Here is a 144,179-nt window from a genome sequence, read left to right as displayed (position 1 = left end):
GAATCTCGGTGTCATTAGCGAAATTACTTTAACTTGGGCTTCTTTTTAGCTACAATCTATCCTAATGAATGCTCGATAAAACACGACAGAATCTGCAACAAAATAATCACTTTACCGCAGGAGAATCTTAATTGTATAGACATCTGCCCGCCCAACAATTTCTTCGCTGCATGCCGCCACGAGAGCATCGAACTTCCGCCGTAACGTCGCAATGAATAAATTTCACAGCGCTGTAATGCGGTGCGGAACGCCTAACAGCCGCGACCGGCCAAAAAAGAAGCGGTTTAATTTCGTGCCGATCCTTTGCATAAATTATCGAAAAGACAGGCGGCGTGGTCGTCGGGTGGCCGCGGAGGACCGCGTGTCACGGCGAGACGTCGCGTCGCGTCGCGCTCTCGCAACACCCCTAAGTACTATCACGTCAGCGGTGTTGCTCCGATTCCGCGACACGCGTCCAAGTGTCTCGTTTTTATTCATGGGCTGGCAGATTCATATGGGCGTGAAAGGAACGAGGGAAGGGAAGGCGCGCGCGGGCCCAAGCACACGTATAAATAAATCGTCGGTAGGATTACACGTGTCAGAGTCGCGAAATATCATGATCAGTGGCCGTGACGGGCCGCGTCTTCTCTCGAGATCCCGGGCACGTACCGAGGGACGACGAGTCGCGTCCCGTCGCGTCCCGACGGCGACGGATGCACCCGCGATTCGGTCGCCGCGGCTTACGAGAACGCATGCGATTCGCTGCCGCGTCTCCATCGACGACCGCGTCGTCCCCGTGATTCACGGCACCCTCCTGCCATCGCTGCGCTCAGGTCTATTGTTCCCGGTCGCGATCGTCGCGGCGCGATGCACAGTCTCGCGTCGATCGCTGCAATTAACACTATCTTTACAAAAGGTATAGAAGGACACCTTTTAACAATTTCTATTTAACACGTCGAATGCCACGAGGGAATGACCGGCACTTAACTTGGCGGTGACGCCATGGGGGCAACCGGTGACCGGCCCGCCCAAATTGATAGAAATATATGAACCGTTTATTTTGAGAGTGGTGCAAGTCCACTTTCTTTCGTTTCGAGAAAATTGAATGTTAGCAGATCTGACAATTAAAAAATATAGGTTAATTATGTGAAATCTGGGAATGTTTGTACTAGTTTATCAATATGTAATTTGATTATATAAATTTCATTTAGGCGAATTTAACTAAAATAATATACAATTTCCAGGCTGCAAATGGACTTACACCACTTTCGTAATTAGTCAATTGTAAATATCATTTAATTTCAATTTTGAAATAACAAATATCACTTAAAATATATCTCATATTAGTCCAATTTTGTTTATAAATAATGACAAGAAATAAAATAGGACTAGCATTTTTTATTTTGAACGTTAATTATATTTATGTATTGTTAAACTTAACACAAGATATTGGTATTATTAATTATTTATGCTCTTCGTGTGGCAGTGTTTTGAAATATTCATGATGCACAGGAGGTGTATAAGATAATAGCTGCTGCATATCCTTATATGTATTTTTCGTATGTAATAGGCTTGGCATCGTGATGGAAATTGGACTTACACCACTTTCATAATCAATGGTTACGCAATTTCTTTTACCTGCCAATTTTAAATTGAACAAAGCATTGGCATTTTTTAAGATATTAAATACTAACTAGTTATAAACAGAAAGTTTACACCAAATTAAGCATAAATTACGTCATATCTCATTTTTTTTAAAAAAGGACTTACACCACTTTCAAAATAAACGGTCCATATATTGTTACGGCGACTTGTCCAAGTCAAGTCGCTGTAATGTGAAACTGCCCTGTTGTGAACAACTCCTTAAAGAATAATAGAAGAGAGGTGTTGCCACGGAGGTGTGTTATCAACGGACAATCGGACAGTCGAGATCGGACCGTCGAGCGATCAACGTTTCTAATTCAAAGATCTCTAACATAATTGAATTGAGTTGCATTATAGTTTATGTACTCTATTGTAAATAAAATGCCGCGACGCGAGAGAAATGCAGTAATTCGCAACAATATAATTTAAAACAAATGTCAATATCTAAAATGTTGTATTATTACCATCGTCAATTCAAACTGTGATCCCCGTCGCAATGAACATGTCAAACATGGTTATACACTGTAACTTATCTATTGCAGATAATATGTCAACATTATATGTATCACATAAAAGAAAATTCATCATGGCGCCACGGGCAATTTCTTGTAAAATCGGTGTAGCATTCAACGTGTTAGTACTGTTCCTAGCGAAGTTGTCGGAAGACATCTTTTAACAATTTCTATTTATGTAACACTACTTTCTATTTGGCCCGAGTTTTTAGCGGTTGGTGCAGGGTCATTTTGCACAAGTATCTATGCACAATTATCTAAAAATAATGTCGACAAAGATAGCTTGTTGTTTCACGACCGAAAAATCAAATTTCGAGAGAAATCTCTTTCGTCGATTAGAAGATTGACTCATTATATATATAACTGCCACGATCTCCATTTAGGGATTTTGGAATTTCACGTACAACCACTTGGCGTGAAGAATATATCGGGTGTGTCTGACAGTTTAATGTCATTTATGTATTTTTTTATCATTTATTTTTTTTTTTTGTGTTTCGTTTCTTTTCAACAAGTGAACAAATTTGGGAATCATCTGTAAGTTGAACGCCACGAAATTATCATATTTGAAGCATAATATTTTCGATTTGGTTTTTATATTATAATTAAATATCATACACATAAATATGTAATTTAGAGGTTATAGCAACTAAGCGTTACTTACTGAGTCTTTTGTTCTTCATACAATGAAAAGAAAATTTTTTCTTTTTTTTTTTTTATTCACGCAACCTGTCACAATCCCCATTTGGGACTTTTTAAAAAATATTTCAACAACAAAACATGATCTGAATATAATTACATTGTTACACAACTTTTTGTGCATATACATAACTTTTCTCGTCAAAAACTAAAAAGAAAATTTACCAGTTAATGGATTAATAAACAGTAAAAGGTTCCAGGTGAAATTGAAAGAACAACGAATCTGTTTGTTTCGCCTCTTAAAAATTGATAAAGGAGTTATTTGCGGAGGGAGTGTTTTCCTTTCATCCAATTACAGCTGCCTCGTGCGTATACTACCGCCGCGTTCTATTCCATTTGTAATTCCTCTCTCGATTTCACTTATTCTCAACTACGTTTATCCAAATTACACGTTGCGTCAACGTCTCCGTTGATAATCACAGTGGTCTCCATCGACTTTCAGTTGAACAGAACAGTAACGATAGCGAGCGTCGAAGGAACCTGGAAAACACGATACCGAAACGGAGAGCAATTAAGCTGATGTCGTGCTTGATTAACGGTTTGAATAATTGTCACCGGGTCCTCAGCCGCAAATGAGGATAATGGCGGGCGATGACGAGTCAATGATGTCTCGTTTATTTCTGAAACGATAGAGACCCGCCCCGTTTCCATTACCGCGGGCATTTTTCAAATATGAATGACAGTGTGCGCTGAATTCGAAACAATGTTGAAACGCGAGATAATGATACGTTGCATCGCGGGGGTCGTGCGTTATTTTGTTGCTTGACGTTGCCGGGCCGCTGTCGTTTTCATGCAGCCCGATTTCTGCGATGTAATGATAATAACCGGACCGCGGATTTTATGCATTGGCAACGTCCTCGAACGAGCCGCGTCCCAGTGTGTACAATAAAAGCCGGCGTGAAATACAGGCAACAAACTGGTTATCTCGCTGTTAACGTGGTCAACACGTCTACGGGCGAAATAATATTTTCAGTTCATTTTCAACTAGCTGCACTTTCGACTACACCGGGCTGACCGCTGTCGAACACCTTCCTCCCCCCCGATGCGAATGGCCGAATGATAATTCACGACTGACAATGCCTTGAAATGTTCGGAAAATTTTCGCTCTTTTAACGTCGATGCAATTTTTATCGATTCCCGTGTCCCCTATTTTTACTGTATATTAAATTCCGCCATCTCAGCATCAATATTAATGCTTATTCCGACAAAAAGTCTTCGGAAACAAATGAGATTTTAATTTCTGTGCAATCGTACCTTATGCTACGATGCTATAAGGCTTCTAAATGATTGTTCAATTTGCTCCTGAAAGGACGACTTACTCAGAAGCGAACCAGACGTTTCTGATTACCGTCGTGATCGTGCGTTACGTAATGTGATAAAAAGGCATCGACTAAACAGAGGGAAAATGAAAGTGAAAATTCTGAAAATAATGATCGAAAAATTAGTAATGTACACGCATGCGAATGTGTTTAAGCATCTCGCGAAACTGTCGATAAAATCAAATATGCGCGCATCCTCGAGGAGATCAAGAAGCTTCGAAGTCCTCTTTGATCTAATAATCCTAAAAGGATTGATCACTTTACACCGTTTCGGATGCTCCTGGTTCAAGATTAAAATTGCTACCGATATCGAATAATTCGCCAAAATAAATTCCCATTGTAAATTACAATTTGTTGCCGAACATACGATAGTCGTCGTTATATACATACATATAGTATTAAAAAGAAACGTCTTCTGTCTAATCAGAAGATACTCGGCAGAAGATGCAAGCCGTGTCACGAGTATTTCGTAAGAGAGCGTGTGATAACTTTTTCAATTTACTTTGAAACCAATCAGATTGTCGGAAGCTAACAACTTTCCGCCGATTCTCTCCCGGACGCCGTAAAAATAATCCGTCCCCGTCATTCTTCTCTCCTTTTTTCAATAACCTCGCCCGCGGGAAAACGGAAAGAAGCGTAAAAAGTAACTCAAATACCGACGAGTCCAACTGGCCCTATAACTATAAGTTTCGGAATTCACCTGCGGATTTAAGTGCCTTAAATTCGCTGGGGTTTACTACCTCCGGAGAGATCCTCTTTCTCTTTCTTTCTTTCTTTGCTCTCCCCTTGCTGTATTCTTGTCCTCTCTTGCTCTATGTTTGCTCTCCTGTTGCTGTATTCTTGTTCCTTTGTTGCTGTATTTTTGCTCTTTTCTTAATCTATTCTTTTTCTCTTTTGTTGCTGTATTCTCATTCTTTTGCTGCTGTATTCTTGTTCTTTCGTTGCTGTATATTTTTGCTCTTTCGTTGTTGTATTTTTATTCTTGTGTTGCTGTATTCTTGTTCTTTCGTTGCTGTACTTTTGCTCTTTCGTTGTTGTATTTTTACTCTTGTGTTGCTGTATTCTTGTTCTTTTGTTGCTTTTTTCTTGTTCTATACTTCTGCTCTTCTGTTGCTGTACATTCCACCATTGTTATGAACAATGGTGATGACCCCTACAATTCTGTAATTAATTATCGCAATCCCATCGTTAACACGTACCGTGCCACGTGTACCATCGATGGTACACGCTTGCATGTTTACTTAGTGAACTGAACAAATTGTTTACAAGAAATTTAGAACCGAAGAATCAATTTCCACCGCAAGAATGGGCGTTGATAAGTTTTTGTTACGTTGTTATGTGTACGAGAATTAATAATTGCACGTAATACATCAAGTTTTAGTAAAATATCAAAGTGTGAAGATTCGAGTAAAAAAAGCTCGGCACGGAACGTGTTAAAAACTTTAAACTTGATTAATGAATTATAAAATCAAACTCGTACATTAAAGTCAATTGGTCATCAACGATATTGAAAATGCGAGCATCCTGAATTTAATAATATTATATCTGATTCCTATATAATTAAAAACATTAAGAACTCCAATCAATTTCCATTGCTCGATGTTGATAATCGAGCGATCATTCCATCGTAATCTATTGTTGCTCTTCCTTTGCTTCGTTATTGCTCCCTTCCTGCTCCCGTCTTGTTCTCTTCTTGTTCTCTTCCTGCTTTCTCCTTGCTTCCAACCGGCAGCAAGAAAAGTATTGCGAAGCAGTTGGCGACCAGTGTTTTTTCTCCCATGAATAAAGGGTGGGTCGCAAGTCGTCGCAAGAAGCATAGCGGTCTACGAAGATTATGGGGGCAGGGATATGTAGGCGGGACGAAGCCGGCGGAGGATCGAGAAGCTGTCCCTGGGATCCGGAGTGTCAACGCAGCAGGTGCTCCCGCGAGATTTGCTTGTCGGGGTCTTATGAGTCCGTGCCTACTATATGCTCAGGAGAAATATCGATATTATGACTATTGACATTCTATGGCCGCCGCTTGGAAATCGAGCGCAATAAAGAATACACGCGCAGGAGCACATCGGTCGCCTACCGCCCCGATAAATCGAAAATCCATCCCCGTAACCTCGATCCTCCTTCGGGCGCTCGATTTTTCTCCCTTTAATATATCTTCGATCTTCTCCCTGAATATCTCGCAATAATTTTCAGCGAAAATACATGAATATCAATTGTATCGACACGGCTAGTTGCTTTACAATACTCTTCAATCCTCATCCGTTTCTGTGAAAGTTGTTCCACGAACGATTCTCTTGGATAATATTCATCTACTTTTGCTTTACATTCATGTTTCAGTCATAATTCTATATTTTCAATAAATTCGATCAACTACGATGCAGTGTGTTGTAAAATCGATATTTCTTCTATTTTCGGTCTTTTATCCTTTCCTCTCTTTGTTCGTACTTATGCGATTGTTATACGAAATCTTTCTATTTCTTATATATACTACTTCGTCTGTAACAAAGGGTTTTCTACCTGTGTACACAAATAAATTGTAATTATTATCATTATTAACAATAAAAACGTGTACAGAATTTAAAACGAAAGCGGATAAGTTTTTGTAGCTCCGGAACGTGTTAATAACGACTTTGTAATAAATTGTTCAATAACGAAAAAAATTTTATTGGTACTGATCAAACAGAACGTTTTATTGAATACTACGATATCTCGTATTTGCTCGTGCTTCATAAAATTTTTTAATGAAGCAATCAAGGGCGGAGGTAGCGCACAAATTAAATACATTTGCATTTCGGAGCTGCCATACCTTGTAGCTTTTTTTGACGTCGTTCCGTTCTCTGTTCTCCCTTAATAACAGCATCACTTGCTGATAAATGAGCTACACACACGACTTTGATGGTCCTAACTTGTATTTTTACATGCCCTTACGACGACGAATTAATTAGTCTACAGATTAGTGCAGCTGCCGCTTAATGTGAAGTATATTTAGGGCTGTTCTCCTTGAATATTATATGTACGTGTTACATGCACATGCTTTCATCGTGTTTACTTTAATCCTCCAAACTTGTCATAAGACGCCGCGTAATCTACACTTGAGGCATGTAAACAAAACCTATCGTAAGCAGCTACAAATGTCGGCATGGGAAACGTCATTTTCCGAGAGTCTGCATAAAGGAGAAATGGTTTTATCCATTTTCAGTACAAAATACTTTGATTTAACATGCATTTTAACGTTCCTGACTGCAGACTTTTACGTAAAAACAAAGGTTTATTCCTAACTCGTTAACCTTTCCACGTACTAAATCTTTTCATACATTGTATATTATATTATATGGTATATAATATATAATATATGAAAAGGTTAACGAGTTAGGAATAAACCTTTGTTTTTACGTAAAAGTACTACTAAACTTCGTATTTTCATTTAAAATCAAAATTTTTTTCGTCGGTCACAACTAGCAAGAACACGTAGAAAATTGTTCCTTCAATAATTGAAAAATATTCATTCAATCTTTCCACTCTTTTAAGAAGGGGAAATCAAAATTTTTTTCGTCGGTCACAACTAGTAAGAACACATAGAAAATTGTTCTTTCAATAATTGAAAAATATTCATTCAATCTTTCCACTCTTTTAAGAAGTGGAAATCAAAATTTTTTTCGTCGGTCACAACTAGCAAGAACACGTAGAAAATTGTTCCTTCAATAATTGAAAAATATTCATTCAATTTTTCCACTCTTTTAAGAAGTGGAAATCAAAATTTTTTTCGTCGGTCACAACTAGCAAGAACACGTAGAAAATTGTTCCTTCAATAATTGAAAAATATTCATTCAATCTTTCCACTCTTTTAAGAAGTGGAAATCAAAATTTTTTGGTCGGTCACAACTAGCAAGAACTCATAGAAAATTGTTCCTTCAATAATTGAAAAATGTTCATTCAATCTTTCCACTCTTTTAAGAAGTGGAAATCAAAATTTTTTTCGTCGGTCACAACTAGTAAGAACACATAGAAAATTGTTCTTTCAATAATTGAAAAATATTCATTCAATCTTTCCACTCTTTTAAGAAGTGGAAATCAAAATTTTTTTCGTCGGTCACAACTAGCAAGAACACGTAGAAAATTGTTCCTTCAATAATTGAAAAATATTCATTCAATCTTTCCACTCTTTTAAAGAGTGACCGACGAAAAAAATGTTGTTTTTAAATGAAAATACGAAGTTTAGTAGTAATGTACTATGAAATAATGTAGCAGTAATGTACTGTAAAATCTCTTTCTTCCTACTCCTTCTTCTGTAACAAAAGGTTTTCTTACCCGTATACATGAATAAATAAGTTAACGAATGGAACGATCGACGGTCTAATAATTACCCAATAAAACCCAATAGAACGCAGCCGACTTATTATGTATGTGGCTTATCGACCTATAGCCGTGGAACGAGCCGAAATCTCTCGAATCCGGCAGCATCCGCGGTCCGCTTAATGCAAAATAAATTGCAGAAATGTATAAATCATGAGAGTGAAATAAATAAGTAGCCGCGGGGACGAGTGAAACGTGAAGTCGATTACTACCGGAGAGTTAAGTCGTCCACGCAGGTTAGCCGGTTAATTAATCTTTCGGAAGGAGCCGCCCAGGATACCATCCCCACCAGGCGATCCATCATCGACGAACGGACGTTGTTTCTTCCAACGCCGCATACCCGCGTCCACGATTCTTATTCCCAGGACTATGGGGGGACCGTTTCTACGGGCAGGTGAATAAATAAATTCACCACGGAATTACACGGCAACCGGCCACGTCCTGTCATTTATTCGAGTCCGGGAAGAAGAGAGAGAAAGAGAGAAAGAGTGGGGGGGGAGAGCGGTGCGCGAGGACTGTTCGTCCGGTTAATCCGCGTGTAGCCGGGGTGGCCAATTATTCAAATATAATTGAATACATACATAAAGAATCACGGGAAGCCGGATGATCCGAGGCCGGCCGGTCACGATGATATATATTCGTGAAGTCGCGAGAGCCGGCTTTCTTGTTCCTAGCTGCGAGAAACCCACTGGGGTCCGTTCCCTTCTCTTCTCATTCGCGGAATCGAGATCGGTGCGGGAAAAGTCGACCACCGGGTACGTCTTGTGTTCCGACGCGCAGAGTGCTGCCTATCCCGAAACTTTGTCCAAAACACTATTATCGAGGTATACAGGGGGTGTTTCATAATTCATGGTACAAATTGGTTCAGGTAGATTGCATGGCTGGAAATAAGACGAAAATCAAGAATGGCAAAATTGCGTGGGAGACTTCGTTTTCGAGAAAATTGAATTCAAACGTCTGCCGAGTATACGTGTACTTAATTAACGCATTAAAGGCGGGGGATCTTGACGAAAGTATGCTAGGTAACGCGGCGACCGCCCCGCCTCGTTTTTCGTCCTAGAGCGGGCGATATTTTGTGTAATCATAAAAAAATTTAGACTTAAAAAAGTTTATTTAAACTGTTAAAACTAAAAGAAATATTAAAAACGAACTAAACACTGATTGCAAAAAATGTTTTAAAGTATATATTTATGAGAAGCCGAGATAAATCGTAGTACTACGACTCCCGCCTTTAATGTGTTAATAACCGATCATTGTAGACAGAATAATAATAATAATAATAATAATATATATATATATTATATATATATATATATATATATATATATATATATATAATAATAATAATAATAATAATATAAAATAATCAGTGTATTTTTCGTTGTATTTAGTTTATTATTTTTTGTCAAGATGTTGTTCAAAATGCACGTGTTCGACTGATATTTCAATTTGATTTCCTCGTAAACAACCCGCCCCCCCTCCTTCACCTGCAATTTCGTCATTCTGGCTTAATAAAAGCAAGCTTAACAAATAGTTACACACTGCTGTTGCATTTCAGTTTATAAACAAAAATTGGCAATTTGGGAAGTTTTTATAGTTGCTGACAATCAGCACCTATAAAAACGAAACGCAAACCTCGAATAATCGTATCTCCTCTTTCCAATCTGTTCACATTTTTGTTTACAAGCTGAACGACGATTGGGGAGAATTTACTGTACATGTCTCGGTCGATAAGTTAGGGTAAAATAGGTAATAGATAATAAGCATTAGTAATTAGCTTCACGGCGACATCTACTGTCTGCGTGATGACCAACGATACTAGCCGATAAGATTTACAAAGTATTCAAAGTATTCAAAGTGACTCCGTCGTAGTTGTAGCAATCATATTGTAATCCATAATAAAAGTATTATGTAAAAGTGCAATCCATTGTGCAACAGTATAAATGAATTACTTTTCACTCGTTGATTATTTGGTTTTTGACAAAATATTTTGTGACCTTTTTAGAAAATACATAAATAAAATATTTGCAATACATCTTGGTTGAATCGTTGTTAAATATACATACAGTGACTCGCATTAATATTCGGACAAAAACTAAAATATTATATATTATATATATATATATATATATATATATATATATATATATATAAAATATTATATAATTGCAAAAACTAAATAACTTTTTTAAATGAAAAGACTCGCATTTTGTTCAAACGTTAAATACATAGACTGTCTTACTACACAATGGCTAAAAAATTGTTGTCAAAGATTGCAATTGGTTGGGTTGATAGAAAAATTAAAATATGACGTTCCTTTAACATTTTTTTTTATCCGAGCTTATAATGCAAATTTAAACAATGCGTTTCGAAGGTATCTGTAATGTACGTGTGCGCTGAAAATTTCATCGCACCATTGTGCGACGTGTCGTCTCGTTTCTCTATCAGCTTTTCTATTTTACGATGCATTTAAGTCGTTCCAGGTTCACACGAAAATATCCTTGTCTTCGGGAGCTGATAGCTGCATGTTCGTGGTACCAGAACTGAATTCATTGTTTCAACCATTGGCACACTTCGATGCACTTTTCTCAATGAGGAGAATGATCGAAGACTGCGAATTGCTGGCAGGGAAAAATTCAGGATTTTACCGAGGGTATCTGGATAGTATAGAGGAATTTTTAAGTAGAATAATTATTTTCTCCTGTTTCGGTCCTTGGAGATAAAAGAAAACTGTCACGAAGCATTTTTTTTTGGTTAAGAGAAAAATATGAACATGCACAAACAGCACATTTATCTATTTGGTAATATTTAATAATTTCTAAATCTTCGCGTATTTAGTCGCACCATATGTTCGTTAATAAGAGTACTCGAAAACATTAGTCGAGAAAAGGAAACGAATTTTCTAATCGAATATCTACAGTTACTGGGTAAAACGATCAAACACGTTTAAAAGGGTATAACTATTTAAAAATTGCACATAAATAAAAGAATAAGTAAAAAAGTTCGTGTAAAATTTGATTGAAAAGTAAGTAAAAGTAAGTAAAAGTTGATTGAAATGACAAAGAAAATGAGAAAGTGGAAAGCTGCGACTTTGTTGCTCACAGTTGATGCAAACCGATTTCGTTGCAGGCTCAGAAAAAAGAAGTTAAGAAACGTCGCTTTAAAAAATTGTTTTGTTACTTTAAGCAATTACGATTTCTGCCAATATTGTTTTAGACGTTGCCTAGCAAACCAGTCACACTGACACAACGTCACAAAACAATTTAAGTCATTTGGCCCGATTCTTGAAACATTATTGCGCTATAACATTTCGACTGCCGCGTCATATGTGTGTGCCGGAATCATTTCCTTAGAATAAAAAATTCATTGCTACGTTAATCTATGTTAATCTATTTTATCTATTTTATCTATTTTATCTATTTTATCTATGTTGTCTTCCTAATTTTATTCGGATCCGTAAAACGCAACGAATGTGGCAACACTAATTCATGTCGTGTAACTTATAATTTATCGATCTCGAATTGATTAATTTGCTTATAATATTAAAAATAATTTATATAATAATAATAATTTGATTATATTATTAAAATTTTATAAAGAAGCTCTCAAGGTTTTTGGCGTGGCTGTCAAAGTGTCAAAGACTGTCTAAACATCAACGTTACTAACTGTAACGAGTATTCGTGTCCACCCTGACGAATCAATTGATTTAACAAAATCCCAAAAAATCGTCAAATGAGACAATGTCATCGACCAACAATTCTAAAATAATTTGCCAGCTGTCGGCCGAGAAGCGAGCACTTCGACGGGAAAGCTTGCGCACTGGCCGCATTTAGGAGCATTTCGAAGGCACAGTGGCCTCGAATGGTCAGCCAGGAATCACGGGAAGAATCGGTTTAAGCGTCGATCGATTAAGGATTCCGTTAAGCCGTGGTCCGAGCAGATCGCGGAAAGATTTCCCGACCTGTAACTCGGACAATCGCGGGAAAGTCGAAAGGGACGGGGCGGAGGGGGAGGAGATGGCGAGGGGGCTCTTTTGTCGGGGGCTGAGCGCGGGAAAAAGGGAGCTCGATCGTTCCGGAATAAGTCGAGAAATTCTTTTCTTCCGGCTTCTAGGAATACGACGGTTTCGGCAGTAAGTCGGTGAACGCGGACTGCCGTGCCGGGATATCCTGCAGCCTCGTCGGACGGAGTTTATGAGAATGCATGTCATTGTCCCTATTGTGTCGGCTCGTGGACCGGCAGCAGCCGCGGGGAGGCAGCGGAGGCAGAGAGGCGGCGAGTTGCACCAGTTGGCGACCCGTCCCCTGGAAGTGCCCGTAAGAAGGCACGAACATTCTCCACGCATGATCTGCCATTGTTGTAAACACGCTTAGTGTGTAGGTACGTAACGCCGGTATCCTACTGATTACCCACATTCGAGGAACGAGCCCTGCGCCATGCTCGATAGAAAGTCCGCTTCGGGGTAGCAACGCGATCGCCCCGCATCCATCAAATCGTTTTACGATGCCGTCTAACCGCCGCAAGAAAAATGCCCCGTTAAAACAGTCGTTTCGGGAGACTAACGACGGGAATTACGCGCGACGCTGTTTTGTGTACGGAACCGGTCCAGAAAACGTTATAAATGGCGATGCCAGATAGCGGTAATAGGATAAGTTACACAATTTTCCTCCGTTGCGATTGTTCTCTGGTTCGAGCCCGTGCCCGGCACGCGATCGTTCCCACGTTTAATTAAAGGATGCGTCCACTTGTATCTTCAGTTTCGGTATGATTTATTGTGCACGCCGTTTGAACCTCGCAATCCCGTCGCGATAGCTCGATCAACCACACGGACACACGACGACAGACTTCTATCACTTTACTGTACAGGCTGGCCGACTCGACTGTTTTAGGCAGAGTTGGACAAAAGGTAATCTGGTCTATAATGATCAACGATTGTAACTCGTATAACTCGGTATCGTAACCAATTTATTATAATTTATAACACCTAACAAGCTATAATCGTTAATCGTTATTCATAATACTTTTCGCTCGATTACTTTTTGCCTAATTATTGTAAATTAGTTAGAATAACTAACGAGTTGTAATCGTTAATCATTAATCATATTACTTTTTGCTAGATTACTTTTTACCTAATTATTATAAATTAGCTATAATAACTAGCGAGTTGTAATCGCGTTAATCATGAATCAGATTACTTTTTGTCCAACTCTGACCGTAACGCAGGCCATAACTCCGTTATTAATGTATTTACGAAAAAATGCCAAAGGAGAAAGATAAATGGCTCGAGGAACAACTACGTCTGTAGGGCGTATTGCATCGTTTCTTTAAATGGATGTGCATATTTTTTGTCACACAGATCGATTCATATGCCGTGACCTTAAACAACCTTTATTTATATGTCATTGTATTCCTCTTAAAAGGCTTCATCAGAATGTGAATAAAAAATTAGGTAATCTCCTATTTTAAAAAAACAAGTTTGACCTTCACATCTCCTCTACGCCTCCATCTGTGCAAACATTATTCACATCATATAATGTGCCCCTCGAAATCGAACAACTTTTGTCTGACACGTTTTTTCCTATTGTCAAAAACAAGCGAGTTATTCAGGTGTCTCGTTTCAAATGGCCCACCCTGTATGTACTTTCTTTCCGTGAAAGACATTGAAGACTACATTTTTCTTTAATATTAACCACTAGAACAGGTGCAGTTTCATTCATTAACAGACGATTGTAACCAATTTATAATTTGTAAATGCTCCTATTATTCAGCGATCCAACTACTCAGTCATTCAACAATTCGGTCATTTATCTATCCAGTCACCTAACTGTTTATCCATCTATTCATCCACCGAACCGCACAATTCTAAACACATTTCTAGTCATTCGAATGCCTTCGAGAAGAAAGGAAAGGAAACTTGAACAAGCTCGCTGTCAAAACAAAAATACAACAAAGTGATCCGTGCGATGAACCATTGTGCTCCATCCGTAAGAGCCAATTGGCCACGAGTCTTCCCACCGTGACTCGTCGTTCCTAATGGATTAATGATTCCCTCGGTGAATCGGCTACCCATCGCGAAGCCGCTCCACCTCCGCCAGGATCGAGACAGATTAATTCTAAGATCCGTGAAGAAAACGCGGCGTTGACGTTCGCTAACCAACCGGATAAGAGTGATCCGATCGATTGACTGATTGACCCGGATAACTCTTCTATACGATCCGCGGTGCGCCTAATGCGCTTAGACTGATCCCAACGACCATGTAGACAAGAGGTATCGCCTCTTGGATCTACGGAACTGTGCTACGATCGGAATCCGAGTGACACGCACTAGTTCGCCGCGATTGCCGTGCACGGAAGACGTTTGATCGACGATTTACGTTTCGCGTCGACTGTCGCGGCGCGACGCGACGGCTCGGATCCCAGGGCCAGACCGTCATCCGACGTTCCATAGCAGTCAATTGAGGTGTTCTTACTGCTAATTAAACCTTCCACGGTTTAATACCCGCGAGCAACACCGGGCACAGAGCCGTTCGGCAAAGCGGAGCGAATCGAGCATGGTTCCTCCCGAACTTCGGTGGCAATCATACTTGGAGAAATCATCCTCCGTTCGATCTATTAATACCGAAAACAGTCTCTTGCGACGCCGATTATGTCTCTTCTTCTGTGTTGTAATCATAACAACACGCTACTATTGTAAAAACAGAGATATAGTACCTTGATAGCAGAGATAGAATCGGCATGTTTAAGTCTCCGGATTTTTAGAAAATCGATTTTACGACCGAAAGTTCTGAGAAAATTCAAAGTGTTTTGCTCCATTCGATCAAATATTCATGAATTTTTTCAGAATTTTCTGTTGTACACGGCAGGAGGAATCGAGCGTAATCTCTAGGGTTCTCCTTGTGTACTCTATCAAAAGGAGTAAACAAAAGTCAATCTTAGTAGAAGGCACATTTGTCCATATTATCTGGCCATGCATACTCTTTCCCTGATCCGTTCACTGTGATTATTTCATGCTAGGTCAAGATTACCAAATTTTCGATTCAAGATTTCACAAATCTGATTTTAGAACTGTTTAAATTTAAGCAAATATTACAATCAAAATAAGCGAAGCATATTAATTTATCGTAATTCTAGAACTGCATATCAATTTTGAAACTTTTATTCGCTCGATTGCCGGAAGAGAATTGACCTCATCGATTCTTTTATCATCGAAGCTTTCGCGCGTGCGTAGAAAATTAAACATACAGTGGATGGAAAAAGTCTTCGCTCACCTTTTAAAAGACTGCATCCAATCATTTTCTATAAAAGCATCTTAACGATTCCAATAATTGCGAGACAATATTATATTTAATTTGAGACAAGTTTTACTCGCTTGGTAGATAACATTTTTTTCAAACTGGACTAAATAACTTGAATGTTTCTGGAGATGTTACAGTTTTCTGGGCAACGATTAAAATACTTTTTCTTAATTTTTCTGTTACTCGGAATCTATGACGAAAATTTAAGAAGTGCATTTTATAGATCTCGGCGATTTACTATGTATACTGAAAATTTCACTGACTATCGGTTTTTGCTTGAAACTCGTGAAAAACCGTTTTTTTTCCACGAACTTCGTCCTTTGGTCGAGTTTGAAAGAAGTTATGCCGTTTTAAAAGTTGCCCGACGACTTTTTACATTCACTGTAGTTCCGAATTTAATGAAGTTTATACAGTTTCAAGCTATTCTGCGTTAATTTAAGATAGCCGTGATATACACGGGCATTAAGAAGTTAAAGGCTACTGGATTCCTATTTTCATTGGCTTCCAAAGCTGCTTGAGGATCGAGATCCAGGATGAATATTTCACTGTTTAGTGGTCTGCCGTGGTACGCGAGAAGGAAGATTGCTCGGCTTAATTAACGGTTACAACTCGCCTCGAAAGAAATTTAAGTACCGCGAGGGCGAGGGAAGACCGCTTGAAACTTGAAACTTATTTCATAATACGAGCAGTCCCGACCAACGAGGAATCTGTGCATCCGGATATGGGTCAAGTGTCTCGCGTTTTTATTTGTTAGGTGCGCCCGTCCAACAGCTTTTATTTAGTAAACCACGGTTGTACAACATCCGCCGAACTCTGCAGCGGAGAATACCGTTCTCCAAACTCCGATTTTGATTCGACAAAATTTATGGAAAATATTATGTTCGCCCGAGCACCTGCGGTAGAACGATCCTTAGCTGTTGGACGAAAATATTGTTTTTAACCCTAGAAAGATAACCATATGACAACGTACGTAAAAGATAACCATACGCTTCAGAGGCGCATGCTTTTCTAAGGCGTCAATTTTATACTAACAATGGATATTTATTTAAGTTAATCTAGTCATTTTAAAGGCTTGGCATTATTGTAAAAATAAAATGCATTTATATTATATTTTTTTATATTTTAAGTAATTTTAAACTTAAATCACTAGACCTCTATGAAAAATTAACAAAAATCAACAGTCTTCGCAGGCGCCTCTGCGACATAGGTTATCTTTTTCGGGTTAAATTTGCTCGATCTCGATCCTCCGAAAATAATTAGTAGAAAATTTGGAAGCAGTCATTTCGTTTCGTTTACAAACGTGATTGCATTTCGTTATTTCAGAAATACTGTTAAACGTTTTTGACTGAAGGGCAATGTCTTAGATGGACAATGACGAGCTTACTATTTTACTTCCGAGAACATGTACAAAGTCTTTTTTGATTTATCATTAAATACTTTTAAATAGTTTTTTATTTATTTATCATAAATCGGACAAGCTAGAATAATTGTTATAAGAATAATTTTACTAACTTTACGTTTTAATTGGAATAATTGATTCGAATAATTTTACCGTGTCTCTATCGGAATAATTTATTCGAATAAATTTACTGTGCCTCCATTCGAAAAATTGATTCGAATAAACAATTATTCGAGTGAATAGAATAAAATAATTTACGACGAATAATAAAATACTTGTCACTCGAATAAAATATTCGATTAAAAATTATTCATTCAGACAGTTATCTCGGATAGATATTTATTAAAAACAATTCGAATAATGCCGAACTCCGCTATCGAGTAGAATAATTTCTTTCGATTCCATTATATCGACTGTGGAGCTCCGGTACAATCAGGCAACGGGGATCAGCCACGCGATAGACGTTCGTCAGTGAGATTTTTCTTCGCCGCGTTGTTGATCTTCAGGATCGAGAGCGGCCAACGCGAGAGCTAATTAACCGTTACGCCTGCTTAACCTCACGAGATATAGACACCCCGGAGGGTGCTTACACCTCCCGTACTCCGGCCGCGCCGCATAGCGCCGCCGCGAACTTATTTCCAGGCGAAAAGAAATTCTATTCCGAAGTTCCGACACCGTGGTCGCTCCGGTAAATATTTGATCGCCGCCGGTTGCCCCCCGGCTTATTGTGAATTAAGCGCCATTATCGCCACCGATGTCAAATAATCGCGCGGAAAATTTGATTTTGGCGAACGTGGTGCATCGCTTTGAAAGGTATACCGCGTTGATCGTCCAGCAAATAATGTACGTTTAACGGCCACGAAGATATTGTCGATGTTGATAGCTGCTTTTAAATGATCCCTTGATTCTGTTTCCTATTTAGATTGAACTACACGTTATTTTCATAATTTCCAGTGCGCTCATGAATTTTGAGATATACACCCTCTTGTATTTCCGGGAGGATCTAGGAACATTTACCTTTCCTATTTTTAAAGCATTTTAGGACAACGTGTATTCGTTTCGTTGCAGGCCGACCTGTCGCACGTGAACGAACCTGTGAAATTTCCGTGAATTACCTGTAGATGAACACGTGAGCTGTATATTTTTTTTTAAATGTTCATTCACGAATCACAAATACAATTTTAGCATTTGCCGGTAATTGAAGCTTTTTATCGAAGTGCAATGTAAGATTTTGTGAAAAATATGTCAAGCTGTTAGACCCTGCACTAACGCGATATCAACACTAAACTTATCGTGACGGTCATTTCTATCGGTTTGAAATTTCACATTTTGAAATTGTTTATGTTATAAAGACTCCTTTACGGCAAACGATCGAATTTTCCTAATTCAAGCATACATGATAACAAAATCGATAAAACCAATTTTTTCATTTAAAGATTGTCTACGTTATAAAGACTCCTTTATGGCCAATGATCGCATGAGTTCCCTAATTCAAGCATACGTTACGATAAAATTGATGAAACGTTTAAATAAATTCAGTCTTGTCATTCTTATAGGACTTCATTCGTCAATTACTTTCAGTGCTCGGTAGGTTCAGTGTTGAAATATATCCTACGTGATAAGTCCTATTAACACGTTCCGTGCCGAGCTTTTTTTACTCGAATCTTCACACTTTGATATTTTACTAAAACTTGATGTATTACGTGCAATTATTAATTCTCGTACACATAACAACGTAACAAAAACTTATCAACGCCCATTCTTGCGGTGGAAATTGATTCTTCGGTTCTAAATTTCTCGTAAACAATTTGTTCAGTTCACTAAGTAAATATGCAAGCGTGTACCATCGATGGTACACGTGGCACGGAACGTGTTAATTAATAATATATTCTATAATAATATACCCTATAATAAGTCCTACAGAGTTTAACAGAAATATTGTTGATACTTGTTACACTTGAAAACCTAAGATACATAACCTAGAGTTACAATAAAATGAAAATTGATTCACAGACAATTCCACGTGCCCCGCGGGAGACCGCAGGTCACCATGGCAAGGTTAAATGCGACTCCTAGACAGCCTGGGACTGGGACTATCGCAAACAGCCGAGAGCATCCCTCGGTCCCAGCCTCTTATCATTCATCTTACCGTATCACGATAGCAACCGAGGATTTAATCCGAACGTAACGCGTCCCGCTGAGATTCTATTCTCAGCAAAAAGAACCGGCGAATCCCTGAAATCCTCGGGAATACGTGTCCCCGCTCCAGTGTTCCGGTTGCGAATAAATCCGGTTAAGAGCCCCGATTCGGTCTAGGTATAACGCGTTTAGGCGAGTGCCGCGCCGCAAAGTGTACGAAAACGCGAGAAGGCCGGGCAAGTATCCGAAACACTACGAAAGCATTAAGTATATTTTTATAGTTGGTTTATATCGGGCTTTACAGTGGTGTAAAAAAGTGTATGTAAAGTGAATGTAAAAACTCAAACACCAAAACAAAAAAATAAATCTATCTAATTTATATTAGGGTTTTTGTGGTCGCTGATTACGAATTTGATATAAGATCAGAAAATTACTGGTACAAGTCTAATTAATCACTGGACTGCGGATCTGTGTGCAAAATAAAAAATATCTGCATCAATTGCATGACACATGCGAGCCAAGTATAATTTTCTTTCTTTAATAACGTTATTAAGTCGAAGTTAGTACACCACATTCTTAGCATCTTTCGATATTCTCACTGTTTTCAGTTTCACCCACCCATTTTCGCCACAAATGCATAAAATCCGCAGTCTAGTAATCACTTTTTCATGCCAATTTTTCTATCTCCTTGTATTTTGATGTCTTATTTGGGGACATTGCAGCTCATTCGAACCATATTGGGTGTGTCGAAAAATTCGGATCTGGCCAGACTTCTCGCGTTTTCGTACGTTGTCCGCCGGAACCGAGCGGAGCCGAGCGGAGCCGGGCGAAGCGGAGCCAAACCGCGGAGTAGTATCGTTAAACAATCTTCGCGAATATCGTCGGTGCAAATATCAGCAGGCAGGTTTCTGGTCGGGATTGAGATTCCGTTTCAGCAACGCGAGTTTCCTTCGGCTCCGGATGGAAGGAAATACGGGGACAACTGTTATTGGAGATCTCACCTCTTTCCTTCTCTCTCTCTCTCTCTCTCTCTCTCTCTCTCTATTTCCCAGCATAAGTCTCTCCTTCTCTCTTTCTCTCAGCTATCTCCAGCTTCACGCTTCCCGTCGGCCCACCGTTTTCTCTCCGACTCGACATTCCTCCGGCCTCATCCCCCAACGACGTTCTTCGATCACGCTTACAGATTCCTCGTTCCTACCTCTGTCTTTGTCTTTCCAGGATCCGACAGACTCTCTTTTCTTTTTCTTTTCTCTCTCTCTCTCTCTCTCTCTCTTTCTTGTTCAGTCCCTGTACCCTTCTTTCACCGCAATTCAACGGAATCGGTGGCTCAGTCACTGTTCCACTCGAGGGATTAAGTATATATCAGATGGTACGAGATTCCGCGGGACTTTGAATGTGCCAATCGCGGTTGACAGATTATTGACGAAGAATCGGCCCTTTTCCTCGGCCGCCGCGCGATTTACGCGAATACAGAGGTTCGCCGATGGACGCGGATGCTAAGGTTGACTCGATTCGATGACGAAACGCAGTTCTTCGCAGAAATTGCTTGTGCCAGTCGTTTCTTTTACAGTGGGGCCTCGATTGTTCGGGCTAAGCAGAGTGACATAAATGTTCGGATGATAAACGAGTTGCTTAGTGTTAGCGTGTCGATTTTAACCCAGAATATTTTAATCAAATTTGAAACGACTATTCAAATCTGTTACATTAGAAATACTGGAAGAACTGTTTAACAGAAAGGCTAATAAGTCTGTGAGAAATATATCGAAAAATAAGTTTTGTATAATTGCTGAACAAAGCTCGGAATTGTTATGAATATCGGCAATTTTATAGTTGTGAAAATAGCGTGCCGTCCGACGGTTAAAGCGCCAGATGTCATCTTTATTATCTTATACGATAAACCGTGTTTTGTACACGATTCGCGTTTGATGGAGCTGGAGGTATTTAAATAACAGATGTAGTAATAATACGTGCAATACTAACGTGCATAAGAATCTTCAATTTAATGATATGTATAATGCTATAACGTGCATCAGAATCTTCAATCTAATAATATTGGGTTGGCAACTAAGTAATTGCCGATTTCAGTTATAGATGTCTCTCACTCCCATTTTTATGATATCCGTAAATGTTATATTATAAAGTTATTATTATTATGTTATTTTTTATTATCCGTGAATGTTAGCAACTGGACAAATTGAATGCAGCGGTCAAGGAAAAGTGACCAGAATTGGTCAATCGTAAAGGTGTCATTTTCCAGCAGGACAATGCTGGACCGCGCACGTCTTTGTCGACTCGGCAAAAATTCATGGATATTGGTTGGGAATTGATGTTACACCCACCATATAGCCCTGATCTCGCGCCATCGGATTACCACTTATTTCGATCCCTGGACAACTCCCTTCGTGGTAAAACTTTTAATGATGACGACGCTGCAAAATCTCACTTAACTCAGTTTTTGGCCGAAAAGGATCAGACTTTCTATGAGCGTGGAATTTTCAAGTTGTCAGAGGGATGGCAAAAGGTCATCGAACAAAATTACAGATTAAACTTCGTTCCAAGTAAAAAAAATTGTTTATTTCATTGAACAAGTCGGCAATTACTTAGTTGCCAACCCAATATATATGATATTAACATTAATTAAGATTTTCGTTTCATTTTCAACCGTTGAATATTTATACAAGGGAAAATGAATGATCAAAGATACTTACAATTAATTCGAGTACAAATTAATAAACATACTTATCACATAACAACAAATGGATTCATTTTCCAGCATTATAATGCTGCAATTCGCCGTGCGAAAGTTATGCAAACATATTTAGAACAAGAAAATATATCTCTTTTACCATTTCCTGCACGCTCTCTTAATTTAAATATATTATGGAGAATTGTTGGGTAGAGCTTGCACGAGCTGTTTACAAAAATTGAACACGATACTACAACATAGAGCAATTAAAAAACACCATTATCGCGGAATGGGATTTTTCTCGAAATGCAATTCAACGTTTACATAAATCATTACCAAAGCGAATGATTGAGGTAATTGAGAACAAAGGCGAATATACAAATTATTAATATCAACATATATAAACTTGCAGGTTTCCTCTTTTACACTAATTGGAAGCATAAATTTTATGAGCGTGCTATCATTTCGTCCCCCAAATCTAGCTTTTTGTGTTATGATGATCCGATTTCATATGAAATTCCTTTCTTCTGCGTCGTAGCATTTATATATTATTCTTCGAAAATAAAAAACTCTAAGCTATCTCTAACAAATTAAAGATAGCATACACGTGCTATCATTTTGTCCGGGACTGTAAGTTATCTCCGTTCTAAATGATATGTACGATACTAACGTGCATAAGCTTTCTCCGTCCGATAATATGTTAATGTAAATGTATATGTAAATGTAAATTCTCCAGCCAAATAATAAAAATAGAAAAATGCCGAGCTCGCGAGAAATATCCGACACGAGACGGAAAACTCGAAACAAAAAATTTCTCTGTCAACGACTGAAGCAAAGCAACGATTAGCGGGAAAAAACAGCGATCCTTGGTGGAAGATCGCGGCAAGATAATTTAAACTACCGCGTCGGATCGGCTATTCCAACGATCGACGATAGCCTGGTGGAAATTAAAACGGACTCGGATTACGTAAACACAGCTCGCGGCGTTTTCCGCGGCAAGGAGAATGAGGAATAACAGAAATATGAAAGCCACTGATGCACGACAAAATACACTCGAACGTACTTTTTTGCTTGTCTTTTACATACCATTATCCCGCGGCCTTTCATGAACATTCTCGCCGGAATAAACATTATTTTAACGCTTGCATATAAACGATCCACTTCCTGTTTTATCAGCGTTTCCGCGGAGGATGCGCGAGAGACATGCTTTTCTCGTGTCGGCATCCTCTCGCTTTGGACTCCAGAATCGAATCTCTTTTCGTTCTCACTTGTCTTCTTTCTGACGTTGCATCTCCGACTGGCGCGATATAGGAGAGAAAACGCGGTGCGAAGATTTTCTGCATCGATTTCGAAATACTGGAATCAAATAAATATTCGTTTCTTCGTTTAATGATCCTTGGACATTGGTAATAATACGTATATTGACGCTCATAAAGTCTTTTAAAAAATTAAGAACCTCTTTTTAATTAATTATTTTTATTATTTAAGAAGCTAATTAATTGTGATTATAAAAATTACTATTTTATATTTCACCTACTTACTTCTGTCATAACTGCATAACTCTAAAAAGACAAACATATATTTATTTATTTATTTATTTATTTATTTATTTATTAATGCTTCAAAACGGATGATTTATTTAGCAAATACATGACTGTTTCATGTACAGTGTCCCGCAAAAGTGTTCGTACATCTTTTAAAACGCAATAATTTTTTGAAACTGGACTAAGTGACTTGAATTTTTTTAGATGATAGCGGGACTAGTCTACTAGACGATGACCAAAATGGTTTTTCTTTGGAATGACAAAAAAAAAATAAAAAACTTTCGTTTTCAAACTTTTTTATCCGAGCCTATAACGAAACCTTAAAAAATGTCTTTAAAAGACTTTAAAAAACGAGAGTCTTTTATTTTTTTTGTCATTCCAAGTAATAACAAGATTTAAAAAAAAAACATTTTAGTCATCGTCTAGTAGACTAGTCTCGCTATTATATAAAAAGAATTCAAATCACTTAGTCCAGTTTTAAAAAAGTTATTGCGTTTTAAAAGGTATACGAACACTTTTGTGGGCCACTGTACATATGTTCGACATTACTTATTATTATCTTCTAAATTCATACTGAACATTGTATAAGATAATTATAAATTACTCTTAGCCCATCTATGTGCATAGGAATTACATAAGAAGGAATTAACGCAATTTTCTTTTATAATAATCATATATTAAGAAAAACATATTGCGACAGTTGCAAGTAACGAAAATCATGAATAAATTTATTTCTACTCCCATGATTTTTATCAGTGAAAACAAAGTGTCGATTAATTTATCGTCTAACGCAGACAGTATAGTAATAATAATACAAAAATGAGCGAGTTAAAAACAAGACAATTTAAATACAATACAACGATACCCTCAAATTCTCGTGACGATTTTGTCGGTTTATATTTTACTGATTTTTCTTGCAAACGTTTCATTATCATCGCATCGTCTTTAACCATCAATACATGATCAACGATACCAGATAATCCTACCCTAATTACCACGTCCAATTTCAATGAACAAATAAGTATAATACTTTTCCTATTATCAAGTTTCGAATTACGCTCGCCAACGGAGCCGACGAATTCTTCGTGCATCAACGTCGAGGAGTAGTTCAGAGCGTTTTATAGTCGACATTAACCCTTAAAGTTGCTCCGCGATCCCCTCCCGGCTCATCCTCGTTCCATTTTACCACCTCATTAAAACAAAAAGTTCCTGTAAAAATATAATAAAAGCGAAACGACCGGAATCATCAAATATTTCCAACTCTGCAACGAACGACACGTGGAAACTCCAAAATCACCGCAGACAGACACGGACACCGGTCCCTCTTTGTCGAACCGTAACATTTCGTCCGCAACATTTGCCCCGAGTCCCAGAAAGGTAAAAGCCAAGGACACCGAGGAATGATCCAGAGCTTCTCAGTCTATACGTCACCTATCGAGGATTAACGAAACCTCGGCTGTCAGCGGGACAGGAGCGGCCGGGATCCGTAACAAGTGACCGGCTCTTTTTATCAGAGCCCTTCCCACATCCCGATGAACTTTTCGGCTCATTAGACGAGAAGACGTCCACCCACCTCTCTCCGCCAGATGCCGTGTCCACCTTGTTCGGATCGTTTGACCGCTTTTCCATCAGCGTTTCCACGATTCCCTCGTCGGGCAGCCTCGAGGAACCCTGAGCTCGTCGAATTTCGTTCCTACGGACACTCTGAAATGACACACTGTTCCAGTATTTCATTAGAAACAACTTGAAAAACATACAGTTTTGACGTGTTAATCATTTTACCTGGATGGATGTTGGCCCTTTGCACTCGGCCGGTGACACCGACTCACCACATCAAATTGTTATTTAACCCTTTGCACTCGGAGCCTGTAAATCTAAAATAATTTTTCCGACTCGCAGTATTTCTCCATTTTATACGATAAAGTGCATTTTCATGCATACGATATCGAGTCTCGTGATTCATGCAACAGTTACGCTTATAATAATGTTTCAAATCTAAGCTTTGACGATATCAAAATGATCTTAGAACGTGACGTAACAATTTTAGCGGCGCCCCAGAGACGCCACCCGAGTGCAAAGGGTTAACGTTTCAAAATAATTTTGACATTATCGAATTTCTATATATTTAAAAAACTGTTGCAAGTGTAATTGTTGCAACAGTCGCGAAATTCAATTGCATGTGTACAGTGTCCCATAATTATGTTAACACCCGAAAGGCAATTCAGAGGCCACGTGACACGATTCGATGGCAATTTGGAGGCCACGTGTCACGATTCAAAGGCAATTCGGAGGCCAGATGACGCGATTAGAAGGCAATACCTAGTACCTACCGCATACCTTGTACCTCCGCGATTTTCCTCACACCGAAACAGACCATTTTGTATTGTCTTTTGGAAATTTTTCTACCGTTGGATCATCAGCAACGCCCACGGAAAAATGATCTACGTTTGCACAAAGTTTGGAGCTATTTCTACTAACATTGTACCGAGATCGGGCACTAAACAAGAGGCTGCAGGCATGATGCTGCGAACCAAAACTTATTACGAAATCATGCAGCCAAGAGCCGAAGGGATGCAGGGTACATCGTGCTAGAGAATTGCTGAGAATCGAGAGCTCGCCATGGGGACCATAGCATCGCTAGGATGCACAGGGGGATTATTCTGTTATTTCACCGGGGGATCGAACGAGCCGGAAGGGTTGGATCGGGGGGTTGTGCCAGAGGGTTGAAGTTGAACAAGAAGAAGAAGAATAATAATGAGACGAAGAAGAAGAAGAAGAAGAAGAAGAAGAAGTGGGCGTGCATATTTTCGGCGTGGCAGAAATTTTATTCGGCGGCGTCCGCGTCGGTGGCTCGTACTTACGCAGCGAGACGAGGCCGCATAAAGATATACATGAGTACAACTTATGTTACCATGGGGCGGGACACGTCTGAATCCTAAACGAGCGGCGCGGCGAGGCTCCTTACCTAAGCCCTGGAACACCTCGTGCCGGGCCAGCAATCATCGGACAATTATGTTTACACGCGGTCGTTAGACCGGTTTCGGGGCCCGAGATTAACGTGCCGGTGAATCGCGTGTTAGAAGAGGGCACCGTGGAGTTTATGGCGTAGACCGTTCGGGGGACAATAGCCGAGCTCCTCCGCGGGGCATTCCCCGAAAAAGAACGTGGGGGTCTATGGTTTCGCGTTCGCGGGCATGATCGCGGTTGATTATTGGTGCCGGGATCCGCGTTCCAGACGCGATGCTCCTTCGGGTGAAAAAAGAAACGGGCGCCGAGCCGCGCCGTGCCGCGCCACGCCACGCCGGTTTGTGTGTTTAACGAGTGAAATGGCGCTGACGCGAGCCGAATGATTTATCGAGCCCCGGTAATTACACGGGTCGACGTGTTCGAAATTATTGGTTGCCACGGCTTTTAATCACTTTGCCATCGGAACGGAATTAGTGAATACTGAGGAATCGGGGATTTAGGGGAATTTGGGGGAGGTGTGGTAATGGATAGGGAGTTTCGGGAGAGGCACGTGCATTGGTTCGGTCTGGTTTTCGGGGCGTTCGCCGCGGCTGCGTTGGTTAAGGTTTTACGTTGGATTTTTATGTAACGTTGTACATTATGACCGGACCCCGGATTTTCATGCGAAATAAAAATTGTCAGCACTAATCGCAATACACAGAGCAGCTGCATAAACGTTTATTTCGTTTCATAAGAATTTTAATCGGTCGAAAATAATGCAACAGCATTTTCAAATTCTTCAAATGTTTTCACTGTTTTGCATTCGATCTAATCATTTTTCTCATGAAATGCATAAAATCCGCAGTCTAATTATGACAAATAGCGCTGATTATAGTACAATTGAATAGTGCGGAGCTGGTTTGAGTGAGCTTGTAAATTTGTTTGAATAGTTATTTTTATAAATATCTGTGTTTTAAGATTTCCTATAAGATTGGCAAGGTTTCAGACGAAAAAAATTTGTTTGAACTTTCTATTGCAATCAACTTAATCTATAAACGGTTGTTAATTGTATACTCTATTTTAACGATATGAGACAGTGTTTGGTGGTTTTAGAATAAGTGGGAAATTTATGGTGAGAATTTGTAGGTGGATGCGTGAAATGCGACAGGATGGTAACATTTGCAAAACGTGTCGGAATGACAGCAAATATTTGAGAAATCGGAATTTCTACCGTAGAATCGAATATTTTCGAATAGGATTAACAGTTTTTTCGTAGAAACTGAGGCAGTCAAATATTTTGTTTAAATAGCACCGTACTCTGAATGTGTTGGTAGTATTATTCAGGTTTCTTTTTACTTCTCTCGTCGGAGCCGGAGAAACTTTTGACATCGATCAGGAAACTTTTAAAAGAGCTAATTGTTTTTAAAACGGCGAGGAAATATTCTGTAAGCTGCACGGCGCGGTGCTGAAATTTTCTGAACTTCGTAACTCCAATTAAACATCGTTAACTACCGTCTGCACTGAAGAAAATATCGCGAAAGTAAATTGTGAAACTTCGGACATTTATAGCGAACGAAAATTTTTATGAAACTTCGATGGATTTAACGCTGCTTCGTTTTATCGAATTTAATCTGTCTCCACGGATTTCTGTACAAAAGTCGAAATTCGGATAGACATTCACAGATTATACGTGTTTGTCGAACATAGGAAAACCGTTCAATTTTCACTAGAATGATTCGCAATCTTCATATTTTCTAAAATACACAGATATAAAAACAATGATGACATAAAGACAATTGTTATAAACGGAATGTATACAAATTTGATATCGAGGTTTCGCTTTAAAAAATATATTGCGGAGTCAATATACAGTCATTCACTAAAATACTCGGACACCTTGTAAAACGCAGTTGATTTTTAATAATTGGAATATTTAAATTAGTTTAAATAAAATACAATATGTGGTAAAATAAACAATTCAAAAAAGAAGTTCAGCAATCTTTTAACGAAACTTTACTGTTTAATTACATTCCTTTTACGTCCCTCACGATATCATCAATCAGTGAAAAGACAAAATACAGTCTTTAAAAAATACAACAAAGGTAGAATAGTTTTTTATTTTCTTTATATCGTAACAATCTGTTATTATCTTTTATAATTTATTACATTTTATTATTACATTATCGAGCAAACCTTTGTTTCTTGTATATTTTCATTTACTTGCATTGTGATAGCAAAAGGATCAATTTTTAGAACGATTTAGAAAACAATAAGTAATATTCTCGTTCAATAGATTCTGTACAAAATCAAAGGGTTAATAAATAAAGTTATTATTATTATTATTGTTATTATTATAATTTCAACAGACAGGTCGAAAACAAAAATCGACCTGGCAAACTGGTGTTTATATACCATTTAATTTTAATCGTAAATATATTATTGTTATTGTTATCGTATAGTATTGTTTGACCGAGTTGAATCAATATAGTCCGCTGAGGGAGCTCATATAAAGGAAAAACGTCAAATACATCTTCCTCTCGTAATAAGGTGTAAATATAAAATACAGGGTTCCCCGGGAAGAATCATCCGATTTCAAAAATTTATATTTTAAAAAATTACACACAGAAAATTATAATTCAAACACGAATATAACGGGAAAATGTGTGAGTGTTTGTTTACAAGTGTTCAATATGTAGTATTAATAGTATATTATAATAGTATATATTATAATAGTTATTATATTATAATAGTATATATTATAATAGTTATTATATTATAATAGTTATTATATTATAATAGTATATATTAATTTATTATTATAATAGTATTCTTGCCAAACACGGTGTAACGTATCTCTGGTAACTGTTTGTACAGCATCACAAATGCGTTTTTTTCAGTTCACTTACACTTGTAGGTAAAGGTGGTACAAAGACAAGATCCTTCACAAATCCCCAAAGGAAGAAGTCGCATGGGTGATCTCGGAGGTCACAACTGTGTAGAACCATATTATCGGATGAGCTGCGACCAATCCAACGGTTTGGTACATGAGAAAAAAATAATAAAAAGTAAAACTCGCACATTTTCCCGTTATATTCGTGTTTGAATTCTAATTTTCTGTGTGTAATTTTTTAAAATATAAATTTTTGAAGTCGGATGATTCTTTCCGGGGAACCCTGTATATTAAAAATCTTCATCACGGGTCGGACTCGCTGTTACAGTTTCCGTCGAAAACGTGCATTGGACCCTTATACGGTATTCTCATTCAATTGTTTACGCGTTTCGATTTTTCGCCGGGCGAAAGAACGGTCACGGTTTCCACTGCGGCGGCGAGGATGCAGTCGCATGTGCATCCGCGATATGGCTCGCATCCTCCGGCAGATAGCGAGATCACGGAAGCGAAACCAGAAGAATGGAGTTCGAAAATAGTGTCGCGGATCTGTTTTCGTGCGAAACTAGCTGGCTCGGCAGACGCGTTTCCCGCTCCCGCGGCACGCCGCACCGCTCGTCGAGCACCGACCGGTGAATATGGTCGAGTGATAAGAAACGTGCTTCGATTTAATACCGGAAAGATTCTGCGATTTCCGCAGAAATCAGCGAAGTGGCCGATTCCGATATGACGGTTCCCCTACGCCACCACGGATCCGCTACACTAACTCAGAACGTCGCGTCGCGCCGACCGGAGTACTCGCGCGAAAAACACGCTGCTCCGCGAACGATCCGGCCATCAATTTTTAATATATTCTTCGCCGTGATAACTCCTACGTGTCGGCTTTCTTTTACACGGAAACGGTCGACCACTTTTTTGGCGGACACTCGTGAACACTGCTTAATTTTCGTTGACGAAATCGCACCGATATTTTTGACACGGATCGAAAGTTTATGCTACGAAGATCAGAAAAATGCAAATTGAAAGTGCTAACGTGGCCTGGTTTGACCTTGAGAGGTCAACGAAGATGGAAGAAAAGACAAGGATGCCGACATTTGTTCGGGGTCCAGTTTATTTTTCTTCCTAATTATCGTCTATTCTCATTTATCAATTTATTATCGATTTACATTCTACAATTTCATTTCAGCGGGTTATCAATTCATCGAATTATCAATTACTTTTGGGTAGACGGTTGTTTGTTGACCTTTCAAGGTCGGACCGGATCTTGGTAGCGCTAAACTTCGCAATGTTCTTAAAATCATTGACAATAAATAACGCGGAAATAACGTTGGTAATAATGAAAATATATTTTGCCCCGGACGAATAAGAACGATAAAAACGAAAATTAATATAAATATAGTTAATGAGCTTATTTGGATGCTCAATTCGCCGCAAGTTCGCGAATACGCGGGAATTGATTCGAACCCTAGCGATGTCCCTTCCAGTGGTAAAGGTAACGATAAAGAAAGTTATTGCGCAGCGTCAATTGCGGATTGTCAATTAAAATATGCGATGACAAAATGTCAAAACAATGAATCTGTCAGTTACCGTGGCCATATATCTGGTCCGATGACCAATACGATTGACCAACACGGTAGACGAACTAAATCCTCTTTTTCATTTTTCCCTTCTGTCTGCCTGTCCGCCTTCCCTCCTCTCCCTCTCTCTCTCTCTCTTTTCTATTTCTCTCTCTTCCTCTCTCTTTTCTATTTCTCACACAGCACGCCATTGTTTCGAATACGGCAAAGTGAAAACACGAAGCCCGGCGCCTGCTAACTGCATTTCACCGGCACGTTTTCGATTTGGAGCGGTACCAGGGCCGAAATAAAATTGCCGGCGATATTCCCATTACCGTGACAATTGGCCTAAACCGTGAACCATGTAACGCAATCGACAAGAGTTAATCGGTCCGCCGATAATTCAACCGGGCTGCGTGCCCGACCAGGCTGAAAAGGAATTAATTTCACATAATTAACGGAACGACGCGAGAAATACTTCGTGTCACTGCGCCCGCGTCCGTTTATTAATCCGTTTTTGCTCGTTACACCGACGCAACAACAACCGACGGATAAATCGAGGCGTGGGATCGTCCGTCGGACAAAACAGCGAACGACAGTTCTTCGTATTTTTCCGACATCGCTTTTTTCCTCTGCCTCGGGCGCGCGATTTTTCGTTATCGCCTAACACGCAATTTGAAACGCTCTCGTAAAAATTCACACGATTTTCTATCGATCAATTATCTTCTTCCTGCTGCGATTTTGTACGACAAAGCGTCGTACTTATTCCAACGACGCGGAATTGTGCTTATTGTAACGCAACGGAATTGTACTGTTAAAAATATACAATACTTTCCTCCCGTTAACCCCTAACCGGATTATGGTGGCCGCGGTGACCCCGCGCAATGGTAAATTTACATCTTGCACTTACGAATTTGGAAATGTGCAATATTTGTAGAAACAATAACTGGTAGTAATTCGCTGTCTCGTTAAAGGTTGAACGTAGCTTGGAACGTTTCTGTAATGCTCAAGCCATTTCATCGATAAATTAGTTTCCTTTCGCTGTAATTTTGTAAGATAAGACAGCACGTTTATCGAAAGGACAAGGTTACGTCAACGAATTCTCAAATCAATTTATCGATAAATTAGTTTTTTTCCCCTGCAATTTTGTAAGACAAGGCAGCACGTTTATCGAAAGGACAAGATCATGCCAAGGTTATTTATTGTTAAAATTATTACACGATACTTTCCACCAATCTTTTTGCACCAATTTCGACCGTTTCTCGTTGCAAAAATTTGCAAACATTGTTGAAAAAGTAACAAATGCTATATAAAAAGCGCCGATGCAAGAATTTACATAGTTCCTTTACAACAACAAAATATAAAAGAAAGAAACGCGTTTTCCAGTAGAGGACAGCCTCGAGCGAGTGGTCCACGTTTTGCACGATTTTCGTTGGCCACGGTGTCCCAGAAGCTCTGACAATACCGAGGATCGAGGACTCGTCAGGATCCACTCGATCGGATCGACCAGTCGCTCACGGCCGGCGAAGGGGATCGCAGACATCTCAGTAATGTCGAGATCCCGCGGAATGGAGTCGGGTACCCGGTCCTAATTGTCGGGAATACGGCCGATAAATTACACGTGTACCGCGCCGGTCAGCCGATCCGAAAGTGATCACGGGAAACGGACATAATTCCCCATCAGGCAGCCCGGGCACAAGGTCGTCCATCTGATCCGCCGATCCGTTTGTAAGCCGAGTCCCCAAACGTCAGCCTATCACTCGGATCGAGTACTCGGCGATACTCTTAAGATTCCTTAATTAAACGATCTGACAGCTACATCACTAAGATCCCGGCTATCTAGGGTCCGATCTGCCGGACGGCGGAAAGGTTCGGGCCCCCGTCGGACCATTCGAATGCAGACCCCTACTACGTCTTCCTCTTCTTCCTCTTCTTCTTCTTCTTCTCCGTCTTTCTCGTCATTTTGTTCTTGTTCTATTCCTACTGTGAATCGACTGCACGGTGAGCAGGCGATTTCTACTGCGGGAACATACTCGTTCTTGCTACTTCAAATCCTTTACAGAGGCTCCCGAGATTGTCGGACCCTTTGATGGCCTTCTTTGCATCCGCATCGACTGGCCACTTGCCGATCCCTCGTACGGAGGCTATTAGGAGCTGTTTCCACTCGTGTCTCCGACCGTAGACTCGTTATGGACTGCTTAGTAGTTGTAAATAATCGATTTGTTAGCAAATATACGAAATCTTAAGGGGAACTCGTTGCATTGTTTGTTCGCACAAGTTGACTCAGTGAGTCGATTTAAGCTGCAACCGGCGTAGAAAGTATTTGTACATACTTTCGAAACAGAATTATTCTTTTATAATTGAGTTGTTAAGAAATTTTTGTTTTTAAAGAATTGTTTTAAAAACTTACTTTAAAAAATTGTCTTAAAGAATTAATTGTTGGGATGATTTGTCAACTATTGTATATTATTCTATAACTACGTGTTATTCTATAATATTCTATAATTATATGTTATTCTATAATATTCAATATTATTTAAAGGAGTTTTCCCTCGTGGGTTTCTTTCGATCGCTTTGGTCAGTGATTCTTGGACCGCCTGCTGATTTTAAGCAGCCTCGTCTGAGCAGCTTCGAGTTGCACTCGCACATGCAGCCGTGTATTTTCTGCACCTGTGACGGAAACGAGTAAATGAAATACTCGGCTACGATGTTCGAAGATATTCAAAGAATCCAAGAATATTATTACACTGTTTTCGACTTGTTGCAATCGTTCTTTCCTCTTCAAATGACTGGTACAATTCTCATTTTGCATTTTATTTATATGACGTAGATCCAAACTATTCAGTTAATTTTTCATACGATATACGTAGATGTCGTGTCGCAATGATATACCGCTCAATGTTCCTAAACAAGCTAACATATGCGGATCGTACATCATTTTAATATCTTTCGAATTGCGCCTACATAAAATACGCAGTCTAATTAGATGCAACATCCAATTGCAATACGAGACGACACAAACAGTTCTCCGGTTGTCCGATCGATCTATTAAAAATCCGGAATTAATAGCCAAAAGTGTCTAGCAAAACAGTAACAGCAATTTCAATCGTGTGAGTCATCCCGTCGAACGTAAATCAGCATTGTACTCTTAGGTGACTTTTTCGTTCAACATAGTCATTAAGAAGCGCGTGAGCAGGATGACTTCGATGGGTCTTTTTCTTGAACTGTCTTCGTCAGTGATACTTGGGCCACCTGCTGCTTTTAATGAAACTAGTATGAACAGCTACTAATTGCGCACGAGATTACCAGCATTCCTGCTGGTCGTGCAATTTTTTTGAATATCGCCGAGCTGTAGCTAAGAACTTTTTTCCGAACTTCGGAAATCGCAGTTGTAACTTCAGTCGTAAACTGTTAAGTCGTACTGCGCCACACACACTTTAGCATTTTCCTACCGTGGTAATAAATGAAAATCATCGATTTCGTTTTTAGTGTGATATATACGCGTCGAGAAACGCGGTAACAGGATTCCTTTGATAGATTAATTTACTGTCGTCGCCTCTGCTCCTTGCTGTTCATAAACAGCTTTTAGTTGCCCGTCTACGCTGCTCCTGCAGGAACTTGTTCAATACTCCCCTAAAAATTAATGATCAACGGCCGAGGGTTTGTTAGTGCTATTCCGTTGCAATGATAACTTTTCTCACATTTGTAACGTAATACTAAACGTAACACTGGATACATAAACGTAATACTAAATTATACAAGAATAAATGTACAATTAGTAATACTATACTAATATTATGATAATATAATAACAATATTTTATTGATATTATAATCATATGATAGTATTCATTATTACATTATTCTTAATATTAAAATAACAATGCAATAAGGATGATATTAATAATAATATCATAATTAATATCATTATTATATCATTATAATATTATTGCGGATTTCGTTTCTTATGAGCTTAGCTGGACGAGAAAGAATTCGAATTAATCGCGATGGTGGACACGGGTTATTTCTGAATGTCAATCTTTTTCGTGGAATCTAGATCTCGTGGACTTTGTTATAAGATGTGTCAATGAATTTGTTTTAGAGAGAGCATTAAGAATTATCTTGTAATTTTTAAATTATTACTATTATAACATAGTATTAAAATAATAATGCAATAAGAGAATAATATTAATAATAAGATAATAATTAATATTATTATACCATTACAATATTATTATTATTATCATATTATTATCAGAAATATCTCGTATCCTCCACCGCGATTAATTCGAATTCTTTCGCGTCCAGCTAAGCCTATAAGAAACGAAATCCGCAAAAATCCGCTTCAATATCCCGCGATAAGTATCGCATGGCGTTTCCCCGTAAATCGACCGGTCGAAGCCGGTTCGCTGGGAAAAATCTTAGGTAATGATCGTCAAAATGAAAATCCTAACGCCATTAAGGCGCATCGGGGTACTATCTAACGAAATTATCTGAACCGAGGCAGACGATATTTTTCAGAGCGTTCGGGAACCGGTCAAGAGACAGAGTGAGAGAAAGAAAGAAAGAGAGAGAGAGCCGAAAAAAATAAAGCAAGCACGAAGCGTAACGCTTTCCTGGGGCGCCTTTCTTGTGCACGGCCGAATCGTTAGCGTACAAGTCCCCTATCGGTTTATCAGTTCGCCCGCGATTGCATCGAACAGGTTTAGGCGGCGCGGCAGGCCGATTAGCATATTACCACCTGTCTCGCCCAGCGGCTCGACCTGCGCTATTTTATCGGCCGCTGTAACTCGCGATTCACGGAATGCCGGCGCGCTGTTATCTCGCCCGACGGAGGGCCAAGACGCCGTTTATTTCATTCCACGGACCTCGCGAGAACTTATTGGAGTCACGTTGCCCCGCGACATGGGAACACTTTATAACAGCCGAAGAAGTGCTTCGTCGCGGCGAGCTAATAAACGAACGCGAACAACTCGCTGTTTCGCTCGTCCGCGTTGCAACACGTGCAGCTTCAGATTACAGGAACAGGCAGGTCGCGGCGTGGCGCGGCGCCGCGTCGCGCCGGGGAAGATCGAACATTGAAACGCTCGGTTCGCGGGACTAGCGTGTCGGAAGAAAATCGGAATCGTCGCAGGGCTGCTGATACTGCTACGAAAAAATCCGAGGGCTCCCGGTGAATGATGTTGTATATACGCGATGTTTCCAAATGGAATTAACCCTTTCGCTACGGGCGGGTTCTCCACCGCGGTACTTCCGCTGAACGGAGCGCCGCGACATCATTGCACGCTACGCGACGCCGATCGTCAGCGGGAGTACCGCGGCGGAGGACCCAAGCTGCTTGAATGTTTTCGTACGAAAAAATTTCTCTCCAAAGGGTATTTATAAATAAAGGGTATTCCAGGGTATTTATAACGTCTTAGCATGCGCTCTTTAATTTACAGTATGAGAGGAAATAACATTATGCAATATAATGCATCTTATGGAAGGCCACTATAGTGGCCCGTAGTACCTCAGTGGCATCATACGAAAGGCCACTTTAGTGGCCCGTAGTACCTCGGTGGCATCTTATGGAGGGCCACTATAGTGGCCCGTAGTACCTCGGTGGCATCTTATGGAGGGCCACTATAGTGGCCCGTAGTACCTCAGTGACATCTTATGGAGGGCCACTATAGTGGCCCGTAGTACCTCGGTGGCATCTTATGAAAGGCCACTATAGTGGCCCGTAGTACCTCAGTGGCATCATACGAAAGGCCACTATAGTGGCCCGTAGTACCTCAGTGACATCTTATGGAGGGCCACTATAGTGGCCCGTAGTACCTCGGTGGCATCTTATGGAGGGCCACTATAGTGGCCCGTAGTACCTCGGTGGCATCTTATGGAGGGCCACTATAGTGGCCCGTAGTACCTCAGTGACATCTTATGGAGGGCCACTATAGTGGCCCATAGTACCTCGGTGGCATCTTATGAAAGGCCACTATAGTGGCCCGTAGTACCTCAGTGGCATCATACGAAAGGCCACTATAGTGGCCCGTAGTACCTCAGTGACATCTTATGGAGGGCCACTATAGTGGCCCGTAGTACCTCAGTGACATCTTATGGAGGGCCACTATAGTGGCCCGTAGTACCTCGGTGGCATCTTATGAAAGGCCACTATAGTGGCCCGTAGTACCTCAGTGGCATCATACGAAAGGCCACTATAGTGGCCCGTAGTACCTCGGTGGCATCTTATGGAGGGCCACTATAGTGGCCCGTAGTACCTCAGTGACATCTTATGGAGGGCCACTATAGTGGCCCGTAGTACCTCGGTGGCATCTTATGAAAGGCCACTATAGTGGCCCGTAGTACCTCAGTGGCATCATACGAAAGGCCACTATAGTGGCCCGTAGTACCTCAGTGACATCTTATGGAGGGCCACTATAGTGGCCCGTAGTACCTCGGTGGCATCTTATGGAGGGCCACTATAGTGGCCCGTAGTACCTCAGTGACATCTTATGGAGGGCCACTATAGTGGCCCATAGTACCTCGGTGGCATCTTATGAAAGGCCACTATAGTGGCCCGTAGTACCTCAGTGGCATCATACGAAAGGCCACTATAGTGGCCCGTAGTACCTCAGTGACATCTTATGGAGGGCCACTATAGTGGCCCGTAGTACCTCGGTGACATCTTATGGAGGGCCACTATAGTGGCCCGTAGTACCTCGGTGGCATCTTATGAAAGGCCACTATAGTGGCCCGTAGTACCTCGGTGGCATCATACGAAAGGCCACTATAGTGGCCCGTAGTACCTCGGTGGCATCTTATGGAGGGCCACTATAGTGGCCCGTAGTACCTCAGTGACATCTTATGGAGGGCCACTATAGTGGCCCGTAGTACCTCGGTGGCATCTTATGAAAGGCCACTATAGTGGCCCGTAGTACCTCGGTGACATCTTATGGAGGGCCACTATAGTGGCCCGTAGTACCTCGGTGGCATCTTATGGAGGGCCACTATAGTGGCCCGTAGTACCTCAGTGACATCTTATGGAGGGCCACTATAGTGGCCCATAGTACCTCGGTGGCATCTTATGAAAGGCCACTATAGTGGCCCGTAGTACCTCAGTGGCATCATACGAAAGGCCACTATAGTGGCCCGTAGTACCTCAGTGACATCTTATGGAGGGCCACTATAGTGGCCCGTAGTACCTCAGTGACATCTTATGGAGGGCCACTATAGTGGCCCGTAGTACCTCGGTGGCATCTTATGAAAGGCCACTATAGTGGCCCGTAGTACCTCAGTGGCATCATACGAAAGGCCACTATAGTGGCCCGTAGTACCTCAGTGACATCTTATGGAGGGCCACTATAGTGGCCCGTAGTAGCGAAAGGGTTAAGTTGAAACGAAGTCGCTGGTTGCTTCTATGTACACTTTAATAATATTACAGTACAGCTATGGTGTTAGCGATGCGTTATTTGCGTTCTATCTGCGTTCTTAGAGTTCTACGAGTTCTGGGAGTTCTAACAGTTCTGACTAACGTTCTAGGTGCCTTTCCGCTTGTCACCTCGGTTTTTTTGTTGATTGGTGGACGGTGGGTTTTGGTGGAGGAAATGAAGCGTTTTTGATTGGAGATGGGTGTGTCGGAAGGAACTTGAAATGAGGAGCGGGAAACTGTTCGAAAGTTCGGGTTGTAATTTTTCCGTTTTGTGAAATATGGAATTTATGAGTCTGTCGCACGTGTTGTCCGTTCGTCGGGTCGAAGGGTATTCTCGTTCGGATGCATTTTTTACTGTCGCAGGTATATTGTTTAATTGCTCAAGGGATGGCCAGGGACGTTCGACCTTCGGTGTTGCCGTCGCAACAGATGTTATTCTTCGAGACTATTCTTTTTATTGAGTGATGAAACGTGATTGGCAGATGGAGACCGGGAAATCGATGCAGTGGTGTAGTTTAGTTATTCAGGGCGACATAGCTGATCAATTTCAAGATAAAGCAATGCTAAGATAGACATTATTTAACCCTACGCCGTCACACCGAGCCAAAATGTCCCACGTTTTTCTTTTTTCGAAAAAGTGTAATTAACAATTAATTCAATATACTTGGAAGTCACATATCGAGTTCTGATAAAGGAAACGATGTTCTAGAATGTTTAAATAAAATAATTGCGAATGTATTTCAATTGTTCTATGCACTGTATTTTACATATTGTAAATACGTAATGTAAACACCACCTGTTTTTCGGAAAAGTGAAATTAACAATTAATTCAATATACTTGGAAGTCACATATCGAGTTCTGATAAAGGAAACGATGTTCTAGAATGTTTAAATTACATTTTAAAATCTTCGATTTCCAATAGCATTGTTTGTTTTTGAGTGACAGTTATTTGAAAACTGCACGACATACTTCGCGCGCATACGAGTCACCGAGATCAATAAAGCGCAAGTTTGGAAAACATCATGTTTTAATGTTTATTTTATCATGTCAACCAGTTGCAACCTAAACAAATTTTGTTTACATGTCCTCTAGCAAGCTGCTTGGACTAACATGTCGAAAATATTCATGTTATCGAAAGTCAAGTTACGTAAAAATTAAACAAATTATTCCGTTTGAAAAGCCGTCAACATACTTCCCGCGGCGAGTGTAGCTCCAGACTTCTGCAGCCGTTTAGCTCCTCCAGTGTCAGGTTTTCGTGCAGCAAATACTCTTTTTACTAACTAGTCATCTAAAGTCGTTATTTTAAGAATTCGAGTCCACGAAACCTTAAACGGAGTACAGTAAATTCTCTCTAATTGACCATCAGCTTGTACACGAAAATGGTCAGTTTGGGAAGAGTGGATACGATTATTCGAGGCTTGCGGCTCGTTTTTTATAGTTACCGATTGTCAACAATTACAATAAAAACGAGCCGCAAGACTCGAGCAATCGTACCTGCTCTTCCCAAATTTTCCAGTTTTATTTCCAAGCTGAGGGTCAATTAGAGAGAATTTATTGTACACATGCTGAAGCAGAGAAGAGCGTATCGAAATGATTTCACCTTCAACTGGTGGCGCATCTGACGTCTTATCAGTCTACAAAACAATCTATGCAAAAATTCGGCCGCCACTTGAAGGTTAACACAGCCTGAAGCTCGTGCTAGACATCTAAATTTGCTCGCGACCCGAAGTCATTGCTTCGAAGGCTGCGGCGGCTTAGGCAAGCTTGGATCCTCGGCCTCTTGCTCCGCCAAGTTTGAAAGCCTGAAACGAAGTATACCGTGGCATAAAAGAACACGCCGGAGAGATATAGGACACAACAAAGCTTGTAGAAGACATCTGAAATTGCATCTACGTTCCGTTGAAAGATGCAGCAAACCAAAGCAGGACCATGCAAAGCGCCAATCAATTTGAGCCCTGTCTTTTCGAGATTCCATCGCGGGCTGAAGCTCGCCGGATGGGCGCTCTATCTTGCAGGACGTTTGTGTCGAACGTAATCTCGCGGGAATAAGTCTTGCTCGACGTTCCTGAAAGAGGTCATTATTCTTGAACCGTCGGCCCACTTTCCGGCCAACTATCAATCATATCCGCGCCAGTAACAAATATTCTAATGGACTCTCTGGCCGGTGAGACGTTTCCCCCCGAATTAACAGCGCCACCAGATTCTCGAGTCGGGGCCTCTCTGCTCGGCGATCGCTGCGTTTGCTTTTCCAAAGCAACCTCGGTAATGTTCTCCATTGACGGGCAAGTGAATCCCCGTGGCGGAACGACGGGAACACCGATGGCATTAACAATAAGTGCGGTTAGCTACTCGCCGAATTCTCCGAGTTTCTATCAAAGTAACCGAGACGACTTCGGCCCCGGAGCGCAGATGTATCGTGCCGGGTTAGCGAAGGCACGCTGTAATCGCATCAATGATTCCACTAGATAACCCATAATTCATGCTTTGACTGTTCCAGCCTGGCAGCTATTATCCTTTGTAATGACTTGAGTGTAAGCGGTTTAGCAGTTTACGTGCCGTCGATTCGAACGGAAGAGCACTGACAAACGACTCGATCTCGGCTTCCATTTATTACCGTCGATCTCTCTTCGATCCCCCTTTTTTTCTGGAAAACCGTTCTTCAATCTTTTAGCGGAGCATTTTTCTAACCGGTTGTCATCCTCTCGGCCCCGATCATCCGATTGTTGAAAGTGCAATAATTGAAAACCGACGGAGCGAGAATCGTCGCGCGGACGGCTCGGTGATCGTCGTTGTGGATCTTTATGCAGTCGTGGCATGAGTAAATTTCGAAAATACAACAATTCTTGGATGTCGATACAAATTTGTAACGTTTTTGTCACGTTTTTATCGCGACGGATCTTTCATTTATTATATTAATAATAAATGAAATCTTTAATTTATTATATAATATAATCTTATATAATATATATATATAAGATATATATATATATAATGTAATCTTTATAATAATATAATATTTTATAATCTTATATATATATATATATATATATATATAATTTAATTATATTATATTTATTATATTAATAATAAATGAAAGATTATTTATTATTATAAATTATATTTATTTTTAAATTTGTTATGTATTATTTTATTGAAAATATATTTATTTTAATATTATTAATAATAATATTAATGAATAGTATTCTAATATTATTAATCTATTGTTTTATTTCAACGAAAAGGCATTCAATGTTTTCAACATGCTGAACGAGAAATGACAGTTTGCATGAAGATCCTTATTCCTGGATTTATTTAAAAAATATAAAAATATGCACGATTAGTTTCCTTCATCGTTGTTTAGTATTAAATGAAATCCTTTAAATATAATATACGCTTTGGACAACGTATAAATCACGTTAATAATTCATTCATAACGAAAACCTTCGAAAAGCATTTCTTCCAATTTTTCACAACATATACACATACTACTGTAGCATCGATTGAAAAATACTTACTATATTTTAACGCATAAACAATGTAATATCTATCTCGAAATCTTGCATATTGATGGGTAAACATAATAAAAATATATAAACCATCAATTTCTATATAAACCGACACGAAATGATTTGTCTGCAATTACCCGTCTCATCACCATATGTTTATGATAACGTCATCGAGGTACATCAATTAGTATCTAATTTCTTATGAGAACTTAATTTCGTAATCATCGGCGTGGTCATCGGTTGGTCTGTCTATTAGCAGCGTATAATCGTGGAACGATTTAATTAAAGAATCCTAAGCTGTTCGTTCGTTATCCACGAAAAAATAAAGACCCGATGTAGAGGAGAGATCTTGGTTGATTTCTAGTCGACGGCTAGATAAGGGAATCTATTCGTGTTTCCCGGTGACGTCGGTGCCTTTGACCGATTGTTATTGGCTACTTTACAGCGTATACACGAGGCTCGTGATTAGGCAAACCGAAAGGAGGAGCGGATGCTCCGACGATTTTCCTGATTTATGGGAGACAGCCGCTCGGAATCGAATCGCCGCGGATCCGTGGAATCCGGTCGAGTTAATATTCATCAATTTCGTCGAATCGTGGACTTCGAACGAGCCCGATGGCTCATTAGAGCGGAGAATCTATGGGGAAACAGGTACGCTTCGGTGCTACCGATCGGTTCTCCAGGTAAAACCGTCTTTCTCCCGTTATTTTTCAACACCAGAATATAACGTGGCATTGAAAGCGACTAGTTTGCATTGCCTATCGACACGAGATCTATCATGCCGGTCAAAAATGACCGATTTCACATTTTTTTTTTCAAATTGTTGAGGTTACGAGAAATCTTCCGTGTTTTACAAAAGAAAAAATATTGGCAACGAAAGAGCTGGTATAAATTTTAGGAATACGTATTTATCTCACACGACTCGACAAAAGAATAATTATGACATATCAAAGAATAAAAGTATAATAAATATCATTCGGTGTCACAATCGCTACTTTTTAATTGGCACAAACTGCATCATCTCCGTCGCTTGAAATATTTGGAAATTCGATTTCGTTATCGTTGTTATTGTAAATCTTTTCGGATGATTTTTCCTCGATATTTTCTTTTGCTAAGATTCACAAATTTCTCGATATCTAGGGAGCCCCATGCGCCATCAATTCCCTGGCAACTCTAGTTTCGCGCGTACACAAGTAACTAATTGCGTTCATGAACAAATAAACGGCGGATTGATATGTTACGGAGATAATGTACTACAAAATACACAGTCTGGAGTCTCGCACATAAAATGCCTAAGAAATACATACATTCGGCTGATTCTTTCGTAACGAACATCAGTCCATCGAGCACATCGTTTACATTACTCCAGGAACGTAGCTGTTTTCCTAATGAAGAAATAATTATGGAAATTAATCGATTCGATTATTTGAATTCGATGAAATCGCCTGCGCGCCCTCTCTTACTCTCTCTCTCTCTCTCTCTCTCTCTGTCTGTCTCTCTCTCTCTCTCTGTCTGCCTGTCTCTCTCTCTCTCTCTGTCTGCCTCTCTCTCTCTCTCTCTGTCTGCCTGTCTCTCTCTCTCTCTGTCTGCCTCTCTCTCTCTCTCTCTCTCTCTCTCTCTGTCTGTCTCTCTCTCTCTCTCTCTGTCTGCCTCTCTCTCTCTCTCTCTCTGTCTGCCTGTCTCTCTCTCTCTCTCTCTCTGTCTCTCTCTCTCTCTCTCTGTCTGTCTCTCTCTCTTTCTCTTTCCCTCGACGAAATCACGGACGTTATTTAATTTGATTAAATGGAACGTAGATCATAATGAAATGTAGCTTCGCCGGGTATACGTAGACCCATGACGCGTTCGCGATAAAATCTGTATAAGCGTGCCGATGTTAATTACAGTGAAAATACTCCCGCGGAGGGATATCGAACGCAAAAATCTATGGAACGACAGGCCCGATCGATGATAAAACTCTGCCGGTCGTAATTTCTGTCGGGTAATGCGTGCTACCTCTTAATAAGCAACATATCTACGCTCTTCCACGAATCTTACACTCTCGGCTACGTGCTAATTATTCGTTGTTGTTCCGCGACGCCGACAGACATTTTTCGAAATCTCAAATGAGTAGATGGAATTTCATTCCTCGTTGCTGGAGATTCAACGTTGGTTTCTCTTCGGAATGTTTTAGTTTACTCCACATGCTAGGAATTCTCTTTCTTTCGCTGTCGAGACTTTGTTGGAAATTAAACGAATCCTTTATTGTTACGTGTTTTCGTGCAAGCTTATTCGAAAACTTAAATGCGCGAACACACCAATGCTAATCAGAGAGATTCGAGGCTTTCACGGTCCGGCGTTCTTGCTGTTGAGACTTTTCGGTGTAAGCCGTGACCTTTCGGAGGAGTTGTCCCAATGTTTCGCAAGCATTGCAACTTGGGCTTCATCACGGGGTCAAAGACACGCCGGTGGATGCCTGGTGGTGTTCCACTTAATACAGCGGAGTTTGTTCGTTGCTTGCCAATCTGAAGGACTTCTTAATTGCTCAGCAGATCGATCACAGTTCGATCAGCTGTTGCAGAAGATCAATAGACAACAGGACAGAATATCCTCTCCAACGAAGCTAAAGTCATAGCTAGAACAAAAGCATATTGTCCCAGGAGTTGTGTTCATTCAATTGCATTGTAATTCAATTACGTAAATGAATTACATTCTATGTCAATTACATTGTAATTCAATTATGTAATTGAATTACGTTCTATTTCGAATACATCGTAATTCAGTTACATAATTGAGTTACATTCGGTGTCAATTACATTGTAACGCAATTACATAATTCAATTACTAATTATTTTAATCGTGGGCTTGTACAATGTACAGTAAATTTTCTCGCAAAAATTATAGCGTGGAAAAGTTTTCGACAAAACTTTGGCCAACTTCGATCGACGACAACTTCGCGAAAAGCTTGAAACCCCTACTTTAAGACACTCTTTCTGGCTTTTAAGTTTGTTGCACCCCCGCCGCTCTAATCCTTTAAATGTAAGGCCACGTTTCTCAGATTTAGCACTGCCGAGTTTGACGAAATGCACGGACTTAGTAAAATTTCTTCCGCGAATGTTGCTTGCAGCGCGATGAAGTTTGATCCTTTAATTAAAAAAAAAGGAAAAGAAAAGAAACTTGGCTGCGATTTTCTTTCGCAAAGTTAGGACATTTTAACCCTAGAAAGATAACCATATGACAACGTACGTAAAAGATAACCATACGCTTCAGAGGCGCATGCTTTTCTAAGGCGTCAATTTTATACTAACAATGGATATTTATTTAAGTTAATCTAGTCATTTTAAAGGTTTGGCATTATTGTAAAAATAAAATGCATTTATATTATATTTTTTTATATTTTAAGTAATTTTAAACTTAAATCACTAGACCTCTATGAAAAATTAACAAAAATCAACAGTCTTCGCAGGCGCCTCTGCGACGTAGGTTATCTTTCTCGGGTTAAAGTAACCGTTGCGACGATGTAGATCATCGTATTTCCTAAGTCCGTTACTTGTGTGGAGTCCAGCGTTCCTATGGATCACGAAACAGATGAAACCGTGCCCGGAGGCCGAGATTTATCCGGAACGATCTCCTTTAACGTCGCAATAACGAGCATCACGACGTATTTATGAAAACTAATATATCACAACAATCCGGACCGAGTCAAGGCATACGACACCGGCACGGCTGCGGACTGCCTCCATCATATTATCAATGGAACAATGCCCGACAATTATGCGCCATAATTAGTCGACATTATTGTCATTATTTAAATCACGCGGCAACGTATAATGTGTCACCGGCCGCCGGATATTACGTGTCCAGCCGTAGCGCGAAGCGGTTTGGTAACCGTTCGAGCAGTCGCAGAACCGCCGCGGAGGCGCTGCGGCTCGATTAATCACCGGTCGATCGTAAATCGGCCTTCGATCACCGTCACGCTCGCGACCTCCGTTTATCCCGATAACAATCGGCCGGCTCCTATTGCTGGAACACGAAAGAAAACGAGCTAGAAAGCGAGCAGCTGCATGCCCTCGGAGTAAAATGTACAGACCTTTTCGTTTCGATTTTATTATTTCAATTTTGAGTTCGAATCCCGCTGAGATAGCTATTGGTAGATACATAGCTGCATGCAGAGATAGATAATAATATAGCCTGCAAGTTATGGCTATTATTGAGAGGCATTTTCAGGGAGAAGATCGAAGAAGTGGAGACGAAGTGGATGAAATAGAACTCTAAGGAAGGGGCTGAGGAAGGTACACACTAAAGAAGGGCTTAGGGAACAAACTAAAAAGAGAGAAAGGGAGGGAGAGAGAGAGAGTGAGAGAGTGAGAGAGAGTGAGAGAGAGAGTGAGAGAGAGTGAGAGAGAGTGAGAGAGAGTGAGAGAGAGTGAGAGAGAGAGTGAGAGAGAGTGAGAGAGAGTGAGAGAGAGTGAAAGAGAGAGGGAGAGAGTGAGAGAGAGAGTGAGAGAGAGTGAGAGAGAGTGAGAGAGAGTGAGAGAGAGAGAGAGTGAGAGAGAGTGAGAGAGAGTGAGAGAAAGTGAGAGAGAGTAAGAGAGAGTAAGAGAGAGTGGGAGAGAGTGGGAGAGAGTGGGAGAGAGTGAGAGAGAAAATGAGAGAGTGAGAGAGAGTGAGAGAGAGTGAGAGAGAGTGAGAGAGAGTGAGAGAGAATGAGAGAGAGTGAGAGAGAAAGAGAAGAAGTAGAAGAAGAAGAAGAAGAAGTAAGATGGATCTAGGTAACGAAAGAATCTAGAATAGGGTTTTGGGAAGAGACTAGAAGGGTCTAGGAAAAAAGAATAATTCATGGAATGGACTAGGAGGATCTAGAAAGATAAATAACAACAATGTTTCACCGTAGCAAGGAATGGTAGAATAGTCTTCTTATGGATCCACCTCTCGTCCACTTCTTTGACATTCTTTCTGAAAGTTTCTCTGAGTACTTATATAGTTATAACTTGCAAAGGTGTGGACGAGAAGTGGATCCATGTGGAACAGACTTCTGAGGAAAAGACTGGGGAAACTGTAGGATAGGATCTGGAAGATGGGTCAAGTTTATTATGGGATCAGACCAAGAGAATGTAGAGACCGAAAGAACCTAGAATTGAATTTAGGGAAGAGACTAGGGGGATGATCTAGGGAAAGGAAGGATCCAGGGAACAATTTAAGGAATTTACAAGGTGGGAGCTGGGAGGGTCAAACGAAGGAGATAATTATGGGAATGCTCTAGAACAGGACTCGGAACTCTTCGGAACGCAACATTGGGCTCAGCCTCCCGACTACCGCCGCGGCGTCTTGCTCACCGCGTTGCTTCCATTGCTGTGACCTTTCATTACAGCCGAGTGAAGCAACGCGAGAAGCGAGACGCTGCGGCGTTGCGTTCCTGCTGTAGGACATGGAGAGGTCTACAGAAGGGGAGAAAGTCCTGAAAGGACAATGTAGGGAGGACTGGGGACGTGGACGATCTGTAGAAGAATATAGCGAATGATCTCGTAAACTACCCTCCCCTAGAACCACTCTCGTCAGAAAATTACCCAGGAAGAAATACACCCTTCCATTGTCGTACAGCGTTATACTTTGTAAACCCACGGTAGAAAGTCACAATACAATCCACTCGTTTCTAAAAAAACTGCAAACTAACCTGTCTGAAATATTGTACTTCATCTTCTGAGAAATGATTACAATCGAAAATATTCTAGTCGTCATAATCGAGAAGAAAATGGTATGGCAAGGGATTAACCCTTTGCACTCCGCGCCATCCCAGACGTTAGCTACCAGCTGCTCGACACCGTTTTGTCGCAGAAATGTGTACTTACGAGCCTTTATATTATACAGGGTGTCCCGAAAATGTCTCGCAATCCGGAAATGGGAGGTTCCTGAGATCGTTTGAAGCAACTTTTTCCTTTGCGAAAATGTTCTCCGAGGCTTCGTTTACGAGTTATTAACGAAAAACACTGACCAATAAGAAGCGAGCTCGGCTGGCGCGCGGGCGGCCCAGCCAACGAGTGCACGGAGCACAGTTCCGCTCATCGGCTCGGCTGTCTCGCGCCAAATGATCTCGTCTGATTGGTCACTGTTTTTCGTTAATAACTCGTAAACGAAGCCGCGGATTGCATTTTCGCTAAGGAAAAAGTTGCTTCGAATGACCTCAGGTATCCACTACTTTCGGATTGCGAGACATTTTTGGACACCCTGTATAATATACCTTTGAAACCAAGTATAAGATATTATGATATTCGATTTATATGAATTTCTAGACACCGAGAAACATACGTTTGCAAAAGAAATCAACATTTTATTTCTTCTAATTTTGTACAGTGCGATGAATTTGAAAGCATTCCAATATAATAATAGACTTTAATGTCCTCTCAGAGGGGACATTCGAGTGATACGCTAGAATTACGATGTCCCCTGAGAGGAGACAACGGTGTGCAAAGGGTTAAGATATTAGAGAAAGGAAAGTAAAAGGAACAAATATAGCTGCGGGAGGAAACGAAGTGGGGGTTAGAGGAAGAACAGAGGCGGAAGCAGAGAGACAGGAAGCGAAAGGAAGATTCTCCGGATCCAGCAGGTGTCCTCTATATTTCTAGATACCTCCAGGTATCCCAGACTCCTGAATCAACTTGTTCCATGATCCCAAAGTCGTGCTACCCATTCCCAACTACCGCCATCGTGATCACGGGTTTATTCAGTGAAAAGCTCTATCGAATCGTATCCAGCAGACCCCAAACACAGGACTAGGCCAGCGAAAATCGTGTCGAACAAAAGAAACACGACTGGAGCCGGCGGCCGCCATGAAAGGAGCCACAAAAGGAGAGAAAGGCTAGATATCGGTGGGAAGCGTTCGCCCGCGAAATCGCGGCTCGGTTATTTGCCGACGCGTTGATTGTAGATTGGCCTGGATTGGGCCGGCACGGGGGAGCTACACAGGAGATGGTACTAGTAATTATGACTGGCTCGGTGAAACTGGCCGCGCCGCGGCGTGGAGAGCCAGCCGTGAGCTCGCTCCCGGGACAAAGTGGACCGAACTCGGGATAAAAAGAGGACCGATTGGCGGGCGGTTTTCGGGGTGTCCGCGGAACGGGTGCGGCCGGGTGTCGGCTCGTCGCATCGCGTCGCGTCGCGACGACCGAGGGCGCGAGAGGGAAAACGTCAACAAGGGGCCTACATTGTGTCGTTGATACCATTGCTGGCGGCATTGACGCCGTCGCGTCGTCATTTGCGTTTCAGGCTGCGTGTGCAGCGGCGCGCGGATGGGTCTACAAAATATCGGGACTGTTTGATCTGCTCCCCCATTTACTCAAATGGCGTGAAATTCAACAAAGCTGTTGAGTGGCATTGGCCACCGCCGATCTCGAATATCGGTGGCCGAACGGCATAGGCCGGCTCTTCGCTCCGCGCCGCTCCGCTCCGCGCCGGTCAGTCGCGAAGCTGTTCCCTCTTCTCCTCGTCGTTCGGCCGGTCTCGTTTCTCGCACCTCCAACCGTTCGCCGAGCGGCCTTTTAAAGCACCACTAAATTCCATTTCGCCCTGGGCATCAGCTGATTAAATGCTTCTGCCGGAGATGTAAATTCTGGCTCGCGGGGAAAAATGAAACGCTGACGCGATCCAGCCCTCCGTTCCCCGACCCACTCCCGCCGCACCGATAGCTTCGGGATACCAGTATTTACCGCGATGCATGCGCTCGTTGCGCGGAGTTTCTTCCTCGCGGGTCGTGGCGGTCTCTTTAGAGCTCGAACATTTTTCGAGCGACCCGCTTCGGGAACGAATGCGCCTACTCTTTCTCCTCCTGCTCGCCTGGACGAGGGCGAGCACTCGACATGCGTGCAGGACCACCAGTCGGCAACAATCGGCCTCTCGTTAGCACCCGGCCCGGCAATCCTCGCTCACCCTGTCGAATGCTGTGTAATACAGCGAATTTCTGTGTAGCCCGCCGCGTGATGTTTTCATTCCCGCGGATCCGCCGGAATTGGAACAATTTGCAACTTGATGGTAAATTTAAATTTGGGGGAGGGAGGAAGCGCGAAATTGTAATCGGATCCTTAGCGCTGCGAATGAGCTGTCTGGCGCCGGCTCTGCCTCCGTTTCACTGATATTCTAACTATCAGGCGATGCCGAGGGAACGAGGGTGGTGTAGTAATGTCTATTGTTCTTCGAACGGGATGATGCACCGCGCACCGATCGATGATTTCTGTCTGCGAACAGGCCCCGTTGACAAGTGCCGAATTAATTAGAGTTCAGTCGGATCGAATATCAAAAATTTTCGGTTTCACTTTCGAAAGAAACGTTAGTTAACAGAGCGGAGGCTCGGCTTTAATACTTGGTTTACGGGCATCTAACAGCTAATATTTTATATTCTTTTATACGAGTAACAATGATGCATTTATTTAGTAGTTAAATTAACGTCAAGCCCAATTCAGTTCTGCATAGATTTACATTTACATTTATTTACATTTATTTACGTTTATTTACATTTATTTACATTTATTTACATTTATTTACATTTATTTACATTTATTTACATTTATTTACATTTATTTACATTTATTTTACATTTATTTTACATTTATTTTACATTTATTTTACATTTATTTTACATTTATTTTACATTTATTTTACATTTATTTACATTTATTTACATTTATTTATACATTTATTTTACATTTATTTTACATTTATTTTACATTTATTTACATTTATTTACATTTATTTATACATTTATTTTACATTTATTTTACATTTATTTTACATTTATTTTACATTTATTTTACATTTATTTTACATTTATTTTACATTTATTTTATATTTATTTTACATTTATTTTACATTTATTTCATCTCTCAATGGACGTTCACCTTCTTTAGTTATTCACTGCATCTGATTTTTTATTACTCTTTGATTAGAAATTCTACTGTCACGAAACAGTTCCGTGCAAATTTTATTTACGATCTTTCACGTTTCGTTTAATTAAAGTTGTCTATTTTTCTATGACTGCGATACAATTTGATGCATTTTACTGAAACGTGGGTTTGTGAACACCCTAAAAAAAAATTTTTTAAAACGATCATTTTAAACCTCCCCTTGAACCATGTTATTTTGACTGAAAAGAATTTCCAATCGAATCACAGACTAAATTGAGCTGATCGTGTCCCGTAATCCACCCTATGTAAAACATGTATAACACATGTACAACGTGCCAATGCTTGACCTCAAAGCTCGGACTACGGGGCCTAACCCTAAATGTTCAGAGATACTCGGAAACCACAGTTTTCTTTTCGGGGTTCCAAAGTCCGGCGCTGCTAAATATTCGTTCAAAAACAAAGAAAATCCTCGCGTGTCCTGAATTAAAGACATTTCCTTTACACAAAAAGTAGCAGTGTACGTTTCGTTTTACATCAATTTCCAATAGCAGACGTATCTAAGAGATCGTTAGAGACAAAGTGGACCTAATTCCCACGAGCACGAACAAAATGGCGCGGTAAGGGGTGAAAACGTGCCCGAAAGAACCGCCTGGATGTCGAGGTTCGGGCGCGTCTCAGTGACAAAGACGGATAATTTGAATTTCATACATTGTTGCGAGTTCCGCGATCGAGACCCTCCGCAATTAAGAAGTTAACGGTCCATGGTGCGGCTGGGATGGGAGAGCCTTTGACAGGCGAGGGTGCACCGTCTAAAACCGCCGAACGGAAAGTTGGTTCTGCGGAGGGATAGTCCCATGGCGTTGGACGACCGCCACCTACTAATGAGCAGGGACTAAGAAATTTCACCGTTGAAATCCGTCGAACGAGCAACTCACGATAATATCAAAGCTACCGGGGCTCTAATGGAATTTCGGGAAGGTGGATTATCGTGGTGGATCGCGCCTCCGCGGCCACCGCTGCTGATATTCGCTGGCCCGCTGCTAATTGCCGGATCGTTTACGTGTCACGCGGTCAGATCTGTTCCGTTTGATAGGCTAAATGCCCGGCACAGACTGGAGAACCTAACCCGAGGAAACGAGGCGAGGCTGGGCGACGCGACGCGAGCCGGCGATATCTCGACGCTCTCGAAGGAAACGCGGCCCGTGAATGAAAGGTTGTCAGACATCGGCGGATATACCCTGGAACGGAAACGATCCACCAGAGCGCGATGCCAGTCATCGATCCGGGCGGCGACTACTTCTTGGTATCCGGCGTGTAATTTCGACCATGGCCGACGACCGTTCGATTACACCGGGTCCCTGAGTTTGACAGCCTACTCGCGGCGCTAGATGATTGCATGTTCGCGCCCGGGCCGACCTGTTTTTGTCGCTATCCTGTTGCTGGATCCTTAATGCTCGTCATCGCGATCGACCGTCGATTTCGACCGACTTCGGCGCGTTTAACGTGTGCCCTCGGGCTTCGAACGCTTAGGGCACCGGAGACGATTACCGTGTTTTTCGTTTATTCTCAAGCATAATTAACGTTATGTTTATCGTATAAGACATTTTCTTATTCAAATTCAATTAATCGTTTATACGTTCAAATTGAACATATGTGAAGGACGGAAATTCTTAAAATTACCACAAACATTATTTCAATTTTTTGGTACTAAATCCGCGAAATTGTATCTTTAACACAGTCTGTTATGGACACCAACATATCTTTCTTTGAGATATAAATAAATAATAACTAGTAAAAAATAATAAATAAATCTTTCCCTTTTTTTATAGTAATGAACCTTTAACAGACGTGTCGTAGCAGTGGTCCAAACATGGTTGCCAGTATAAATTGGTCCATTAATAGGATAGCGGTAGTTTTCGGGCATAGGTAACTTTATATTTATCAGATAACATATTTCTGTGTTAAAAAATAAACAGAAGAAAGGGGTCCTGGGAGACGCGCGCGAATTATTCGCGAGTTATTCGCTTTCTTCAACTTTTCTCTCAATTTTATTTCTGTAAATAACTGACTACATGTTATAATAAACAGCGCTGTTTTTCGAACGTTTTAAACCGACGTCACTTTCGGGTCACGCTCGACCCTGTATCCGCCGTGCGTGCGAGCGTCGCGACGTCCGCTGTCCGCGGGTTGATGCATTAACTTCAATATGTTTGGACTGTCATACAAAATTAAGAAAACTCTACCAAGCAATATTTACTGTATCCTTAAATCATACCTTGAAGACAGGCACTTCCTTGTTAAACACAACGAGGCATTAAGTGAGATACTTCCGATTAAACCTGGCGTGCCACAAGGAAGCGTATTAGGACCCATTTTATACACTCTGTTCACAGCGGATCTCCCAAAGAACCCACGTAAAATTACCGCCACTTTTGCTGATGATACTGCAATCTTAGCATCGCACAGCAATCCAAAAACAGCATCTCAATACGTGCAAGAAAACCTCGACTCCATACAAACATGGCTGCTGAAATGGAGAACAAATGTGAACGATACCAAATCCACCCATGTAACCTTTACACTCAGGAAAGAGACATGCCCACCGGTAAAAATAAACAACAATCAAATACCACAAGCAGAATCAGTGAAATACCTTGGCATACACCTGGACCGAAGACTAAATTGGAGGAAACGCATCTGGCAAAAAAGGAAACAACTAGGCACACAATTGCGCAAAATGTACTGGCTATTAGGACCCAAATCAAAATTGTCAATTCAAAGCAAAATGATAATCTATAAATGCGTCGTAAAGCCGATATGGACATATGGTATACAGTTATGGGGCTCATCCTCCGTGTCCAACATCGAGATCCTCGAGAGATTTCAGGCAAAACTTCTCCGCATGATAACAAACTCCCCATGGTATATAACGAATAATAACATACGCAATGACCTACAGATACCTACCGTCAAAAATGAAATTAAAAACTTTATCGACAAATACACTCTCAAACTCGAACTTCACCCAAACATGTTAGCAAACGAACTACTAAACGAACAGACTGATACGCGCAGACTCAAAAGATTCAAACCGCTAGACAATAGACACAGATTTCAAGATACTTGATGTGCAATACTAGACAAGTAGGAAATAAGTTGATCTCTGTTGGGATTATGGAATGAAAATGAATATGATTCTAATTCTTTTCTTAAAAAGGACTTTATTTTATTCCTTTATTGAGAGAAGGTATATGGGCGAAAACGATCGAGCGACCAAACTCTACTGAGAGTCCGGTAAGAAAAAACGCTTCTTTTATACCCTTTTTGGGTTCGTCTTATCCACCAATCAGAGACGTTTATTTGCCGCGTTTCACATTGTATACGTGACGCTGGGACCCCCAAACAGTCAGGGCACGATGTGTATCTAATGGTACCGGTGATGATGTATCGCGGTATCTACTATATTTTTTTTTTATTATTTTGATAAGTACATCTGCAATCTGTTACAAAATAACAATAAGCAAGATTTTATAGCTATTTACTCATAATATGTAGATATTTCGCCCACTGGCTCATATCTTCATTGGTTTTCTTCTAGCTAATATAATTGCTATAAAGGTTTTATCACGTTTTGTTTTTGAGATTAACTTATTTCCTACTTGTCTAGTATTGCACCTCGAGTATCTTGAAATCTGTGTCTATTGTCTAGCGGTTTGAATCTTTTGAGTCTGCGCGTATCAGTCTGTTCATTTAGTAGTTCGTTTGCTAACATGTTTGGGTGAAGTTCGAGTTTGACAGTGTATTTGTCGGTAAAGTTTTTAATTTCATTTTTGACGGTAGGTATCTGTAGGTCATTGCGTATGTTATTATTCGTTATATACCATGGGGAGTTTGTTATCATGCGGAGAAGTTTCGCCTGAAATCTCTCGAGGATCTCGATGTTGGACACGGAGGATGAGCCCCATAATTGTATTCCATATGTCCATATCGGTTTTACGACGCATTTATAGATTATCATTTTGCTTTGAATTGACAATTTTGATTTGGGTCCTAATAGCCAGTACATTTTGCGCAATTGTGTGCCTAGTTGTTTCCTTTTTTGCCAGATGTGTTTCCTCCAATTTAGTCTTCATCTACTATATACAGTTTACATCACCGTCGTTGCCCGCTGACGGAACCGGCGAAAATGTAAACCGATATCTTAGTATCTTAGTACTAAGTAAACTATAGATTAATTTTTGTTCGAGGCTAAAATTTCAACAATCTCAAAAGCAAAACGTGATAAAACCTTTATAGCAATTATATTAGCTAGAAGAAAACCAAAGAAGATATGAACCAGTGGGCGAAATATCTACATATTATGAGTAAATAGCTATAAAATCTTGCTTATTGTTATTTTGTAACAGATTGCAGATGTACTTATCAAAATAATAATAAAAAAATATTTTTCAGGTCGTGACTTACGGCGTTTTCCCTCGTAGCCACGGATTTATCGTCGGCACGGTCTGTGCCTCTATGGTGTCTGCCTTTCCACAGGGGCATAGTATTCGTAGCTGCAGGTATAACAGTTGCGCAGGCCGGCGCCGCGGGAATAGATGGTAGGTGATGATTACAGGTTTGAAAAGGAGAAGCGCGGCGAACGCGTAACAACAAGCACCGGCATCGACACGCGCAGAGGTTATAAAATATACGGAACGAGCTGTTATTCGTGACAGAGCTATGCCTCGCCGACGACCCGAGGAACAAGAATGCGGGTCGTCGGTGTGCATGGATTTCGAAAAGGTGGACAACGCCGCCGGCTTTCCCGTGCAACGCCGCCGCGTCGTCCGAACTAGTCTATTTACCTATTATCTTGTTGTCGAATTAATTAAATGCAATTCCTCAGGCTAATTGGGGACCCGGCTGTTTGGCCGGGCGTTTTGGAACGAGGCGAATCTCTAATGAGCTGTGCGCTAATAATGATACTCGGATTTCAGATGTTTGCTCAAATCTTGCTAAGAGGATCCTAGAGGGCATGTAGAGAACGTTGATTAGATTTTGTTAGCGTGGCGGAGCTGGTGTTATTTGCTGTGTGATTAACCAGTAATTCGAAGATTTCAGGGGGTTAGTCTTTCGTGGATTTCGCGTTCGTTGATCGGCGCATGTTCTGACAGAATTGACATAATTTGTACGTTGGTACATTGTCCGCGGGTGACGGATCGATAAATAAATTCGCTCGCGTCTAACGGAGTTAGTAGTTAAAGTAGTTAGTAGTAGAGTTAGAGTAGAGTTAGTAGTTGAGTTAGTAGTAGAGTACTTAAAGTCAATGAATTTTGAAAAAAATCCGCTTTCTACAAAACGCTTAATATTCGCAAAACTGGCAGTAAGATTTTGATAACAAGTATACAGGGTGCTCTATAATTATGTTAACGCCCCGAAAGAGGTGATTCCTGAGGTTATTCGAAGTAACTTTTTCTTTAGCGAAAATGCAATCCGCGGCTCTGTTTACGAGTTATCGACGGAAAACAGTGACCAATGAGAGGCGACATCAGCTGGCGCGAGGCGGCCGAGCCAATGAGGGGAATCCCAGTTCCCGTTGGCTCGCGCCAGTCGAGTTCGCCTCTCATTGGTCAGTGCTTTTCGTGAATAACTCGTAAACAAAGCCGTGGATTGCATTTGCGCTGAGGAAAAAGTTATTTCAAATGATCTGAGAAATCATCCCATTCCGGGTGTTAACATAATTGTGGGACACCCTATATAGAGAGAATTTTTAGACCTTTAGATCTTTCAATATAACGAGAAATTAATTTTTTTGGATAACGTTAAAGAAATAAAGATTGACTCGAGTTTCGATACGCTTGAGTTTTATTTACGACTTTTCACAAGTTTTATTACGACTGATTAAAGGATTTTCCCTTCCCACGTGTCTTGTGTTCATTTGCTTATTGTCTCGTTAATTTGTCTTGCTAATTTATGATTGGTTTGCAACAGATAATATAGGAATTAGATATTAGAGATTCGAATATTCGAGGTTCTACTGTATGTAATGTACGTTGATTTATTATTCGCGAGCAATGCAAATAATTATGTTTCATTTTGCACACCATAGAGTTTCATCTTTCGAAAAGTAATTTTTTAAGTATCCATCTGATATCTGTGTCATACCGATTGGTTTAATATGGACAATTGAATTGGCAAAATAATCAATTCATCCAAAGCATTCGTCTACTTTTCTAAATCTTAAATCCACACCTTTTCGACTCTACATCTTTAAGATTGACACAATGAAAACAACAATAAGCAATATTAAACGATAATCGAGGGGAATAAGATTATAGTAGATCTTTGGTAAGAATGTGGTCTCAGATATAGGTTGTCTCAATTGACATTAAATTTAGCATTCACATGCGACAATCGTTGTCTGTTTTCATTTGTCATTAAATAATTCGTATGCAACTTAGTTCGTAGCGTAATGTCTCTGTCGCGTAAAATTTTCAAACGGCTGCAACAAGAAGTAGAAGGTGTCGGCGTAATCTCGCGGAATCCTTATATTGATCTTAATTAACCTCGCACAGTCTTTAGCCACGGGTAATTAACCTCAACTTAAACTACCCTTACACAGGCGAGGAACGAAACTTCTATTAAACAGATTCATTTCGCCTGCAAATAACTTTAACAACGCTTTTGAAAATTGCTATCATTCGCTTTGTGATCTTCAATTCGCTTATGGTGAACCATCTATTATTATTATACAAATAAATTCACACATTGCCATAAGTTCTTTCTCTCTCTCTCTCTCTTCTTTTCTCTCTTTCTCGCTTTAAAGATGTTAAAAATTGTTAAAAAATGTTAAAAAGAAATTACTTTAGATAAAGCGGTAATCGTGAAACTTCTATTTGTCGAATATGGAGCAATTATGTAGCATCGACAAAACTGAAGAAAACATATCGTTAATTTTTCAGTAAAATTTGATATTTTAATAAATATACGTCTCGTTAAATTAAAAACACATATTGTAGCGAAGCATATAGTGCATTGTTTATATTGCAATATTGTTTTATTTCGTGTAAATAACGGCAAATAAAGAACAATACAAATTTATAAAGATAGGAAAAAAAACATGAAAGTGAAATAAAAATTAAAAATTGAAAGATTATAAAACAATAAAATTAATATTTTCGTTAACACAATACAAATTTGTGTCGTATGTTAAATAGCTTCTCTACATCAAAGAATATGTATCTGTGTAATATATTCTTTAACTTCAGTAGGTGAGTGTATGTCCTATGCTATATATGTAATTTATTCTGCTTTTCATTCTATAGATAATTTATTCTATTCTTTATTTCATATATATTTTATTGTACTTTTTATTCTATACATAATTTATTCAATCTTTTATTTCATATATATTTTACTGTACTTTTCATTCTCTATATATATATATTTTACTCTATATTTTATTCTACACATAGTTTACTCTGTATATTATTCCATATATATTTTATTCAACATATTTTGTTCACTCTGTATATCAATCCATGTATATTTTATATAAATATTGTCTTTCAGAAAACGACACACTAACAATATAATCATCACACGACACCTAAAAAACTATGCTCATTTTCCTGCCAATCAATAAAAAGGCACTGCAACTATTTCAGCTGCTACCCTGACTTGAACCGATTTCTGTCATGTTCCTTCGTCTCGGTAATTCCCAATAATTAATTTCGCGTTGATCTTCCCGCGGCAATCCGTGATTACTCGCAACGGTTGCGCGAGAATGATTCGCGATGGTATCAATGCAACAGATATACTCCCCCCCCCCCCCCTCATAAACGTTCGAAGGAGGACCAGAACAGAAGAGAGACGAAATTCAAGGAGAACGGAGATCAAGAGAGCAAGCGAGTGTGTGTGTGTGAGAAAGAGAGGAAGAGAGAGAAAGGGAGAGCGAGAGAGAGAGAGAGAGAGAGAGACCAGGGAAAGCATTTCCCGCAAACTCGTAAACCGTGAGCACAGAATGGACCGTTTTTTTCGCGGCTCTTTTCGTCTTCTTTTTTATTGACCCGCTTTCCTGCATCCAACGGGGAAACCTCTATCTCGCGCCTTCTTTCGCCACTTTATTATTCCGAGATCGCTGCCCGTATTTATCGCTGACGGAAGTTCGACGAAGAGCGGCGAGGCGCGAAGCTGAAACTGATTGCGTTGCGAAACAAAACCGTGGGGAACAAAGAAGGGGCCAGTGCGCGCGGAGCGCTGGACGACCAAGCGGGGAGGGGGATCGGGCAGAAAATTATCAGCCCGGAATCTAACGCGTTATGAAAGTCAGGTTTAATTCGGACAGGAACAATGAATCACCATCGGGGTGTTAAACTAATAGGCTGGCCAAATGCACAGGACGCGCCGGTGTCAAATAAATTTTCCTTTCGCGCGCCGGCTAACTCTGTCAACCACCAGAATTTCCCAAGCTCCGACCGTGCCGCATTATTCCTATCCTTTCGACAAAAACAAGTCTAATATAATATTACGCCCGACGTTTTAGCTGCAATTATTTATTGTTCGGTATTAACGCGTTCGCGATTCCACGGGGTTCTATTGAAATTAACCGCTAATAGTTCACAGCAGATTTTCCGTGCTTGGTTCGCGTGACCGACAACGTCACAATAGCCCACTGCGTTTACTCCAAACATGTTTTGTCTAACCGTAATTAATGTTGCCTATTTCGCCGAATTTTCGTTTGGTATCGTTTTTCTGGTATATGATTTAAGCTGTAAATTACACACACGGACTTGGAAGTCTCTTCTGTTTCTTTGTATAATCATTATTTATGTCGCTTGTTTCACCATCTTTTCGTTTGGTACCCTTCTCGTGGTGATACTAAAATATTGACACTAAACCTACCCACCGCCGCGCCGGCAAGATGACCAGTTTCACATTTTTTATTTCATAATTATCGTAGTCGTAAAGCTGCTTCCATTGGAAATATTATCGAATATATATTTTTTCTTTATTCTACTTTTTAACACGTTCCGTGCCGAGCTTTTTTTACTCGAATCTTCACACTTTGATATTTTACTAAAACTTGATGTATTACGTGCAATTATTAATTCTCGTACACATAACAACGTAACAAAAACTTATCAACGCCCATTCTTGCGGTGGAAATCGATTCTTCGGTTCTAAATTTCTTGTAAACAATTTGTTCAGTTCACTAAGTAAACATGCAAGCGTGTACCATCGATGGTACACGTGGCACGGAACGTGTTAATTCTTTGAAGGCAACACTTGTTCATCGCTTTTAGATCTTGGTAGGTCTCGTGTTAAACAATGTCGTTCACCATGTTCAAACGTAATTAGCTGTTTCCCAAGTAGCATCAACTTTTCAAATATATTGATATATATGATGCAAATTTGGTTCTAGAACATTTCTTTTTATTCCGAGCAAATCTCTGAAACACAGAAATAATAATTGTTATGCAACGATGTTTTTTGCGCGATGATTTGCGTTGACGATTTTATGCATATATGATAAAAATGAACTGGATCGAACGAGGGGGCCGAAACTGCGAGGACATTGGACGAATTTAAGGGTACAATTACATTATTTCCAACTTGTTGCTACTATTGAAAGAGAAGAGACACTTTCAACTGACTTGAATTAACTTATACAAGTTTTACTTTGCACATAGATCGGCCGTCGTGCAAACATCAAACATCAGCCGAGTCAACAGAGTTCTGGGTCGAGCTTCCACCGACCGCGATTATCGCAACATTTACTTGTTATACATACAGTATTGCCACTAATTTCCCGGTGCCATTGTTTATCCGGCAATATTCATCGGAGGGTCGCGCGCGGTAAATAAAAACTAGCCGGCGCAGCCGCGGCCAGGCGCGCCTCGAATATAAATCGCGCGGATTCATATTGTATACGAAAATAGTTGCCAGCTTTCGGGGAAAGGGTAGATTTAATCACCGCATCGCGAAACATCCGAGGTAGGACACCGGTGCGCTTCGCGGTAGAACGAAGCGACCTGGCGACGATCGAAAACCAATTTTCGTAAAATTGTGAACTGGAGGAAAGTTGATGCTACTTGGGAAACAGCTAATTACGTTTGAACATGGTGAACGACATTGTTTAACACGAGACCTACCAAGATCTAAAAGCGACGAACAAGCCTTAAAAAAATTAAAAGATAGAATAAAAAAAGGAAAAATATATTCGATAATATTTCCAATGGAAGCAGCTTTACGACTACGATAATTATGAAATAAAAAATGTGAAACTGGTCATTCTACCGGCGCGGCGGTGGGCAGGTTTAGTGTGAATATTTTAGTATTTGCCTTATTAACCCTAGACAGATAACCATATGACAACGTACGTAAAAGGTAACCATACGCTTCAGAGGCGCATGCTTTTCTAAGGCGTCAATTTTATACTAACAATGGATATTTATTTAAGTTAATCTAGTCATTTTAAAGGTTTGGCATTATTGTAAAAATAAAATGCATTTATATTATACTTTTTTATATTTTAAGTAATTTTAAACTTAAATCACTAGACCTCTATGAAAAATTAACAAAAATCAACAGTCTTCGGTTTATGGGAACAAATCCCGTAAAATATCACAAAAAATAGTGTTTTATCCTTACAAACTAGTAGACTATAATATAATCAGTGTAAAAAAAACTATAATATTATAAAAAATTTCTTTAGAGACAGTCATGACAAACGTCTTTCTTGTGTTCACCACAAACTGTCTTTTTGCATTTGGCACAGGTCATCTTTGACATTCTTTTCTTTTTAGACGTGCAAAGACTGCAATAACGCCTTTTTTTGGCTGAGGGTTCTTCTTCATCATCTGTGGAAGCCTGTACAGCAGATTTTGGAAGAATATTTTCAATGTTGCTTCGCACATGCCTTGGCAAAGTGGGTGCTTCCAGTCTTTGCGTCATCCACGGTGCAGTCAGTTGTTTATTTCGCAGGCGCCTCTGTGACGTAGGTTATCTTTCTCGGGTTAAATAAAATCCGATTCAAAAATGTTTCGTACAAAAGTTTATTCTTTGTTTCGCGTAGTCTAAGAATCTGTGAATAAAAATATAGCTTTTCATTTATAGAAAGAAAGTTACCCACCCCAAATAACCTCCGAAGCGATCGACAACAACAAAATAAACAAAATAGGTGTATCTCGCCCCTGAAATCGAGTAACTTTTTTATTCCACACTTTCCCTGAAAATGTGTTGTTCTTGAGATATTTAGATTTGAATTTTCCAAGTGAACGGTAATTGCTGTTTGTGCCGGAGTCATCGACGATCGGTCGAGTGCGAGAATCAATCACTATGCTAGCGAGCGCGTATGGGTGGGGCCGTTTAATTCGTAAAAGTTCCGGCCGTTCGGCGAGCTCCCTATAATGGAACTAGCTCGAACTGATACCTTAGAAGCCTCCAGGCGCATTCGGCGGGGCAAAACTCGCAACATAGTTCCGCACGGTTGCCACCCGAATGCAAAGTCCTATCTGTAATGCGAGTGTCAACCAACTTTACGCTCGTGTTCCTCCCCGTGTCCAGTGCTGCGGATCTGCAGACCGTTAGGGGATGGTACGCTGAGAGGATGAACGCGTGCGCAAGCTGATCCCGTGATTACTGCTGCGAAAGTGCGCCGATTATGCTGCGATAAATATCACCTGCGCCGAAAATTGCGGTCGTTGACGGCTCGAGTCGCCACAGAAATGATTTATCCGGACTGTAAAATTAATATCTACTTCGATAGTGTGCTCGGCAGTGGCAAATTAGATTAGAATTTGCAAAATGTAAATTTTTCTTTCATTTGTTCGAAAGTTTAGAACCTCGTCTTTCGCAATACAGCGTTTTTAACCCGAGAAAGATAACCTACGTCGCAGAGGCGCCTGCGAAGACTGTTGATTTTTGTTAATTTTTCATAGAGGTCTAGTGATTCAAGTTTAAAATTACTTAAAATATAAAAAAATATAATATAAATGCATTTTATTTTTACAATAATGCCAAACCTTTAAAATGACTAGATTAACTTAAATAAATATCCATTGTTAGTATAAAATTGACGCCTTAGAAAAGCATGCGCCTCTGAAACGTATGGTTATCTTTTACGTACGTTGTCATATGGTTATCTTTCTAGGGTTAATGTGAATTCGAAGACTCGCCTTTACAACGACGCCGAAAATATGGTGTCTTTTTCTATGGTGTTCTTACTTTATTGTTTTGTAGAACAAAAGTGGGAAACAGTTCTAATATATTACTGTATAGTTGGTATTATATCCCTCACTCGATAAAATGATCGAAGAAAATCATAGATCAATTTCTGAAGGATCGTTCGGAAGGGAAACTTGCGAACCATATCCGCCTCCCCCATATCATGGGGGATACCAAGATATATCTATCTTCGAACTTATGGTGGATTCAGTCACGAAATAAAATCTTACAATATTTTTAGAGCCGTTTGATTTTATAACAATTTTGTGGACAAATGTGTCTTCAGTTCTTCAGTTACCCACTGTTTCGTACAGGAACGTGTTACAAGAAAATGGACGGCGAAAGTGGAGGCTGGAAGCTTTAAAATGAGTGTAGATTCTCATTGTTGTACGATATTTCTTAACAAAATTCATCACACTTTGACTGCCACTCCGATCTCGAAAATGTAGCTGTATAACAGATTTTCGTAAAAATTCATCTTCAAATGTGAACAAATAATTCCGTCGTATAAAAATTTATACATAAAACGAGAACTGCAAACATCTGTGCAAGCTCTTTATTTAGAAATAATTGTTTCAAGGAAAAGAACAGACTTCGAACAAATTAAATATTTATTTATTTACATATGCGGGTGAAGACCCATTTTTACAATAAAGGGCAAAAATTGAATATAATTGTTGAATAAATTCAACTATGAAACTTGTATACATAATTTTCTATATTTAGAATGTAAAAACCAAAGATTTAATATAGTTTCATATATATGGATTATTATTTATTTATATAATATTATATACAGGGTGTCCCACAATTATTTTAACAGCCGAAAATGAGGGGTAGCTGAAGTCATTTGAAGTAACTTTTTCCTTTGCGAAAATGCAATTTGGGGCTTTGTTTACGAGTTATTAACGAAAAACACTGGCCAATGAGAGGTGACGGTGCGAGGGAGAGGGTCCGCGAGAGAGTCCGCAGCACGAGGCTTTGACAGAAGGTCGGGACGGACTCGAGCCGCGTTCGAAGTATTGAACAAGTCACAAGACGAGAACTTTCCGGATTTTTTTTACTACATAACAGTGATATTTTTAAGAAAAACGCTGTTCTCCTTTACTTTAGAACGTCTGAAGAATATTTACTAATTTTTCGGACCCGAAATAATATGTAGTTTAACCGTGACAGCCGTTTTAATTTTCTGGTGTGCATGACACCTCGTGTGTACCATATGAAATTTTTATGCAAAGTGTACAGTGAAGATTAACGAATGATTTGCAAAGCTGATTTAATAATAAATAAGGGACGTAAAGGATTTGTTTATTAGAGAGATATGAAAAATATTATCAGTAAGAAACTCACCCATTTAGTTGAGGATGCATTTGCTGGCTGAAATTCACGATGTCGAAGGGCACTGATCTTGTACAACGTACAGCTGATCTTTCACTGCACTGTTACCAAACACTGATCACTTAATTAATCACTGATAATCCGAAACATTTGTGGATATTTAAGAAAGATCACTGAGACGCGTTTGCAGATAATCGTACATGGTGTACCGAAATTATTACAATTTATTTGTTATCTATTATTTACTTATTTATTTATTTATATTATTATATTATTGTATTATATTGTTATGTTGTTATGTTGTTATATTGTTATACAGTTATACTGTTATATTGTTATATTGTTATATTGTTATATTGTTATATTGTTATATTGTTATATTGTTATACTGTTATACTATTATACTATTATACTGTTATACTGTTATATTGTTAAATTATTATATTACTATATTATTATATTACTATATTACTATATTATTCGATATAATAACTTGAACAATTCGATAGATTTATGCGAGTCTCTTGTTAATTAAACCTCGTTGGTATTTTTCATGAACAATTTAAATGATGAAATAATTTATCGGGCAACGGATAGCATTATTGCAAAATAAATTATCGCGAATAATAAATAATTGGATATAATCGCAGTTATCGATATTATCGATCGCCGTCGATCGCGCGATCGTCGATCGTCAATGTCATTGGGTGGGGGGGGGGGGGTACCCTTCGTGCTCGCTCGGCTCAATGTCAAAGCTCAATCAGTCGGGACTTGACTTATGCTGGAATTAGATGTGTTTCAAGTAAGCTCTTGCAATAATGTAATTAAAATCAATTAAATTGTTAAGAATTAAGATATAATATAATTTTAAAGGAAAATTAGTGCGTGCAATTATAATAAATTAAATTATTAAGAATTAAGATGTAATATAATTTTAAACGAAAATAAAACTTTAATAACTCATCGACCGATTTGTGCAACCGTTGTTCTCTTGTTAATTAAACCTCGTTGATACTTTTCATGAACAATTTAAATGATGAAATAATTTATCGGGCACCGGATAGCATTATTGCAAAATAAATTATCGCGAATATTAAATAATTGGATATAATCGCAGTTATCGATATTATCGATCGCCGTCGATCGCGCGATCGTCGATCGTCAATGTCATTGGGGTGGGCGGTGTACCCTTCGTGCTCGCTCGGCTGAATGTCAAAGCTCAATCAGTCGGGACTTGACTAATGGTGGAATCAGACGTGTTTCAGGACAGCTCTTCCAATAATGTCGATCGTCAAAGTCTTTGGGGGTGGGGGGGGGGGTGTACCCTTCGTGCTCGCTCGGCTCAATGTCAAAGCTCAATCAGTCGGGACTTGACTAATGGTGGAATCAGACGTGTTTCAAGACAGCTCTTCCAATAATGTCGATCGTCAAAGTCTTTGGGGGAGGGGGGGTACCCTTCGTGCTCGCTCGGCTCAATGTCAAAGCTCAATCAGTCGGGACTTGACTAATGGTGGAATCAGACGTGTTTCAAGACAGCTCTTCCAATAATGTCGATCGTCAAAGTCTTTGGGGGTGGAGAGGAGGGGGGTACCCTTCGTGCTCGCTCGGCTGAATGTCAAAGCTCAATCAGTCGGGACTTGACTAATGGTGGAATCAGACGTGTTTCAAGACAGCTCTTCCAATAATGTCGATCGTCAAAGTCTTTGGGGGAGGGGGGGTACCCTTCGTGCTCGCTCGGCTGAATGTCAAAGCTCAATCAGTCGGGGCTTGACTAATGGTGGAATCAGACGTGTTTCAGGACAGCTCTTCCAATAATGTCGATCGTCAAAGTCTTTGCGGGAGGGGGGGTACCCTTCGTGCTCGCTCGGCTGAATGTCAAAGCTCAATCAGTCGGGACTTGACTAATGGTGGAATCAGACGTGTTTCAAGACAGCTCTTCCAATAATGTCGATCGTCAAAGTCTTTGGGGGAGGGGGGGTACCCTTCGTGCTCGCTCGGCTCAATGTCAAAGCTCAATCAGTCGGGACTTGACTAATGGTGGAATCAGACGTGTTTCAAGACAGCTCTTCCAATAATGTCGATCGTCAAAGTCTTTGGGGGAGGGGGGGTACCCTTCGTGCTCGCTCGGCTGAATGTCAAAGCTCAATCAGTCGGGACTTGACTAATGGTGGAATCAGACGTGTTTCAGGACAGCTCTTCCAATAATGTCGATCGTCAAAGTCTTTGGGGGAGGGGGGGTACCCTTCGTGCTCGCTCGGCTGAATGTCAAAGCTCAATCAGTCGGGACTTGACTAATGGTGGAATCAGACGTGTTTCAAGACAGCTCTTCCAATAATGTCGATCGTCAAAGTCTTTGGGGGAGGGGGGGGTACCCTTCGTGCTCGCTCGGCTGAATGTCAAAGCTCAATCAGTCGGGGCTTGACTAATGGTGGAATCAGACGTGTTTCAGGACAGCTCTTCCAATAATGTCGATCGTCAAAGTCTTTGCGGGAGGGGGGGTACCCTTCGTGCTCGCTCGGCTGAATGTCAAAGCTCAATCAGTCGGGACTTGACTAATGGTGCAATCAGACGTGTTTCAAGACAGCTCTTCCAATAATGTCGATCGTCAAAGTCTTTGGGGATGGGGGGGTACCCTTCGTGCTCGCTCGGCTCAATGTCAAAGCTCAATCAGTCGGGACTTGACTAATGGTGGAATCAGACGTGTTTCAAGACAGCTCTTCCAATAATGTCGATCGTCAAAGTCTTTGGGGGAGGGGGGGTACCCTTCGTGCTCGCTCGGCTGAATGTCAAAGCTCAATCAGTCGGGGCTTGACTAATGGTGGAATCAGACGTGTTTCAGGACAGCTCTTCCAATAATGTCGATCGTCAAAGTCTTTGCGGGAGGGGGGGTACCCTTCGTGCTCGCTCGGCTGAATGTCAAAGCTCAATCAGTCGGGACTTGACTAATGGTGCAATCAGACGTGTTTCAAGACAGCTCTTCCAATAATGTCGATCGTCAAATTCTTTGGGGATGGGGGGATACCCTTCGTGCTCGCTCGGCTCAATGTCAAAGCTCAATCAGTCGGGACTTGACTAATGGTGGAATCAGACGTGTTTCAAGACAGCTCTTCCAATAATGTCGATCGTCAAAGTCTTTGGGGGAGGGGGGGTACCCTTCGTGCTCGCTCGGCTGAATGTCAAAGCTCAATCAGTCGGGACTTGACTAATGGTGGAATCAGACGTGTTTCAGGACAGCTCTTCCAATAATGTCGATCGTCAAAGTCTTTGGGGGAGGGGGGGTACCCTTCGTGCTCGCTCGGCTGAATGTCAAAGCTCAATCAGTCGGGACTTGACTAATGGTGCAATCAGACGTGTTTCAAGACAGCTCTTCCAATAATGTCGATCGTCAAAGTCTTTGGGGATGGGGGGATACCCTTCGTGCTCGCTCGGCTCAATGTCAAAGCTCAATCAGTCGGGACTTGACTAATGGTGGAATCAGACGTGTTTCAAGACAGCTCTTCCAATAATGTCGATCGTCAAAGTCTTTGGGGGTGGAGAGGAGGGGGGTACCCTTCGTGCTCGCTCGGCTGAATGTCAAAGCTCAATCAGTCGGGACTTGACTAATGGTGGAATCAGACGTGTTTCAAGACAGCTCTTCCAATAATGTCGATCGTCAAAGTCTTTGGGGGAGGGGGGGTACCCTTCGTGCTCGCTCGGCTGAATGTCAAAGCTCAATCAGTCGGGGCTTGACTAATGGTGGAATCAGACGTGTTTCAGGACAGCTCTTCCAATAATGTCGATCGTCAAAGTCTTTGCGGGAGGGGGGGTACCCTTCGTGCTCGCTCGGCTGAATGTCAAAGCTCAATCAGTCGGGACTTGACTAATGGTGGAATCAGACGTGTTTCAAGACAGCTCTTCCAATAATGTCGATCGTCAAAGTCTTTGGGGGAGGGGGGGTACCCTTCGTGCTCGCTCGGCTCAATGTCAAAGCTCAATCAGTCGGGACTTGACTAATGGTGGAATCAGACGTGTTTCAAGACAGCTCTTCCAATAATGTCGATCGTCAAAGTCTTTGGGGGAGGGGGGGTACCCTTCGTGCTCGCTCGGCTGAATGTCAAAGCTCAATCAGTCGGGACTTGACTAATGGTGGAATCAGACGTGTTTCAGGACAGCTCTTCCAATAATGTCGATCGTCAAAGTCTTTGGGGGAGGGGGGGTACCCTTCGTGCTCGCTCGGCTGAATGTCAAAGCTCAATCAGTCGGGACTTGACTAATGGTGGAATCAGACGTGTTTCAAGACAGCTCTTCCAATAATGTCGATCGTCAAAGTCTTTGGGGGAGGGGGGGGTACCCTTCGTGCTCGCTCGGCTGAATGTCAAAGCTCAATCAGTCGGGGCTTGACTAATGGTGGAATCAGACGTGTTTCAGGACAGCTCTTCCAATAATGTCGATCGTCAAAGTCTTTGCGGGAGGGGGGGTACCCTTCGTGCTCGCTCGGCTGAATGTCAAAGCTCAATCAGTCGGGACTTGACTAATGGTGCAATCAGACGTGTTTCAAGACAGCTCTTCCAATAATGTCGATCGTCAAAGTCTTTGGGGATGGGGGGGTACCCTTCGTGCTCGCTCGGCTCAATGTCAAAGCTCAATCAGTCGGGACTTGACTAATGGTGGAATCAGACGTGTTTCAAGACAGCTCTTCCAATAATGTCGATCGTCAAAGTCTTTGGGGGAGGGGGGGTACCCTTCGTGCTCGCTCGGCTGAATGTCAAAGCTCAATCAGTCGGGGCTTGACTAATGGTGGAATCAGACGTGTTTCAGGACAGCTCTTCCAATAATGTCGATCGTCAAAGTCTTTGCGGGAGGGGGGGTACCCTTCGTGCTCGCTCGGCTGAATGTCAAAGCTCAATCAGTCGGGACTTGACTAATGGTGCAATCAGACGTGTTTCAAGACAGCTCTTCCAATAATGTCGATCGTCAAATTCTTTGGGGATGGGGGGATACCCTTCGTGCTCGCTCGGCTCAATGTCAAAGCTCAATCAGTCGGGACTTGACTAATGGTGGAATCAGACGTGTTTCAAGACAGCTCTTCCAATAATGTCGATCGTCAAAGTCTTTGGGGGAGGGGGGGTACCCTTCGTGCTCGCTCGGCTGAATGTCAAAGCTCAATCAGTCGGGACTTGACTAATGGTGGAATCAGACGTGTTTCAGGACAGCTCTTCCAATAATGTCGATCGTCAAAGTCTTTGGGGGAGGGGGGGTACCCTTCGTGCTCGCTCGGCTGAATGTCAAAGCTCAATCAGTCGGGACTTGACTAATGGTGCAATCAGACGTGTTTCAAGACAGCTCTTCCAATAATGTCGATCGTCAAAGTCTTTGGGGATGGGGGGATACCCTTCGTGCTCGCTCGGCTCAATGTCAAAGCTCAATCAGTCGGGACTTGACTAATGGTGGAATCAGACGTGTTTCAAGACAGCTCTTCCAATAATGTCGATCGTCAAAGTCTTTGGGGGAGGGGGGGTACCCTTCGTGCTCGCTCGGCTGAATGTCAAAGCTCAATCAGTCGGGACTTGACTAATGGTGCAATCAGACGTGTTTCAAGACAGCTCTTCCAATAATGTCGATCGTCAAAGTCTTTGGGGATGGGGGGATACCCTTCGTGCTCGCTCGGCTCAATGTCAAAGCTCAATCAGTCGGGACTTGACTAATGGTGGAATCAGACGTGTTTCAAGACAGCTCTTCCAATAATGTCGATCGTCAAAGTCTTTGGGGGAGGGGGGGGGGGTACCCTTCGTGCTCGCTCGGCTCAATGTCAAAGCTCAATCAGTCGGGACTTGACTAATGGTGGAATCAGACGTGTTTCAAGACAGCTCTTCCAATAATGTCGATCGTCAAAGTCTTTGGGGGAGGGGGGGGGGTACCCTTCGTGCTCGCTCGGCTGAATGTCAAAGCTCAATCAGTCGGGGCTTGACTAATGGTGGAATCAGACGTGTTTCAGGACAGCTCTTCCAATAATGTCGATCGTCAAAGTCTTTGCGGGAGGGGGGGTACCCTTCGTGCTCGCTCGGCTGAATGTCAAAGCTCAATCAGTCGGGACTTGACTAATGGTGCAATCAGACGTGTTTCAAGACAGCTCTTCCAATAATGTCGATCGTCAAAGTCTTTGGGGATGGGGGGGTACCCTTCGTGCTCGCTCGGCTCAATGTCAAAGCTCAATCAGTCGGGACTTGACTAATGGTGGAATCAGACGTGTTTCAAGACAGCTCTTCCAATAATGTCGATCGTCAAAGTCTTTGGGGGAGGGGGGGTACCCTTCGTGCTCGCTCGGCTGAATGTCAAAGCTCAATCAGTCGGGGCTTGACTAATGGTGGAATCAGACGTGTTTCAGGACAGCTCTTCCAATAATGTCGATCGTCAAAGTCTTTGCGGGAGGGGGGGTACCCTTCGTGCTCGCTCGGCTGAATGTCAAAGCTCAATCAGTCGGGACTTGACTAATGGTGCAATCAGACGTGTTTCAAGACAGCTCTTCCAATAATGTCGATCGTCAAATTCTTTGGGGATGGGGGGATACCCTTCGTGCTCGCTCGGCTCAATGTCAAAGCTCAATCAGTCGGGACTTGACTAATGGTGGAATCAGACGTGTTTCAAGACAGCTCTTCCAATAATGTCGATCGTCAAAGTCTTTGGGGGAGGGGGGGTACCCTTCGTGCTCGCTCGGCTGAATGTCAAAGCTCAATCAGTCGGGACTTGACTAATGGTGGAATCAGACGTGTTTCAGGACAGCTCTTCCAATAATGTCGATCGTCAAAGTCTTTGGGGGAGGGGGGGTACCCTTCGTGCTCGCTCGGCTGAATGTCAAAGCTCAATCAGTCGGGGCTTGACTAATGGTGGAATCAGACGTGTTTCAAGACAGCTCTTCCAATAATGTCGATCGTCAAAGTCTTTGGGGGAGGGGGGGTACCCTTCGTGCTCGCTCGGCTCAATGTCAAAGCTCAATCAGTCGGGGCTTGACTAATGGTGGAATCAGACGTGTTTCAGGACAGCTCTTCCAATAATGTCGATCGTCAAAGTCTTTGCGGGAGGGGGGGTACCCTTCGTGCTCGCTCGGCTGAATGTCAAAGCTCAATCAGTCGGGACTTGACTAATGGTGCAATCAGACGTGTTTCAAGACAGCTCTTCCAATAATGTCGATCGTCAAAGTCTTTGGGGATGGGGGGGTACCCTTCGTGCTCGCTCGGCTCAATGTCAAAGCTCAATCAGTCGGGACTTGACTAATGGTGGAATCAGACGTGTTTCAAGACAGCTCTTCCAATAATGTCGATCGTCAAAGTCTTTGGGGGAGGGGGGGTACCCTTCGTGCTCGCTCGGCTGAATGTCAAAGCTCAATCAGTCGGGGCTTGACTAATGGTGGAATCAGACGTGTTTCAGGACAGCTCTTCCAATAATGTCGATCGTCAAAGTCTTTGCGGGAGGGGGGGTACCCTTCGTGCTCGCTCGGCTGAATGTCAAAGCTCAATCAGTCGGGACTTGACTAATGGTGCAATCAGACGTGTTTCAAGACAGCTCTTCCAATAATGTCGATCGTCAAATTCTTTGGGGATGGGGGGATACCCTTCGTGCTCGCTCGGCTCAATGTCAAAGCTCAATCAGTCGGGACTTGACTAATGGTGGAATCAGACGTGTTTCAAGACAGCTCTTCCAATAATGTCGATCGTCAAAGTCTTTGGGGGAGGGGGGGTACCCTTCGTGCTCGCTCGGCTGAATGTCAAAGCTCAATCAGTCGGGACTTGACTAATGGTGGAATCAGACGTGTTTCAGGACAGCTCTTCCAATAATGTCGATCGTCAAAGTCTTTGGGGGAGGGGGGGTACCCTTCGTGCTCGCTCGGCTGAATGTCAAAGCTCAATCAGTCGGGGCTTGACTAATGGTGGAATCAGACGTGTTTCAAGACAGCTCTTCCAATAATGTCGATCGTCAAAGTCTTTGGGGGAGGGGGGGTACCCTTCGTGCTCGCTCGGCTCAATGTCAAAGCTCAATCAGTCGGGACTTGACTAATGGTGGAATCAGACGTGTTTCAAGACAGCTCTTCCAATAATGTCGATCGTCAAAGTCTTTGGGGGTGGAGAGGAGGGGGGTACCCTTCGTGCTCGCTCGGCTGAATGTCAAAGCTCAATCAGTCGGGACTTGACTAATGGTGGAATCAGACGTGTTTCAGGACAGCTCTTCCAATAATGTCGATCGTCAAAGTCTTTGGGGATGGGGGGGTACCCTTCGTGCTCGCTCGGCTCAATGTCAAAGCTCAATCAGTCGGGACTTGACTAATGGTGGAATCAGACGTGTTTCAAGACAGCTCTTCCAATAATGTCGATCGTCAAAGTCTTTGGGGGAGGGGGGGGTACCCTTCGTGCTCGCTCGGCTGAATGTCAAAGCTCAATCAGTCGGGGCTTGACTAATGGTGGAATCAGACGTGTTTCAGGACAGCTCTTCCAATAATGTCGATCGTCAAAGTCTTTGCGGGAGGGGGGGTACCCTTCGTGCTCGCTCGGCTGAATGTCAAAGCTCAATCAGTCGGGACTTGACTAATGGTGCAATCAGACGTGTTTCAAGACAGCTCTTCCAATAATGTCGATCGTCAAAGTCTTTGGGGATGGGGGGGTACCCTTCGTGCTCGCTCGGCTCAATGTCAAAGCTCAATCAGTCGGGACTTGACTAATGGTGGAATCAGACGTGTTTCAAGACAGCTCTTCCAATAATGTCGATCGTCAAAGTCTTTGGGGGAGGGGGGGTACCCTTCGTGCTCGCTCGGCTGAATGTCAAAGCTCAATCAGTCGGGGCTTGACTAATGGTGGAATCAGACGTGTTTCAGGACAGCTCTTCCAATAATGTCGATCGTCAAAGTCTTTGCGGGAGGGGGGGTACCCTTCGTGCTCGCTCGGCTGAATGTCAAAGCTCAATCAGTCGGGACTTGACTAATGGTGCAATCAGACGTGTTTCAAGACAGCTCTTCCAATAATGTCGATCGTCAAATTCTTTGGGGATGGGGGGATACCCTTCGTGCTCGCTCGGCTCAATGTCAAAGCTCAATCAGTCGGGACTTGACTAATGGTGGAATCAGACGTGTTTCAAGACAGCTCTTCCAATAATGTCGATCGTCAAAGTCTTTGGGGGTGGAGAGGAGGGGGGTACCCTTCGTGCTCGCTCGGCTGAATGTCAAAGCTCAATCAGTCGGGACTTGACTAATGGTGGAATCAGACGTGTTTCAAGACAGCTCTTCCAATAATGTCGATCGTCAAAGTCTTTGGGGGAGGGGGGGTACCCTTCGTGCTCGCTCGGCTGAATGTCAAAGCTCAATCAGTCGGGGCTTGACTAATGGTGGAATCAGACGTGTTTCAGGACAGCTCTTCCAATAATGTCGATCGTCAAAGTCTTTGCGGGAGGGGGGGTACCCTTCGTGCTCGCTCGGCTGAATGTCAAAGCTCAATCAGTCGGGACTTGACTAATGGTGGAATCAGACGTGTTTCAAGACAGCTCTTCCAATAATGTCGATCGTCAAAGTCTTTGGGGGAGGGGGGGTACCCTTCGTGCTCGCTCGGCTCAATGTCAAAGCTCAATCAGTCGGGACTTGACTAATGGTGGAATCAGACGTGTTTCAAGACAGCTCTTCCAATAATGTCGATCGTCAAAGTCTTTGGGGGAGGGGGGGTACCCTTCGTGCTCGCTCGGCTGAATGTCAAAGCTCAATCAGTCGGGACTTGACTAATGGTGGAATCAGACGTGTTTCAGGACAGCTCTTCCAATAATGTCGATCGTCAAAGTCTTTGGGGGAGGGGGGGTACCCTTCGTGCTCGCTCGGCTGAATGTCAAAGCTCAATCAGTCGGGACTTGACTAATGGTGGAATCAGACGTGTTTCAAGACAGCTCTTCCAATAATGTCGATCGTCAAAGTCTTTGGGGGAGGGGGGGGTACCCTTCGTGCTCGCTCGGCTGAATGTCAAAGCTCAATCAGTCGGGGCTTGACTAATGGTGGAATCAGACGTGTTTCAGGACAGCTCTTCCAATAATGTCGATCGTCAAAGTCTTTGCGGGAGGGGGGGTACCCTTCGTGCTCGCTCGGCTGAATGTCAAAGCTCAATCAGTCGGGACTTGACTAATGGTGCAATCAGACGTGTTTCAAGACAGCTCTTCCAATAATGTCGATCGTCAAAGTCTTTGGGGATGGGGGGGTACCCTTCGTGCTCGCTCGGCTCAATGTCAAAGCTCAATCAGTCGGGACTTGACTAATGGTGGAATCAGACGTGTTTCAAGACAGCTCTTCCAATAATGTCGATCGTCAAAGTCTTTGGGGGAGGGGGGGTACCCTTCGTGCTCGCTCGGCTGAATGTCAAAGCTCAATCAGTCGGGGCTTGACTAATGGTGGAATCAGACGTGTTTCAGGACAGCTCTTCCAATAATGTCGATCGTCAAAGTCTTTGCGGGAGGGGGGGTACCCTTCGTGCTCGCTCGGCTGAATGTCAAAGCTCAATCAGTCGGGACTTGACTAATGGTGCAATCAGACGTGTTTCAAGACAGCTCTTCCAATAATGTCGATCGTCAAATTCTTTGGGGATGGGGGGATACCCTTCGTGCTCGCTCGGCTCAATGTCAAAGCTCAATCAGTCGGGACTTGACTAATGGTGGAATCAGACGTGTTTCAAGACAGCTCTTCCAATAATGTCGATCGTCAAAGTCTTTGGGGGAGGGGGGGTACCCTTCGTGCTCGCTCGGCTGAATGTCAAAGCTCAATCAGTCGGGACTTGACTAATGGTGCAATCAGACGTGTTTCAAGACAGCTCTTCCAATAATGTCGATCGTCAAAGTCTTTGGGGATGGGGGGATACCCTTCGTGCTCGCTCGGCTCAATGTCAAAGCTCAATCAGTCGGGACTTGACTAATGGTGGAATCAGACGTGTTTCAAGACAGCTCTTCCAATAATGTCGATCGTCAAAGTCTTTGGGGGAGGGGGGGGGGGGTACCCTTCGTGCTCGCTCGGCTCAATGTCAAAGCTCAATCAGTCGGGACTTGACTAATGGTGGAATCAGACGTGTTTCAAGACAGCTCTTCCAATAATGTCGATCGTCAAAGTCTTTGGGGGAGGGGGGGGGTACCCTTCGTGCTCGCTCGGCTGAATGTCAAAGCTCAATCAGTCGGGGCTTGACTAATGGTGGAATCAGACGTGTTTCAGGACAGCTCTTCCAATAATGTCGATCGTCAAAGTCTTTGCGGGAGGGGGGGTACCCTTCGTGCTCGCTCGGCTGAATGTCAAAGCTCAATCAGTCGGGACTTGACTAATGGTGCAATCAGACGTGTTTCAAGACAGCTCTTCCAATAATGTCGATCGTCAAAGTCTTTGGGGATGGGGGGGTACCCTTCGTGCTCGCTCGGCTCAATGTCAAAGCTCAATCAGTCGGGACTTGACTAATGGTGGAATCAGACGTGTTTCAAGACAGCTCTTCCAATAATGTCGATCGTCAAAGTCTTTGGGGGAGGGGGGGTACCCTTCGTGCTCGCTCGGCTGAATGTCAAAGCTCAATCAGTCGGGGCTTGACTAATGGTGGAATCAGACGTGTTTCAGGACAGCTCTTCCAATAATGTCGATCGTCAAAGTCTTTGCGGGAGGGGGGGTACCCTTCGTGCTCGCTCGGCTGAATGTCAAAGCTCAATCAGTCGGGACTTGACTAATGGTGCAATCAGACGTGTTTCAAGACAGCTCTTCCAATAATGTCGATCGTCAAATTCTTTGGGGTTGGGGGGATACCCTTCGTGCTCGCTCGGCTCAATGTCAAAGCTCAATCAGTCGGGACTTGACTAATGGTGGAATCAGACGTGTTTCAAGACAGCTCTTCCAATAATGTCGATCGTCAAAGTCTTTGGGGGAGGGGGGGTACCCTTCGTGCTCGCTCGGCTGAATGTCAAAGCTCAATCAGTCGGGACTTGACTAATGGTGGAATCAGACGTGTTTCAGGACAGCTCTTCCAATAATGTCGATCGTCAAAGTCTTTGGGGGAGGGGGGGTACCCTTCGTGCTCGCTCGGCTGAATGTCAAAGCTCAATCAGTCGGGGCTTGACTAATGGTGGAATCAGACGTGTTTCAAGACAGCTCTTCCAATAATGTCGATCGTCAAAGTCTTTGGGGGAGGGGGGGTACCCTTCGTGCTCGCTCGGCTCAATGTCAAAGCTCAATCAGTCGGGACTTGACTAATGGTGGAATCAGACGTGTTTCAAGACAGCTCTTCCAATAATGTCGATCGTCAAAGTCTTTGGGGGTGGAGAGGAGGGGGGTACCCTTCGTGCTCGCTCGGCTGAATGTCAAAGCTCAATCAGTCGGGACTTGACTAATGGTGGAATCAGACGTGTTTCAGGACAGCTCTTCCAATAATGTCGATCGTCAAAGTCTTTGGGGATGGGGGGGTACCCTTCGTGCTCGCTCGGCTCAATGTCAAAGCTCAATCAGTCGGGACTTGACTAATGGTGGAATCAGACGTGTTTCAAGACAGCTCTTCCAATAATGTCGATCGTCAAAGTCTTTGGGGGAGGGGGGGGTACCCTTCGTGCTCGCTCGGCTGAATGTCAAAGCTCAATCAGTCGGGGCTTGACTAATGGTGGAATCAGACGTGTTTCAGGACAGCTCTTCCAATAATGTCGATCGTCAAAGTCTTTGCGGGAGGGGGGGTACCCTTCGTGCTCGCTCGGCTGAATGTCAAAGCTCAATCAGTCGGGACTTGACTAATGGTGCAATCAGACGTGTTTCAAGACAGCTCTTCCAATAATGTCGATCGTCAAAGTCTTTGGGGATGGGGGGGTACCCTTCGTGCTCGCTCGGCTCAATGTCAAAGCTCAATCAGTCGGGACTTGACTAATGGTGGAATCAGACGTGTTTCAAGACAGCTCTTCCAATAATGTCGATCGTCAAAGTCTTTGGGGGAGGGGGGGTACCCTTCGTGCTCGCTCGGCTGAATGTCAAAGCTCAATCAGTCGGGGCTTGACTAATGGTGGAATCAGACGTGTTTCAGGACAGCTCTTCCAATAATGTCGATCGTCAAAGTCTTTGCGGGAGGGGGGGTACCCTTCGTGCTCGCTCGGCTGAATGTCAAAGCTCAATCAGTCGGGACTTGACTAATGGTGCAATCAGACGTGTTTCAAGACAGCTCTTCCAATAATGTCGATCGTCAAATTCTTTGGGGATGGGGGGATACCCTTCGTGCTCGCTCGGCTCAATGTCAAAGCTCAATCAGTCAGGACTTGACTAATGGTGGAATCAGACGTGTTTCAAGACAGCTCTTCCAATAATGTCGATCGTCAAAGTCTTTGGGGGAGGGGGGGTACCCTTCGTGCTCGCTCGGCTGAATGTCAAAGCTCAATCAGTCGGGACTTGACTAATGGTGGAATCAGACGTGTTTCAGGACAGCTCTTCCAATAATGTCGATCGTCAAAGTCTTTGGGGGAGGGGGGGTACCCTTCGTGCTCGCTCGGCTGAATGTCAAAGCTCAATCAGTCGGGACTTGACTAATGGTGCAATCAGACGTGTTTCAAGACAGCTCTTCCAATAATGTCGATCGTCAAAGTCTTTGGGGATGGGGGGATACCCTTCGTGCTCGCTCGGCTCAATGTCAAAGCTCAATCAGTCGGGACTTGACTAATGGTGGAATCAGACGTGTTTCAAGACAGCTCTTCCAATAATGTCGATCGTCAAAGTCTTTGGGGGTGGAGAGGAGGGGGGTACCCTTCGTGCTCGCTCGGCTGAATGTCAAAGCTCAATCAGTCGGGACTTGACTAATGGTGGAATCAGACGTGTTTCAAGACAGCTCTTCCAATAATGTCGATCGTCAAAGTCTTTGGGGGAGGGGGGGTACCCTTCGTGCTCGCTCGGCTGAATGTCAAAGCTCAATCAGTCGGGGCTTGACTAATGGTGGAATCAGACGTGTTTCAAGACAGCTCTTCCAATAATGTCGATCGTCAAAGTCTTTGGGGGAGGGGGGGGTACCCTTCGTGCTCGCTCGGCTCAATGTCAAAGCTCAATCAGTCGGGACTTGACTAATGGTGGAATCAGACGTGTTTCAGGACAGCTCTTCCAATAATGTCGATCGTCAAAGTCATTGGGGCGGGGGGGGGGGGGGTGTACCCTTCGTGCTCGCTCGGCTCAATGTCATTGCTCGATTAGTCGTTATTCGTTTAGTGGAAGAATCAGTTGCATTTGAGGAAAGCTCTTGCAAAAGTGATATTATTATAAATTAAATTGTTAAGAACAAAGATATAATATAATTTTCAAGGAACGTTATTGCGTTAAATTACTTAATTAATTGTTGGAACAACTACTATAATAGAATATAACAGAAAGTGTACAGAATCGAAGTAAATTGGATATTTTCACACGTGTCAGGCAGTGCACAATAAATTTTATTTTTCTGAAAGTTTATTGTTAATCGAAATTCGTTCTGCTTCCTTCTAAAATCAATGTTAATTAATTTTCTATCTAATTCGAATCTAAATTTACTTAACATTCGGTAAAATTATTAATAGTTATTTGTCAAAATCGTATCTCTAATTTCAACGCGAATTTCCAAATGGTTTCCGATAATTTCTAAATCTTTTCCGCGAATGGAAATTAATATTTTCGATTAAAATCTTAAATGCGTGTGCTATGGAAGCTTGGACACTTCTTGATGATGCTACTCTCTCTACGCTGCTACTCTCTCTACGCTGCTACTCTCTCTACGCTGCTACTCTCTCTCTACGCTGCTACTCTCTCTACGCTGCTACTCTCTTCTACTTCTTCCTACTACAAATTCCAGGACCAACATTGCATCGAAATGTAAGTCGATCTTATTTGACCAGTAGTTCTCTCAATTTTTTCGAGTACAGTGACCACATACTTGTTGCGAATTCTATTGTATATTTAGTTAGGATGTATTCTTTTCAATGACTTGCGTTTTCCGTTCGAATTCAATTGCCGTTACCCTTGCCAATACTTCTGTCATTGTTACTTCCACTAAATTTTTGACATTACTATTGCCGTTACCCTCGCCAATACCTCTATCATCGTTACTTCCATTACTTTTTTGCTATTGCTATTGCCGTTACTTCTCGAGCAATTAAATTCACGCGTAGTCATCGAAACAGATTAATTTTGACGAATAATTCGAAACTAATAACCCCATTTTAGCTAGGATTTTCAGGTTCTTTATTTTCAGATTCTTTATTTTCAGGTTAATACTATCGTAAGACAAAACTTATGGTGTATATTATCATGTATATTATTATGTATATGTATTGTTAATTGGTCACTGTACTCGCTGCAATAGCAATAGTAGTTCTTGTCATAGCAATAGTAGTTCTTGTCATAGCAATAGTAGTATTCGGGCAGGCTTTGCCAACCCAACGATCAGCGCAGATGGGCACATCCGCGACTTGCAATAGTGTTGCGAAATAATCTCGCGTTGTTTCGCTTCATTTTTAACAGAGATGAAAATAAGCGTCGCGAATAAAACCATCGCGATTATCATTAGCATCGAAATTAATTATTGAAAGTATAGCGTCGCGAATGAAAGATTCGCGATTTCATTTGGTTCGACATGCAAGAAGCGTCAAAGATAGCGTTGCGACTAAGTACGCTCGCGTTTCAAGTTTGAAATTTTCGAAGATCATCAAAGTCCACTCGCTTTTGCATCTCTGTTCATTGAATCAGCGTCGCGACAATACAATCGCGTTGCAATAGTTTACCTTCCGACTTTTCAGGCGCCCATGCTGCAGCTGCAACGAAGGGCCTCGCCGCCCCAACAACAACTCGGATGGGCACATCCGCGACTTGCCATAGCGTTGCGAATTATTCACGCGTTGCTATAATTAATTTCGAACAGAAATCATAGCGTTGCGAATAAAATAGACGCGAGTTTTCTTTGTATTATCAAGCACAATAGCTTTGAATATAGCGTTGCGAAGTAATCGCGTTTCAACTTTGCAATTCTATCAGATTTCTCGAAGTCTACAGACTCGTTCTTTCCAGAAAGTAAAGTTAAATCTTTCGGATTTCTGTTCGATGCATTAGCGTAGCGTCGAAATAATCGTGTTGCCAGTAGCTTCGTTCGTCTTTTCAGGCGCCCATTCCGCAGTTGCAACAATGGACCGAGGTCCCAACGATCAGCTGGGTTGGGCACATCGCGATTTTTCCATCCTAGCGTTGCGAAATGAATTATCGCGTTTTTTCTTCGAATTAGTTTCGAAGTTAGCGTTGCGAGAATAATCGCGTTGCAGTAGCTTCGTTCGTCTTTCAGAGCCCATGCCGCAGTTGCAACGCTCCGCAGTGCAGGCATTCGCGATTTTCCTTAGAGTCGCGAGACGAAATTAACAACGCGTTGTATTAGCGTCGCGAAAAATTGCTAATGCGTTGTATCAGAATTGCGAAAACTGCCAACGCGTTGTGTTAGAGTCGCGAAATAAATGCCGCACTGCGAGTTGCCGTTCCAAGGATCGCAGCATTGTCTCGCAATCGTCGACGATTTCCTTTAGAGTTGCGTGAAAACAAATCAAAGCTCGCGGGTGTTTTCGCTTCCGGATCTGACGAATTAACATCGGATTTAATATTTAGACGAATTAGCACGAATTAATATCCACTTCTAATTCTCGTGGATTAGCGTCGCGAGAAAGGAGTCCGCGTTTCTTTGCCACTTTCATTTTGATTTCCTCTCTGACATCCAAAATTAAATTGTAATTCTTATATTCGCAGACAATATCCTTGCGAAGCACTGGACGATCGTCATCACAGGGAGCGAGAATATTTTATTCGTACCTTCGGACTTTTTTAGACCAGGACCGAGCACGTGGTGCAAATGCCCGCGAAACCACTGCGTGCAGTAGGAATTCATTTTTTCGATCCGAGAATTTACAAGTCGTAGCAGTTGGCGTAAAATCGCGATACACGTTACTTATGTCCAAGTCTTCGAACTCCTTCTGCCGAGATTATCATCCGCCGACGATTTATCATCCGCGAGGGAGGATCATCGGCCGAAAGATGAGACTTAATTAATAATTGCGCGCGTCTTAGTTCATAATTGCCTGCGTCTTAGTCAAGCAGTGTTTTTAATGTAAGTTTGTTAGATTTCGTTTCCAATGATTTTCACACAAATTGCATTCGTCTGTGGGTTAACATGGCACTCCTGTGCTGGTCTTAGGTTTCCTATTTCGCTATATATTCAGACTAACTTGAACTCAATGGTTTCAGGTTCATTACAGAGAGATTATCATCCACCGTGGGATTATCATCCGCCGAGGGATGCGTCTTAGTTAATAAGTGCGTGCGAGTTAGTTAATAAGTGTGTGTGACTTAGTTTAAGATTCTTAACCTCTTGCCTTACTTTAACGGATCTAGCTTTTACTAAAGATTTTTCTTAAGAATGAACATTATTTTATTCTTCCAATTTCGACTAAATTTCTCTTCTTTTCACCACAATATTTACTTGTTCAATGAAATGTAGTCTCACAATAATTAGAAATTTTCTTCACCTTCTGAGAAATAATTATAATCGGTATATTTCTAGTCATTATTAATTTAAAGAAAATGGTGCGGCAAGGGGTTAAGTTCCCTCAGGGGCCCCCGACCCACGGGAGCGCCCGTGGGGGGCACGGGGGGTAGCGTCCCCGAGGTACCCGATTCGCTAATTTCGCATATGTCGAGTATTATTGCCTTAGCCTTATTTTTTCGCGTCTCGTCTTTGACTCCGCCACAGCGGAAAGCTGTGGCGGCCTTGCTTGCGCAAACTCTTGGGTAAGTCCGGACACGTCTCGTTGTTCGACGAGTGACCATGCGGCATGGTGATTCGAACGCGGACCCTCCTGCTGGGGAGGCTCTCGCTTCGCGTATTCGCAATGTAAGACGTCCTTAGCTCTCTTTTGGGGGCGGGGCGCAGGGCGATCCGACTCATTGTAGGATGATCCAACTTTGGATCATTATTCCTCATGTGAAAACGGCGAGCATCGAGATTTGTAAGGCTCCGGTCTTGTGCAAGCATTGTACGCGTCGCGTCACCCTCGAGTCGGTGCCTTCTGCCCCGACTCGCATTTGTTTCTCACTTTGAAAGAATCACTGCCTCCTGCACTGATTCATTTCGGTCCCCGTGGATCAGAGACTTCTTCTTTGATCCACTTAGTCCGCAATAATACTTAACATATGCGAACGAGTGAGTGTGTGGGTGTGTGCTAGCTAGCTGGCGAGCGTGTGTGTTAGTTTATAAGTCGTCGTTGTTAGAAAGGGAGCCATAGCGAATTCCGGCTTCGTTCTGACTCCCTTTCGGGTCTCTAAAGCAGCAACCTCCTCGCGGTGAGACTCGGGCAATCGGTATCATCCTCGGTTTAAAAATTCTTGCGAATTGCAATGAATTTCTGAGTCGAGGATGATACCGAGCAAATAGCTGCAAATTTTATATTATAAAATAGTGTGCATTGTAAAAGTATGTGGATTTATACTTCAAGTTAGGGCTCGAAATAACGTTTCGTTCGTAAATTGTTGAAATTGGTGTTCCTCCGATCGGAGGTCCCTCAGGGGCTCGCTTGCGGTTGGGGCCCGTGAGCGAGTACGGGGGGTAGCGTCCCCGAGGTACCCGAGGCGCTTGTAGGTTGTTAGGGTTCTTAATTTAAGATTCTTAGATTTCGTTGCGTCCATTTTCTCAAAAAATGCACCCGTGTGCTGGTTAGTTTGGCACTCGCGTGCTGGTTAGCTTGGCACTCGTGTGCTGGTCTTAGGTTTCCTAATTCGACTGGTCACCTATTTTGTGTTCACCCTAACTAGAAATCATTTATTTCAGGTTCATTACAGATATTATCATTCGTCGTGGGATGCGTCTTAGTTTCCATAATTTTCGCAAAAATTGCACTCGTGTGCGGGTTAGCTTGGCACCCCTGTGCTGGTCTTAGGTTTTCTATTTTGACTTGAATTCAGACTAACTTTAATTCAATCTTTTCAGGTTTATTACAGATATTATCATCCGCCGTGGGATTATCATCCGCCGTGGGATTTTCATCCGCCGTGGGATTTTCATCCGCCGTGGGATTATCATCCGTCGTGGGATACGTCTTAATTAATAAGTGCGTGCGACTTAGTTATTAAGTGCTTGGGAGTTAGTTAATAAGTGTATGTGAGTTAGTTTAAGATTCTTAACCTCTTGCCGTACTGTAACGGGTCCAGCTTTTAATAAAGATTTCTCTTTAGAATGAATATTATTTTGCTCTTACAACTTTATCTAAATTTCTCTTCTTTTCACCACAACATTTAATTGCTCAAGAAGTGTAGTCTCACAGTAAACTCAAATTTTTTTCTCCTTCTGAGAAATAATTACAATCGAGAAATTTCTAGTCATCATAAATTTAAAGAGAATGGTATGGCAAGGGGTTAAGTTCCCTCAGGGGCCCCCGACCCACTGGAGCGCCCGTGGGGGGCACGGGCGGTAGCGTCCCCGAGGTACCCGAGTCGCTAATTTCGCATATGTCCAGTAGTATTGCCTTAGCATTACTTTTTCGCGTCTCGTTTTTGACTCCGCCACAGCAGAAAGCTGTGGTGGCCTTGCTTGCGCACTTGGTTAAGTCCGGACACGTCTCGTTGTTCGACGAGTGACCATGCGGCATGGTGATTCGAACGCGGACCCTCCTGCTGAGGAGGCTCTCGCTTCGCGTATTCGCAATGTAAGACGTCCTTAGCTCTCTTTTGGGGGCGGGGCGCAGGGCGATCCGACTCATTGTAGGATGATCCAACTTTGGATCATTATTCCTCATGTGAAAACGGCGAGCATCGAGATCTGCGAGGCTCCTGATTTGTGCAAGCATTGTACGCGTCGCGTCACCCTCGAGTCAGTGCCTTCTGTACTGACACGCCTTTGTTTCTTAGTTTCGAAGAATCAGAGCCTTCTGCTCTGATTCATTTTGATCCCCGTGGATCAGAGACTTCTTCTTTGATCCACTTGGTCCGCGATAGTACTTGACATATGCGAACGAGTGAGTGTGTGGGAATGTGTGATAGCTAGCTAGCGAGCGTGTTAGTTTATAAGTCGTCGTTGTTAGAAAGGGAGCCATAGCGAATTCCAGCTTCGTTCTGACTCCCTTTCGGGTCTCTAAAGCAGCAACCTCCTCGCGGTGAGACTCGGGCAATCGGTATCATCCTCGGTTCAAAAATTCTTACGAATTGCAATGAATTTCTGAATCGAGGATGATACCGAGCAAATAGCTGCAAATTTTATATTGTAAAATAGTGTGCATTGTAAAAGTATGTGGATTTATACTTCAAGTTAGGGCTCGAAATAATGTTTCGTTCGTAAATTGTTGAAATTGGTGTTCCTCCGATCGGAGGTCCCTCAGGGGCTCGCTTGCGGGTGGGGCCCGTGGGCGAGTACGGTGGGTAGCGTCCCCGAGGTACCCGAGGCGCTTGTAGGTTGTTAGGATTCTTAATTTAAGTTTGCTGAATTTCGTCTCCTTCATTCTCTGAAAACATGCACTCGTGTGCGGATTAGCTTGGCACTCGTGTGCTGGTTTGCGTGGCACTCGTGTGCTGGTTAGCATGGCACTCGTGTGCTGGTCTTAGGTTTCCTATTTCGACTTGTATTCAGACTAACTTGAATTCAATCATTTCAGGTTTATTACAGATATTATCATCCGTCGTGGGATTTTCATCAGCCGAGGGATAAGTCTTAGTCCCTCAGGGGCTCGCTTGCGGGAGGGGCCTGCAAGCGAGTACGGGGGGTAGCGTCCCCGGGGAACCCGAGGCGCTTGTAGGTTGTTAGGGTTTTTAATTTAAGTTTGTTAGATCTCGTTTCCTTCATTTTCTCAAAACATGCACTCGTGTGCTAGTTTGTGTGGCACTCGTGTGCTGGTCAGTGTGGCACTCTTGTGCGGGTTAGCTTGGCACCCCTGTGCTGGTCTTAGGTTTCCTAACTTGACTTGTCACCTATTTTGTGTATTCATACTAACTAGAATTCAATCTTTTCAGGTTCATTACAGATATTATCATCCGCCGTGGGATTTTCATCCGCCGTGGGATTATCATCCGTCGTGGGATACGTCTTAACTAATAAGTGCGTGCGACTTAGTTATTAAGTGCGTGCGAGTTAGTTAATAAGTGTATGTGAGTTAGTTTAAGATTCTTAACCTCTTGCCGTACTGTAACGGGTCCAGCTTTTAATAAAGATTTCTCTTTAGTATGAATATTATTTTGCTCTTACATCTTTATCTAAATTTCTCTTCTTTTCACCACAATATTTAATTGCTCAAGAAGTGTAGTCTCACAGTAAACTCAAATTTTTTTCTCCTTCTGAGAAATAATTACAATCGAGAAATTTCTAGTCATCATAAATTTAAAGAGAATGGTATGGCAAGGGGTTAAGTTCCCTCAGGGGCCCCCGACCCACGGGAGCGCCCGTGGGGGGCACGGGGGGTAGCGTCCCCGAGGTACCCGAGTCGCTAATTTCGCATATGTCCAGTAGTATTGCCTTAGCATTACTTTTTCGCGTCTCGTTTTTGACTCCGCCACAGCAGAAAGCTGTGGTGGCCTTGCTTGCGCAAACTCTTGGGTAAGTCCGGACACGTCTCGTTGTTCGACGAGTGACCATGCGGCATGGTGATTCGAACGCGGACCCTCCTGCTGGGGAGGCTCTCGCTTCGCGTTTTCGCAATGTAAGACGTCCTTAGCTCTCTTTTGGGGGCGGGGCGCAGGGCGATCCGACTCATTGTAGGATGATCCAACTTTGGATCATTATTCCTCATGTGAAAACGGCGAGCATCGAGATCTGCGAGGCTCCTGATTTGTGCGAGCATTGTACGCGTCGCGTCACCCTCGAGTCAGTGCCTCCTGCCCCGACTCGCATTTGTTTCTCACTTTGAAAGAATCACTGCCTTCTGCTCTGATTCATTTTGATCCCCGTGGATCAGAGACTTCTTCTTTGATCCACTTGGTCCGCGATAGTACTTGACATATGCGAACGAGTGAGTGTGTGGGAATGTGTGATAGCTAGCTAGCGAGCGTGTTAGTTTATAAGTCGTCGTTGTTAGAAAGGGAGCCATAGCGAATTCCGGCTTCGTTCTGACTTCCTTTCGGGTCTCTAAAGCAGCAACCTCCTCGCGGTGAGACCCGGGCAATCGGTATCATCCTCGGTTCAGGAAATATTGAGAATTACAATGAATTTCTGGATCGAGGATGATACCGAGCAAATAGCTGCAAACTTTGTATTGTAACAAAGTATTTATTGTAAAAGTATGTGAAATTATACTATAAGTCGGGGCTCTGAATAATGTTTCGTTCGAAAATTGTACAAATTGTAATTCCTCCGATCGGAGGATCAGCTTTGCAAATCATTCGTTAATCTTCACTGTACACTTTGCATAAAAATTTCATATGGTACACACGAGGTGTCATGCAGACCAGAAAATTAAAACGGCTGTCACGGTTAAACTACATATTATTTCGGGTCCGAAAAATTAGTAAATATTCTTCAGACGTTCTAAAGTAAAGGTGAACAGCGTTTTTCTTAAAAATATCACTGTTATGTAGTAAAAAAATCCGGAAAGTTCTCGCTTCGTGACTTGTTCAATACTTCGAACTCGGCTCGAGTCCGTCCCGACCTTCTGTCAAAGCCTGGTGCTGCGGGCTCTCTCGCGGACCCTCTCTCTCGCACCGTCACCTCTCATTGTCAGTGTTTTTTGTTAATAACTCGTAAACAAAGCCGCAGATTGCATTTTCGCAAAGGAAAAAGTTACTTCAAATGACCTCAGCTACCCCTCATTTTCGGCTGTTAAAATAATTGTGGGACACCCTGTATATTTATTTATATATATTTATATATATAATATTATTTATTTATTTATATAATATTATATTACTATTTTTATATATATATATATGGAGTACAATTATAACGCACGTGGATATCGCCGTAAATACTGCCATAACCTCTCAACCACGCTTTCCTCTCGGCAACTCCCAGCAGAGGGCGACACACACATCCGTGGCATAATACAAACGTATCTTGCGTCTCTCTCGTTCAACGATAATATTTTTTATATACCCGATTATACAATTTATTCATTTATCCAAACGACAAAGTCGGAGCTACGAACTCAAATATTACGCGTGGGATAGAAATTTATTCCGGGAAAATCCTTGGGGATTAAAAAGCATTAATCAATGAATTCAGGAATTACTCATGTCGTATCGACGAGTGTCGCATAGCGTATAAAGTGACGAATAAAAAAATAGGTGGATCGGTCTTGATCACGGTGAGAAATGCGTTTGCTTAATCTTTCGGAATGTAGATTTGACCGCGTCGCTCCGGCAGGATCTATACTACTCGGAATTGTATTCATCCGTCAGGACGCGTTGCGAGCTCGCGCGGATTTATGTTGCTGTTCATATTGGGGGACTCTATTGCTCTGCATTTCGCGCCGTTTATCTCTTTGAGCCATTTATTTATTTAACGATGCTTCTTAGCGCTGATACCGGCGGCACCCGAATGTTTATGGAAATTTATACTTTTTACGAAGCGACGATACTCGAATAAAATATGGAACGGACTGTTTTGCGAAAAATTACAGTCTGCTGGAAATAAACTAGGATTGCTGCTACCTTTCTCCTCGATCTCTGTTCTAAAATGTTCGGTGCTTTTCTGCCCGTAAAGAATGATTGAAATGCATAGGACAAGCTCGTATTTGAAATGTTGTCTCGCGCCGAAATTAACAGAAAGTTGGAAGGATGACCACATTTGTTACAGAGCTGGGCGAAATTTTATTCGAATGACGGAGAGAAGACGAAGACTAACGAATAACATTTTAGTCGATACTGTCGAATAAGTGCCCAATCGAATACAAATTTGTCTAGATAACAATTTATCCGAACAATAATCCATTCGAGTAATATTTTACACGATCAAGAATTCATTCGAATACGAATTCTTTCAAATGATATTTTATTCGAATAAGAACTTTCGCGAATAATATTTTGTTCAAATAAGAATTTCCTCGAATAATGTTTTATTCGAATAAGAATTCATGTGAATAAGGATTCATTTATAATAAGAATTTATTATTTATATAAAATATAAAGTGTATTTTTATAGTTTATCGATTTATTTCTTTAATATTCCTATTTTCAAATGTTGCAACGTGAAGTTTGTTACTTTTCCTTCGGATAATTATCTTAGTTGAATATTTATTCGAAACAATTCGAATAATGCCTAACTCTTATTTATTAGATAAATATATGTTAGTGACATATATATCTGGCTTGTCACTGGGTTATACTTCTTCCTTCGGAAAAACTCTGCCATGTCAATCTTATTGTCGACTTGTACCACCTGCAAAGTTCCAAAAATGTCCCTACGTGTCAATCTTCGGAAATAAGTGTAATTATGTCTTAACCCAATAAGCATTGGACGTCTTAAAGACGTCCATTTTACGTCCATTTTAGGTCTGAACGTCGTACGCCCTAAACTGGACGCCTTTAAGACGTCTTTGTGCTGTCTGGAAACATAACAGTGGAAATTAAGCGAAGAATATAACCGGATAACAAACGTAGCAAATAAGGTTTCAGCGACTATAATTTCTGTATACTCGAGTGAATAATTATAGGCTCAAACTAACTTTTACATTATTACTGACATTTAAACAAAAACTTAACAAAACACCATGTTTGTATATTTCGATATTAAAAATAATAAAAAGTACACAAATATACAAATATAGTTGTCTTTTTGGGTTTTGTTTAAACATCGGTAAAAATGTACATGTTATTTCGTGTTTATAATTATTCACACCACTGAAAGTGACCTCCTTTAGCTGAGACACGCTGCATATTTGAAAAAAGAAACTTAACAAAGTATATTAGAAATAATAGAAAATAGAAATATACAGATATGATATTTTGTTAAGTTTTCGTTTCGATATAAGTAGACTGCGGATATTTCTGTAAAATACAAATTGTATTCACTAACAGCAAAATATAGAAACTACTACTTATTTCCTACCTAAATAATTTTAGTGAGTTGACAGCAATGCAATATTTTCAAATTGTTTCAATTTGTGACTTTACTATTTCGAATCTAATCTACTCATTTTTCTCGTAAGTGCCTGAAATCCGCTGTCAATGTGCCAATAACAATGTAAATGTTATTTTGACTCTATAATTATGCGCACCACGTAGAGATTGAAACTGCTCAATAAACCAAAAAAAAAACCAGTTATCTCGTTTGTTCAGTCTAAATCAAGTTCGCCGAGGTCTGCCCTGAAACTGGTTCCACCATCGCAACTAAACAAATGTAAATAACTCAGCGTTCGCTTAATTTCGCGGAGTAGTTTATCCGGCGCCGTAACGAGCACAATTTTCCTAAAAACTAGATCCGCCGAGAGTGTTGCGGCAAGGCCCTCGATTATTAGATGGAACGATCTTTCGGGCTGCCTTTAAGTGGGTTCATTCCCCGACGGAGAATTTCAAGCGCGGTCGAAACTCGGTTTGCGGGATCCGCGATTTCCCGAGTAATTTATATCGCAGAGACGCGAGCGAGCCGTTTTGTTTATTAACGACGCAATTTTTCTCCGCGGCAACAAAATAATATTTGAACGCGGACGAGCGAACGTTTACGGGGGATGATTGTTCAAAAGAGCAGACACTACTGTCTCGTAGCGCGCGATTCTCCGAGGAAATATTTCTCGTTTCGGGGAACAGGCGACCTGAGGTTGGCCCGGAGGTGATCCGGGGGTGGCCCGGAGGGTGGCCGGAGGGTGGCCGACGTCGGGATCCCCTTTCCGCCAGACATAAACTTTCAGAAAGATAAACAGCCTAATCGCGGAATAGAATCCCGGCTGAATGCAGGCTCAATTTCAAGATGTCCTATCGCTAAAAATTACTATCCCCTCCCACTCGGCATTTCTATAACGTTTCAGTTGTATAGACGCGGCTCTCCTCCGAATGTATCAATAGATCGCGGAAGAAACCTTTGACATTCAGTTACCGGGTAACATATGGCAGTCTCGTCGTCGCGCTCATCCGACTCCGCAGCCGGCGCGCGCTTTGACGTCTATTTATCTAGTATCGAGTACTTTCATTACTCGAATTGGAAATCCTCTTACCTCCCAGCTATCTCGTCTTATGTTAATCTCCCGGAACAATTCTTCCCGCTGGCTGCGATCACTGCGCTAATACCCCGGCCATCCGGCGAGGACGAAATTATTACCCGCGATTTTTTGCCGTGATTTTGCGATATCTCTCGTGGTTCGTTTTGCTGCACCATTGTTGTTAATCCTTTGCAATCGCATGGTGATCTTAAAGAGCCGCTAAATAATTTTCGTAGCACCCTTCAATAATCATTTTAATATTTTAATTTATCGTTCAATTTAATATTTAATTGAATATGTAATTTAATATTTAATTGAATATGTAATTTAATATTTGATTCGATATTTAATTTAATATATTATAATTTTATTAAAACAAATCTGTTCATATTTTTTAAATAAGCTGCTGAAAACGCAACTGTTGCACGAGTCGCAAGATTCAATTTCATATGTATAAAATGCGCCCGGTTATATATAATACGATATATATACATGAGATTTTACGCATTTATGAGAAAAACGAGCGGATGAAACACGAAGCAGTGAAAATAATCGGAGATATTAAAAATACTGTTACATTATATTTTCAACTGAAGGAAATATATTTTCACTCGGCTTCTGTTTATTGCGATCGACGTAAACAATTTTTATTTCGCACAAATATCCGTCGTCTACTTGTACAAGTAATATGGAGACACTATAAATCGTAGGAACTATTTTGGATTTCGTGTTAAAATGATTCCGACTGCAAAGGGATAATTCGTCTTCTTTCGTACGGTATCCTTCTGATGCGATCTTTCGACGCAAAGAAATTGGACTTTCCACTGGGAAAGTACAGTCGCAAAGATTTCGAAAGGAATCGGACCTTCCGATGAAAAAATATCGACCCTCTTAGAGCTTAACGGCTAAATAACCTCGTGAAATAAATAAATGCCAGCATAAAATGTCCCCAGCGGACAGGGAAGAGGCCACCAGGTAGTTTCCGGACTTTTTCAAACGAAGTCAAAGCGTCGCGTCGCGCGTCGTCCAGAGGAAAAACGGAACGATCCCGGTGTGTACGTGAATCGGCCGTGCTCGAAGCCTCCGGCTTCCAGCTACGAGAGGTTATATTCATCCTCGGGAAAGGAGAGAACAGCATCAGCGCTGGCAAGGAGACCGGCCATAGTCGTGCAGATAAAAGTGAAACCTTCTGTCCCGTTCCTCCTCGCTCTCGCCGAGGCCCGCGGAATCTCCCTCTTTTATTTGCCTCGCTACCCGGTCGCGAAACCCTCCTCCAACAATGTTTACGAGCAGATAAGCATTTACATTTCACCCGGGCGAATGCGATTTACTTATTGCGATGGTTCATCGCTGCTTAGCGGCCGCGCTTCTTCCAGCCACTTCGCAATCCAGCGCGGAAATATGGGCTGGTTCCACCTGAAACGGGCCGGATCTCCATGAAAAAGCGAGTCAATTTCAAAGCGAACCATTCCCGCGGAGTGTCTGCCTGAAAAGGCATTCTGCTCGAAGAGTTCCCGCGTTATTTTCAGTTTATTTACTGTGTTTCTGCAGACATTTCCAACGGCGATCTGTGTGGACGCGGTGCGATCGTTGGACCGCGGATTTTATGCAATTTATGGCGAAAGCGCGTAGCTGACGTACAAAATTCTTAAGAAATAAGATCGATTTCACAACGTTATCAGTAGACTGCGGATTTTATGCATTTACGGGAAAATTGAATTGTTATAATTTAAAATCGTAGAAAGATCGAAGGAGTTCTCAACCTATTATTTTTCATCTATTAAAATAATTAAAGAAAGAATGAACTTGCCATTCAGTGTCTGTTTCTTGCAATTGCTGCAGGCAATGTTTATTTTGCATAAAAATCCGCAGTCTAGCTGTTATACTATTTAAAATAAAATAATTAATAATATTTAAAATAAACAATTTATTCTTATATCATTTCCAAGTTCTATTTTGCATAAAGTCCCGCAGTCTATAGCGACCGTTAGATCGTGCATCTTTACGCACACACATTTGTGGGGTCTATAAAACAGATGGGATAGTTTGTAAAACACAGGAGAACCTGTAGGGTAGATGTACCGGTTGTGACCGCGGTAAGGATTTATAGGAATTTCAACGGAAATATTCTCGGACACTTTTTTATCACATCAGAAATGTGCAAGTTTTAATGGATTATCTAATAACATTAGTTTTGATCAAAATTGGGCATTATACGGATTCTTTCGAAGAAATTTTTGCCGATATGTCAGTAACTAACTAGAATTCAATGCTTTATCGGAATTCGGAAAGAAATATAAACGAGATTCCATATAAAAAAAATTCAAGGTGATTTTTATATCTTGATAAAAATTGTAAATTAACGTGAAATTGTTTAGAAAATCATGTGCCTCCCTGCAAACCACGTAACTTCTATCTGAAACATTTTTTCGTGCAAGGAATATTTTATGAGTATGTATGTATGTATAATAAGAAAAATAAATTGACAAAATAAAGAGATCGCAATTTTGTAGTGAGAACGTTACTGCCGAAACAAATTCGGTCGTATAGCAGCCGATAATACGCGAGTCACTTACCGTAAACTTGGCGAAGCATTCGCAAGCAAATACATATTCGGCGGCCAACACTTCGCAGAGCTGTGCGCGCGCGCGGCCGCGAAACAAAATCCTCTTACGCAAGGGTTGAATTGCGCCCTAAACGAGACCCGGGGGATTAAAGAAATTATAATACCGGGCCGCGCACGACATCCATTCAGAGAATTATCGAGCCACTTCCCACCGCGTAGACAATTCCGCGCGAGAGAGCTGCAGCCGGTTTCCAGGGCACAAAGCCGGCCGCGATCCTGGAAGTTGAAACGACCCGGTCCCAGAATGACCCGCTAATTACGATATTACGAGGAGCGGTAGCACGGCATTAACGACTCGGCCGGCGCGGATGCTCGATGTCGGAACGGGAATCGTCGCTGGACAGTGGCAGACAAAGAAATCGAAAGCTGAACGGGCTCCGACAATTGCGTGGGTTAGAATCGTAGTGGCGCAAGTGACATTTTCAAAAATTTCGATCTATGCTTTAAAATGTAATCTGTACATGCCGAAATATATAAAAAAATAAACGAGTGAAATAAAGTATAGGGAGCAACTACGAATTAACTGAACTCTAAATTATCTTAACAATAAATTTGGTCAGCGTATATATATATATATATATATATATATATATATATATATATATATATACGCTGACCAAATTTATTGTTATATATATATATATATATATATATATATATATATATATATATATATATATATATATATATATATATACAATAACACTCCTTGTTTCCCACAATCAGGAAAATGTGTCTTACGTCACTATGATTCTAACCAAGTCAATTAGGGTAGTGGTAGGTGGTGACAGTTACTGTGTGAAGTAGACAATTATTGCATTACTTTGCTTATTTGCAAGCACGATTATCTTTATATTTATCGTATAAGACGCATCAAATTGTTTTCATTAAAATTCAATCAATTATTCATTTGTTAAAATTTATCCTATAAAGGACGAAAGTTCTAAAAATACCAGAAAAATTATTTCAATTATTTGATAACGAACTCGCAAAATTTTCTGCAATGCTGATGAAAAAGCTTAAGCAAATACTGAACGAACGAAGATCAATATTCGGCTATATTGTGACAGGAAGATGTAAGAACAGACCTGATAGACTATAAATGAATTCGTTCAAAAACATCGCATACGCTTTTAAACCTAAAATATAAAAACGTATATATATTTTGTGCAAAAAATATAAAAATATATTCTTAAAACTAAATATTCATGGAACATATTTCTATGTAGGTCTTGCTGCTCTATCTGTTTTCTATAAAAAGTCCGTATTTGCATAAACATCCGGAGTCGAGTCATCAGTTATGCACAGTGTTGCCGGGGAATTGATGGCGCGAGGGGAATCTCCTTGCTGTTCCCTCGTCCCGTGTCCCGCAGCCGCCGGCAAACTGAAGTTGGAGCAATGGAGGGGATACGTAGCAGCACTAGATCATCACGTGACGATTCGTAGGTCAGCTTTCTGGCCATGACGTATCCGCTTCAGTGTCCTCACATCCGAGGCTCTCCTATAGGAGTGAGGGAAAAAAAAGAAGCTTGTGGACGACCGGAGTAGAAATGATAGTGCGACGACCAGGGAGCCACACACACCACCAATTCCATGGCAACACTGGTTACGACGCACGAACCCGATGAATATATTCAAGAATGTATAAAGACCCAACATCGCGCCGCAAGTTTCATAAAAACAGCCACCTCGCGCATTTATGAGCTCGCAATCCCGCTGATCCGTTATGGCAACCTTCGTCCGCGTCATGTATCAGCCGAGTTCGCCAGGTACAATTATCACGTTACAGGATGGTTCTCGAGGGGAGGGGGTAAAACGCTCAGCGGCGGGGCTCGGAGAGATCCGCGATTGGTTGCCGTCGAAAAGGAACCATTTTGATCGGGGCCATCGGGGGCGGTTGGGGGGGTCCGGGGGACATCTAAAGAGAAGAATGTTGACTTTAAAGGATCTCGGGGAGCCGGCGAGGTACGTGTAGATGGCGAGATAGCGGTACGTTTAATATACGCACACGCGTGCAGCTCGATTCCTGTACAGTGTACGTGAACCCCAACCCCCGGGTTCCTCTTCTTCAGCTTCCTTTTCCTCTTGTCTTGTTCTTTCCATCGTTTCTTCCTGTCGCCGAATCCCCCTTCCCGCGCCGCCCCTGCCCCCGGTACACCGTCGAATGTCTCTCCGCAGGAAATTCCCACCGAAACCTCACCCGTTGCACGCTCCAGCCTCCCTCCGTCCTGCCCCCGTTGCACCCTTCGTCCTCTTTGCACCCTTCGCCGCCGAACGCCGTCGAGTCTTTCGCCCGTTCACGGCCGCGGGAAAGACACCGTTTCCTTGGCTGCCGCTTGTACACACGGTCTACGTAGCCGGATTCTTAGAGACGTCTTATCGGATTCCGGGCACGCTGAGCGAAACGGCGCATCTTGTTCCGCGTTCTCTCTATGACGATCCCACCCGCGCCACGGCGTCAACCGCCCCTGTAGACGGCTCCGCAACCGGCAAGAATCCGAGCCGTTTCAGCGGTTGATCGCGCGCCGCTATCGATTCCGACGGAGTTCTTTGTTTCTATTTCTCCCGACCAGTTTTTCCGGTCGTGCCAGCCGCGTTCCACCGACAATTCCTAGGCTCCCACTCCGCACTGGGTCAGCGGATTTCGCGGATTCCCGACCCGGGAATCCCTCCGAAACTAATTTCGAGGAGAAGAGTCCGAGGTGCAGGCTAAATCACTTGGTTCCAGCCCTTTGAACGCCATTTCTCGACCTTACCGCGATGCTTCTGCCAGCTTCTCATAGGATGACGCGGGTCCTGGACTTTCTGGTTCGCGGCGGAAGTGGTTCGAATGTTGTTTTTACCAGGAGATGTTTGTTTCGATGATGCAGAAGCGAGCACGGAGATTCCATTCCATTGCGGAACCGTTGTTCCGTTGGGTTTCGGAGCGGCTCTTCCGAGGGATTTTCAGCCGAACAACGACTCTGGAACGTCATTGAATATGTATGCATATTGTCGTGGTATAAGTTAAAACATCAGCACGTCTCTGCTTCGTTTTTACGTCCTTGTTAATTGTATCTTTGTTGTCGTTATTAACCCTTTCGCTACGGGCGGATTCTCCGTCGCGGTACTTCTGCTGAACAGAGCGCTGCGACATCACTGCACGCTGCGCGACGGCGATCGTCAACGGAAGTCGGTACTCCGCGGCGGTCGGCGGAGAACCTAAGCTGTTTGAATTGAATGAATTTTTCGAACGAAAAAATTTTTCTCCAAAGGGTATTTATAAATAAAGGGTATTCCAGGGTATTTTATAACGTCTTAGCATGCGCTCTTTAATTTACAGTATGAGAGGAAATAACATTATGCAATATAATGCATCTTATGAAAAGCCACTATAGTGGTCCGTAGTACCTCAGTGGCACCAAATGGAAAGCCACTATAGTGATCCGTAGTACCTCAGTGGCACCAAATGGAAAGCCACTATAGTGGTCCGTAGTACCTCAGTGGCACCAAATGGAAAGCCACTATAGTGGTCCGTAGTACCTCAGTGGCATCATATGGAAAGCCACCATAGTGGTCCGTAGTAGCGAAAGTGTTAAATGTAGTCTTCAAGAGATTACCACAAAGTAGACGCTACTGTATCGCAGAAATGTTGCCACTATTCTTCTAGTCCGATTTTAGCACTATATAAAGAACTCGAAGGAATACCACACAGTAGACACAGTATAAAAGGAATTCAAAAGATTGCCACGAAGATAGATTACGCTGTATTTGACAAAAATGTTGTCATTATTATTTTCCTATTGATATAAAACAGATACACGTTTGTATATATAAAAATTGGAAACTGTACAAAAAGTCTACAGATTTCTACAAAGTAGATTCCGCTATATTTTTTAGAAATGTTGTCACTGTTCCTCGTTGTCATTGTAGTCCGGCATCTTTTTACAAACGCGAAAAAGAAATTGCAAAGGATTACAGCAAAGTAGATCCAGCTGTATCTTGGAAATATTATTATTATATCAGCGATAGAATTGCGTATAACTAACGCGAAACACAATGCTGCAACAGCATCGCAAACGTGCAAGAGAATAGTTTCGGATTCTATAAAAGCAGTATGGACGGTTAATGGGAGAGAGAGAGAGAGAGAGAGAGAGAGAGATTATTTTACAACGATGTAATAAAACTTTTTCAGTCAGCTGTTATACGAGTCACTTTTTCGTGTTTCATTGCGGTACACGGGTTCGGCCAAACTTTTGCTGAATAACGTTTCCTTCTTCGTTAACGTAATCACGGGTCGTACTTTAACGTGTCAACCAACACTGCGAGATAATGTCTTTATGCTTCGTCCGTGCAGAAGTTACATTTTTCCATTGTTGCGCAAGCTAGTTTTTAATTCGAATCAGATAAATCTACGCACTGGAAATTCTGAAAAAAATGCGCTCATATTTTGTAATAATTCGGAATCATTTCATGTCGTTTGCAGGACGTACGAGTTTTTTAATGATTGAACTCTGAAATATTGAAAAGTTATAATATTGAAAATTATACACGCACGCACGTACGCGCGCGCGCACACACACAACATAAAGCTTAACCCCTTAATGCACAATTTAAAAAAAAAAAAACCGACCAAAAAAAATCAATTTTTTTTATCTAAGAAAATACATATTTGGACCTTAATTTCAATAAATATGTAAAAAAAATGCAAAAATTACTAAAAATTCAATAAAAATAGTGGATAAATAATTATAGTGAATATTGAATCGCATTGCAGATCGAATTTTGTACCCATTGTACTGTTTTTCAATTAATATAGGTAACATAACATAAGTTGCGACGCCGACCGTATATATACGGGTCTGCACATTTTGGCCGGTTTTGCACGCCCGTGTTAATACGTTTCTGCGCGTTAAGGGGTTAAGAAAGAATTAATAAATCTTGTTTTTCCTTTATAATATTGCATATTATGTATCACTGTTCGTTCACCAAAAATTGATTCCTATGTATAAACTTGATGCGATCCCAAAGGGTTAATATCATTAAAAGAAAAAATGCAACGGGTTTAATGAGGGAAACTCAACGGTGCTTAGAAGGTACAAGTTGTGTTCGTTGTTAAAAGAAGAAATAAATTTGTCAATAATCGACAAGGGAACTGTTTAATTCGCATAAAAGATCCGCAGTCTAGTGATTAGCATTTACCCCCTTGCTGCTCGAAATCGCCGAGAAGCGGTGCAACGGTCGATAATGGCGCTGCCAACGGCAAGCAAATTAGGTATTTTCTCGTTTAATTCCGTTCTGTGCCCGGGCCGGTTCCATCAGTGATTCAAAACCGAAAGGGGAATGTGTGCCACGATAAAGAGCAGGAAAGTTCCGCGGGATGGACGATCGTTTCCAATTTCCGACGCAAAAAGGGGATCGAGACACAAGCGTACATAAACGGGGCTCCTCCCCCTGCCCCCGAAGAAATACGAACTCGCGTGCTCGTGACGAATTAAACGAATTCGCTGAAATCCTTTAGCCGTCTCTTGAATTACCATCGTCCGGGACTCCTTTGAATTTCATTTGGCCGTGTTACGCCGCGTTCTGCCGGTCCCGCAGATAGAATCTCTATCTGTTCCGTGTCACAGAAATATCGCAACTTCGAATAGATTAACAAACGGTCATGACGTTCTCCACGGCGATAAAGCCTCCAGGTCCCCTCTGGCGCAAAAACTCCGCAGTTATCCCGATGTCGGTCAAAAGCGTTTACGAACTAATAGCCTGCGCCGTGATTAAAGTTCTTAATGTTATACTACCCGCGGTGATTAAAAACGAAATGTCTAGTCCGGGGACGAAATGGTCGTGCAATCTGGGCCGAATAAAGTTGTCGCGTAATTTATGTACTGCGGTGAACGAGGTGTGCGCCTTATTTCTACAGCTTTTTCAAATTTTCAGCGCCGATCCCGTTCAGACCTAGTATTTGAACGGAGGAAACTGTGTCCTTGCGTTTCCCGACTTTCTCTTTTTAACACTTTATCGACCGCTAGCCTATTTATCGGCTTTTCGATTGCCAATGTTTATCGATCGCTAGCCTATTAATCGGCTTTTCGATTGCCAATGCTTATCGACCGATAGCCTATTAATCGACTTTTAGCTATCGACGGTTTTCGCTTCTTTACTGTTTTGTTAGTAGCTGACCTCCTGTATGCTGACCTCCCCATATCCTTATGAATTATAATTATAATAATTATTATTATTTATTATTATTTTTAAAGGAATAAGCACAACACAATGAATAGCGAAAATTTAGCCGGTACTGGGAGCAAATGCGCGCGCGACTAAGCCAGTCCTTACTGAGTGGCAGCCTCAACCACGACCGGACGATAAAGTGTTAATTCAGCGTTCGATTAATAACGCCGCGCCAACTCTCTACGGTTACTAGTGGCCACGTTGGTGGGGTTTCTAATTAGATAAAATTGTATGTCTGTGTTTATATTGTGGCGGCTGCTTTCGGCGCTCGCCAGCAGATGGACACCTTTCCCCCAACTGTAGTCCTCGCACGACAAGAAGGCTGCTCCGAGGTTTACATTCCCCCTCTTACTAGCTGCGGCAATGGGTCAGCTAGTAAGAGGGGGAATGTCAACACAAAGTTGGCTTCTTGCCGCGCGAGGACTACACCTGATTCGTCACCGACTCGCATGTTCTCTAGCGGGACTAGGAACTACTTCGCTCTTCCATTGTTTACAGCGCCGCCAAAATATCAAATGGCAAAGCTCGACGTCTTTTAGAAAGGCTAACACTTTCTTACACGAATCTGCTGTTTCTAACACTCCCGGTAAATTTGGCGAACGATGTTCTAGCCTTTTCTGTCTGTGTTTAGCGCAATTGCTCAGAATATGCTCCATTGAACTTTGAACACTGCGAAGTTCGTTTGAATTCCGTTTTGTCGATGTGACGGCAGTGTCGCTTTGATCTTTCCTTGCCATAAAGATTGCTAGATTAGTATCTCGTATGTCGTTGCGGTCTTTACGTAATTTAGAAAGATTTGATTCTTTCCAATCTTCGTTCCAAGGCGCTCATGTGCCTTTTTCACGACTTCTTTGTTCTTGCAACTGCAGCACAAATCAACCGTTCAGCAGCACATGATCGATTTCGCGCGTGATTACAGGAAATGTTAATGATTCGACTAACGACTAGATCAATTTTCTTAGCGTAATTGTGGCAAGTGGACCGGGACAAATTCAATTTCACGTGTTAACGAGTCGCGCGCGGACTCGTATCGGTGTACAAACAAACAATGTTAAAATCTTTCATATCGAATCCCGTTGGATATCGAAACGTTGGAACGGGAGGAGCGGCGCGGACCGTGTGCCAGCACAGACGCATTCACGCGTGTAAATATTAATACTACGTTACATTAGACCGAGCTCTTGGGGATCCGCGTCGGCCATGTTGGATAGGATGTATAATTTATGGCGCGCGATAGTTTAGAGCGTCTGAAGTGGATGAATCCCGGGGTTAGCGTGAATTCGAGGCAAGCGAATAATAATATCGCGAAGCTAAAGAGGAGAGTGCGAGAGCATAAGTGCACGCAAATCTTGGAATAACATTGTGGCGAATAACAGACGGCCGAGGTGAAGCTTCGATCCAACGTCGAACGCGGCTTAATGGCGGCGACCGGATATATCCGGCTTCCGCCGCGGTAACACATTGATTAAAAACTTTCACGACTTGTTTCCGCATATTTCTTTCCGGCTTTTTGAATCGGGAGTTTATTCCGCCTAATTAATGGCCTCGGTAAGCCGAACGTGAATTAAAAGTTGTATTAAACTTTCAAGAAGCTCTGCTCCTTTTATAAATGCGCGCGCGGGATCAACGGTGCAATAATAACGAGAGAAAGAGAAAAATGAAGAGAGAAACAGAGAGAGAGAGAGAGAGGGAGAGAGAGGAGAAAGATTCCTCGGTTGGATAGCCGGGAAAATGTACACCAAAGAAAACTGTATTCTGTCGGGGAAAAAAACGGCCGCCGATCGGCCGAGGACACTCGCCATTTTGGAAGCATCGGCCATTCATCTTGGTCTCTTAATTATCGTTAAAAAAATGCGGTGTTCGCGTACCACTTACTGCCAATTAAGACTACTTAATGTTCTCGGTCGTCGAGCCGCTGTAATTTTCGCGGAACGCGCGAATTGCCGGCGCGACGCCGCGTTGCAGCCTCGCAGCCGTCTCCGATTTTATGGAGGAGGATCAACGCAATCGCGCGATCGCAATCGCCGCGATCACCAGCGACCATCCACCGGATAAATACTTCGTTAAAATGCCCCGCGTTCCCCTGTGACTCGACTCAACGAGTCGTTCGAACACGTCCTCTCACTCCCTCCGTCTCTCTCTCTCTCTCTCTCTCTCTCTCTCTCTCTTTTTCTCACTCTCTCTTTCTCTTTACCACCTCGCAATCATCGACGCGAAAGGCCACGTTCGACCGGCTTGTCCTTCTAACTGATATTATAGTCCTGCGTCTGCGATTGCGCGACTCAGATTGCATAAATTAACCCTTTATAGTCGGCTTTTGTGCTGCATTCTTGCGAAAATTGTGTTTCACCGTGCGAGATTTTAGCATTTTCACTTTTCAGGCGATTCGCTACTGTTTTGTACCACTCGCGACAAAAAGTATTCGACCAGCTTCCAAGGGTCGAGCGTCGAGTAAAACTTTAGAGTGACAATGATATCTGTTAATCCTTTTGTAACGTAGGAATTTTTTTATTTGCCAAATATTGTGTTACATCGTTTCCATCGAAAACCGATTTAGGAAGAGGAAAGTTTGCTAAGTAATGAGGTCTTGGATTTATTATGAAATCCTCCATTTCTAACAACAATGATTGTAGGTATTGATGAAGATTTATACTCTAAGTGCATATGTTACAGTGAAACACCGAAATCTGGAGAATGTCGACTTTCACCGGTGAATGTCAACATTCGCATAGTCGCTTGGTGTATGTCCGAAATATTTGCTAAATACCCTTATTTCTGACTTACACCGGTAAATGTTGACATTCACCATGCACTAATGGTGAATGTTGAACATGTTGGAGATTTATATTTTCTTCTCCGTAATTCAGTCGCTATAAAACGTCGCAAGGGTGACGTAACTTTTTCGCCTCTCTTTCTGAAAGGAATGACCAAGAATTTAAAATACACGGTACATTCTACATGAGAAAAGAAAATAATAGTAATAAAAAAATTACTTATTTATGTGATTCAAATCTTATTTATTGCAACAACTTAAACTATTATGACACTTTGAATTGCACAAGAGTCCCTTGCTTTTACAACTGCATTTATTTGTGGAACACTTCCTTTTGCAATGACAGGTTTTGGACCTCCACCAGAGCATATCTGTGATTGTCGACACACACCGGAGAGGGTCCGAATGTACAACAATGTAATGAAATATTCGATCTTTCACCGACGTATTTGGTATCTGTTGACATTCACCGGTGAAAGTCGACATTCTCCAATTTCGGTCATTCACGGTAACACATATATTGCAGATTAAATAATTTAATCTTACAAAATAATTAAAACTGATTAAATAATATCAGCGATAATAATAATAGCGAGACACGAGCCCATTTGGTGAGAGAATATAGTTTCCAATTTCTAATTTTTAGGTTCTAGTTTCTAGTTTCTAGTTTCTAGTTTCTAGTTTCTAGTTTCTAGTTTCTAGTTTCTAGTTTCTAGTTTCTAGTTTCTAGTTTCTAGTTTCTAGTTCCTAGTTCCCATTTCCCTCTTGCCTCTTCCCAGTTCTCAGTTCCTAATTCCTAGTTCCTAGTTTCCAGTTTTCAATTCCCAGCTTCCAGTTTCCAGTTCCCAGTTCACAGTTTCCAGTTTCTATCTTCTAACAATAAGTGAGAATTTTCAATTGATTAATAGAGCTTTGTATAAAAACTAACGTGCCTAGAAAAAGTACATTTGAAAACATGTCGAAAAAATTGTTGAATCAAATTATAAATTATCCTAAGCATATTAAATTAATCAAAACGGCCCGTTGTTCGAGGGTGAAACACCGATTCGTATACTTTTCTATTTCTTACTCCAAAATAAGCTATAATCGCTGCTTCTGATAAATATGAACTTTGACCAGCTGGAATCGTCATTTGGTCCACTGTGCGATGTCCTTAACGACGATTCTCTCCTACCAGCGAAAAATGTTGCATCGGCGAACGTCGGAGAACAAGTTTTCTCGTTCCTTTCGCGTTTAACGAAATATCTGGCCGATATTACGAGCCAGGATCCGCATAATTCTCATTCGGCGACACTATTTCGCCCGGGCGTTTTATTCTTTTGCCGATGGTTTCGGTGTTTTCCGGTCGCATTTCGCTCCATGGTCCCCCATGTCGATGCCAGAACGACGATGCCGCGCCGCCGCGCCAGGCCGTTCATTCATTCGCGCACACACGTAGCCGCGTGTACCTAATTTTACTGCCGGTGTCAGGTAATTAGAGGTACGTCCGTTCGAACGTGATTTAAATGGAAACTGTCAAACTGCCGGAATAAATCGAGGAGCTCCATTAAAGAATTGTCCCCGGGCTTGCGTGGAACGCTTCCGGATATTATACGGTTCCGTTTCCGCCCAATTTGCGTCCCCCTGCGTATCTGTGACTCACCTGTTCTTATTTAATACGGTCGGACCGACCGATCCCACGAGAGAAAGAAAACGAGAGAGAGAGAGAGAGAGAGAGAGAGAGAGAGAGAGAGAGAGAGAGAGAGGCATTTAATTCAGTCGCTGTACGATCCTCGCGTTCCGCGTCACTGTTCCTGCGTATTTTGATAGCACGTATTATTCGAAATATTAACTTTATTGTTGAATTATTTATAGACATTATCATTGATATTATTTAATCACTGACCGTATTCTTACTATTCGAAAATATTATTATATCACTGCCAACTCTTTTTAAAATCATTAAGAATAAGAACATGTGGCTACGTAGTTCTTGCATCTTGCAATCAATTGAAATTTGCAACTCGGTTTCGTAATCAGAACACCCGAAAACATGCAGATACCAATTTTTATCAAATTCAAATCAGTTTTTCTATCACGCATCCGCCATGTTGCTTTTTGAAATTTGAAATACAGATTCGTGACCAGAACTCCCGAAAACATGCAGATACCAATTTTTCTGAAGATCAAATCATCGTTTCAACTATACCCGTCCGCCGTATTGGATTCGCCATTTTGTTTTCGGAATTTTCAGATTCACTATTCCATGATCAGCGGCCATGGAAATTTTTGTCTAGAAATTGCATCTTAAATCCGGATTTTATTGTATTCGGATTTTGACGATGATTCCCCACTTTTGTACTACTGTGTGCGTCGATGGATACCGGGCCCGCGAGTCTCGGGTTTCATCGGGTTTCATCGACGTCCGAACGGAAGCCGCGCGCGCGCGCGCGCCTATGAACCCGATCCTTATCTCGATCGGAATACGCCGCTCATTGGACGGGAACTTATTTTCCCGATAAAGGCAACGCACGGCCACGGACAAGACGCCTCGTTCGTTTAATGTATCCATAAATAACGCGATGACTGATCCGTTCGCGATAACTCGAACGTTCCTGTGCACGCTCTCCGAGCCGATGCGATCGCCTCTAGCTTTTAATTTCGTCCGTGTCCAGCAGGCGAACACGGATCGTTATTTATCCCGCGGGGGCGGCCTCGGCTCCACGGTAAATTATGTTGAAACGCGGCACGCGATACGCGCCGAAACACCGCGGATACGTTTTAATCTACAGAGTAAACTGTAAAATGTGGCCGCAACTTTCGAAATAATTTGAACACCATCCCTCCCGGACCGGCCGCGGCGACGAAACTTCCCGTAGACGGTAAATCGTCCCCCTGCGAACGGTAGTTACAGCCGTTCTTACTTTCGTTACGTTCAGCAATTGCTCGTTAACGCCCTTTGCTGTTGACTGCGGAACCGAACCGAGAATCGCAGAAAGGGAAAGTTGGTTATTATTATTATTTTATGCGAAAGACGAGCTCGCGTGGACGGCTCTTGAATTTTTATTTACGTTCTTGGCTACCGAGATTTTTCAAATTCTAGATTACTTCGACAGAAAGCAATGGTGAAATCATAAAATAATTGTCAATGTATTGCCATTGTTCTTTGCACTATTCCTTGCATACTACTGTGATCAAAAAGTAAGGTGAATTTGTTTATAAAATGTAAATTCTTTGTTTATTCTTCCAAATCAATTTCATCCCCTTCAAAGTAATCCCCGTCCGATAAAACGCACTGTTTCCGACGCTTTTTCCAGTCCTCGAAACAGTCGGAATAGTCTTTTTCCGGTATAGCCTTCAAGACCTTCTTCGATTCGGTTTTTATCTCCTCAATCGTGTCAAAACGGCGTCCCCGCATTGGCTTTTTGAGTTTGCTGAATAACCAGAAGTCGCACGGAGCCAAATCAGGCGAATACGGTGGTTGCGGAACGATATGAGTCGAGTTTTTGGCAAAAAAGTCGCGAAGAACCAATGCAGTATGACATGGCACCAATCGAGACTTGACGCGTTTGAGACACAAAACATCCTTCAAAATGGTTTGGACTGAGCCAAATGATATTCCAACACTATCAGCGAGGTCTCTCATTGTCAGTCGACGATTTTCAAGCACCAAATCTTTGATTTTTTTGGACGTGGCCCTCGTCGGTAGACGTTGATGGTCGTCCAGAGCGCGGTTCGTCTTCAACGCGTTCTCGGCCCGCTTTGAACTCGTTGTACCACTTATAAATGTTTTTTTGTGCCATAGTTTGATCACCAAAGGCCTTCCGCAACATTTTCAACGTGTCCGCACAAGAATATTCGTTCCGCAAACAAAATTTGATGCAAGTTCTTTGCTCAACAAAATCACCCATTGTAAAAATCGAAAAATTCACTTTTGGTCGTTTACTAAAACACGTGTAACTCAGAGATAATTAAACCTTTTAACAAACAGACGCTTGGCAATTGTTATAGACAGTCCTACCAACCTAGGAAAAAAACAATTGCCTGCCTTCCTAATGTCCGGGAGTTTTAAATGACAATTTCACCTTACTTTTTGATCACAGTAGTATTCGATCTGATCCTCCGTTGTCGCACAGAGTTTAAATGAGCCATATTTTTTTGTAGCGAAAAAGTGAAATTAACAATTAATGGAATGTACTTGCAAGTTTCTTGCATAGGCTGCTCTCTTGAATCTTTATTTTCATTCTTGGTTATTGAAATTTTTCAAATTCTGATGCTTTACGTCTCAGCGTAAAGTACAATCATTGTCGAAGAATAATAAAGCAGACTGTACGGAAAAAATAATTAAATGTGCATGGATGTTATGATAGTTGAACAGCTACTTAGTTACAATGTTAGACTATGTCCTTACTAAGTACTGTAATAAATTATGTCACAAATCGGATAATCGACGTTTTCCTATACTGAATTTAACAAAATGCAACCACGAAACCAGTGTTACCTAATTTCCAAATATAAATTAACGGCGAATACGTAAATTAAAAGAAAAATAGAATTTACACAGTTTATTAAAAATAGAATTGTTTTTTATGCGTCAAAATGAAATTGAATGAAAAACGTGGAAAATCGTATTTCGATGAATCAGAGAAATCGAATAAATCATACTGTGATAAATCATAGAGACATAATAAATCATAGAAATAAAATAAATCATATTGTGATAATTCATAGGAATAAGATAAACGATGCTGTGGGGTAAATTATAGAAATAAGGTAAATCATATTGTGATAAATCAAGATGCAAAATAATCTCAAGAGAGATTAAAATTCCTCGAAATGCAAAGAAAAAGATAAATCCGTATATGACTTGATAATTACGCTGAACCATAAAGAGTTAAAAAAATGCGACGGGACATCCACGCCAACGCGATAAATAATCTTCTATTAACATCGTCAAATTCCGTTCTTCTATTTCCAGTATAGAAACGTGCAGAATCCATTTAATCTAGCAAAATATTAATTATACGTCATCGTTACCCTCGCAATTGGTAGAACCGCCACGTGCCGGGGGTGGAAACGCGATCCTAAGCGTGAAATACCGAATTGCGAAGGAATACGTGACCGGTAACGCAGAAGCCAGGGTCGCGGAAGACCCGGCCGTCGTCGGGCAAAGCGTGATCCTCGTTTGAACCGAGGCGAATCCAGCTAAGTTCAATTTCTCCGTCGTATAATTTAATTAGTGGTCGGGATCGGTCCTCTTCGTTTCTTCTAACCGGTCCAACACAGGGCAAACAGAACCGCCGCGTCCTGTTGTCTCCTGGCGGAGCAATCTCGTCCCGAAGACACCGCAACCCAACAAAGCGGAACTGTCGCGCAATTAAGTGCGGCCCAACGGTATCCTACGTGCTTCTCGGATCCATTTGTCCCCTTAATAATAAAGTACCAACTCCTGGACTGTCTTAGCACGCCGCTCGGAACCATTTAAATAGATAATTTCGATCGCTATACGAGCCTCGGACGGTGAACAGCAGCTTACGGAAACGTCGGAGTTTGCAAAGGAAGCTAACGAAAACTAACGAGACTTTGGGATTATCGAAGTAGGGTACAGTCAGGCGTCATAAGGATTGTTTCGAATAAATATTTGTCCAAGATAATTATCCGAATGAATTTCTTTTTTCATCGGACGATTCTTTATTCGAATTTATTTTTCATTCGAATAATTCGAAAAATAATACGAAAAAGTAAAACGAAATAAATAAATCGATAAACTATGAAAGAAAGCGTAATCGATAAACTTTTTAAAAAACAACTCATAGAAAAAGGTAGAAATAAGAATAACTTTTAATGGCGAAGATTTGAAATTACAGTAAATAATTCTCCCTAATTGGCGCTCAGCTTCTACACAAAAATGGACAATTTGGGAAGAGCAGGTACGATTATTCGAGCCTTGCGGCTCGTTTTTATAGTTGTTTTAAATCAGCAACTATAGAAACGAGCCGCGAGGCTCGATCGAATGATTTAGAATCGTTAAAATGAAACACTACAAATTACACCTGAAAATCGCATCTAGAAGCACTGTACGAATTTAGAAACATTGTTATATTGTTGTCGACTTATTAAATTGATTAAGAGAAGAAATGCTCGTTCATTTAGCTACCATAGTTTATCGTTGACTCGGAATATTTTTATTCTGCACAAAGATTCACAGTCTACTGAAAATATATTACAGCGAAATTCGTTCGTGCAAGACTTGGTTTTCGAGAAACACCTGGTTGAACAATCGTAAATCATTCTACTGGAAAAACGCGTCTGGTCTTGACACACCGTTTCTACTTTTTGTTCATACATATACGTCCGTAGTACTAAGCGTTTGAGTATAATTTCATTCTGGATGAAAAAGTGGCTAAATACAATAGCTTGTTACGAACATGAATAGAAAATTCGCAAATCCGTGAAGACATTAGATCAATTTAGGAATACTGGTTGTATTAATTCAGACTTTCCGAAATCGCCGAGAGAAGAAGCTCATTTTTATTCGAGTCATTCTTATTAGGAAATCATCACCAGGAAGTCATTTCCACTTTTATAATAAGATTTCAATCGAATTGGAATTTATTCTCGTAGAAATTCATATGGAAAATAATTTTCATTTGAATAAGAATGATATAGAATGTAGTGTTTTTTCATAGTTTATCGATTTATTTATTCCATATTACTTTTTAGATTTGTTCGAGCAAAGAATTTTTCGAAATATTCGAATAACAAATTATTCGAATCAAGAATTATTCGAATTATTCGAATCAATAATTATTCGAATAAACAATTATTAGAATAAAAGATCATTCGAATAAAGAATTATTCCAATTAAAAAACCATTCGAATAAATAGATCGAATACTTTATGGCGAATAATGAATGAATTCTTCGAATAAGATATTCAACTAACAGGAATTCATCCGGGTAATTGTCTCGCAATTAGATAAATATTTCTTCGAAGCAATCCGAACAATAGCCAACTCTGGTTTTTGCTATAAACGCATGAAATTTCCAGTGCAATCTTCGTTAAAGGAAACCGCAGCGGCTCGAACGTCGGCATCAGCTACAGTTATGTGACCGTCTCGCAGATCCTCGCGAGACATTCCATCGCACGCAGGGCAGGTGTATCGGTTATCGATCGATTCCCGGCAGGTATCGACGCGAGGATCGATCGCGATCGAGGTAACGAGAGAAGCTGTACACACACACACGAGGAACGGGACAGACGACACGGCAAAGACAGGAGAAAAGAAAAACTTTCTACGAACGGATAGCAAACGGATCGGGGTTGCATCGTGGACCGTCGTGTTCGAGCGGGGTAAACAAAGGTCGTTGCGGGGGCGTCGAGCTTCGTGCCTCGCTCGAATATCCCTCTATTTTGCCAAGTCTCCGGCGAAGTCGCGATAACGAGCCCCGTGGCGGCGTTATCGTCGCACTCGTACGCGAGTTAGCACGATACACGCGTGTCACCCTGTTCTACATACCTGGCTCGAATACACGGTAAATTGTTCGTTATATTAATCCGCTGGAAGTCCGTCGCTGGCGCGGCTCTATCTCCACCGGATTGCCGAACCGTGTTGCTCGGTCCTGTTCCCGTTGTTCAGCTTGTGTTTCGGCTACTGTTCTTCCCGTTGCAACCCCTCCCTCTCGCGCCCCTACGCCCGCAACCGGGCGAACCTCTCGTCGCCCCGCGATCCCCTCAGGCATTACACATTTACACGCACCGGTAATACGTTTAATCTCGATATGCTACCTCATTATAATCCCGGGGCTGACCAATAACGATACCCCGTTAAATGACCATGGCTGCGCCACTCTCCGGCTCTCAGCAACGCATTATCGCGTCACGCGCGCCCACTCGCGTCAGAAAGATCAGACTTGGCTCGATGAACAGCGTATTTTGACACAGCTTCGTGGACGCGGTGCTGCGAGATAGAGCGAGGCATATTTTATTCGAAGAATTTATTCGATATGTTCGAATAGAATTTCACATTCGAAAAATTTATTCGAAATGTTCGAATAGAATTTCATTCGAAAAATTTATTCGAAATGTTCGAATAGAATTTCATTCGAAAAATTTATTCGAAATGTTCGAATAGAATTTCATTCGAAAAATTTATTCGAAATGTTCGAATAGAATTTCATTCGAAAAATTTATTCGAAATGTTCGAATAGAATTTCATTCGAAAAATTTATTCGAAATGTTCGAATAGAATTTCATTCGAAAAATTTATTCGAAATGTTCGAATAGAATTTCATTCGAAAAATTTATTCGAAATGTTCGAATAGAATTTCATTCGAAAAATTTATTCGAAATGTTCGAATAGAATTTCATTCGAAAAATTTATTCGAAATGTTCGAATAAAATTTTGTTGAGAAATTTGTTCGAAAGATTGTTCGAGTAAAATTTTGTCGAGGAATTTATTCGAAAGATTGCTCGAGTAGAATTTCATTCGAGAAATTTATTCGATATGTTCGAATAGAATTTCACATTCGAAAAATTTATTCGAAATGTTCGAATAGAATTTCATTCGAAAAATTTATTCGAAATGTTCGAATAGAATTTCATTCGAAAAATTTATTCGAAATGTTCGAATAAAATTTTGTTGAGAAATTTGTTCGAAAGATTGTTCGAGTAAAATTTGATCGAGGAATTTATTCGAAAGATTGTTCGAATAGAATTTCATTCGAGAAATTTATTCGAAATGTTGTCCGAATAAAATTTTGTTGAAGAATTTATTCGAAAGATCGTTCGAATAGAATTTCATTCGAAAAATTTATTCGAAATTATCGAGTAAAATTTTGTTGAGAAATTTGTTCGAAAGATCGTTCGAATAGAATTTTGTTGAGAGATTTGTTCGAAAGATTGTTCGAATGGAATTTTATACAAAAAATTTATTCGAAATGTTGTTGGAATAAAATTTTGTTAAGGAATTTATTCGAAAGATTGCTCGAATAGAATTTTATACCAAAAATGTATTCGAAATGTTGTTCGAATAAAATATTATTCGGACGATGCGCGACTCTGCTGTGAAATCAAAGTTGTAATTTGGCCATTCGTGGCTTGCCATAAATGCATTTGCATTTGCAGTCCAGTGGAAATTTAAACTAATTGTCAGAAACTCGATCTCAATGCAATTTTTAGTATGCATATAAGTTACCAAGATCTACAGAATGCATTGTTTAAATCTTCGCTATGAGGTCAGATAACAAAGTTGAAAGAAAGCTTGATTTTCTTATTTTCTTTGTCATTCCAAGTAATAGCAAAATTTTAAAAAAATTATTTTAGTCATTGTACAGTAAACTGTGCATTTTAGTCATTGTACAGTAAGGTCACTCTTGCATGTTCAGGTCATTACAGTGCTGTTTCAGAGAAACATGTATATCTTGACACTTTAACGGTGTCCGAAGATTTTTCACGTCGACTGTATATATAAATTATCAACTGAACAAAATTGTTAGAGGAAAGAAACGTTTCGCTGGTGTATATCCTTGCGAACGATGCTCGAAACGAAGAGTGAACCAACCTGCGGCCAGTCCTAATGAAGGTCTCGCCTGTCAAAGATATTAGAATTACAGTTTCGCTGCTGCGGCTGCCGGCCGAGAATAGCAGAAGAAACAAAACGCAAAAAGTGAAGTCGCTATACATCACTGTAGCAGTATCGTCGGTCCGTCCGGCGCAACGTGTAATTTCAAGAATGTTTCCCGACCACCGGACAAAGTATAATGCTCGTCGCCGGCCGGTAAAAAAGTAAACAGAAGGATGTTCATTAGTTGTGTCGAGCAATTCAGCGGCGAGTGTGGGGTTTGGGAAAGCAGGTAGGTTTGGAGACAGGGGAAGAAGAAGATGAGAAGAAAGAGCAGGAAGAGGAGGGAGAGGAAGAGAGAAGAAAAATATATCAAGGGCGGTTTGGTTATTCCATTATGCGTGGCTCATTAGGGACCTGGATATAATTCACGGCAGAGCGAAAATTACGATCCTCGGGATGAAACGCGTGAGCGAAGCGGCTCGAGGACGAAAAGTCGGGCCAGTTCCTCAGATTCCGCGACGGCGATGAATATTTCATATATTCGGAAGTTGAAGACCGAGCCCGGCATTGATTTACTCGGAGATCTTTTTTTTCCCGACTACACGTCGAGCAGATCGCGCCCGAGCCCCGAAATTAAGGTGTCCCTCTGTCACGTTATTTACACGTCGGTGAATATTAAACGCGACGGTTCTGAATTAGACCCGGCAAGCCTCCACTTTATAGCGGATACATTATTGAATATCCCACGGAGGTCGCCGTGCTCATTAATCGCGGTTGTTGCCACTGTTTAGGGCCCTTTATGTTATTCGTTCCGTTCTGCGCGAATCGTCGGACGTTCAAGATCCTATGCCACTGACGATCGACCGTTCGTTTTGTACAGCGAGACACGACTGATTTCGAACGGCTTTTAAAACGGAATAACTTGTTACGCAAGGAACACCAAAAGAACCTAACAAGTAGATTGCGGATCTTTCTGTAAAATAAAAATGATCTGCATCAATTGTAAGAAGCAGTAGCCAATTAGAAGCTTCGTTTTTCCTGTGATAACATGTTGCGAATAATGCGTCGGCATTCTTGCATTCCTTTAACCTCGAAGCCATTTTAACTGTAAATCTAAAATAACTTTTCTGGCTTATATAGTATCCCCATTTTATACGACAAAGTGCATCCTATGAATATGAAATCGAGTCTCGCGACTCATGCAACAGTTACGCTTTTAACAATCCTTTAAATCTAAGCTTTGATAATACAAAAATTATCTTGGAACGTGATATAACAATTTCAATTTTTATACTATATACTCCTTGCACCAATTCTTGCCATAAGTGCGTGAAACTGTCACTGTCCATGTAACAAAATCAACGTGAGAAGTATCTTCGAAAATATGTCCAGGAAAGTTGCCGAATAAAGAGCTGAGAATCGACGTGAGCAAAATAATATGAACATATGTGCAAACAACACAGCGATCTCTTTGGTCATGTTTCATGAAAAACCATAAGCCATTCCTTAACACGTTCCGTGCCACGTGTACCATCGATGGTACACGCTTGCATGTTTACTTAGTGAACTGAACAAATTGTTTACAAGAAATTTAGAACCGAAGAATCAATTTCCACCGCAAGAATGGGCGTTGATAAGTTTTTGTTACGTTGTTATGTGTACGAGAATTAATAATTGCACGTAATACATCAAGTTTTAGTAAAATATCAAAGTGTGAAGATTCGAGTAAAAAAAGCTCGGCACGGAACGTGTTAATGAATCGTGCCATTGTCTTTCACCAAAAAATCTCATTGCGAACATTAGTCGAAATCAACTACTAGGCGACCGAAATACTTCCCAGAAATCGACATCACGAGGCGACGTTGCTCGAAGCAAGCAGCAGTAAACTCTAAGACGGTTCCGAGTTCCGGAAAGAACCGGGACCGCTACACGTTGGTTAAACGGAACAATAGGGCGAATTGATTTACCGTCAAAAGTTGCTAGCTGCCAATACTTCGCCAGCAGGGGCCGACACTCTTGGCGGAGTAGCAATCTCGGAGAGACTCGTTTCACTCTGAATAACCAGTGTTCCCGGACGTCTGGCTTCTCAAGGGTTCACCGGAGCGCGGCGGTTGATTTATTATGTCGTTTCGAATCATCGGCGGCGAGAGGTATCATCTTTCTTCCGGTCTCGCCTCCGCGTCCGACCTAGTTCCCCGGTCGCGGAGAAGCCGGCCCGGTTCGGCCGCGGCTCGAACGGATCTTTCGACGGGATACCAACGTTGAAACAACTCTTGTAATCCTAATGAATGCGGAGCTGGTTACATCAACCGCGATACAAACCCTCTCGACCCGTCAAGCTGCCCTCCTAGCCCGTTCTTACCCGATATCGCGCAGCTGGTATTCATAGCGGTCATAAGTTCCGTTTCCTTTCTGCACTCCCGCGGCAGAAAATCCGGCAGTATTTGAAAAAAAACCCGTGGCAGACTCCGCGAACCGGCGGCAACTCGGGGTGGGGGTAGCTCTATATCAAACTCATTATCTATTGTAATAAAAGGGGCGAGCGTTGGGTTCATTGTTGCGATAATACAGCGGAGCGTCGGTCTTCGCACCGTTCGCGTGTATTGTGCGGATTCCGACGGGTCACGTCGTCGGGACCGTATAAAAACTCCCCGATGAATGCGATTAATTATAGGGCGACGCGAACGACGACGCGACGCCCATTCAATTGGAAATCGCGAACGTGCCCAGCCGTTGGGCCGCGCGCGCGCGCGCGCGGAACCCTACCGAAAAAGAAACACACACGCGTCCGATCGCTGTATCGATCGCGATATCATTTTAGAGCGGCGACTCTTATCGGCCGGAGAAAAAACCCTGGCAAGAGAGCGGAACGTCTAGCCGGCTTTTTAACCGTGATGCGCCGCGCTTTCGATGTTATTTATTCAGCTGTTTAATCGGACAATTTGGGAACCATTGAACTGCGTGAACCGTTTTAGCGACTTCATTGTCACCATTTGCTATGGAGATTTCTGCTCTGAACGTGGAAATTGACGTGTGTAGGAAAGGAAAAAAGGTATTATCGAGGGAATAATAGTCGCTATTCGGGGCGTTTCCAGTCACATTTTATTTCGCCGTTTATTCGAACACATTTGGAATCATCGAACTGTTGAATTAATTTTAGTAACTTCATTGTCACTATATTCCATGGACATTTTTGTTTTAAAGGTAGAAATGGATGTTACTGTGGTTAGAAAGTAAAAAGAAATTCAACAGTATTGATATATTATTGTATTTTATTTTGTTTTATTTTCTCGCTTTATTTTATCTGTTTTATTTTATCATTGTATTATAATATTCTATTATATTTTATTATTTTATTGTATGGTATGTGATAAAGTTCATATGGAAAAATGTGAAATCGTTTAAGAATTACTCATTCGGGACCTTTCCAAGCACATTGTATTCCGTCGTTTATTCCGACAGTTTTGGAACCATCGAACTGTTCAATTAATTTGACAATTTCATTTTTGCAATCTTCTGTGGTACTTTTTATTCTGAAATTGGTCATTTATGTGACTTTGTTCAAAGAGAAAGCAAAATTGGAAAAATATTCAGCGTATGGAAACCAATTTACGAGAATCATTTCATGCACATTTCATTTCGCTGTTCTGTATTTGAAAAGTGTCAGATCGATTCATGCGGAGTCTTTTGTTCGAGGAAAAAATTATAATGATTACACTGCGTTCCTTTATGCGAATTTCCATTGTAATAGAATAAAGAACCTTCTCTCCAGTAAAACATTCTCTGTGATACGATAAAATGAAAACGCTATTCATTTTCATGACTGTACGCATTTTCTTGCAGGTGGGAAATTTGCATATGCCTAAAATGCACATAGATTCGCCGCCTGGTAATGATGCATTTAGCATCCTAACGGTGCATTATACTCGGGAGTGTGTAAGAATATACAAGACCAAGTTGATCCGAATAATATAATATGTATGTATATACTCGTTGTTTATTTAATTGAATATTTACAATTAATACTTTTTCGATAAATAAAATTGATACACCGAAACCGAAATTATGGATGGCTCGTCTTCGGATAAAATTCGATGAAGCTCGTTCGATACGAAGGGAAACGAACGAATAGTATACACGGAAAACCACATGCCGTTTGAATACGAAATTTGAAAGGTTTCAATTTGAATCACGAAAATAAATACGAATAGAATAAAAGTTATTGGCGCATGCGAAACTATGGAGTTCCAATTAAAACACAGAAATGGTTTGCAATTTTGCAAATGTTTCTGTTACCGAAAGATATCATTTTACACGACGATATTTCATTCTAGTTTTTTCACCATGCTTTCAAAACTATGGCTCAGTTTCTCCATGTATAAACTTCAGGGCTTACAAAAACTAGGGAAAAAAGTGATCTTGACCTGTCTATTGACGTTTCCTGCTGTACACTCCACGTTCTACACTTTACCGTTCCCAACAACCGAGAAGTCAGCCGATATTCGAGCCTTGTGTCAATAACCGGACTTCATCCACTTCCAAGTTGCGCTTAGAACGTTGTTTATGTACCTGTCGAAAAATTGCGAAACCGCTTTAGTCCTCCTAAAAAAATATAGCGTTGGTTTGCGTTACCAAAAAAATGCTGGAAATCTCGCGTACACGCAAGAGCTGAAAAATATTTCTGCAAGAAAAAAAAAACCTAACCCTGACCTACATATGTGCGTCACCGTTTTTTTATACGATTCTTTGGTCTCATATTTTTCGACTGTATTTCACTTCGCTGGTCCTTTCAGTTCTTTCACATCCTGACGAAATTCTGTTTTCACAGGTAAATTAAATTTTGAACCCGCCTCGTCAAACAATGGCCGACGTGTTCTGAACAGACAATTTAGGAAAATCGCTTCGCATTTGCTGAAGTTCTCCGAATCCTATCAACATTTCCAAAATACTGTCCCGTTCGAAAAGTTCCAGGACAAACTGAATAACAAGAAACAACGAAGCTGCTTTGTCAATTGTTTCTCGTTTTATTCAGCGGTACATCTTATAATAACTCATTTGCCAAATTCGATCGGTCGAATAGTTCGTTTACGGCGGCGATTTCAGTCAAACGAGATTCGATATATTTTTTTTATATAAATACAAAGTAATCTATATAATAATAATAATAATATATATTTCGCTTGAAACGACTAAGTCACGTTCAAAATGATTATAAATCAGCATTCCAAGTAATTATAGTCAGACGCACGTATAATGAAAGAAGAAAACAAGAAGATAGTCATCGAGAATTAAGTCCGCCTATCCCGCTGACCCTCGCATAATCCGCGGAATTCGGCTACAGTGGAAAATTTCGGTTATCGGTTGAAACGGCGAAATAAGGAATCGTCGAGCCCGTGGTCGAGAATTCTCGATTAATGGCGAAACGGACGCATCGACAGCGGGACCCGTCATCGTGTAATCAAACGTCCGGGCGGAATAAGCGATTAAAATCGGCTGTTGCGCGGCGCTTTAAATATAAATGGCATCCGGTAAATTGAAACGAGGGGTTGTCGGGCGGGGTGCGAACGATAAACGGTGGGGCGGGAGGGGGGGCGGCGACGTCGGAGGCGACAACCGAAGGATTTCTGGCGCGGCTGGAAGGAGCTGGGCTCGATAGGCGGCCGGTATTTCGCGTAATACGTGTCGACGGTGTTTCCCCTTCTGCATTTCGCGGTGGGATTGAGAAACGGCGGAGTGGGACGGTAATGGCGTGATTTCCGCGGGGCCGGCGCCATCGCCGCGAGAAAATCAACTAATTTGACGGGGCGGAACGGCGTGGTTTACCGCGCGAGAAAAAAAAGCTTCTGAGCAAACAAGAGGGGAGAGCAAAGAGAAAGAAGCCCGGTGTGTCGAGGGCGGGTGGGGCGGAGAGGGTGGAGACGGAGGAAGAGAGTCGGGCGACGCGGGGTGGCTTGAGATGGAAGGGAGAGACGACGGGAAGAGGATAGATGGGGAAAAAAGCGACCACTGAAGAATCTCGAATCTCGAATGAGACCGCACAGTCGACCGGGCGTTGCATTCAACGTTCCGAACTGCCTCGGGGCTCTTCTGCCTCCTTCTTCTCCGCCTATTCCCCCCTTCACCGTCCCCCCGCCGCCGTTTCTCCGGCATCTATCGCGATCGTCCCGCGACGTCAGCCTGAAATCAAGACCCGGCTACCAGTTCTCCTGTTTCTCTCCTTTTTCCTTCGGTCATTATAACACTATGCGGCAGGTACCGGTTCCGGCCTGGTTAAGTCCAATTATTTACAGCTTCCATCCCCTCCCAGGATCCCGTCGGGTACTCGTACACCCCCCCTCCCCTCCCGCCCCGGCCCCGGACGGTCACGGGAGATCGTTCCGCAACTATTACGCGAGCTGGAACAGGTTCGATTATCTCGGGCTCCTCTTGCCGGAGATAATGAAAAGGCCAGGCGACTGTTTTGAATGGACACACCCGTCTCTCTCGCTCTCTCTTTCTCTCTCTTTTGGTCTTCGCCCTTTACTCTGTTCTCTGGCTGATCGCCGTGTTCCTGCCCCGTCCGCCTGCCCTAATTATTATCGCGCCGATGAAATCCAATTATTCTCGCCGGTCGATGTTTCCCACTTCTACGCGAACTGGTTAAAGGATTTGCAACATCGCGCGGGCACGGATACAAAAATTGAAACACAAAACGCTTTTTATAGGAGGATGTTCGACGTTTTATATTTATCTTTCAATGTTCACGACTTGCATTTTGCGGATCCTGACTTTTAGTATGCCGAATATATCAATGCAAAAGCAAAAATTCATTGCTTTTGCAAAGGGTTAATACGTCCATCCAATGATAGACCAATACTCTCAAAATATACACTAACCGAAGCCAATCAGTTTCCATTCAAATGTTATATCGATCGAATAAGAGATGTTCAATATATTTGTATACTTTAATTTCGTTTATCTTCGAATAGAAAGCTTTTAACACGTTCTGTTCGACAAATGTTAAATTAATTATGCTCGAATGTAAACCAAAGACACATCAATTGTTCAACCGAGAGCAGAGCTGCGCTAATTATATTTACGTTGTAACGCAATCGCATTGTAATTCAATCACATTGTATTTAAGTTACGCTACAATCCGATTAAGTAATCCAAACCATTGAGTTAATTCAATTACTAATTATTTTAATCGCCAGCGTAATTGACGTGCGATGTAATTGAAATACGAATCCGAATCTTTTCCATGTTTCTTCCGTTTGTAACAATGAGCATTCGACGAACGAACGTAGCAGAACGGAGGTGAATGTGACTGCATGGTTGTGTAGGTGTGACAATTGAATGATAGGAACCCACCAATCGATATTATCAAGCGGAATCGTATCGACGCAGAGAGTGACTTCGCGCGAACGCGACGTCGCTTTTCCTATGTATTACGAATTATAGCGTGATTGAACTACATTGTTATTATAATACCTTGAGTAATTCAATCGTAATTCTGCAGAACGCTGGCCCAGAGTAATCGGCTTCACTAACCTATCATTTCCATTCCATTCATAAACGGGCAAAACTATCGTGTGGATCTAATGTGTACCTCGACACTGACCGGACAGCGGTAATTGAAATCTCGATTGGCTTAATCCCGCGCATCGCGCAGTGTCGACATTATCCTATGCGGATTAGGCGTGCGGCGGAGCCACCCTCGTTACCAGCCCCCTTTCCGCGGGAGGAAGCTCAGCGAGGTTGGCCGAGCGGGACGGTACCCCCGTCCTTTCTCCTTTCTTACGATTTTATTAGACGAGTTTTTCGAACTCGCCTCCACCCAGCTCGTAAACTCGCTTTATGAACTCGGGATCGACTGGTCGTTCGGGTTGTCGGGCCACCACCGCGAGGATCGTCGGGCCCGATCCCCCGGCTTTAATCCATTCATTTCACGCCTCTTCCCCGGAGCGCCGCGCCGGTAACTTTCTCGATGATCGCGATCTTCTTCAACGGCCTTCGCCGGGACGAAAAGAGCCGAGCCGTCCGATCGACCGACCGGTTCGCGATCAGCTTCCAAACGAATTTCGCATTCGCGAAATCGGATCCAGGGTTTAAAGAGCCCCAGCTGCCGTCGAGGCACTTCATTAATCAGCGATAGAAGCGGATCCGAGAGCTTTTCCGCCGAGTGTATTAAATATGTAACTCGGTAACTCCCTTTGAAGCTCGCTGTACACACCATCCACCTCCTCCCCCCCTACGAGTGCGACGGATGCCGATACGACCTCTCGTCTCCTCGTCTAAACTCTCCAACTCTAAACTCATCTGGCTCTCGAGAACTGGATCGCCTCTCTAGAACCTCTTGGGAACGATCGCTATCACTCGTTCCTCTACTTCCTCCTCTTTTCCCAATCTGCATTTTCTAAACATTTGATTGGTCTAAAAGTTGGAAGTATTCTATGATGGATTTGAACTGCTGGTCGTTTTTCTTCGGCGGAAAAGTGTGAGAGTTGTTTACATTGCACGAGTGCGAATTAGCATGAGAAGGTTTATTTTTGTAACATTCCGATACCGAAATCACTGCAAGAAATTACGATTTTACACCAGCATCGTCAATCTAACTGTTAGAGAGAATAATTTATATTTCCTCGATGATTATTCAATGTCCAAAGCAGAGCTTATTTACAAGTTACTATTATGGCAACAGCTACTGCAAGGTCTTTAATATCTTTCATAAATGTATTTTGTCACTTTTATTTGAAATAATAAAATAATGAATTTCAATCGGTATTTATTATTTAAATCGGTATCATTAAAATATAATACAAGACGAGATAAAATGTCACACAGAAAGATCTTTAGTGCAATTGTTTTTGAAAATGCATTCCCCAATTGGATGAATCACAATTTCATCCCCTCGTTGGTAGTAATAAAATCTATCTCATTTATTTTAACTATAGAATACGTCTTATATATTTTAACTGTAAAATACGTCTCATAAATTTTAACTGTAAAATGCGTCTTATATATTTTAACAATACAACGCGTTTTATGTATTTGATATCCGAACACATTTTCTGCCGAAAATGTTTGAAACGTAAATTACATCTCCCTTCTATTGTACTAAAAACGATAAAAATTGTGTACCAAACCGAAACATTCAACGATTAATCTTAATACTTTACACTCCGTCGCCGTCCTCGGCTACCATTAATTTCGTTGCAGTGATTTTTACCCAATTTAAATGTTCATTGCAAATGACTGCATCAACAAATTCTCCAGAACATTTTGTTTCATTCAATATATTTAACGCTCGACAAAGTATTGAATGTTTTCGATTGTTCAATAATCTTAGATTTTAGATTCTAAAATTATAGGCTGAAGTTAATAGACTAATAAAAGAGGTAAATCGATTCTTCGATGGCTCTTCATTCGCAATATAGCGACGCGAGCAATAAAAGATGCTCGATTCCTTAAACTAAAGCATCAACGTTCGGAACGCTTTCGTCCCTGTTTTTCTCGTCGCCTTCGTTATTGGGTCTGCCCCGGTCGCCCTTCAATCAGTTCGGGATTGAAGAGTTTGACATCAAGAACGGAGCAACTTCGCCCGCCGTGTTTTACGGTGAATTAAAAGGACCTTTAAATCCTCTCGAATCGCCGGCCGGGGGAGAGCTCCTCCCTTAATCCCACCATTTTTTGGTGTCCAATTTCACCTCTGCTGTACCGTGGAAAGGTGTACCACGTAGAAACAGGAATCTCGGCTTTCGCGCCGCTATTTCAACTATTTCAAAGAGAGTCCTCTATTATTTCCGATTTTATACATTTACAATAAAACACAGCCCTCCGAAGCTTAACAATAAAATTGAAGTATTTCATTGAATCGAACTAAGACCGGAAAATTAAGTTTCGTATGACATCAATTATTCGTTCAACATTCTTACGTTTCGCGACTTCTAATAACATTAAGAAAATTAAGAAATTATAATTATTGATCAGCGTAAGAATTAATTTTCAGAAATCAAATTCTAAACAATATTTATATAATAAATTTTAAACACACACGGCTGGCGCGGCGGTCGAAGTGTTTGACAGAGTTCAATTAGAACTGTGTGTTTTATAAAGGAAGAAGATCTCAGAAAGTGAGAGATCTCCCCATTCGATTATTATCAAGCGACTTCGTTGAAACCGAGGAGATCTCCCGATTCGGTTGGATAAGTGTTTAGTATTTCGAAGGTAGAGGCACGGTAATTTCTCTCACATTGTTCATCAGCATGGGAAAGAAAATGAACAACTTGGGAAGAGGAGATACGATCGTTTGAGCCTCGCGGCTCGTTTTTTAAGCTGTCGACAGTCGGCGGCTATAAAAACGAACTGCGAGGCTCGTATAATCGTATTTCCTCTTCCAAAATTATCCATTTTTATTTACAAGCTGAGAATATACTTTTACCAAATAAACTTTTTATTTATACAATTGTAGAGAATATACTCCGCGCATAGCCTGAAAAATTTAATCGTACATAAAATTGAACTTACGGACTGGCGACAGAGCGATTTAACAATTAACGCGGCCGGTCGCCAGCTTGGTAGGTCCCCGGCGGATCCCTGGATCCACAGCGCTGATCTCCGCGTGTAAGGAATATCCCCGGGGATCTGGCGGATTCTGACCTGCGGTTTTAAAGCACGATCCCGAAGAAGGAAGCAGGAATAAGCGGCTTTCGTCGTGACGAGACTTTAAGCCGTGTAGGATCAGTAATGGTGTCTTGTAAGTCGCGCGGACTCGATTTTTGCTTAGCCGTTTATCGTTCGGCCTCGTCACGGTGTCGGGTCCTACAAACGATCGGGGCATTTACAAGCTCTTAAATTCACCCGGTCCGTCGACAGGTGGGCAACGCGATTAAAAAGAGAATCTGGAAAGAAAGAGATGATACAGAGGATCTCCTCGATGGAATCGTCGAGCAGCGGTCTCGATTACGATCAGAATAAGAGGACACGCGAAACGGGGCGTTGATCACCGATGAAATCGTAGCCGAGCATCCGCACCCCTCTCCCCACCTTGTCTTTAAGTACTACTGTCAGCTCGGGATCGGGTATAGTAACTGTGGCCACCTGACTGACTCTGCTCTGCGACCGACAGGTAAAAAGGGACGCGCCTCGGATCCTGAAGTCGACCAAAAACCGGAGCCGCGGAACCCTCCTCGAAATAATTGGATTATCTTCGCAATCAGTGCTGCTAGGGCGATTGGTAGGGCGGCCGAGGGTTTTGCTGGCCAACGGCTATTCTACCTAGTTTGATCAGGATTTCGTTGCCATTGTACTTGCTGCCCAACGAACTAATCGGTTCGGGAGCGTTTCATCTCCGGCGGGATCGGTTTGTTTCGCAAAAACCATTCTTGCCCGACGTTCATTCGCTTTCTCGGTAAACTTCATAGATACACTTCGGAAAGAACGTTTTACTGGCGTTAATTATGCCATTGGCTCCTTCCTTGTGCTTTCGAACAACGAGATCCGCTCTCGTAAAACAGGTCGTCCGACTTTTTGTCTTCGTGCCGAGTAACTCGTTTTGTTACTGTCAAAAATTGATAAAATCTCAGAATTAAAAAAATAGAAGTACACTCTCTTGATCGAATAAATTACATTGTTGGAGCAACTACTGTAATAAAAAGTGTGAGGCAATGCATTCGGTCGATTTTATTGTTTGGTACGTTCAATGTTAAGTGGTGAGATAAAGTGCGCAGTAGATTAACTTTCATTTCACATCCACAAAAACTGTTACTTTATTTCGGATGTGTTTCATTGTATATAAACGGCAAACCTAGCTAAATATTACACGATTTATAACAAATAAAATTATTAATAAATTGGAAATGTGTATTATTAGTAAAATGGGAATTAACGATATCCGCAATTTAGTAGATTATGAACGGAATCTTCATCACGGGCCTATCTTGCAGTTGCAACGCAAGGGTTTTAAAACATAAGCTGACACATTAGCGGAAATATACTCCGAACGGGAAAAATATGAACTCCAGGTGAAAGAAAAAAATCGTTTCCCGGGGCAGAACAGTTTTGGTAAAACATTGAAAACTTCAGACTCCGCGGAGCGAGCGATTGTTATAAAGCTCGCAGGTCCGAGAGAGAAGATTAATTAGTAGAAACGATGGGGTAGAACAAACGGAGTGGAAAGGGCGGAGAGGCGACGCGAACGGGGTCGCGGCAGGAACCAAATGTTCCAATTGTCGGCTTTAAGTCAGCTGCATCCACCTCCCCGGTTCGTTTCCCGATTTACGGTCGTTATAACACTATACTCGGCGAGTCCTTTTCGACGGAATCCAATTATTTCCCAGCCGGTTCTCTCTTCCAGCGTCCAACTGCCGCGGCCTTTTTTAAAAGTCCCGTCCCAATCGAAGGAGCAGGGTCGATTGAGGATCTCTCGACAACGGCGACGACGACGACAAACGACTCCCGCATCCGCAGCAAACTCGATTACTCTTCGCCCGGTTAATTCCTGAAGGTATCTACCCTCGCGTAGCAACGGGCTCATTACCGATCAGTTCGAGGGCCCAAAAGGGACTCAATGTTCTGCATAGCGTTCAAGAATGTCGCTAATTCTGGAGCCGAGGGAAATACGAACAGCAGCAACTCGATGGTAGCGGCAAGCTGATTTTTTAGAGTCCGTGGGTACTCCAAATCTTTACCGACATCAGCTCGTTGCCGGAGAAATTTGTTGAATTAATTATCAGCGATTCAGAAACATTTATAATATAATGTAAATATATAATGTCTACAGATAATGTAAATATATAATGTCTACAGATAATTTAAATATATAAATAATGTAAATGTAATAATCTAAATTATTCTTGTACACGGGTGAAAAACCTTTTGTTACAAAAAAAGAGAAGTAAAACGAGAAAAAAGATTTTGTATGTGTCACACGAGTACAATGAAAAGTAAAAATAAAAGTACAGATGTAGTATAAAAGATAAAACTAAAGATATGTATAACGATAAGTAAGAAGAAAAAATTTAAAATATAGAGTAGAAGTGTAAGTAAATGTAATAAATATCTACAGTAGAGGAAATATAATAAATAAAAGATTATCAGACGTACGAATAATTACTGTTGTTAAAATACAAGTATAAAAGAGAGATTAAACTTGAAAATATAAACTATAGAATGACATATAAACTAACGCGTATAACAGAAAGATTGTTCTTAATAATTTGTAGTCTGACGTTGTCAAACGTCATCGTTTCCCTCGGCGATGAAATCCACAGTTCATTCAGCACCAAGTCTCGCAAACCTTGAGTTGCCACCGGGACAAGGATCGTTGCCCAGGAAAAGATGATCTAAGAAACGTCCATCCCGCGTTCAAATTGAAACAGTACCTTCCTAGAATCGACGATCGTGCTCCGCTCTATCGTCACACGCATCCAGAACCCGTTGCAGGTTCGAGACAGCGGCAATAAATAAAAGTCGCGGCAGTTTCCGCTCGCGAGGATGATAACTTGCATCGATCCGTGTTCCATGCAACTGCAACCGCATCGTTCAAGGAAATTTCCGAAATCACAAGATCGCGGAAATCTCAAGTAATCCGCGACGAGAACTACGATAGGCTGGTCACGATTCGTATCTGTTAATTGCACATTAGGATGATCACTATTTTCTGACTTATTTTCAAGTCTTTGCTACATTGTAACACTGTTTAATTTAATAATAAAAGACTTCGAAACAGCAACATACTTTCGTGGACTATTAGTTAATTTATTAATAATTTAATTTGATTAATTGCTAAAGTAATTTATTAATAATTCAATTCAATTAATTACTGAAGTAATTTATTATTAAGTAATTTGATGAATGACTAAAGTAATTTATTAATCATTTAATTACTAGTATCAAATTACTGTAAATTAAGTGACTATTGTAACTGTGCGACTGCTAATGATCCTCGATTTTGCAGCTTTTCAAATAAAAAAAGAAACTGTTCCTAAGAAACTTCTAATATCCAAACGTTGACGTTTTCCTGATCAGATAACTCTCGACTCTCTAATTTCACAAGCGAATCTAGTGGTAGCCCATTGAATTCTAATTTTTCCACAACCTACAACGTTTCGAACTTGTTTCTCTTTAATCATTTCAAAAGTAAGTATTGTACGTCTGCGTGAATATTAATGCATAAATGTTCATAAAGAGACTGCGGATTTTTATGCAAAATGAAAATTTTACTACATGGATTGCAAGAGACAGAAATGAAATAAAAATCAATCGTTTCTTCTAATAATTCCGTTAACTTGTAGATAGTATAACAATATCATTAAATTCGGCTTAGGTCTCCGCAATTTATATCTTTCATCTACACATTTTTGCCATATATAAATGCATCAAGCAACATTAATTTTAACTCGAAAGAAATGAACGACGATAATATGTAGTAAATTCTGTTGGAAAACTTCTTCTTCGCAGTGAACTTACCGAGCTCTGAGAACGACTAACAAGTTTCAAAGTGACAGTACAAAAATGACAAGACTGGGTTTATTTAGATTTTCCGTCATTTGCGTTGCAATGTATGCTTGAATTAAGATATTCATTCGATCATTCCTTACGGAAGAGTCTTTATAACGTCAAGCCTTTTGAAAGACAAAATGTGAAACCGATCGTTTCGTCCGGTTCGGTTGGTTCGGCGTTAACACGCTATATGCTGGCGAGGTATTAATAACTTTTTAAAAAATTTCATTCTTTTTAATTTCGTTAGATATTTTAAAGAATCCCTCCGCGTAATCCGAAAAATCCTCGTTGCATACTTGTTATCAAAATCTCGTTGTCTGTTTTGCAAATATTAAACTGTAACGTGTTAAGACGAGACGCTAACTTATTCGACGATAGGAAAATGCTCAGCCGACGCCTACTTTACGAAAACTCGTCATAGCGCGCTGCGGGGTCGGTGCCGAACCAGTCGATCGCCATTTAATCAAACAATGATCGAAGGACGAGCATCGGGACCATTGTTCGCGGCCGTCATGGCTGTCGGTCTCGCGCGCGACCGTTTCAAACTTTTCCGACTGTGATAAACACTTGGCTGAAGTTCAGGTGGTTGGGGCGAGAGCGTTCGACGGGATGAGACTAGATTGAGAGAGAGAGAGAGAGAGAGAGAGAGAGAGAGAGAGAGAGAGAGAGAGAGAGAGAGATGGAGAGCCGGGACGGAACAGCGAGCACGAATCGAAGCGACGTAGGAGCACGCGGGTAGAATTTTCGTAGCGAGCGTCGAATGAACGCTTCATTTTCCGTGTTTGCCTTCGGAACAAAAAGCCGCGGAGGCATTCGGTAGTGGTACCGCCGCTCTCCGGGGTTGCGGACGAAGGGTTGTCTGGGGGCGCAGTTGCATGGCTATTCTGCACGGCTACCTCCGATAAATTCGTCGTCTGTTCGCAAGTGGAAGAGAAAGCCGGCGCGGCGCTCGGCCGATAACGCGAAGATAAGAGCGGAGAGGGGGACGCACCGTGGGCCAGAAAGGAGACAAAGAGGGACAACGAGCGAACGTGGACGGTGAACAGGTCGGCCGGCTATTAATTGGAATGTCCTCCTCCTAACACCTCTGTCCTCCAGCACTGGGGCCGTCCGGCAGTGGTGTCCGGGCGATGTAATTATTTTCGTGACGTTTCGATTCAAATCAAACGCATTGTTAAACCGTGCCTCATTGTCCGGCCCGGCTTCAATTTGCACCTATATTTTACTCGCCGCGCCGGCTACCAGGCGACGCCTCTGCCAATATGCAGCACGCGTGGCTCCAAACAATTCCGTGACATCTAGGAAATGGCCCTGGGGCAGCTTTTTTCACCACCGTTGCACAGCCACGGTCTCATTCAACGGGCCGCGCACCCCCCGTTCTCCGTTTCACCCGCGCCCCACGCGGACTCGTCCGCCATTTCTTTTTTATCGCGTCCACACCTTCCTGGTCGCGCGCGAAACTGGGACAAGCGGGCTACATCTCGGTTTCACCGCGGAAACAGAGGCGCACACGGCAGCATATCGTCGGATTCGGTCTGCGATGGTGTCTGGCCTCGTTAGAGACGCGGCTGCGTTTAGGGGACGCTGAGGCAGGTTTCACTTGTTAGCTGGTTTTTTTGGGGAGAGACCGATCTGTCGAGACAGGCGGACTGTGACGATGGTGGATGCGTTTTCTTGACGTCTTCTTTGACTCGTCTGGAAACGCATCTTGATTGGTGAAGCATCTTGCAAGGTGAGAGGGAAGACGAGGTTGTAGAATGGCTTAGGAATGATAGAAAAACGTTCGAAAAAGGCTGCAGGAAAAGGAGGGAAGAGTATGCTATAGTAACTAGGTAGACAAAATTAGGATAGGTTAGCTTAGCTTGGATTAAATTAGGGTAAGAGGTGTGGATGGATGAGTGAATCATTGTTTGATTAAATAGCGACCGACTGGTTCGGCACCGACCCCGCAGCGCGCTATGACGCGTTTCCGTAAAGTAGGCGTCGGCTGAGCATTTTCCTATCGTCGAATAAGTTAGCGTCTCGTCTTAACACGCTACAGTTTAATATTTGCAAAACTGACAACGAGATTTTGATAACAAGTATGCAACGAGGATTTTTCGGATTACGCGGAGGGTTTCTTTAAAATATCTAACGAAATTAAAAAGAATGAAATTTTTTAAAAAGTTATTAATACCTCGCCAGCACATATAGCGTGTTAACGCCGAACCAACCGAACCGGACGAAACGATCGGTTTCACATTTTGTCTTTCAAAAGGCTTGACGTTATAAAGACTCTTCCGTAAGGAATGATCGAATGAATATCTTAATTCAAGCATACATTGCAACGCAAATGACGGAAAATCTAAATAAACCCAGTCTTGTCATTTTTGTACTGTCACTTTGAAACTTGTCAGTCGTTCTCAGAGCTCGGTAAGTTCACTGCGAAGAAGAAGTTTTCCAACAGAATTTACTACATATTATCTTCGTTCATTTCTTTCGAGTTAAAATAATGTTGCTTGATGCATTTATGGCAAAAATGTGTAGATGAAATATATAAATTGCGCAGACCTGAGCCGAATTTAATGATATTGTTATACTATGTACAAGTTAACGGAATTATTAGAGGAAACAATTGATTTTTATTTCATTTCTGTCTCTTGCAATCCATGTAGGAAATTGGACACGGAGTCTTACAGATTCTACTGTAAATATTATTGCTTACTGCTTCTACGGTAAGTGGATTTAGAAATTATTACTTCGAGTATCTGCCCCTCTCCTTGTCACCCCCAACATGCGCAATACAGACTCCATTTCCATATCGTTGTCACAAAAATTCAGATGTCCGCAATTAAGAGTGAAAACTATTTCCCCAAGAACTATGTATAATATGTTTCATAGATTTCGACGCGTTTCGTTGACGATCGCGTGAACGTCGTCTATAATAAACTGAACGATCTACAGCTACGATATCGAATCATGCCTGAACCGATACAAATCTTGCAATCTTGCAGCAGTATATTACGCACACTTTTTTATACTCCAATTTCCTTCCCCTCCGTCATCACCGCCCTGAATTCTCTGATCGTTCTCAATCATCTATATTTCCTATCAATATTTCTACAATCTGAGCAACGTAACGACCGTCTACGATCAGATCGAAAAGCCGCAGCCATCGGAAGCGCGACAACCATCATCGCTAAGCAATGAATTAACATCTGCCTCATTCCCTTCCCACTCCTCTACAACCATAAACAAGTCCTGCCGAAGGAAATAAACCCCGTCGCTAATCCCGGAGCACAAAGCGAACAAGATTCCCTGAAACGATCTACAGGAAAAAGCTTCGGGGAACCTGGCAGTCGTAAAAATGACGACGAACAAGTGTTCGAACCGGACCCACAATCGGTGCTCATCGATGCAGGCTCGCTTTGCATGGCTACACCGCCGCGAGTGAGCCGAGCCGAACAGATGAGATTTACAACCATAACCGGTTAACAAGGCCGTCCGTTGTTCCCGGCACTGAACCACTGCTTTGCACAGTTAACAAGCAAAAACACGATTCGGCGACAAACGAGTGCAACGTCTGGTCGGCTTTCTTGCCGGCAACAATTTCACGGGGAAACGTTAATTAAATCGTTGCGACTCTTCTTCGTCCATCGTTCGTCTTCGTTGGTCCTTGTTCATCCGCATTCGTCTTCGTTTATCTTCGTCCTTCGTTCATCTTTGTTCGTCTCCGTTCTTTGTTCATCTTCGTTTTCGTCTTCGTTTTTTCTTCGTCCGGTTCTTCAACTTCCTGCTCGACGGCTACTTTCCCGGTTCCGTTTTCTCCGTCACGTCACGCGTTCGCGTTTATTCATGCTCGTTGCTGCGATCCATTCGCCATTCGATTCGCACCGGGATCGGGCTATTCATCCGATGTTCTATCTCCGAGTGCACGCTCGGAAATTCTAACCGTGTCGCCTCGTGTCTGCAGCTGGTGCTCTGTTGCTGCCCTGTTGCCGTTCTGTCGCTGCCACCGTCGCTGTTGCTGCCGCGTTGCTGTTCGTCGTTGCTCGCCTAGCCGGCACGAAAGTTTCGCATCGATCAACAGACGCGAAAGTTCCGGTCGGGGCTCCCCCCGTCGCGAAATGCCGACCTGCAAGCCTCGCCATGAGATCCCGCCTTGAGTTTTGTCCGATTCGTTTCGCCGGGCAACGACGATTAATTGGAAAGGACGTTTGCTGAACACTTTCCAATGCTTCGGGGTTTACCCGTTAACCCTCTATGGGCACATGTAACTTTCAAGTCACAAGCTAATATATCCACATTTTACCAAATAGTTTTAGTTTTTTTCACTTGCGCAAAAGATCGATAAGAAATAGTTTCATGAAACACTTAAAAAAGATCATAAAATTGAGCAAATAGAAATCAACATACTATTAACCATCTATAGGCCTATGTAACTTTCAAGTCACAAGGTAACATATCCACATTTTACCAAATAGTTTTAGTTTTTTTCACTTGCGCAAAAGATCGATAAGAAATAGTTTCATGAAACCCTTAAAAAAGATCATAAAATTGAGCAAATAGAAATCAACATAATATTAACCCTCTATAGGCCCATGTAACTTTCAAGTCACAAGCTAATATATCCACATTTTACCAAATAGTTTTAGTTTTTTTCACTTGCGCAAAAGATCGATAAGAAATAGTTTCATGAAACACTTAAAAAAGATCATAAAATTGAGCAAATAGAAATCAACATACTATTAACCATCTATAGGCCTATGTAACTTTCAAGTCACAAGGTAACATATCCACATTTTACCAAATAGTTTTAGTTTTTTTCACTTGCGCAAAAGATCGATAAGAAATAGTTTCATGAAACCCTTACAAAAAATCATAAAATTGAGCAAATAGAAATCAACATACTATTAACCATCTATAGGCCCATGTAACTTTCAAGTCACAAGCTAATATATCCACATTTTACCAAATAGTTCTAGTTTTCTTCACAAGATGATGTATACGTCTTAATTATATAATGCCTCTGAAATAACCAATAACAATATTGATGACGGTTGGAAGCACCGTCAACCTGAAATATCAAAATAAATACCTTGCAAGTTGTCTGCAGATAGAAACCAAAGGGACCATCTTGTGCAATTGAGATTATTTGTGCTTTTATCGGTGTTTACTAAATAAAAAAAAAACGTATATAATAGCTCTAGGTTCGTATATCAATAACAATTTATTTATTTGCATTTCAATAATCATTTTGTTACTATTTGTACATGATACAGTTTCGTAACTTTCAGGTTACTTTGGACTATTGTGGTAGATTCGAGCGTATTTAGGATAATAGTTGTGCTTTCTTCTATTATATTTTCAAATTTATATATCAAATACCCAAAATATGGATACAAAATCGTATAAAAATAAAAGAGGAATTAGAATTAGACGCATTAGCGGTAATAGCCATCCAGTAACATTTACCAGACGACGCATAAATATTATTGACAGTGACGATGAATTTTGTACCAAATAATCATCGGATGAGGAAAATTCAGGACCACAAAAAACTATTTGACAACCGGTTTCAAATGCAACGTACATCAATGTTTAACGCCAAATTCAAACTGTTTTATGGAATTTCACGCTTAAGAATTTACGCACAGAAGTGGAAACATTGCAAGCCATTGTTACTTTAAAGTTACAAATTGAATCAATTATAATAAAGTTATTTAAACTGTTAAATATTTTTTTAACTAGCATACACAGGTTTATAATAATAGATTTTCCGTTGCATAAATTGTTGGGGCACCCGTGGGATGCGCCTTTTTGATGCACGGTAATATATGGTGGGACATTTTTAGACATTTTTAGACATTTTTAGATATTAGCACAGTGGGACTATTTGAGTCCCACCCTATAACAACAAATTGAATTGAATTATTATTGCTTTTTTATGTTTTTATATTATGTGATTCCTTTGTTATTAAAAATTTACCAATTCGTACCAATTTCATTTAATTGAAAACGCAATAAAATTTCTGTGCAACATGGGTCTATTTCATTCTCGGAAATCGTGTGCCCTATATATATAAAGAGTTAACCGGTGCCGCGAGTCGTGCTGACTAGCCCCTCGGTGGTAAAGCATTAACACTGTTTAATCCATCGCAGGGTGCAGAACTCAATAGAATAGTGAGTCGTTCAACACTAAAATTACCGAACCGTAAACGCAACTTACATATATTGTTTTATAAGAATGCCAAGATTGGGTCTATTTAAACTGTACACAATTTCCATTATAATATATGCTTCAACGAAGAAAAATGTATCTAAAAATTTCTCATAGAAACATTTTTATAATACATCGGAAATTGTAAAAGAAAAAATTAGATACCAGTCATTTTGACTAGTTTGGTAGTTTCAGTGTTAACAATAAAAAGAAAAACTAGCATGTTGGTCAAAATGACAGGTTCGCGTTCTTCGTTCATAATTGTTATCATCATGTAGACTTTTTCACAGGCATTGATTGAATAAATTTAAACGTTATTATTGATATTATAAGGTCTTTTTCACAGGAGTTGATTGAATAAATTTTTAAATTGTTCAAACTACGAAGTAGGAAATTTGATTGAATAAATATCGCAATTGCGCGAAATGGCGCAGATATGGGCATAGTTGCCACGCCGTTTAGAATCAGTTTTACTATATTAGAGCCGATGAAAAAGGAATTTCGATGGCCGCATAAAAACCGCCCCCCGACATAAATTACGTTCCATGCATATGACCGAGTGCAATAAATGCGGAAGAAGTGGATGTCGAATCGGCAGAGACGCGTCGGTCTCGGTGAAAAAGACGTGGCAAATCCCACGGTGATTTCCGCGAGCAGTTAAGTGGATGTGAAAACGGAACGGAGGCGTGTTGTACCTACTTAGCGGAACTTCGGGGCTGACAGATTCGCGGCACTTTTTATTCCAGTCGCGATGGTCCGGAAGTTGGGGAGTAATGCGATTAAGGGGAATTACGGGGAATATTAATGAAAAATTGGCAAGGTCCGTGAGGTGTTCCCTGGGACGCAAATTTCTCGCAACACGAGCCGCCTGGAATCGGGCCGCTGCGAACGGGAAACAGGGAAAGGATGCAAGAAAGATAGCGAGAGAACAAGAGAGAGAGAGAGAGAGAGAAACATCGAGGAAAAGGAAGAGAGAGAGAAATGAAAAGAAGTGAAAGAGATTAATCGAGGAAAACAGATAGAGAAAGAGAAGTAAGAAAAAGAGAGAGGAAAGATCGAGAAAAAGAGAAAGAGAAAAAACGAGGAAAAGAGATAGAAATAGAGAGAGAGAGAGAGAGAGAGAGAGAGAGAGAGAGAAGTGAAGAAAAGAGAGAGAAAATCGAGAAAAAGAGAAAGAGAAAAATCGAGGAAAAGAGAGAAATAGAGAGAGAGAGAGAGAGAGAGAGAGAGAGAGAAGTGAAGAAAAGAGAGAGAAAATCGAGAAAAAGAGAAAGAGGGAGAGAAATGAAGAAAAGAGGGAGAAACAGAAAAATCGAGGACAAGAGAGAGGGAGAAGTAGAGAGATAGAGAAGTGAAGAAAAGAGAGAGAAAATCGAGAAAAAGAGAAAGAGGGAGAGAAATGAAGAAAAGAGGGAGAAACAGAAAAATCGAGGACAAGAGAGAGGGAGAAGTAGAGAGATAGAGAAGTGAAGAAAAGAGAGAGAAAATCGAGAAAAAGAGAAAGAGGGAGAGAAATGAAGAAAAGAGGGAGAAACAGAAAAATCGAGGACAAGAGAGAGAGAGAGAAGTAGAGAGATAGAGAAGTGAAGAAAGGAGAGAGAAAGAGAAAAACCGAGGAAAAGGGAGAGAGAGAGAGAAATGGAAAGAAGAGAAAGAGAAAAATCGAGGAAAACAGAAAGAGAGAGAAAAAATCGAGAAAAAGAGAAAGAGAGATATCGAGGAAAAGAGAGAGAAATAGAGAGAGAGAGAGAGAGAAGTAAGAAAAAGAGAGAAAAAATCGAGAAAAAGAGAAAGAGTAAAATCGAGGAAAAGAGAGAGAAATAGAGAGAGAGAGAAGTGAAGAAAAGAGAGAGAAAATCGAGAAAAAGAGAAAGAGAGAGAAAGAGGGAGAGAAATGAACAAAAGAGGGAGAAACAGAAAAATCGAGGACAAGAGAGAGAGAGAAGTAGAGAGATAGAGAAGTGAAGAAAAGAGAGGGAAAGAGAAAAACCGAGGAAAAGGGAGAGAGAAATAGAGAGAGATAGTGTAGAAGTTAGAAACGAGTTGCGGCATAACGCGCGAAAGAGCCGCGTGTATACGTTTCCCGCGAATTCCTAAGTAAGCCAATTTGGCTTTCTGCAGCGCGGTGCCACACGATCGGCGCTGTTGCGTCCAAATGGCACTTTGCATTTGTAACAAGCCATCCGGCCCGTCGCCCCCGCGGAAATATGCTCGTCCCGTCGTATTTTTTGGTCGGAATGAAACGAAACTGCGGGAATAAAACGGTCCAGCGAGCACCGGGCCACCTATTTTCCCGCGAATTTATCGGCAACCTTAATTAAACGTCATTACCGTTCAATAAACGCGCGAATAAAGTTCAAAGTTGAAAACGATTCCGCGTGTCAGCCGGCCAGCGGGTGAAAAAAAAAGCGTAATTAGAGGACGAACGAGTCGGTGAGGGATGGCGAGTGAACGGAAACGTGAGCGTTGCTCCGTTGTTCCGACGCCGGAACAAGGGCGGCACGCAAGGAGGTCGAAACAATGAAGCCGGTTGCGTAAATTAACTTTCGACGTAAGGAGGTTAGGACTTCCAGGACTCAAGGGGTTAAACGCTCGGTGTCGGACGATATTTCGTAACACTGCTGGCCCATTCTTAAAGGCACGCGCAATTTCGGCCGCCATTAACCCTCGCAAAAAGACGACGGCTGGGTATATTGTGACCCGAAGTATTCGAATCGTCCGCTTAATTACTCAATTCTCGGCAATTGAATCAAATGAATTGCTGTTACATCGAGAACAACAGAAGGCTAATAAGTCTGCAAAGAAGTAGAGTAAATTCTTCCTAATTCTGCTTCAGTTTTCAACGCTAGATTTACGAAACGCGTCAGAATGATGGGTTTTTAATTTATGATCATTCATATCGTAAAGATACATTTATGAGTTATTTATTCAATTTATATGTTTCTTATGGCAAATGTTACAATAACACTTGTTAAAAATCAGAATAAATGTCTTATTGTTACTTTTATAAATTAATATAAAACAGCTGTTCTTTGTCCTCCATAAACCTAGTATTAAACAAAAATGGACAATTTGAGAAGAGACGATACTATTATTCGAGCCTTGCGGCTCATTTTTACAATTAATAATAATAATCGTACCTCCTCTTCCCAAATTGTCCATTTTTGTGTACAATCTGAGCGTTAATTACGGAGAATTTGCTGTACTTTCAAAAATATGTTTGGAAAAATAGCTGAATAGAGCTCGGTCATTGTTACGAACATCGTCGATAGTACAGTTGCGAAAATGGTTCGCCGTCCGAGGGTTAAACATCGGCCCGGGCGGAGCGAAGCCAGGCGTCGCGACGCCGCCGAACGCCGCGTCCAGACGCAGCCGAATCGTTAAATTAGATATGACCGTTGCGAGTTATTGCCGGTGTAGTGTTAATTATATTCCGGCATTACCATCGCGGATGCGGTGCAGCAGCGGGAACGTACGACGGAATTATTTCGACGTCGAACGATTCCGTGCCAGGGTTAGGTAAACGCACGGGCGGCTTTCGACGCGATCGTTATTCCTGCCCAATAAATTTACGATCGGTCTTGATCGGACCGGAATTGTTTTAATAAACGTGCGCATCGCACGGCGTCGCTATTTATCTTCGCGAATTGAGAGAAAAAACGCGACGCGTATACAGGGTGTTCCACAATTATTTTTAACAGCCGAAAATGAGGGGCAGCTGAGGTCATTTGAAGTAACTTTTTCCTTTGCGAAAATGCAATCTGCGGCTTTGTTTACGAGTTATTAACGGAAAACACTGACCAATGAGAGGTGACGGCGCGAAGTTCGAGAGCCCGCAGCACGAGGCTTTGACAGATGGTCGGGACGGACTCGAGCCGCGTTCGAAGTATTGAACAAATCACGAAGCGAGAACATTCCGGATTTTTTTTACTATGTAATAGTGATATTTTAAAGGTTATGTCAAGGTTATGTCAAAGTTATGTCAAGGTTATGTCAAGGTCATGTCAAGGTCATATCAAGGTCATGTCAAGGTCATGTCAAAGTTATATCGAGATTATGTCAAGGTTATGTCAAGGTCAACATATGAAATTTTTAAGATATGTCAAAGTTATTGATAATATTCTTCATATTTCTCTAACAAACATATATCCCTTACATCCTTTAACACGATTATTATTTATCAAATTAGCTTTGCGATTCATTCTTTGAACTGTGCTATTGAATTATTGACCTTGACATAACCTTGACATGACCTTGACATAACCTTCACTTGACCTTGACATAACCTTGACGTGACCTTGATATAACCTTGACATAACCTTGATAAGTGAAGGTTATGTGAAGGTTATGTGAAGGTTATGTCAAGGTAAATAATTCCGTGTCCGAGCACAGTTCAAAGAATGGTTCGCAAAGCTAATTTGATAAATAATAATCGTGTTAAAGGATGTAAGGGATATGTTTGTTAGAGAAATATGAAGAATATTATCAATAAGCTTGACATATCTTAAATTTCATATGTTGACCTTGACATAACCTTGACGTGACCTTAACAAGACCTTCACATAACCTTGACATATCAAGGTTATGTCAAGGTTATGTCAAGGTTATGTCAAGGTCATGCCAAGGTTATGTCAAGGTCAATAATTCCGTGTCCGAGCACAGTTCACCGAATGATTCGCAAAGCTAATTTAATAAATAATAATCGTGTTAAAGGATGTAAGGGATATGTTTGTTAGAGAAATATGAAGAATATTATCAATAAGATACTCACCCATTTAGTTGTAAAATCCACTTCATGCACGGAAATGTGTGTAGGATAGTGCATTGACCTCATTTACGTACTTTGTTAATCTTCACTGTACACCTTGCTTAAAAATTTCATATGTTACACACAAGGTGTCATGCACACTAGGAAATTAAATCGGCCGTCACGGTTAAATTACTTACTATCTCGGGTCCGAAAAGTTAGTAAATATTCTTCAGACGTACTAAAGTAAAGGTGAACCGCGTTTTTCTTAAAAATATCACTGTTACATAGTAAAAAAAATCCGGAATGTTCTCGCTTCGTGATTTGTTCAATACTTCGAACGCGGCTCGAGTCCGTCCCGACCATCTGTCAAAACCTCGTGCTGGGGGCTCTCGAGCTTCGCGCCGTCACCTCTCATTGGTCAGTGTTTTCCGTTAATAACTCGTAAACAAAGCCGCAGATTGCATTTTCGCAAAGGAAAAAGTTACTTCAAATGACCTCAGCTTCCCCTCATTTTCGGCTGTTAAAATAATTGTGGAACACCCTGTATACCCACGTCGTGGAAATTAGGGGAAGCGAATGGTTAAACTATCGATGTTTCGCAGAATCTGTTAGAAGATCGATTTTACGGGTTTTACGGCGGGAGTTCGTGGACGAGGCGCGGACTATTGAAAACACCAGACGAGTCGATGCTTGTAAAACTTACCTTGGATTCTTTGACACTCTTACCAGACTGTGTAATTGATTGAACTTATTAATTTAGTAAGCCACGACATTGATATATTTTTTGGCTCTACCAATAAATGTATTCAATCGGCTCTCAAAATCACCGATATGACCTGGCCGAAGTTAACATTTTATTGTAAACGAATACTCAAATTAGAGGTTCGTTATCGCGTAGTTTTTTATGTGCGATTGTTATTTTCTGATCTATTTGCATCGTACAATTGGAGTCTATAGCCAGCCCAATAAATAAATAAATAAATAAATTTCACGCGTTGATCGTTCATGAGAACCGCGCCAAATTGCAGTTGTTTATTCGATAAATTGAAGCCCAGTTCAGCTCATTGGCTCGGCCGCCGAGCGCCAATTGATCTCTCGCCTCTCATAGGTCAGTATTTTTCGTTAATAACTCGTAAACACAGCCACGAATTGTGCATTTGTGTTACGGAAAAAGTGACTTCAAATAACCTTAGGAACCCCTCATTTCCCGATTGCAATCGACTTTCGGATCTAAAACTATTGGTCTAAGATTATTGCAGCCGTTCCACGAATCAAGATTCTGTTCAACCGAATTCTTTGATTCCGCGACGCATTTTCCAAAAAACGCTGCAGGGAAACTCGATTCGCGTCACCACTTACCGCGCGTAATAAGTGGTAATAACGCTAATAATTGTAAATGCCGGTTGATTTATCGGAAGCACTCACCGACGCGTTCAATCGTTTCGGCCGCGCATCGGCGGGATTAAAATTAATAGTCGGTTATTTTCGAGCGCGATGAAAAATTAGGATCTCGGGTAACGAGAATTTATGGTCCGGGTACTGTCGCAGCGTCGTCGATGGCCGCCGATAATTAAACGAATGGCGGGTGGCCCGGTAAACTCGAGGAATTCGCGCTCGGCCGCCGCGGCGCGACGCGGCGGGACGCTCGAGCGGGTGCACTTAACCAGAATGCGTAAGAATATTTGGCGGCGGTGGGACACCGTCATGAAGTAAATTAGCGGGGCCTGGCAAAGAGCTAAATGTACCCCATTGGCGTAATTTTAAATTCATGGCCCGGCGCCAATAAAAATGGACCGAACCAGCGCGAGCGAGGTGGCCCAGGCTGAAATAAGTCCGGGCCACTGAAAAAAGTTCCCCGGCCATTTTTTATCCGCCGTGTTTCGTCTTTCTCGTATGCAAGCAGCTCGCGCCATACCACACCCGCCACCCCTCTGCTTTGTGTACACAATTGTCGCGCCTAATTACAATTGGCAACGGTCCCTCTATCAGCGCGGCGCTACGACCCGCGGAACAAATGTCCTTTGTTCACGTACCCTTGCTACATCATCAACGACGCTATCCACGGTGATTTAAGAACACTTATGCTACAATAACGATTGTCGACTTCGGCGGTCCTCGGGCCGCGGTTGCTGCGACGATCGCGGTCAACTTGTTGGATTCGAGCACTCGAACGAGGCTTCCGGAACGAGTCCCGAATGACGGTCATTAGTGGACTAAGGATCTTTGTGCGGCCATAGTATTTGCATATTTTTCAAATACGAGGAAGCCTGGAGGTGTGACATTATTTCTCATTTACAAGATGTACAGTACAGTAAATCCAAAGCATTAGTTCCTAGCACACTATGCGCGCGCGCGGGAGAGGTATTAATACCTTTTTAAAAAATTCATTTCTTTCTTAATTAAGAAAGAAGCATTTAATATTTGAAAAATTGACAATAAGATATTGATAACATGATGACGAGGATTTTTAGGATTTCACACAGAGAGTTTCTTTAAAATATATAACGAAATCAATAAAAATTAAATTTTTTTAAACGATATATCAATAGTGTGTTAATGAATTAATCGCATTGGTAATACTGGAAGTGTTTCTCTCGCCTAAAATTGTACATGGTAGTTGAACCTAATTGACACTGGCCCAAATTAGGCTATACTCTACTTCGTATTAACACTAGGTTTACTGGACCCGTCAATATGACGGATCACTAATTTCTTAATTTACATTCAGATTGTAAAGATACATTTATGAGTTATTTATTCGATATATTGCGGCAACTATTACGATAACACTCGTTAAAAATCGGAATCAATGTATTATTGTTAGCTTTATAAACTAAATGAAAACAGGTGCTTTTAGTGTTCCATAAATCTAGTGTTAGAGAACATTCGTGATATTTATAATGTATATTTATTAAATAAAATTTTCCAGATGGCAAATTGAATTTGTTCCTCATACTGGTGTTTATAAAACTATGCAGAAGAGTCTGTAGTCTAGGTATTACACTGCATAAACGGATAAAGAAAATGCTAGAAAATTGATTTCATTCGAGGACATAATACCTACTTTATGACAATTACGATTAGATTGCAGATTTTTATACAGATTATAAGAACTGTCTGCACTGTTTTCAAGATACAAGAGCTACATAGGCATCTATTTATTTCCTTAACGATTTTAACGAGTTGTACATTACACAACAAAATCTTCAAATTCTTTATATGTTTGCACCAGATTGCAATTCGATGTAGTTATCAAGAATCCATAAAATCTGCAATCTAATTATGATACTGCGAACTTTATGCAACTACTGGATATCAAATATTGCGAAATTCAAACCTTAACATCGGCATACGTTACCAATTAACTTCCATCTTTCCACCAGGTAAACTTTTCGTTAATATCCAATTACGATATAATATTCCATTACACCGTGTTTCATACCATCATGTATGCTGCAAGTAAAGCTACAACGCTAAAACAATAACGAATGAAAGAACGACTATAAATTGAGAAAACGATACGTCAAGATACAGAAAGAACAACAAGTTTCAAAAAACAAACGGTGGCAAAGCATAAATAGTAACACACCTTTAACCGAAAAAGTTATTTGTCATTAGACAGCGAATATTTATGCAAAATAAAGATCTTCCAAAACGATTGTAAGAAACAGAAAGTGTAAATGAAAACGAATTATCTGCTTTATTAATTTTAATAGGATGAAAATACGTTGCATAAATTATTGTACTTTATTTGAATTTAATTTACCGTATTTTATTCGATTCTACTTTATTATCTTCTCTTTCTCGTTTGGTTTCATCTATCTTATTTTGTTCGAGTTTCATTCGTTGTATTTTATTCTATCCTATTTTATTTTATCTCATTTCATTTAATTATAGCTTAATAAAATAGTAAATAAAAAACATAATCAAATAAAACAGTATAACAATATTATTAAATTCATCTTACGTTTTGACTTAATCTTTCAGCTCTTCATTTTTCCCAGAAATGCATCAAATCGACGATCCATCGATCACCGAACAGTCTCCGAAAACAGCGACGCACTCCAACCCCGCAATCCAAAAGAATCTGCGCCGCGAATCGCGCCACAATACGAGTCTCTCATCCCACGTCAGATTATACCAATCACGTCTTCCTCGAACTTCCGACAATGGAGGTTCCGCGAGAAATCCAGCGCGATCCGATTACACGGTCCCTAACAACCGGCGCGGTATGGTCGACGAGTAATTTTTCCGAACACGTGGGTAAAACGCGATCGGTTTGCGGTGGCAGGTTTACAGGTTCCCGAGCGAACGGGGCCGAGAGGGATGCAGCGATGGGGGTGGGTTTCCATAAACAGAGGGTCGGCAACGCGTTCCTCACGCGGAGGCGGCGGCGGCGGCGGCGGCGATTGCAATCAGAGCTATGAGCAGAGCGTATTTCAGGCGAGTTCGTTTCCCGCGCGCAATCGGACCAAAAAATCCGCGCGGCGAATCGCGGCGCGCCTTAAATTTCATCGAGAGGAAGACGGTCGGCAAACCGGGCGTTTCCGCGCGTCCGTGTGCGCGCGTGTGCGTCGCCGATCCGGGGGTGTGTTCGGGGATCGGTTCCGGGTTGCGAAACGCGGCGGTGCCTCAGCGAGAACTCGTCGATGCGGAAAAAGGAGTGGGACCGGTGCTGGGACGCAGGGAAATAAAGGAAACGGAGACGGGGCGGTCCAGTGTTTTCCAGCACTCTTCGAAGATTGCATGGCAGAGCCAGCATAAGTATTTTATATCAAATAGTTCAATGTTTGCCGAGCAACCAGAGCCAATTCGCCCGATGGCCGTTCGACGCCAAGTTCAAAAATTTATGGTAAAATTATTCCCGAATATTTGAATAGTAAGAAACGTATCGACGATGCAACGTGTAGGAGGGTGGGAGGATCGGAAGGGGGGGCGGGAGCACGATGGAGAGGAGAAGATCGTTCGCTGTAATAATGCGCGCATCAAACCGGCTCCACGGGGCCGCGTGGCAGTGATTGATTAATGGAATTCTTTTGAATCCCACGAGCATTGTTGCTCGTCAATTTTGACGTTCATTTGTTCCGCTTTCAATAAGAGTTACTCGACTAAGATCGAGCGCTATGGTACGCTGCGGTGCCGGAAATTCGCGGTCCTGCGCTCGCGGTGTCGCTAATTGATGTATTATACGGTGCTTGTTCCGCTATCGAACAGCGGAATCTAGGAGGGATGCTGGAAATTCCACGTGTTCCGCGCTTTTTAACGATCGATGCGAAACGTCGGCTCTGAAAAGGGCGAGATATTTCGAGAATTTTGTTTGGAGAAACGGACAGACCATTTTCTCGATCGAACACGTTGTTCAAAAGTACCTAGATACACGAATTTCTCCCTAATTCGCGCTCAGATTGCGCACAAAAATGGACAATTTGGGACGAAGAGTTACCGAATGTCAACAACTTTCGGCAGACATTATTTGCTAAATATTTTAAAAAGAATTTTATAGATGCTGTTTAAGATTTTTTCGACAAACTGATGACACTCTGTGAGCAAGATTACCGTGGGATGTCCAATTGCTGTACATCTTGGTTCGTTTCCCGGCATAATTAAATTTTTTACGCTTTCATTTTGTTTATTTTTCATGAAAAGAATTTAATGCCTCATTCGCGCGCGCGATAAATATAAGTTTAATTGTGCCCGAAAATAGACCGAAAACGCAGCATTCGATCGCGCAATTTCTTGAAATCTTTCAATGGAAAAATTGCTACATGAATGGATGGATTAAACTTATATTTGAGCCGTTTATTTTGAAAGTGGCATAAGTCACTTTTTCAAAAAAATCGAGTTAATGGTAACACTAATTACAATTGAACGGTATCTTTCATTTTAAACAATTTTGCGATCAATAAGTTAAGAACTATTGAGATTTGTTCGAGAGAAGTTTTGCTAATTAACGGTATAACAAACATGTTTATTTTGAAAGTGGCGTAAGTCGCTGTACTCAGGAAATGAATTGCGGGGCTTAGTGTAAAAGAAATAGATACGTGTGATAAGTGTGTGTGAAGTATTGTTTTGAATTATTTTCAGTATTTTTAAAAAAGTTGTGATCACTGGACTTATTTTTATAAGTGCGAAAGAATAGTGCAGTTTTGTAAATTATATTATAGTGATGTGGCGGCTACCTCCAGACTCGCCAGCAGATGGCTATAAAATGTTTTATAAACTAACTTTAGATGAAAAAGATGAATTTCTAACTTTGGATTTGTAACCAAAAAGAGGAAGACCTAGACGTTATTATACGCTGGATTTCGTCCTGTTTCTTCAGCAAAATACAAAGACATGATGGACTTGCTTAACCCTTTCGCGCCGAGCGCCGCATATATGCGGCATCCACTCGACGACCTATGGGTACGGGCGCCGCATATACAGGGTATCCCAAAAATGTCTCGCAATCCGGAAATGGCGGGTTCCTCGGATCATTTGAAGCAGATTCTTCCTTTACAAAAATTTTCTCCGAGGCACCGTTAGCAAGTTATTAACGAAAAACAGTGACCAAAAAAACGTGAACGAGTACAGCTGACGCGAGGCGGCCCAGCCAACCAGCGCACGAAGCCCAATTTTCGACCGCTCGACCGCTGGCGCCGTCGGCTCGGCCGCCACGACCGCTGGCGCCGTTGGCTCGGCCGCCTTGACCGCTGGCGCCGTCGGCTCGGCCGCCACGACCGCTGGCGCCGTTGGCTCGGCCGCCTCGCGCCAGCTGAGCTCGCCTCCCATTGGTAACTGTTTTTCGTTAATAACTAGCTAACGGTACCTCGGAGAAAATTTTTGTAAAGGAAAAAGTTGCTTCAAGTGATCTGAGGAACCCGCCATTTATGGATTGGGAGACATTTTTGGAACACCCTGTATGCGGCATCGAAATGAAGTGTATACAGAAGACGCGGATGTGTAATTTGCAGCAAAAATGACAAAAGAACGGATTCGCGGTACGAGTGCAAAGATTGCGATGTTGGCCTTTGTATAGATCCTTGCTTCCAAATATATCACACAGAATTATATTATTAGTTTTTACATATTATTATCTTGTAATAATCTTCGTCTCGTTATTAATTATATTAAACGTTTAATCGTTAGGCTTTGTAATTATATAAGTACCTATGTTACCTATAATTTTGTAAGTCTTTTTAAATTAAAAATGTAAATATACTTGTTACATTAGAGCAACGATCT

Source organism: Megalopta genalis, chromosome 6 (assembly GCF_051020955.1).
Source record: "Megalopta genalis isolate 19385.01 chromosome 6, iyMegGena1_principal, whole genome shotgun sequence".
In the NCBI taxonomy this organism is placed as follows: Eukaryota; Metazoa; Arthropoda; class Insecta; order Hymenoptera; family Halictidae; genus Megalopta; species Megalopta genalis.
The sequence above is the reverse complement of the archived record's forward strand: the minus strand, read 5'-3'. Positions refer to the sequence as shown.